The following is a 144,179-nucleotide window of genomic DNA, read 5'->3' as shown; positions in this document are numbered from 1 at the left end:
ATTAGAGGCAAAAGTTTGCATTTAACTTACTGTAAAAATTTAAAACCATGATTAATGGTGACAAAATGAAAAGTTCTTGTATAGCGAATTGATAGTTGGCTGAACAAGATACAAGTTCTCTCAAGAATTTCAATTGAAATTGTTAGTGAACAAACATTCAAATTGACTAAAAGCAATGTTACTGAGAACAATTATTAAGAACTCAAACGTACCGAATCATGTTCCCTTGATTTTTTTAACTTAATTCCTTAATTCTTTTTACAGTGAGGATAACTTCAGAATTGCATAAAAAACAAGATATGCACCCATTTAGATTAATTCATGTTTATTTACTTGTCTGCAATAGTTTGAGGAATATATTTTCATTTTGAAACTGTAGAGAGGCCAAATAAAGCATAAGCTGCAGTGTTGGGTAAGTTATTCAAAAAAAAAGTACTAATTACTAACTACTAATTACAGCATAATTAGATTACTGAACTAATTACTCTGAAGTAATTGCATTACTTATTACTAATTACTTCCTAAAACCCTTATCAACCTCAACCAGCTGAAAGATACAAGGATAGCCATGACATTGTTCTTTAAATTCCTTCAAATAAATCAAAAACCATTCAAGAACTGGCCAAAGAATTTAAGGTGGCTGCATTAAATTAGAAAACATACATTTTAACATTACTTTTAGATTTTGATTTAAAGTCACTATTGCTTTAAATAGAATTGTTCTATAGTCTATACAGTAACAATGACATCAGAAGTAACTAATTAAATTACTGAAAAATAAAGAGTAATCCCTTTACTTTTTTCAATGAAAAAGTAATTTAATTATAGTAATTACTTAGCAATGCATTACACCCAACATTGGCTGCACCAAACTATATTATACCTACCTGGACTGCAAAATAAAAATTTTTATTATGAATTAAGATGTACGCATTTTTATTCATTAAATTCTAGTCAATTAACGTGAATAATATTTAATAAAGCTAAAATAAAAACCTAAATATTTTGTGTAATTATTTGTCAAATACTACACAAATCAATTTGATGGAATTTTATGAAATTGAAGTGCGTAATTATTGGAATTAGGCCAAAATATTTGTGTAATTAAAATTATATTATATATATATATATATATATATATATATATATATATATATATATATATATATATATATATAATTTTTTTTTTAAGATGAGTTGAGGGGCGTAGATTCCGGGAGGTAACCCCCACCCAATAATCAAAAAGCATGTACAACCCCCCCCCATTGTTCAAGCAAAATTTACACCCTTGGATGAGTTTATATACTTTAAATACACATTTTATTATTTAAAATAAAAGCGGTCAGTGTTCGGTCGCCGTCTTTAAAGAAACGCTTTGTGAAAGACAAGAAAAATAAAGAACATTCGAGATCTTTGTTAAATCTACCATTAAACTTTATTCACATACAGTAACACGAGAGCGCGCCCGCGCGCGCGTCATCAGGTGAGGGAGTCGCACTTCATTGCCAACTTCAAGATTAATCATCAACAGACTTCACATTCCTCTCCAAACTCCCCATAAACCCTCCATAAATATTCCTCTAAAACACAGCAAACACATGCATTTAAACAACTAAAACACCTCTAAATCTCTCGGACACGCGCTAAAATGCCCTCGAAGACGCGCAAAGCGAGGCTTGTCACTTAACTGAATGAAGTTCATATTACTAAAGTTTATTTCTCTTACCTCCTCCTCTAATGAAACACTGGTGTTCGTCTCTGAATCTGACTTCAGACTCATTGTGTAACTTAACGCTTCTTTTTGTCTTTGTGCCAGAAAAACAAACAAAACAAAAACAGTTTTCCCTGTCGGTGATTTTCCCCTGGTGTGCGTTAAAGTTGCAGAAGAAAACGTCGGTGTCGTTTGTGCCCAGGTGAAGCCGTGAGTTAAAGCCAGAATCCGAAAGTAAAGGTGAGAGGTGCTCTGTGAGGGTGAAAGAAGGGAAAGGAGGTGATTTTTGGAGTTTTTGCCCCCCTCGCTCACATCAAGCTCGTTTGAGTTGAAGTGGAAAGAAAGGAGAAAAGAGGGACCCTGGGTAGATTTAAAGCTGAAGTTGTGCGTCTCTGCTCTTCTGTCCTATTAGCGGGTCAATCATGTTCAATGCGCGCTCACGAGCTACAGATGGGACTCAGCTGCGCGAGGCCCGGCCCACTTTACCATCACTAACATACTCAACTCTGCCTTCAATATCTAACCCCTCCTTTACATCTAACCATGTTGTCAGATTTAAGCCTGCCCAAATATCTAACCGTATCTTGCACACTAACCCTGCATTAATATCATACAGAACCCTTCTTTTTCCCCTAACATGTTAGGCGTATATACTGCATAACCCTCACTCTTCTGTCTACTTTCTCTACTCCATAATTGCACATTTTACTTCAGAAGTCATGGGAATGTGTGTGTGTGTGTGTAATTCCGCGGTCCTCTTGACCATAAAGCGAGAACATTTTACACGCATTTTTACAGGCCAAACTATAGAGGGGCTTTGGCTCCACCTTACTTAAATTATTTTTTTTAATTTTCAAATGTGATGTACATAATTACTGGACAAAGAGGACACGAATTCAGTTTCTGAGTAAATATTCCACAACTAATTTTAACGACATATATCCTCTCTGAGTCAGATCTGTGTGATCTGTGCGCCTGTCCCGCATGATGCGCCCCTTGGTCTTGTGACGCACACTTGATTTCGTCGCGCGTATTTTATGGTCAATGCGCGTGTGAAACATTTATGATCCTGTAAAACCCCTATGCTGACAGTTCCTAGACGTTGTTTATTTAAACAAATAAAAAACAAGAACAGGTTAATCAGTCATATTTAGTCAACTACGAAATATGAAATGTATGTTTAGTCTAATGTTCGTTCAGTGCGCATTCTAATTTCAGTGCTGCTGTGGACAAAATGTATTACTATTTATTTATTATATAATTTATTTATATAAATGTATTATTTATACATGAGCATCTGCTTTTCGTCTAATAAAATAGCATTATTGTGTAATTAATTAAACGGGTTTACACATTACACATAACATTTATTAAAAAAATTTATAATAACTTGAAGGGTAAGCGACTATAAGGCTATGATATTTAAAAGACAACAATAACTATGCAATGATACATCATAATATTTATTTTATTTTATTTAGTATATAGTATATACTATAGCCTATATATATATATATATATATATATATATATATATATATATCCCTGATAGATACATGTACATCTCCCAGACGTCTATTAGATGTGTGTGATTAGATCTGGAAGACATCTATTTTACCTCATTTGCAATATGTCTATTAGACGTATTGGATCTGTTTCCTCTCAGATGTCTATTAGACATTCAGAAGGTTTCTTTATGACATTTATGATTTGGAATGTTCATAATTCAGATCTTTTTAAGATGCTTAGCAGATGTTTATCAGACTGTGATGCTTTCCAGATCAAAAGACCTAAAACAGACCTCTCGGGGACGTATGTGTGCTGTCTGTCTGTCTGTCTGTCTGTCTGTCTATCTATCTATCACATAACACACACACAGTGACCCCTGACCCCTAGATCACTGCATCCACCTGATCAGATTGTGTATACACCGATCAGCCACAACATTAAAACCATCTGCCTAATTTTGTGTAGGTCCCCTTCGTGCCGCCTAAACAGCGCCAACCCACATCTCAGAATAGCATTCTGAGATGATATTCTTCTCAACACAAATGTACAGAGCAGTTATCTGAGTTACCGTACACTTTGTCAGTTCGAACTGGATGTTTTTTGACCATTCTGAGTAAATTCTAGAGACTGTTGTGTGTGAAAATCCCAGGAGATCAGCAGTTACAGAAATACTCAAACCAGCCCATCTGGCACCAACAAACATCCATGCGATTATCTAATCAGCCAATCGTGTGGCAGCAGTGCCGTGCATAAAATCATTCAGATACAGGTCAGGAGCTTCAGTTAATGTTCACATCAACCATCAGAATGGGGAAAAATGTGATCTCACTGATTTCAACCATGGCATGATTGTTGGTGCCAGATGGGCTGGTTTAAGTATTTTTGTAACTGCTGATCTCCTGGGATTTTCACACACAACAGTCTCTAGAATTTACTCTGAATGGTGCCAAAAACAAAAAACATCCAGTGAGCGGCAGTTCCGTGGATGGAAACACCTTGCTGATAAGAGAGGTCAACAGGAATGGCCAGACTGGTTTGAACTGACAAAGTCTACGGTAACACAGAAAACCGCTCTGTATAATTGTGGTGAGAAGAATATCATCTCAGAATGCTATTCTGAGATGTGGGTTGGCGCTGTTTTGGTGGCACGAGGGGGACCTACACAATTTTAGGCAGGTGGTTTTAATGTTGTGGCTGATCAGTGTATATATAGTCCTACTGTATATACTGTGTACTGCCAGCAGTCATATCACCCTGTAGCTCAAGACTGGTTTCCCACTGAAGCTAAGCAGGGTTGAGCCTGGTCAGTACCTGGATGGGAGACCTCCTGGGGAAAACTAAGGTTGCTGCTGGAAGAGGTAAAAAGACATTGTCCTTTGGATGGGACGTTAAACCGAGGTCCTGACACTCTGTGGTCATTAAAAATCCCAGAGCACTTCTTGTAAAGAGTAGGGGTGTAACCTCGGTGTCCTGGCTAAATTCCCCCCATTGGCCCTTCTCAATCATGGCCTCCTAATAATCCCCATCCATTAATTGGCTATATAACTCTACTCTCTCCTCTCCCACCAATAGCTGGTCTGTAGTGAGTGTACTGGTGCACTATGGCTGCTGTTGCATCATCCAGGTGGATGCTGCACACTGGTGGTGGTTGAGGCAGAACCTCCTGTTCACTGTGTAATGTGCTTTGAGTGTAGTGTCAGAAAAAGCGCTATATAAATGTAACATTCATTCATATATATATAACAAAACAGGCAAAACAGCCCCAGACCATCACACTACCACCACCATATTTTACTGTTGGTATGATGTTCTTTTTCTGAAATGCGGTGTTACTTTTACGCCAGATGTAATGGGACACACACCTTCCAAAAAGTTCAACTTTTGTCTCGTCAGTCCACAGAGTATTTTCCCAAAAGTCTTGGGGATCATCAAGATGTTTTTTGGCAAAAATGAGACGAGCCTTAATGTTCTTTTTGCTCAGCAGTGGTTTTCGTCTTGGAACTCTGCCATGCAGGCCATTTTTGCCCAGTCTCTTTCTTATGGTGGAGTCATGAACACTGACCTTAACTGAGGCAAGTGAGGCCTGCAGTTCTTTGGACGTTGTTGTGGGGTCTTTTGTGACCTCTTGGATGAGTCGTCGCTGCGCTCTTGGGGTAATTATGGTCAGCCGGCCACTCCTGGGAAGGTTCACCACTGTTCCATGTTTTCGCCATTTGTGGATAATGGCTCTCACTGTGGTTCTCTGGAGTCCCAAAGCTTTAGAAATGGCTTTATAACCTTTTCCAGACTGATAGATCTCAATTACTTTCTTTCTTATTTGTTCCTGAATTTCTTTGGATCTCGGCATGATGTCTAGCTTTTGAAAATCTTTTGGTCTACTTAACTTTGTCAGGCAGGTCCTATTTAAGTGATTTCTTGATTGAGAACAGGTGTGGCAGTAATCAGGCCTGGGTGTGGCTAGAGAAATTGAACTCAGGTGTGATAAACCACAGTTAAGTTATGTTTTAACAGGTGGGGCAAACACTTTTTCACACAGGGCCATGTAGGTTTGGATTTTGTGTTTACTTGTGTTATCTTTGACTAATATTTAAACTTGTTTGATGATCTGAAACATTTAAGTGTGACAAACATGCAAAAAAATAAGAAATCAGGAAGGGGGCAAAAATGTTTCACACCACTGTATATATATATATATATATATATATATATATATATATATATATTACAGTAGGCCTATATATACTGTATACTGTATATAAATAATCTGATCAGGTGGATAGATCAGGGGTCACTGTGTGTTTTTCAGTGTGTCCAGGGCCTGTGATCCAGTCAGTTAAATATGTACACAATGTAGAGTTAAATTCACGAGGCTTCCGGCTGAGTGTACATGTGTGTGTCTGTGTGTGTTTTAAGTGTGAGTTAATGCAAAGTCAGCTTGTGTGTGCAGGGACGACCGCTTTCCTGACTTTGTACTGCAGCACAATCATTTAGGGGCCAGAAACCTGCTGCTGTGATTCTGTGGAGATCTAAATTTTTAACAATCATTTACCTGCCGATATTTCATACTGCCTAACTTAACATGACCGTGCGCATATTGGAAGAGTAAAAGATGCCACAGTATCAGCGGTTTACACTCCAGTTATTATATTTTGATATTTATATACTGTACTGTTTTAGATATAATTGACCATTTTTGTAGTATAATAGCCAGAGTGTATGTACAGTATTCATTGTCCTTTTGTGTATTTATAAGAATATTTACAGGTTTACAATCATTTCCGTAATGATCCGTCTTTATAATGTTACACAGTTTCGCCACTTTGTGTTGTAACAGTATTAATTTACTGATTGATTTTTCCATTCTTAAGGTTTGGTAAATAATGAATATTCATAAGCAGGTACATGTATTGCTCAAAAGTGTTTTGGGTTCACTGATTAATATATGTGACGGATTAATGCACATGCATGTTCCAGGGATTTTCTGTTATTGATTTTTTTTTAAGAGACCTCTGTGAGATCTCTAATCAAAATACTTTACTGGGGGTTTTAAGAGACTGAACCTGTTAAAAAAGATGTTTCGATAAAATGTGTATTGTAAAAGCACTTTAGAATATGCAATATTCTATTAATTTCCAAGACCTTTCCAGACATTTCTGATTACTGAGAATTGAATTTTGTATCATTTTAATCATTTTAATTCAGACTGATTCACTTATACATCATTCAGATGGATTTAGGAACCATTTCGACTAATTCATTTAAAAAGAACCGATTTACTCACAAATCAAACAAACATTACCATGTCTAGCGAAAAAGTTCTTTAGCCTGGAAATCACAATTAAAAAATGGCCTTATATTTTCAGGTTTTACATGACTGTGATTCTATGATGTACAGTAATTTAGTCCAGTGTTTCTTAAATGGTGGGTCATGACCCAAATCTGGGGGGACTGGGTCATGGACAGCAGGGAAAGAACAATGCCAGGGTTCTTCCTCCACTGAAATTTTTTGTGGCCCAAGCGAATTTTGGGCCATCGAGGCAAATTTTTTGGGCGTTAAGCTTTTTATACGCACTAAATACAGTATACCTCTCATCTGAAAACGTGATGCGATCGTAGACTGGTCCATCACAAAACTACTCGTGCCAACGATCTGCTCTGCTCTAACCTACTGTGACTCTAGAGCCTACCAGGCTTCTCTCGATATCACGCCACAGACCACAACACTGATGCAACGCATTTGAATTCTTGTGAGAATTGTCTAGTTTAAAGTGCTAGTTTAAAGTGATGCGCCTAATAAAGGTTTTTCAAGTTACACATCATCACCCTTACTAAAATTAATCATGATTTTATAATAGTAACAGTAACTGTTATATTTTTGTTCTAGTTAATAATCTATTAGGTGGAATCTATTTGACCTCACTATCACAGTAATGAGGGAACGTCCATGGTCTTACCAGTGCTTATATGGCATTGCACTGTAAATATAAAGGCAAATACGTCTGGACCTGGAAGACTTATGGACAAATTATGGACAAAGTTTTCCTCCTGTCAAAGTTTAAAAGGGGGGGGAGAGAAAACTTCATGTATCTTTTGTTGTCTACATCAACTACAAAAATAATGTCACTAATGTCAGACTATGCAAGATAAAAGAAAATGCCACCCAGGCTACATTAAATCCAGGTTACGTTTTTTTACAGTGTTGGTCGCCACTTGATGTCCAATGTAAACACTGGGTTCTAAAACGAAACCAGTCAAGAAACATTTAAGTCCACATTTTAGTATTATCTCTGCCTAAATCAATCTACATATGTCTTTCCTTGGTTAATCGAGACATCAGATAAACACCCTAATTAGCAGAGGGCGTGATTTGGATGCTAGTTTAACCCTGTAAAACTGTCCCAGCGGGGGTCTGCGTCTCGTTCGGAGACTACCCTGCCCCCTTCTTATCAGGGGTGAGTTAAGAGAATGCTGCCAGAGATAAACACGTCTACCACCGTCACCTCACTATCAGACACGAGGGATATAAATAACAACCACTTACATTCTTCATCACCACAGTGATAATAGCAAGAGGACCTGATTGAGAGCACCCATAAACCGTTGCTGTTGAGACAAGGAACTGCAGCACTAACTGCAAGGGTTAGTCAGAGAATCACCAGTAAAATTCAAGGGATGTAAAAAGTACAAATAAAAACAAATTGAGGGATTCTGAAAGTCAGAGAGAGAGAGAGAGAAAGAGAGATGACTGCATGCCTAGGCACTCTCATTCTCCTGCATAAATCCCGTTTGTGTATAGCTCAATTTCCCTGTTATGGTTAATATGATAGTGTACAGGTCTCCACTGCAAGTGAGAAGCAGCAAATCACAGACGTTTGTTTGACAGAGGCCTGCGAGCCTTTCACGCTCCTGGTCAGCGATTTACACTGTCACAGGATTACAGCATTAATGTTTGTAAACACCAAGAGCATTCATGGATTTTACACAAGCAGGGATTTATCAGTGCCGTGCTTTCTCCAAAACACCTGAAAAGAGATGCAGAACATTATTATGATCTATCATGAAATATACAGTGAAAATACTCATACTGTATTGGTCAAAGAAACTTCTGTGACCACATTAGAGGCTGTTTAAAGAAATGTTCTGGGTTTTTTACAAGTTAAGCTCTATCAACAGTATATGTGGCTGTTGATTACCACAGAATATAATTTAGACTTTTCCCTTAAAAAAAAAAAAAAAATGTGTTGACAGTTTACAGTGGAAGTCTATTTGGCAAACATACAGTGACTGCCCCATAGACTTTCACTTTAAGTTTATTTTACTCTGAATATTCCTTTAAACAGCCTCTGATGTGGTCACAGAAATTTATTTTTATTTTATTGATTTATTTTTTAATTTTAGAGTGGAAATTGAATTTTACCCAGACTTTAAAACTTTTAAATATAGATGCACAAATATATTGGCAAAACATTGGTATCGGCCGATAAAAGCAATTATCTGCACTATCGGACATCGGCTGATTGTTTAAAAACAGCTCATGCATGGCTGATTATTTCCTGTCAAATGTGGGTGGAAAATTGCATCAGACAATTAGTCTACAGCTTGTGCTGTGTGTGAAAGAATTTCAATTAGGTGACAATGACAGCAGAGTTGCAATTTGTACAATTTGCACTGCTAGTATTTCACAAGGTAAAACTTAGCACAACAAATTTGATTTGAAGCTTTACACAGCAAGCACTAAGATGAGTTTGTTAAAGCTAAAGTGGAGGCTGCTTCCAGCCTGATCTCATGAACATTACATGTGTCAGTCTGTCTCCCTCATTCTTATTCAAGGACTCTTATTTTGAAGCGCCCCCCCCCCCCACCATCATTTGCACCTGACTTCTATTCCCTCATTAGTTTCTCAGTGTATAAATATCCTCTAGTTTTGTTAAGTCTTTGTCAGTCCTTGAAGTATTTTGTTATGAGGTGTTATGTAAAGCGTATCTTGAATATTAAGGTCCAGCGATTTATTCCAGCGTTTTGTAATGTCACAGTCTGTCTCCCTCATTCTTCAAGGACTCTTATTTTGAAGTTTTCCCCCCTGGACTCCATTTCCCAGGATTCACTGCCCTAATCACGTCTATCAGTTTTTCATCATCTGCACCTGACTTCTATTCCCTCATTAGCTTCTCAGTGTATAAATACCCTCTAGTTAAGTCTTTGTCAGTCCTTGAAGTGTTTTGTTAAGCTTAGTTTGAATGTTAAGGTTTAGTGGTTGTTCCAGCATTTGTTCCACTCTTGTGGTTTTTTTTTTTTTGTGTGTTCTACTCTGTTTATAATTAAAGATTAAAAGGAATCTACTCCTACGTCTCTTCTCCAAGACACCCACGTTACAACATGACAGTGACAACATTTTTGCAAACCAAAATTATGTGCCTTATTTCATGTTTAGCTGCGGTGTCCAAGTGAAATGTCCAGTGGGGGGTGCCAAAAGCAAGTGAAATGGATTCGAAATCAGACGAAGTTAAGGTGACTATTAGATGATGTTTTAATGAGTAACGTACCTCCTAAACCTTACTGACAGTGTTGTAAAATTGAATGAGAGGTAAACAAAACGGACATCCTTACCCTAAACTCACATAATTTCAAGTGGCTTCAATGAGGCTTGTCTCTGGTGTCAGCTTGTGTGTTTGGCTGGGCTTGAACTGCAGACTTCAGAGCTGATAGTCCAAAAATCTATCAGGTGAGCTACTGCGCAATCCAATCAAAGTGTGTAAATGTAGGTGAGTTTGTAATGCAAGCATTAAAATGTGGTGTTTTCAAATTATGCATTATAATAAGTGTTTCAATATCATAACATAGCAGTGTGAGGAATGGTGCGGGAAAAAAGTGTTTAAAGTCATAAGCTGCGGTACTCTGTGTGTGAAAGCGAATGAATGTACAGTTGTTGTAGCACCTCTAGTGTTCATTTCACCAGGAAAGTGCAGCAAAATGTAAAAGGTGGCATGTAAAAATTAGCAAAATTGTAACATCCTATAAGATTAGGTTGGCTGTTTCAGCTAAAAAGGGCTAAGTTTAATAATTCAGAATTCAGTTAATGTGCTTTTTTTAGTGTTTTTGTTTATAACTAAGACCAGTTACTCTGAAACACAAACTTGTAGAGACCCGGAGAATAAAGTTATTAAGAGTTCTTTCGAAGTTGTGTAATCAATGATTTGAAATAAGTTAGCATTAAAAAGCAGAACAACTATTGGTCTCAGCACATGTTGTTTAAAATTTGTTAGGACATGTTTCGGGCATCGGAACACATTTTGTATCGTGCTTTGCTACTTTCAACTCAATGTAAAAATAAACCTGATTTAGTGATGGATGACAGATGGCTGTTCTCAGATCATTGGGGGAAGGGTTTCTGTAAACTTCCTGCATCAACTTTAATATGTGCTGTATCTCTCGGTGCTGTCATCTGGCTTTGACGTACCACAGAGCTCTGTGTAAAATATTTAAAACCTCTTATTGCAGTTTCATGTCTGTCTAAAGATGGTGTCGAGGTAAAAATGTTAAAGTCCTTTTAATAAACTACAAAAACAGCCCACAGGTAGGATTTGTATCCTTTTTACCAGTTATGATATACGTTAGTCTTTTTTGCACCAATAAGTTGTAGTTGAAGGAATGTTCCTGGCTCAGTACAAGTTAAGCTCAATCAAAAGCATTTGTGGTATAATGTTGATTACTACAAAAAATACATTTAGTCTCGTCCCTCCTTTTAAAAAAAAAAAAAAAAAAGCAAAAATCTGGATTGTAGTGAGGCACTTACAATGGAAGTGAATGAGGCCAATCTGTAAATGTTAAAAACACACTGTTTCAAAAGTAGTCACAAGAAGAAAACATTATGCATGTTAACATGATTTTAGTGATCAAATTGCTTACTAACCTTTTCTGTGTAAAGTTATATCCAATTTTACAACTCCATTGCCACGAAGTTAACGCCATAAACCCTGAAATCCTAAAATGACAACTTTTTAAACAAATCTACTGCTCAAATAATACAGAATAATAAATGTAAGTGCTTTTATAAAACTATTAAGCTTCACACTTCTGCTTTTGTACCCTCCAAAAGTTGGCCCATATGTGTCTCACTGTAACATTTGTTGTTGTTTCGTTTTTTAAAGAAAAGGGACGAGTCGAAATGACTTTTTGTGGTAATCAACATTATAGAACAAATACTTACGATTGAGCTAAACTTGTATTGAACACAGAATAAGCTACTGAACCTTTAAGAATTACATTTATGTAAAAATATGTACATTTATGTAAAAAGACGTAAATGTGGGCGGTCATAAAATATTGGCCAAGAAAATCACATCATATCCACAAAACCAGGTATCTGTCATCTCTCTGTGTCCGGGTTCAAAGTTTAATTTGTCACATGCTCACATAGAAGTAAAAGAAGTGAATGTTTTGTTCTGCAAGCACTTTTGACTGCGTTAAACAATAAGTCAATAAAAATGCAAAAATGTATAAGGCAAGGTAAAGCCGTTCAAAGTACACAATACAACTGCAAAACATAGGGTCTCTCTCACATACACAAACACACACAGGAAAAACAGACACTGAGTATTTAAGAAGTGCTTAAGTGACTGTAAACTGTTTCATGCAGTTGTATATACAGTCTCAGCTTGCTCTTGTTTGTAGAGACTCAAAATTGGCTCCTTTTAAGGTGAATTCCCTGTTTGCTCTCTGCATTGAACTTTTACTGGCAAGAGCTCTTGGGAGAAAGTTTCACTGACATTTCCCTGAGAGACAGAGAGACAGGAACTACCCATTAGGAAGTAAATGACAAACTAGATTTTTACATTTTTTTTTTTTTTTTTGAAGAAAATGTGAGTGGTACAAAACTCCTATGCTAGGTTTTTTTTGGGTGATTGCGAAGGTGTTCTGAGTGGTTTTTAGGGTGTTGCTATGCGGTTGCTTGGGAGTTCTGGATGGTTGGTAGGTGGTTGCTAACTAGCCCAAGTCCAAAGAGCCCACCCCCAAGTGTCTATGATATATTAGTTTTTCTTCAAATGGCTCTGGTTCCTACTTTAACTGAAGTTTTTGGTATTTTCTTTCTGTTTTATTGTCCGTCTGGTGAAAAGTCTAATAGACTTTTGTAAGTCTAATCTTTTAGAAAAGTAAAAACACACATCTCTTCAACAAGCCACACAATTTGAGATGCTGAAGTTTAGTATGTAGACTCAAGAATGAGCAATAACACCATTAAAGCTCTTTAAAATCTCAAATATTTCTTATAGAATATTTTTTAGAATATTTGATCCCATAGATCAAATGGACTTTTGCTTAAGTCTCTTGCTTAAAAGTTTTTCTTGCTGAGAAAAAGCCTTTAAATAATCTCATGTTTCCTCTGAGTTCTCAATTTGAACTCAAACATATATCTTCAAATTTACCCAAACCAAATTACTTGAGTTATGCTATCCACATTTTTTAAATGGCATTACTATATGTCACCAATTGTCTGATTTGTGTCTATTTAAATTGATCCTAAAGAATTTTTGGAGAAACATCTGAGATAAAGTTGATTCATGATTATTAAAGCTTAAATATAGTTTATAGCTCCTATTGACTTTCTAGTCATCAAGAAAAAGGTAATTTTTTAATATCTAACTTCCAAACGCTTAAATGTAAACAAATCACTCTCAGAAGTCCAGGGCCTTTTATGGAGTCCAGAGCAGCTGAGATAAATTAAACTGTCAGTGTTTATTTTCCAACAAATCAGCGGTTGAGCGCTCCGACCTGTTTGTCAGCTGATAAAAAACTGACGGAGAGCGAGAGACGAAATGAAACTATAAAGATGCAGACAAAACCTAGACTTAAAAGGATAAACAGACAAAAGATGGAAGCAAAACTTTACTACGTAATCCTGCGTTATCAGGACGGAAGATCTGTTTCTTGTAAACCCGTTTGGTCAAGAAGCTTAAAAAGTATTTTATTAGCATCAGGAATTTAAAGGTCTATTTCTGGGCTTATAGTTTTGCTCTGCTTTGTCCTTTTAGGGAGGAGAGGCACTCATGTACATCAAACCATGAAGAACAGAGAGAAGTATCAGTCCAAGCTATTGATACACACCAAGGCCTTCAAGTCTACAGTTTGGAGGGATTAGGAGGATTCAGAGATCATTTTTGTTTTTATTTCATCTTTTTTTATCCTTAAAAGGTCTTGCTGTCAGACTCATTGTTGTCTCCAGATAATGACCAGGAGCCAAGGGGCCAAGCTTTACCATTAACCCATGCTGTGTGAATAAGCACATTATTTGAGAAAAAGGTCTTGGACTAAGCTTAGCTAATGCGCAAAAGATAGCAACAACACATCATGTGCGTTTGAAACATCACTTTCGTCTGCTGAACAATGGCGATTGTGTCCGCGTAGTAAAAATGTTTTTCTATTTCATTTGAGACAATACTATCCTTTGAAAATTCATAAACTTTATGGTCAAGTGCAATGGTGTAAGTGCACAGTGTGTAGTGCGTCATTTGGGACGCAGCTATTGACTTTCAGAACACGTCCACACTAATCCGCTTTTGGTTAAAATGCAACAATTTTGGATTGCAACGGCACACACGCTGGAATGGCATATTCCTTCACCAAAAAATTGAGACTGTCAAAAATGCTCTCTTAGAAAACAGCATTAGGAAACTGTAAACTTTCAAATGAAAACAGAATAGTGTGGACGTGACCACAGTCTGATCGAAAATAAAACCACAACTTGAGAAAACTATGAAGTCATTTTGTACATATTTTCATGGACATCCTTGCTCAGCTTAGACTAGCATTAATTTCCATGTTAGTCAATGCTGGTTTATGCTGGTCTGTTGCTGGTCTAGGTGATGGATACCATTATTTTTACCAGTAAAATCAGCCTAGCTGATGGACCATCATTGCCATGCCGCAACTTAGCTTCGGAACCTGGTCAGCCAGCATGGTTTTGCTGTTGAAGCTGGTTTGGTACAATTCGGCAGGTCATGTTGTATGGTAAACTGACCTGAAACATGTGCAGGGGCTCACAACCTCCCGAGTGACAGAACTTGCACCGTTAGTTAATAAGTCTGATGGGGACACTCCAGCAAATGCTGGGGAGGAACTATGTTGGTTTTGCTGGTAAACAGCATGGCACCCATCAGCTAGACCAGCACAAAACCAACACTAACAAGTCTAAACCATCTTGGAACAAGTCTAAACTGGTCTTTTCAGTAGCAATGACAGACAGAAACTGAACTGACTGGACAGAAACTGAATTGGAACTGGAAAACTGCATTGACGGCAACAAAATCCTGTCAATGTGCCTTCAATAAAGAGAATCTGTCTAGGATTGTGCAGTAGTTGCTCTGTGGGGTGTGGCGATGGAGAGGCAGTACGACAGCAGGCTTTTAGCAGCCCTCAGAGGGGCCGTCTTCCATCTCACTGCCTTCCCCTCCACACTGTCAAATCTTACAGTTCATTACCCAACCCAAGCTAAAAACATCCTAGCGCTCGTGTTCAACCGGTCTGAGAGAGAACCAGAGCAAAGAAATGGATTGTGCATCAAAGATAGATGAGAAAGGAGACAGAGAGGAAAGCCTCCCTTTCAATTCTTAATTCATCATATGTAATTAAAGGTTATGTTCATTTATGACATGAATGTGAAAGCAGAGACCACCCGAGACGACTGTCAGGCTCTCTTAAGACCCCTTGCCTAAGCTTAGTCCTGGACTACAACATGAGAAGAAAGGTCTTATCTGTGTGTCCATGAAAACCTGGAGTCATTGGGTAAAATAAATGCTTAAATCTGATATCACGCTTCAAGTTACACACTGATTACAATATGAATTCAGCAACAGCAGACTGAAGGTTCTGCTGATAAAACTGGACAGTGCTTACCTTAATTTAAAGCACTGTGAACCTCTGGGGCTGCTCGCACAAGAAAAGGTGGGCCCCACCCATAAACGTGGCAGCCCTGGTTTAAGGCAGATATGGCTGAATTACACAGGCTAACTTCATCTGTTACTTTAAAGAAGACAGCGAGTGAGCGAAAACTTTTCTTTCCAAAGCCACAGCGCTGTGAATGATTTAGCATCGTTGCTGCTCTACTGCTGAAAATGATAGAGCTACATCAGCACTGGTTTTAACGCTCATCATTTATGGAACTTCAGGGCGAGAGGGGGTTTGTCGTTTCCTTGTCCCCCAGCGAGAGGTTCTCAGAGCTGGAAAGCATGAATAAAGCATGTTCGGCCTTCACTCTGTCTGATTGAAAGGCCTCTGACAGCAAGATGGAATCCGGGGGATGATAAGAGAGGCTGGTCACAATAAATAGGGCTTCATATACAGAAATCTGATATATGGCAATATGTGTAAAACACCTATATGACATGTACACTCGTGTATAGTTCTCACTGATGTAAAAAATGCAACGGTCCCACTTTATATTAAGTGTCTTTAACTACTATGTACTTAAATATTTGATACAATGTACTTATTATGTACATACATGTTGTTGCATTGTACTTATATTTAAAGTACCTGCATTTAATAACATTTTTTGTTACACTGTTAACCTTACCCCTAACCCTAACCAACTCTTACCATGAAACCTAACTCTAACCCCTCACCCTACACCTAGCCCTACTCCTAAACTTACCTGTGTGCCTCAACCTCAGTAGAAGCAAATGTGAATCTTGTGAGAATTTTGCAGAACATGTAGTTACACAGTAAATATATTTTACTGTTATTCCATAGTAGTTAAAGACACCTAATATAAAGTGTGACCAATGCATCTTATATGCAACATATATTTTTCTATGGTGGTGTAGTGGATTAAAGCACTGAACTGGTAAGCAAAAGGTTGTTGGTTCAATCCCCACAGCCACCACCATTGTGTCCTTGAGCAAGGCACTTAACTCCAGGTTGCTCCAGGGGGATTGTCCCTGTAATAAGGGCACTGTAAGTCGCTTTGGATAAAAGCGTCTGCCAAATGCATAAATGTAAATGAACTATAATTGTATATACAGTATACAATAGGTCCAAATATGGCCATATATCAGATTTCTGTATGGGGGTGGGGGGTCAGACAGGAGGCATGTTGTGACTGGGAACAATGAGGTTTATTTAGTATGACAGCAACAGCAGGAGATGCTACAGACACGAGAGCAGGTGTGTGTCTGATTGCCTTCCAATCAGTGGACACAATCCAATATTATCATCATCAATGCCATTCTTAGGCTTTGCTAGGAATGGAATACTAGCCTACTCTAAACTGAAAAAAGTTATTTTGCTTTGTTGGTCCAAGTTTGTGTAGAAATGTGTTAAGCCTGTGTAAAAATGTAACCCCTTTTCAAAAAAGAAATATGAAGAGAATAAGACAGGATGTGAGGTCATTGCACAGAAGGAAGGCCGTTAAAGGAATATACACGGAGACATAAAAGGAAAGAGAGATTCTATTGTTCCCAGAAGAACGAAAGACACTTTGTGGATGGATGTATTGAAGGACAACACCATATCTCTCAACTGACTCTACAATGTTAATCAGATAATTTTCTAGAATTTTTGGTAAGCTTGTCTTGATTGATCAGACAGTAGAACACACCTCCCTTCCAGATGATTCTCCTCAGCCAGACTCCCGGGAGGGGGATTGTCTGGACATGACATCACACCTCTAGCATCCTGCTACCTAAAGATGACACATCATGTATGTTCATGGTAAGGAGGAAGCCTTGATGGAAGGTGAGTGCCCTGAGTGAACAGCGCTCAAGAATTTGTCACCAACTTTCTATTTTGCAGTTTCCTGCAGAAAAGACCAGCATATGTTGTGTTTTGGATGATGTTTTTCAGTATGGGATGTTGGTGTCACAACCAGGCATAATAACTAGCTTAACAAGCGAGAGTACTGTAGTCAGCATCACTAGAAGGAAAATGCTGGTAAACCATTTTCATGTTTTGCTGGTAAACAGACTTGCATCAGACTAGTAACAACCAACATGAACCAGTCTGGACAACTTTGGAAATTCATGCTGGTCTCCATGTGGTCATACGTCTCCATCTTTTCATTTTGAAACTCAAAATTAAAAAATCTGTTTTTTTCTCCAGCTTTTCTTTTCTTTCTCTCCTTTCTTACCTTCCTTCCTTTCTTTCTTCCTCTTATTTTCTTCAGTCCTTTACTTTTCCCTTTAATTTCTTCCTTTCCATTCCTTTTTCTTTCTTTCACATCTTCTTCTCCTTTCTTTCCCATCCTTTGTTTTCATTTCTTTTTTCCTTCCTCTCATTTCCTTCCTTTTTCTTCCTTTATTCTTTCTTTCATTTCTTCTTTTTTCATTCTTACATCATTTTTCTTTTTCTTTCTTTTTTCTTTTTCTTGTACTTCCTCTCCTTTCTTTCTTCCTCTCATTTTCTCCCTATCCTTTTTCTTCCTTTTTTATTTAATTTCTCCCTTTCCATTCCTTTCTTTTTCTTCCTTCCTATCTTCTATCCTTTCTCTCTTTTTTCTTTCTTCCTAATTTTTGTCCTTCCTTCCTGTCCCTCTCTTGTTCTTCCTCTCCCTTTTCCCCTTCCTCCCCCTAATTTCTTTCCTTCATTCTTTCCATTCCCTTCCTCATTTTGTCCTTAATTTTTCTTCTTTCTTGCTTGCTATCTTTTTTCTAACTTCCTCTCATTTTCTTTTTACCTCTTCTTTTTTCCTTTGTTTTTTCTTCCTCTAATTTATTTCCTTTTCCTCTTCCTTTTTCTTAATTTCTTTCTTTTTCCCTTCCTTTCTCTCTCTCTCTCTCTCTGTCTCTCTCTCATTCTTCAGAGGAGGTGCTTCAGATACAAGTCGAGCTGCTGTTTCACCTAAAAGCAGTCCCAAAGGAACCTCGACATCCCTGCCTCTCTCTTCTTCCCTCTCTCTCTCTTTCACTCTCCCTTTCTCGCCCCAATGAAGACGTCCAATCGTGTTAGCCTCATCTCAGTGCTAAAACACCTTTTCTGCACCCCCTCTGTCCTCTGCGCTGTTGCCGCCCTCATTTCCACAGAGCAGAAACACTTTGAAATCTCTCAGAACAGGAAAGATCCCGGCCCTCACTTCCTGTGCAGGGTTTGTGTTTGATAACACTCAGATAACATAATGACAGAAAATTACTCCAGTGATTTTGTAATTAGCTCTTGGAGCTGTTGACATTCCAGTCATTTCTGGTCTCAAATCTTATCAGCGTTTTTAGGGTATTTCCAAACAGAGCTGATTAATCAGAAGAGATCATCTTATAGGCTATAAGTCAGCACTCACTTTTTATTGAATGGTAAAAAAGATGAAATGATGATGAACTATTTCTTTTAAGTAGAATTTATAAGCTATTCTTTTCACTACAACTAAAGCAGACATATTTTTTTAGTGATCAAGGGTGAGTAAATGTCTACAGAACTTTCATTTTTGGGGTGGACTATTACTTGTGTGAAAGTCATGGCACAGAGAGTCACAACTTGTTAATTCGAAATCTCACTAGGTGTTACGTTAACCAAACACAAGGTCATTTGCATGTCAATGATAGATAAAATCCAGCTCATATTAAGTCTGGTGAGAGATCAGTCTTTTTGGATTGATGACAGGAGTTCAGAATGATCTGGAGCTCCACTAAAGCTAACTCTGTCAGAAAAATAAAAACTCTCTCTTGGTCTGTCTTTCTACATAAGCTTTTTAAATCTCTTCTTTCAGGATGCCAAGCATAAGAACAGTCTGTCCTCGACACAAGGTGTTTACATTCTGTAGGGCTCTCCTCCTTTTCTCTCTCCCCTCTTTTTTCCTCTTGTTCTGTGGAGGAGTACGATCCACTGGAAGGAAAAATGTATGTTCAGATTAGATGAGGTCACATGACCAACAGAACAGAGAAACATGCAGGATGAACGAAGGAACGGTTGATCACGATCACACATGACGTATGACACAAAGACGGAGAGTGAGTTTGTTTGAGGTGTAGCTCACACACGACGTCAGAAAGACAGTGTGCATCTCTCTCTCTCTCTCTCTCTCTCTCTCTCTCTCTCTCTCTCTCTCTCTCTGCCATGAGAGGTCAAGGGCACCATGTTCCCAAAAAAGACAAAGCAAAAACAACAGGGAGAAAGATCCAGAGAGCTGAGGGGGTCTCAGGAGAACAGAAATAACAGGAAAATGAACTTCTTCCTCACAGAGTGCATCTCAGTGATACTTAATTTAGTTCTCTGAGAATTTTAGAGCAAGAAAAGAAAAACATGGGAAATTCCATTGTGTCCCCCTTCTCTCTCGCTCTCTCTCTCTCTCTCTCTCTCTCTCTCTCTCTCTCTCTCTCTCTTTCTGTTTGTCTAAATTAAATTTCAAATTCAATTTAGTGTGCTTTATTGGTGAAACAATAACATCAATGCAGTTTAAAAAGTATTTGTATTGACAAAGTAAAGAAAAATAAACAAAAAACAAAACAAAACAAAAACAACAGTATTTGTATTGCCAAAACAGTTTATAACAAGCAAAAACAAACCAAAAATAACAGTGCAGTGTAAAAAGTATTTGTATTGCCAAAGTAAAGAAAAATAAACAAAAAACAAAACAAAACAAAAACAACAGTATTTGTATTGCCAAAACAGTTTACAATAAGCAAAAACAAACCAAAATAACAGTGCAGTGTAAAAAGTATTTGTATTGCCAAAGCAGTGAAAAATAAGCACAAAACAAAACAAAACAAAAACAGCAGTAGTGTATAAAGTAATTACATTGCCAAAGCAGTGAAAATAAGCAAAACAAAAACAATGTAAAAATTGTGCAGTGTAAAAACTGTATTGCTAAAGCAGTGCAAAACAAAAAAGCCAAACAAAACAAACACAACTAAAAATTAGAAATATTAACAATCTGCAAATGTAACAAAAATGAACAAATTGTGAGGGTAACATTAGGCGAGAGATATTCGAAAGGATAAAGTCTCTCTTTTCTATCTGTTTCTGTGCTATAGTTCTGTTCTCAGATCAGATTTCTGTTGATCCGACATCTAACTCTGATGTCATATTCATCTCTGCTCCTGCTCCAGCTTTCCCATGAACACATGACCACATGACTGACAACTCCATGACCTCCACACGTCTCCAGTGGAGCTGAACCCACAGAACTGGGACAGGAGGCACCGCTGGGGTTCCACCCACAAATGTTCCGCCTCCTCTTCTGAGCCGTTATCCCTGTTTACGATCCCCTCAAACAGCGTGGGAATCCCAGCCGCCTGTCACAACATCTCAGGCTAAATTTTGAATCAGATACACTAAAACAGAACAAGTTAACCACAAGTTAACATGTTCCAGATAGGGTGGAATTATATGCTTACATCATGTTAGTATCAGGTTCAGACGGCACACAAAACTATCAAGAGCTTTCTCAAGATGGCAAATATGATTGGCTGGCTTAATGCAATTTCTTGGGAGTCAGGGAGCAGATCATTTTATAAATCCGTACTGAAACAATTGTTTCAGCTATAATGAGCGCTTCTGAGGAAGAACTAGGGAGTATGAGTGGTTTGTGGCATCAAGACTTATAGATATTCTATAGTAAACAAGATATCTGCCCTTAAACATAACTCTGTGTCGAACATTGCCTAATTGAGCCGTATTTGGCCAGAATAAGCTGCAAGGTGGACCACTTTATGTTGATAATCAAAAGTCTGATTATGCGAGACTAGAAGTTTACAGAGACTGGAAGTGGCAGGTTTGTTCATCAAGTTAGTATGAGCTCAATTTTGGGAAAAAGTGTTTTATCTTTGCCTTTTATAAACACAAATTTACAACAACATTCTTAGATTACAGACTGGAGCTTTGAAGACTCTAGTTAAGATAAGACATCTCAGTTTAGGACATTCTCTCACAATCTTGTACCATCACTAACTGTTTATAAGCATCTAAGAGGGCTGGACATTGAAGGCAGAACAATTCTCACCCTCTCCACTCACTAATATGCTCATATGAGGTAATGTCACTAACTCTTTCTTCATGAATAGTTTGATTGTACTTAAGGAGACTTTAAAGGGATGAGAAGAAAGTTCAGCCTCAGTCACCAATGACTTTCATTGCATCTCTTTACCATAAAAAGATAAAGACGTGACTGAGACTGAACATTCTGCCTAGCATCTCCTTTTGTGGAAGCGTGAGTAAACAATGGCAGAATTTTAATATTTGGGTGAACTATCCCTTTAAAACTCCTGCTCGACACGAGAGGTTGTTTGTGAGCGACACACTGAGCTGCAGAAACTCTGAGAGCATCAATCAGAGATTTAAAACCAAAACACATGCCATCTCTGTTTATATCTCTCTGTCTTTCTCTCGCACTTCGCAACGTCATCTGGATTACGTCTACGAGCTGTCAGTGGTAAACAGCAGGCCCACCAAAAAATCTCTCAGCCCTAAACAACTGTCTCCTCTCCTCTCACTTTCTCAAGTGTTTTGTGTGTACTAAATTGGAACAAAAACACAAAGCATGTAATTAACTACAATACCTGACGTAATCCAATCATTCATCACCACACTGAAATGTCAGTTGTTAAAAACAAGCACTTACAGAAGGTTTTGTTAACCTAAGCTTCAGTCTTGTTACGCTGTTTGAAACAAATGTTTGGGTTTTCAGGTTTGTCAAGCGCCAGCAGGAGTGACTGTGCAATTGATTACGGACCCATTAAGAATGCTGGTAAAAAAAACTACAAAGCTTAATTTGTACATTTTATCAAGAAAATGTGAGTGGTGCTTGCTTTTGCAAAAGATGCACAATTCTAGGGTGTTCTTGGGGGTTGCCAGTGTGTTGCTATGCATTGCTAAGATGTTCTGAGTGTTTGTTAGCACGTTGCAATACTGTTGGTTGCTAGGGCATTGCCAGGGTGTTCTGGATGGTTTTTAGCATGTTGCTAATGTGCTGTGGATGGTTGCTAGAGCATTGATATGCCTTGCTAAGGCATTCTGCGTGCTTTTTAGCATGTTGCTAGGGCGTTGCTAAGCCTTGCTATGATGTCCTGAGTGGTTTTTAGCACATTGCTGGGGTGTTGGCAGTGGTTGATTGGGCTTTGCTATACCTTGCTATGGTGTTCTGAGTGAATTGTAGCAAATTGCTTTGGTGTTGTGGGTGATTGCTAGGGCGTTGCTATGCCTAAGATGCACTACGTGTTTTTTGTAGCATATTTCTAGGTTGCTGTGCCTTGCTACTGTGTTCTCAGTGTTTAGCACAGTGCTAGGGTGTTGTGAATAGTTTTTAGCTCACTGTATGCCTTTCTAAGGTGCTGGGGTGTTGTGGATGGTTGCTAGGGCTTTGCTGTACCTTACTTAGGTATTCTGAGTGTGTTCTGAGTGGTGTTTAGTGTATTGCAATGCAGTTTCTAGGGTTGCTCTAGGTGGTTACTAGGTAGTTACTTACAGGCCTAAGTCAAAAGAGCTCGCCTCCAAGTCTCTGGAATATTCTGTTCCCTAGATATGGCTCAGGTCCCTTTTTTCTGTTTTTTCGCCTGCAAGGCAAGTCAGATCACTTAGAAAAGTGATAACACACCTCTCCTCAACAAGCCACATGATTTGAGGTACTACTCATGTCAGTAGTGTAAACAATACATGACGTGTAAGATTGATACTTAAGGTGAGTAATTTGTTCAGATGCCTAACCCTAAGTATGAGCAATAGTAATAGTGAAACTTGCCTTAGCAAGCAGAAAATTAAATGATTTCCCCCCCACAAAAATAACAGAAATTCCACACATTCCCTTTTACACACACACACTCACACACAAACATATGCATGACCTCAGCTCTGAAATAGCACCATCTATGTGTCTGTAGCTGCAGACGAGACAGGAGATCGGATCTGTGGACAAGTTTGTCCGTCATGCACTAATGACTGACTCATAAGAATGAAAGTTAGGTCTCTCTTTCTCTCTATCTGTCATCATGTGCTCTCTCTCTCTCTCTCTCTCTCTCTCTCTCTGTTTCTCTGTCCATCTCTTTATCTTTCTTTTAGCTGTGAGAATGCTACAGCACAGGCAGTGGGCAGAACTAATCTCATTAAATATGAAAGAACTTCCAGTGAATCGTGGAAAGAAAGAGAGAGAGTGAGAAAAAAAAGAAAGAGGAGGGGTCACTGAAAGTTGGATGTGTGTATGAGTGTGTTTGTGTGTGTGTGTGTGTAGTACAGTTAATAAATCTGAACACACCTCTCCTTAGAGCTGTGAGAACTTTGAGTAAGTTTGACGTACTTGTGGTGCAGTGTGTTTCCTGTTTGGACAAACAAAAGGAGGTGTGACTCAGTTGAAGAACATCTCTCTAAACAAATAGGAACACTACTAATTTCTCTCCTCAGTCAAAAGGAAATACCCGTTGATTATATCTGGTGTGTTGACAGAAAATGGATATGTTTGGAATAGCTTACTACCCTTCAGGCTAGGATATCCTTCGTTTTTCAGTGTGCCATTACATCTTGTGCAAGGTCACGTGCTTATTCTCTGTTGACCACGAGCCCATACAGACATGTTCGACTCATGTGCACTACGATTGCTTTCTGAAACTCTTTAGTAGGGCTGCAATGGTACATGTATCTGTGCTGAACCGAACGAATATAGGGCCTTCGGTATGGTACACGCAGTCACACAAATGATTACATATCTTAGCATGCGTGAAACCAATATTAAAACAACATATAACGAAGAACACAAACCGTGTAGAACTAAAATGAAAAAAAGATTGCAGAGCAACACAGGACCACACAGAACCAAAACTTAACAGAACAGAGCGCCACATGGTACACTAGAAAATGCAGATCAGATAAATGCATGTGAAGTTTATGCGGACAGTTCTTTCATCAATGTGTGGGCTGCCCCGTCGGCTTTCACTTTTGCTTTCGATGAACACACTTAGATGTGATATACAATACGGAACAGCCTTTCTGAATTTGCGTTGTTTAGCGCTAAATACAAAGTTCTCGCATGAATGCGTGCAACTGTGAACAGCTTCACTCATGCGCTTGTGAACGCGTAACTGACATCAAGATTTACACTGAAAAGTGACACATTTCTGGTGTTTTTGTAACAAAAGAAGACCTTTACAACCGCCTCCACTCAGAACACCTTGGCAACCACATAGCAATATGCTAAAACCACTCAGAACACCTTGGTAACAGCCTAGCAATGCACTAAAACTACTCAGAACACTTTAGCAGCACACATAGCAATTTTATGCTGTCAGAAAACTCATAATATGACACACAAGTTGCATACTTTTATGATATTTTTGGGTCTTTTTTTTTTTTTTTTTAAGTAAGTCGCTATTAACTGCCATTCTATTAAAAAGACTGTCACGATATTCATTAAAACATCTCTGTTTGTGTTCCGCACAAGAAAGTCATATGGGTTTGGAATGACATGTTGGACCAACATTTAAAGGTACAATAGCAAAAACAGCCTCTTTATCTCTAAGGGTCAGAGAGAGGGTTAAAAATGGTCATGCAAATCCAAATTGCTGCAAAATACTTTTTTATGCTGTCTGTCAGGTCTTAGTGTATTTTGCTCAAATCAAACACAATAAATACATCAGATCAGCAGGAATTCCACACTTATTACAAAAGTGCAATTATTTACCTGTGATATGGATCTGAAAGCACTAGGCAGCAATAACTACAAGCACAAACCGATTTAATCAGGAAAATTGAAATTAGCCATATATGGATTTAATGACCTGGATAAGGAAGTTAAATCATGGAAATCTGAATCCATCATTTTACTTTAGTTGGCAAGAGAGGTACTTACTGAACACAAGAAGAATGCAGAGAGAGAGAGAGAGAGAGAGAGAGAGAGAGAGAGAGAGAAAGAGACTGGTGACTAGTATTTAGTTTACCGTCAGACAGTCTATTATTCAAAAGGATTAGTGCGTGCATTAAGTCTGTGACCTTTCACCTTTATTCACCTTTAAATTTGTGTGACCTCTGGGGCTCATAGAACAGATGTTTATCACACTGCTGAAATTTTCAGTTCAGTTGTCTTAAAGGGATAGTTCACCCAAAAAATGAAAATTATGTTATTATTTACTCACCCTAATGATGCTCCACATCTCCTTTTGTTTTCCACAGAAGAAAGAACGTCACATGGGATTGGAACAAGATTAGGGTGAGTGACAGAATTTTCATTTTTGGGTGAACAATCCCGTCGGAATAGCAGAGAAACTATTTTCACATTGGAAAAATGACTTCAGCTTTAAGAAACATCCAATGAAAGTCTTCTTTTAGGCAAAAATAACTATTATTAATATGAAGCCAAATTTGTATAAAACGGTTCATCAGATCTTAAATTTGGGTACAGTAAATGTGTTCTTTCGGTTTTGCTGTGATCTTTCATGGGAGGATCCGATGCGCTCCGTGATGCCGAGCAGATTTAATGTTTATATCATGATGCAATCCTAAAATATAATAAAACTCCTCTACGCTGGAATAACGAGCACTTTCCGGGCTGGAATTCCACTTGTTATTCATCAACCGAGCAACATTCCAGTGCGGTGACATTATAATGACAGTCTCTCCTCTACAAATCATATTTGTTTTCCTCTGAACAGTGAAGGTATGTTCATTGAGAGAGAGAGAGTGAGAGAGAGAGAAAGAGAGAAACAAAGACAGCAAGCATCAGACAAAAACTCCAATATCATCCAATGCATAGGACTGTTCCATCTGAACTGTCTTTAGAACAATAGGTTCCTGTAGCTCTACTGGTAGAGCTCTGTGCTAGCAATGCCAAAATCATGGGTTTGATTCCCAAGGAACATTCAAATTGATAAAGATGTATACCTTGAATTCACTATAAGTCACTGTGGATAATCGTCACATATTTTTTACAAGTGCATCTTGTTATTTGTATTTATGTTGCACTGACACCTAGTGGTGTGGATGCAGCAGCATGCAAAAACATAAATTCTCAATTGCCAATGTCACTGTAATATACTCTATGTGCAGTCAGCCATAGTTAATTTATTCCGCTAGTAAAAGCATCCAATTACAGGGTATTATTGAGATAAAGCGAGTTATATTCGGGTGGTCATGTGATCTCAACATTGCGGTGCTTATGAATGTGCACCCTGCAACTTATGCAGAATAAAGCAGCTTTTTCTCTATAAGACTGATGACTAGACTCTTCATCTTATGTGAGTGTACATCATTTATAATATATTTTTTCAAAAATACCTTTCTAGTATAACTTGAGTGTACCTTCAAGACATCTTGATGCATGTGGCAAGCCGGGCGGCGCCGAGTGGCGTCTGGGCAGAGCGAGGCCGGGAAGGTAAGTGGTGAATGAGGTCCACCTGTGTGCCACACCGGTCTCGCGTTCCAGTGAGGGGCGGCGGGAGGATTTAAGGAGAGGAGACGGCGGCAGACGGGAGAGAGAAATGCACGAAGCTGTCTGTGTGCGTGCGTGTTAGTGTGGTGGATGCTGAAAAGCAAACCTTTTGTGTACTGCTGAAAAGCGGTGTCTTACTGTGTGTGACTGAAAAGTGCAACAATAAATGTCTATGTGTTTTGTCAAGCCAGCCCCGGCTTCCTCCTTTCCTTAACTGTTACAATGCAATGTTTTAAAAATATGTAGTTTTAGAAATGAGATCTATCATCTGTGTGAGGTTTTTGAGTTTTACTTTCTCACGTATCACGTGGAGTTTTTTTTTTTTGCCTTCTGATGAAGGTGAGGACGTGAAGTGTTTAGATCCCTTAATAGTGCGGATATTTCTGGCTTTTCTGTTTCTCAGATCTGCTAATACATCCAAAAGGAGTTTCACATGACCGACTTGCCTCGTGAAACACAATACTTTGGAAAAACAATTGAATGAAAGACAGAGATTTTGCTTATTGTGTCCAGCTGTTAGCTCTGAAGGCTGTGTGTGTGTGTGTGTGTGTGTGTGGGCGGGTCTGGGTGGTTTACGAGGACATCTTTTTAGGTTACAAACTGGTAATTACAAGGGTATTATGCTATAAATGTGTTTTATTAGGACATTTCTAGTGTCCCCATAATTCAAATCACTTAAAAAACATACTAAACAATGTTTTTTCGAAAATGTAAAAATGTAGAAAGTTTTTTGTGAGGGTTAGGTTTAGGTGATAGAATCTATGGAGTCCTCATAAGGATAGCCACACCAACATGTGTGTGTGTGTGTGTGTGTGTGTGTACAGGTTTGGCTGTACTTGTGAGTGTTTTCTCTCCATATTAATTGAAATTGAAACATGACAAAAACCGACTTCTCAGGATATTTTAAGCGGAACCTACTAGTTATAAAGGCTCATTAAAGGGCCAAATCATGTTTAGTTTAAATCTACTGATATTAACAAGTTTCTGTAATGGTTAGGTTTTGGGGTAGAGTATAGGATATATCATCAATTTTGTATAAAAAAAAAAAAAACCCACTGTGTCTATGAGATGACCTCACTAATAAAGTAAAAAATACATACACTGCCTATAAAGCGACGTAAAAATATCAGTTTTGTATGTAGTAATAGTCCTACAAAAAAGGGTTTAAGCCAGTATGGACACAAAGATGGTCTCAACTGGTTTTAGATGGGCAATAAACTGGTTAAACTGGTTAATGTTGCAGGTAGACCAGCTTGCCTAGGGTAGACCAACTAAAACCAGCACAAATGTGGCCAAAACATAATGTTAACCAGCAATATGTTTTTATCGGCTTTTACTGGTCTTTTAAGCTGGTCACCAGCTGAGTCCAGGCTGTTTTTGTCAGCAGGGATGTTTTACAATGGAAATAAACTCAGTACACATCTCAGCTGTAGTTTACTTATTCTGACCTCTGACATCTAACAAGTAAGGCCCCTCCCCCTCCCATCTCTAATTTGTGGTCACAGCTAAGATCATATCTAAATCAGGAATTTTTTAGCACAACAAAAATATTTCATCATACTAGCCAGGAAATTCTCAGCTCCTTGAGAAAGAGAGAGAGAAAGAGAATTTACTGTTATTTATTATAGAACTAATTACAACAGCGCCCCCTTGTGGACAGAGTCAGATCAAAAACAATGAATAAGTCCCTAAATATGCACATAAGAAAATGCTATGTTCGGAAAAGCATATTACCACACTATTGTATATAAATACGGCAGGAATAGTAAAAGTAGTATGGTAGTATGCTATTCCTAATTTAGTAAAAGGCTAAAATATGGGCATACTATGCACAGTATAAATATTATGTACTGCAGAAATAGTAAAGGTAGTATGGTAGTATGCTTTTCCAAACATTAAGGCTACAATTTTGCAGACTATGCACACTATACATACTATATACTGCAGAAATAGTAAGAGTAGCATGGTAGTATGTTATTGCAAACTCTATTTTTAAAAGCAAAAATGTGCATGCTATGCACAATATGCATAAAAGTAAAATGGTAGTATTGTATTCTGAACATAAAGGCTACATTTCTGCACGCTATGCACAATATACATACTTTACACAGCAGAAATAGTAAGAGTAGCATGGTAGTATGCTATTGCAAACTTAATCAAAGGCTAAAAAATTGCATAGTGTGCACAGTATACATACTATATACTGCAGAAATGGCAAGAGAAGTATGGTAGTATGCTATTCCGAATTTAGTCAAAGGCTAAAAATGTGCACACTATATACAGCATTCATACTACATACTGCAGAAACAGTAAAAGCTGCATGGCAGCATACTATTACTAATTTAATCAAAGGCTAAAAAATTGCATAGTGTGCACAGTATACATACTATATACTGCAGAAATAGCAGGAGCAGTATGGTAGTATGCTATTTCAAATTTTGTCAAAGTTAAAAATTTGCACATTATGCACAGTATACATACTATATCATGGAGAAATAGCAAGAGAAGTATGGTAGTATCCTATTCTGAATTTATAACCCCAATTCCGAAACAGTTGGGACAGTATGAAAAATACTAATAAAAACAAAAATGAGTGATTTGTAAATTATTTTCACCCTTTGCTTTATTGAAAGCACTACAACTACACATTATATGATGTTTTACCTTGTGAATTTCATTATTATTATTATTATTTTAAATGTACAGTAATTTCAAATCAGATGATTGCAACACGCTCCAAAAATTTTGGGACAGTCGAGTGTTTACTACTGTGAAATATCACCATTTCTTCTAATAACACTTATTAAGCATTTGGGCACTGAAGACACGTGTTTGTTAAGTTTAGAAAGCGGAATTTTCCCCCATTCATCCATTATGTAGGTCTTTAGCTGCACGATTGTACAGGGTCTTCGTTTCCGGGTGGTGTGCTTCATAATGCACCACACATTCTCAATTGGAGATGGTCAGGACTGCAGGCAGGCCAGTCTAGCACCCGCACACTCTGCTTACACAGCCATGCACTTGAAATCCGGGCAGTATGTGGTTTGAAGTTGTCTTGCTGGAAAATGCAGGGACGTCCCTGGAAAAGACGGTGCTGGATGGCTGTATATGTTGCTCCAAAATTTGTGCATATCTGTCTGCATTCATGGTGTTCTCACAGATGTGCGAGTTACCCAGCCATGGGTACTGACACACCCCTGGCCCAAACAGACACTGGCTTTTGGACCTGACACTAATAATAGCTTGGATGGCCCTTTTCCTCTTTGGCCCGAATAACACGATGGCTTGTTTTTCAAAAACGACTTGAAATGTGGACTCATCGGACCAAAAAACACAGTTCCACTGTTCTACTTTCCATCTAAGATGAGACCGAGCCCAGAGAAGTCAGCAGCGCTTCTGAACAGTGTTGATGTATGGCTTCTCCTTTACATAGTAGAGTCTTAACTTACATCTGTGGATGCAGCGGCGAGTGGTGTTGACTAACAAAGGTTTACTAAAGTTATCCCAAGCCCATGTTCATGATATCCATTACAGATGAATGCCGTTTTTTAAGACAGTGACGTCTGAGGGATCAGAGATCACGTGCATTCAGAAGTAGTTTCCGTCTTGCCCTTTACGCACTGAGATTTGACCATATTCCTTGAATCTTTTAAATATATTGTGCACTGTAGAGGGTGACATGCCCAAAATCCTTCCAATTTGTCTTTGGGGAACATTGTTCTCAAAGTGCTGGATTATTTGCTGAAGTATCTGTTGACAAATTGACAAGTCTTGAACGATCCTTGCTCTTGAAGGACTAGGCTGTTTTTGGAGGCTCCTTATACAGTATACAGTATTATGTCACAATTGCCTCACAGGTTTAAAATCTCCTGTTTCACATCACCTTGTTATTTCAACTCGTCAACTTGTTATTAGTCTTAAATTGCCACTGTCTCAACTTTTTTGGTGTGTGTTGTAATCATCTGATTTGAAATTACTGTACATTAAAAAAAAAAAAAATGAAATTCACAAGGTAAAACATCATATAATGCGTAGTTGTAGTGATTTTAATATAGGAAAGGGTGAATATAATTTACAAATCACTCCTTTTTGTTTTTATTAGCATTCTTCATACTGTCACAACTTTTTTGGAATTGGGGTTGCAGTCAAAGGCTAAAGATTTGCCTACTATGTAAAAAGTAAGAGTATTGTGGAATGCTATTCAGAACTTAAAGGCTGAAAAACGCGTACTATACATAATTTACCTACTATATACTGCAGAAACAGTAATAGTAGTATGATAGTATTCTATTTCCAATTTGGTCAAATGCTAAAATTTGCATACTATGCACAGTATACAAATACACATAAGAAACAGTAAGAATAGTATGGTAGTATACTATTCAAAATTTAGTCAAAGGCTAAAATGCATTATATGCACTGAATACATACTATATACTGCAGAAATGATAAGAGCAGTAAGATAGTATGCTATTCCACACATAATCTGAGTCTCATTTCACATCTAACCACAGACAGCAGATGGCGCTACTTGCTAGAACAATGACACACAGACACATATTCTCTGCCTGAAGACCTCTAACCTCTTATGCAGTGTTTTTTTTTTTTTTGTTTGTTTTTTTGGATCAGTTCCATTTAAATCGATTTAGCCGATGTCACTCTGACTGATCCAATCGATGATGAAGTGGCTTTCGATAATGTCATTGGCAAACATGCCAGTCTTATTGATTGACAGACAGCAATATATTCAGTTACACAAACTGTCCCTCTGTCTTCCTTTCTCTATTTGTCCTTCTGTCCAAATCAATAACTCTCATTAGGCCAGCTACATGTATATCCTGTGGATTTAGGTCAAATTTTGGTTATCTTGATGATTTGAAATCCAAAATACATATGAACCTAACCTCTGACTTTCTTGACCTCTGACCTGTACCCAGCTAGCCACCCTGTAATGAATACAAAACTTGATTACAGATATATGACATCACATCAATCCCTTTCATTACTGTACATAAGGATGGTCGATAAATGATGATCATAATGACAGCAGACAACAGCAAATCTCTCATCAACTGCTGTATATTGAGGATGCTATTTACAGTGTTGCAGGCGCTTAGAATCATGTGATGTATGACGTGAATATAGGATAGGCATTCCAGATCACAGATCTGCAAACACATTCCAACATGTTCTGGTCTCTAGATATGGCTCGGGTCATTCTGTTAATGTAAGTCTGTGAGATTTTTCCAGCCATTTCATTATTTGCCAAGTACGAAATTGTTTGTCCGATAGCTCATCTCCCCTCAAGCTGCACGATTTGAGCCTGAGATATCATTCATGCCTGTAGCACAAACATGTAGGATGAGTTATATGCCGAAGTTTAATACTTAATGTTAGAGGTTTGTTTTTAAATTCCTAACCTACAGTCCGAGCAATTATAACAGTAGCCTACGTATAAATAAGCCATAGGAGAAATATCAATTTCACACCCAGATCCTGTCCAACTCTCTCTTACTCACTCAGTTTCTCTGTTCATGGATCTGAGGTTTCCTCCTCATGCAAGAGTTTCCAGGATACATGTTTCTCAGCACACACTGCTTTTGCACTGTGAGGTCAGAGACTCTTGGACCAATCACTGAGAGATAAAAGATCAAGCACACACACTTCATAGAGCATGTTATTTCCTCTTATGCCAAGGCTTTCAAAAAAAAAAAAAAAAAAAAAAAAAATACAACAACAGCTCTGAATATATTTATATATTTTCTGAAGAAAATATTGTGGTGCTTGCTCATGTAAAACTCACTGCCACGATGCTAGGGTGTTGCTATGTAGTTGCTAAGGTGTACTGGGTGGTTGCTCACTGGCCCTTGTCAAAAGAGTCCACCCCCAAATCTCTATGATTTTCTGGGGCCAGTTGCACCAGACATACATAAGTTACAATTTAGATTAGTTATGGCGTAAATGGGCACTAATTTCCAATTTATGCACTTGTAAATATTTAAAGGGATAGCTCACCCAAAAATGAAAATTCTCTGTGCAGAACACAAACTAAGATTTTTAGAAGAATATCTCAGCTCTGTAGGTCCATACAATGCAAGTGAATAGTAACCAGAGCTTTGAAGGTCCTAAAATGATATAAAGGAGGCATAAAAGTAATCCATAAAACTCCAGTACTTAAATTCTGTCAGGTTCCCGACAATCTAGTTAAGTGTTTTCTTCAGTGTCAGGACCTGGCACCTGTGTTTTGTGTTTTTTCTGTCTTGTGTATCCAGGGTCAGGATCCTGCCACATTGGTTGGCCTTTGTTTATAGTATTGTGGCTGAATCCTGACACTAGTGTTTGTGTGAGTGTACTTGGCTTTGTGTTTTTCTCATTGCCATGTGCACTTGTGTCTGTTCAGTCTTTAGTCATACCCCACACCCTCGTTTGCCTAGTTACCTTGTTATCTGTTCCACCTGCTCTCCCTAATTATTCCTCTAATTTCCTTACCTATTTAACCTCCATGTGTTCTCTGTTCTGTGTTAGTTTGTTGTGGTTTAATATCCTGTTAAGGTGTCTTTTTGTGGGTTCCAGTCGTGCCCTGTGTTTCTGCTCTGGACTGTGAAGTTTTCCTCTTTGGGGTAGTTTTTGTTGGTTTTGTTCAGTTTTTCCTTTAATAAAGCCCAATTACTACGTTTCTGCATCTGAGTCTTCCTCCAAGTTATCCTGACAAAATGCATATTTTCTGAAGCGATATGATAGGTGTAGGTGAGAAACGGATCAATCTTTACATCCTTTTTTTAAACTGTAAATATACACTTTCATTTTCACTTCCACATTCTGGTGTGGACGTGACTTTCATTTTAACATTTAGCCACCTACTGGTTGGGGCTGGTCAAAGGTGGAGGTTGATGGTGAAAAAGGTCTTAAAAATTGATCTGTTTCTCATCCACACTTATCATATTGCTTCAGAAGATATTAATTTAACCACTGGAGTCATATGGTTTGCTTTTATCCTATCTTTTCTTTCCATAACTTTGAAGGTTCAAAGACATACACATCTGGATTGGCATGAGGGTGAGTAAATTATGAGAATTTTCATTTTTGGGTCAACTATCTTTAAGTATTGCACCATTTAACTTGACATGTAACCCTTTGTCTAAACGAAATATTTTAGGAATAAAATTCCTTTACAATAAAATTGTAAACTGATTAAATGACATCAGTGAGGTCGTGTTTGGTTTGACAGACGTTAATCCTTTAGACATGATGTTGACATTTCCACGTTTACATTTACGAGAAGACATTTTGTAAAAACTGACTTAGCAGCTCTTTCTGGGTGTGCATCGCCCGAAGAATTGACTTACTGTGGGGAAGTATGGGAGGAATTCCCACAACTCGGCACAAAAGGACAGAGCAAGTCCAGAATGCTGAAACGGTGTTATTCCACAGATGTTTGCTGGTAAGAGCATAGAGGCCCAGACATACCCAGAATATCTGTCCTCCCCACACGCTTTGTCTTTAAACACCGAGATTAAGGCAAGCAGGGCAGTAACAACATGCCGATTAAGTGCTCAACGCCATTTTAGTGTCAGATTGTCGCACAATGTTCCCTGTTTAATGGAAATTCTGTTTGTATACGTAAATAACACAACAAGAACCTTTTCGGTCTTAAAAAGGTTTAATGAGAATTCTTTCAGTGCTTGACCCAGAAGATTATGTCATATGTTTTTAGAAGTTTTGCTTAAAGTAGGAATGCACCAAAATTTGTGTGCTGATACCGATATCCGATTGTTTAGAACCGCATCTGCCGATAATGATAGTTTGGTGGTTCAGCTTTTTTGATACATTGTTTCAAATCACTGATAATTAAACAAATTTTAAAGAAATTTAAATACATTTATTCTTTGTCTCTATGCCTTCCATTGCCTCTTGTTAGGCTCACAAATAACTGCTTTTATCGTCCAATACTGATGTTTAGCCAATACATCAGTGCATCTCTAATTTAAAGGGATAGTTAACCCAAAAATTCAGTCTTTTAAGCAGTCTAAGATCAGTCTAAGCTGGCCTTTTCATCAGGGAATTACACAATGTGGGCAAGCAGGAACCCTCAAATCTGCATACTATGCAAAGTATACATACTGCAAAAAAAGTAAGCGTAGTAGTATGTTATTTCAAACTTGGTAAGAAGGCTAAAAATTGGCATACTATGCAAAGCATACTGTACAGTACTAAATACTGCAGAAATTCTAATTGTATAGTAGTATTCTACAAAGAACTTAATCAAATGCTTTAAATTTGCCTTCTATGCACCGTATACTGTACATACTATGTACTGGAGAAATGGGAGTAGTATGGACGTATGCTATTTCGAACTTAAGAGCTAACAATTGGCATACTATGCACAGTATACATACTATACAAAGCAGAAATAGTAAGACTAGTATGTTAGTATGCTATTGCGAATTTAGTCAGGCTAAAAATTTGCACACTATGCACTTTTTATACATTATACTGCAGAAATAGTAATAGTATGGTGACATGCACTCAAAAAATGAACTTTCACTATCATCAGTTTTACTCGTCCGACGTTCATTTTACTCAACATTCATGTAACCAAGAGAAATTAAATTAACTGGGTTGATTTAACAGCTTTACTTAATCCATTTGTGTTGAAACAACATGAATACTTTTTGTTTGGTTAACTGAAACTGGGCAGAGGATTTCTAGTTCTCAGGATCCATTGCATGATACTCGACAGGGAGAGTAAAGGCTAAAATTAAGTGTTATTTTGAGCAAGATGAAAATAAAGGAGGAGACTTGTTAGTGTTTAATGTTTTATGTTGGGATTTAGTCAGAATTTCTGTTATGTTGGAGTTTTGGGGGTTACCATCATGGTGAAGAGTGGAACATGAGCCTAAGCACTAGTTAACATGTCACTAAAACAGTTTAATTTTGAGTTATTTTGACACATTACTTTTTGTTGGATTAACTTGATTCAGTTGGTTTCCTTAACTTAAAATAAATAAATGAAGAACATGGTAATTTTAATTTTAGAACAATCATTTAAAACATGTGAAACCACTGTCCATAACTGAATCAAGTTCAGCCAAAGAGGTATGAGTGTGCTATTCTGAACTGAAAGGCTAAAGAATTTGTATACTATGCACACTATACTGTAGATGCAGTACTGAAGAAATAGTAATTGTATGACAGTACGCTATCTCTAATTGAATTATATAGTTCATCCAAAAATGTACATTTTAAGCTGTCTAATGCCAGTCTAAGCTGGTCTTTTCAGCAGGGAAGTTGCACAATGTGAGCATGCGGAAACCCTTCAAATTTGTATATTATGAACAGTATATACAGTATACTGTGTACTGCAGAAATAGTAAGAGTAGAATGGTAGTATGCTATTATGAACTTAAAGCAAAATATTGGAATTCTATGCACAGTATACATACTATATACAGTGCATCCGGAAAGTATTCACAGCACTTCACTTTTTCCACATTTTGTTATGTTACAGCCTTATTCCAAAATGGATTAAATTCATTATTTTCCTCAAAATTCCACAAACAATACCCCATAATGACAATGTGAAAGAAGTTTGTTTGAAATCTTTGCAAATTTATTCAAAATAAAAAACGAAAAAAAAATCACATGTACATAAGTATTCACAGCCTTTGCCATGACACTCAAAATTGAGCTCAGGTGCATCCTGTTTCCACTGATCATCCTTGAGATGTTCCTACAACTTGATTGGAGTACACCTGTGGTAAATTCAGTTGATTGGACATGATTTGGAAAGGCACACACCTGTCTATATAAGGTCCCACAGTTAACAGTGCATTTCAGAGCACAAACCAAGCCATGAAGTCCAAGGAATTGTCTGTAGACCTCCGAGACAGGATTGTATCGAGGCACAGATCTGGGGAAGAGTACACAATTTCTGCAGCATTGAAGGTCCCAATGAGCACAGTGGCCTCCATCATCCGTAAATGGAAGAAGTTTGGAACCACCAGGTCTCTTCCTCGAGCTGGCCGCCTGGCCAAACTGAGTGATCGGGGGAGAAGGGCCTTAGTCAGGGAGGTGACCAAGAACCCGATGGTCACTCTGACAGAGCTCCAGCATTTCTCTGTGGAGAGAGGAGAACCTTCCAGAAGAACAACCATCTCTGCAGCACTCCACCAATCAGGCCTGCATGGTAGAGTGGCCAGACGGAAGCCACTCCTCAGTAAAAGACACATGACAGTCCGCCTGGAGTTTGCCAAAAGGCACCTGAAGGACTGTCAGACCATGAGAAACAAAGATTGAACTCTTTGGCCTGAATGGCAAGCGTCATGCCTGGAGGAAACCAGGCACCGCTCATCACTTGGCCAATACCATCCCTACAGTGAAGCATGGTGGTGGCAGCATCATGCTGTGGGGATGTTTTTCAGTGGCAGGAACTGGGAGACTAGTCAGGATCGAGGGAAAGATGAATGCAGCAATGTACAGAGACATCCTTGATGAAAACCTGCTCCAGAGCGCTCTGGACCTCAGACTGGGGCGAAGGTTTATCTTCCAACAGAACAACGACCCTAAGCACACAGCCAAGATAACAAAGGAGTGGCTCCGGGACAACTCTGTGAATGTCCTTGAGTGGCCCAGCTAGAGCCCAGACTTGAACCCGATTGAACATCTCTGGAGAGATCTGAAAATGGCTGTGCACCGACGCTCCCCATCCAACCTGATGGAGCTTGAGAGGTCCTGCAAAGAAGAATGGGAGAAACTGCCCAAAAATAGGTGTGCCAAGCTTGTAGCATCATACTCAAAAAGACTTGAGGCTGTAATTGGTGCCAAAGGTGCTTCAGCAAAGTATTGAGTGAATACTTATGTACATGTGTGTTTTTTTTTGTTTTTTTGTTTTTTTAATAAATTTGCAAAGATTTCAAACAAACTACTTTCACGTTGTCATTATGGGGTATTGTTTGTAGAATTTTGAGGAAAATAATGAATTTAATCCATTTTGGAAAAAGGCTGTAATATAACAAATGTGGAAAAAGTGAAGCGCTGTGAATACTTTCCGGATGCACTGTACAACAGAATTAGTGAGTATTGTGGAAATAGAGAAAGGGGGGCTAGATGACCTAAAGTGGCTGATCGTAGAAGTCGAGTTTACTGTTTTATGAAAACTGAATGCCTTTGGTAGTTGTGAATACAGGAACAAAGTCAATCACTGACGTTTTCATCGCTTAAACCGCTGTACTGGTCACGTTCGAGCTTCCTTCCAGGAGTCATTTTCATAAACACACGAAAACAGACATTACCGGTCAGCAAGTTCTGAGAGACCTTTGAAATTAAGGTTACTCGCACACATACTCCTTCACAAATTCACAATATCCTATACCTAGTTTTAAATTTAGCGTAAGAGGAAACGGAAGGAGAGTAGTAATAACGATAAACGAAGAGTGGTTACTGTGGGAATGTAACTAGTGGAAATGTAAACAGAATTATGGGAAACAGAAATTTCTTGGCTCCAGAGGTCCAGAGAAATGGCTGTCACAGATCTGCAGTCCCACACCCTGATTCAGCTCTGTATAAGTGTGTGTTAGGACTCCATACATTGTTTCTACACTTCCTCCGTTTTTCTTGTACTACACTTCTGATGTTTCTGGTGGAAGTGAGTCTTTGCCGAGAATGTTGAACCGATTCCCACGACCTGCTGCCCTTCCTACACAAACACACACACTTTTCTAAAATATTTTTTTCACAGAGCTCTGAGTATAAAAATAGACCCAGATGGGAACAGTGAAAAATCAGGGATCTCAGGGTTTGAGAAATGGGGGGCCGATTTCCAGAATCCATAAAAGGGATGAGCATGTCATGAACTGTATTCTAATTCTGTAGCATTTTATTTTTCACCCAGAAGCCCACTTACAAAGTTAAGGTTTCTTCCAACAAAAACAGCCATTATTTAGTTTTACATCAGCATTTTGCACCCTCTCACAAACCCTCAGAATTTAAAGCTGCACTACGTAACTTTGTGCTCTCTAGCGACATCTGTGGTTGAAACTTCATATTGCAAGCAATTTGCGGAAGAATACATTACGTCAGTCGTGTTCTGGCACTGCTCTTCTGGTGGATGAATCTCCCAGTCATAACATGCTATTTTCATGTTGAAATGTTATACGATTAAACATTTGAAACAGAAATATTACTTGTTTTGATGAAGATAAACAACACTCTTAGTTACATATTTGAATTTTACACTTCATTCGCTTTTCTGACACTACACTCAAAGCACTTTTAAACCGAGAACAGGGGACTCACCTCAGCCATCACCACTATATCTTAATGATTATTAATGTTTTATCAACTATCAATGTTTGAATTGACTTACAATTGTCAATTTAAGAGGTTAAACTCGTGATATATGGCTGATACAAGTTCAATAGAAGACTTTATTATTTTTATACTATATTGTCCAGCCTCAGTTACTACAATAGAACATCTATGCAATGCACACAATTACACAAACTAAAAACCAACACACTCTCAAGGTGAAATTGTGAGGAATCGTATGACTTCTCTAAATTTGGCTAATTCGTACGATATCATGTGACTGCACTAGTTTGAATTCCTACGACTTTCACTACAGCCAATGATGTCGCTGGACATCGTTTCCATCTAATATACGACAATTACTTGTTTCTGTTACACACAACAGCTTCCTATCATGTTTACACACTCTACTGATTGGTTAAGTTTAGATAAGGAGTTTGGGTTAGGGCATAATATTAATAAGTATGTCCTTAATGTCTCATGCGCGGAACTCGCGCTTCCGCATTAGACATCCAGGAATTTGCACGTGATGAAGTCGTACGAGTTTATGCGAACGACATTGTGCGAGACCACACGAAATGGCGAACTCATAAATTATGTATGAATTTTTATGAGATCGGTTTGCTAAAAACATAAAACGAGGATTCAATAATGATAGGGATAAATTATACATTATTAAATGTAAAAATAATATGCTTAAATATGCAATATAACAATTACAAGAAGTCCATTTCAGAAGTCATACATATTAAACATGTCACAGCAACTTCACCAGACAACGTGGATACATCACGATCGGTTAACACATGAGTAATGTTCAATTAATAAAAGCATGACAAGCAACATAAGCTTCAACAACCCTACCAGAAAACATATCCAATCATTATAGCAGGAAAACAGCAGGTGTTATCCTTCACCAAATGGATAACAGATAAACATCCATCTAGGCTGCAACGATGTTGTCCTGAACTGTGTGAGTGTTACTGAACTGAGTTGAACAGCGTAGTTAGTTTCTCTAGCCGGAACACGAGACAGCCGGTACATCTTTCCTGTGTGTGCGGACATGACGTAATGATGCAAGGATGAACGTCATAAACCAAATCGAACCCGACACCTCAAAATACAAATCATTTTTATAGGCTTACAGTAGTGAATCCAGATAAGGTAAGGACATTGTTTTGAACACTGTTTGTTGATGTACTCAATCAATAATGGCAATTTGTTCATTTTTAACCAAAAAAAATCTTACATAGTGCAGCTTTAACAGGTTGTTTTGCTATTGTATCTTTGACACTGCTGTTATGATTGGCCATTTTTGCAGCCTAGTTCCACAAATGGTCTGGGTCATACTCAATAACTGTAATGATTTCTGTGAGGGTGAAATTGACAGTGGAAAATTACCATACTTAAATGTTACCCGTTCTCTGTCCACCTGTCTCTCTCCCCAGAATGTGATTCTGGGACAGTCTGTTCTAAGTGTCACTTTAAACCTCTGCAGTAATCCTGCTGAATTCTTCATTCAGAGTGGCTGATGTCTATGTCGTGTCTGTTGGGTCAGGAGAGAGCGCTTAGTGTGCAGGTGCACATTAGTGAAACCAGACACACACACACAATCTTCACACACACTTAGTGCTGAGTATATACGGGCTGAATCCAAGCCCTTGCGGTTTGATAACTGCACCATGTCTTATCACGATTTCGATTAATTGTTCAGCCCTAAAAGGTAATTTTTGTTGCAGTTTTTTTAATTTTTGCTACCCTAAGCACAGTAAGCTAAACATCAACTATCTTGCAGTAAAAATAATTACATGTTTTGTTGATGCATCCTGAGACCACATACACTCCACACTAATACGTTTTCGGTTGCAAACCTATTGATTTTGCTAGGTTTAACAATGTTCTAGTGTGAATAAGAGGCATAAACATAGTGAAATCAATGCGCTTTCAAATGAAGACGTATTAGTGTGAACGTGGCTGGCCAGATTCACAATTTATTTTATTTTTTTCCCTAATCACCTTGCTTTCCAAAGTATACGGAGAATGTTTTTCAAAATGCTCCATTTTCGGTGGAGGAAAACGCTGTTCCAGTGTGGATGAGAGGTGTAAACTAGGCATGGCCATTTTTCAATAATTTTGCATTTGAATATTTGAGCTCATAAAAAAACGAATACTCGATTGTTCATTTATGTAAATGAAGTTAATTAATGAGAAAGAGGTTCTGTCACCATTTCAAAACAAGCTTATATTATATCCTGTGTTTTTTGTTGAAAACATTTAAATAAGCTATAAAAATTATAGAACAAAATCATTTAAGCTCACCCAAAGTGAAGGAAAAGAAATGGCTAATAAAGTAGACTGCTGCAATTATAATTCTGAGGGAATGTTGTAGTCTTGCTCAAAAAACTGTATGACTTCCTTAAACCAGTCTCACTCGATGAAACTTGAAGCATACTGTTTCTCTTGATCATTTTTGCTGTCAGGTGAGTGGTCTTCTCGGCTTGCTCGGGGGTACAGCTGTGCCTACCTGCAGTGGTGAATGCAGTGATGGACAGCTGTCTTTCCTCGTTTGATCAATACTGACGGTTTTGTTTGAACTTGATATTTCAAAAGATCGACATGCTGATCTTTTTGATCAAAGTAATTACAAACTTTGCTGCGCCTGGAGGCAGACTACGCCATTCATCAAATGTGATCAACTTGTGTCTACAGCGCCACTCAATTCATTCAGTTATAACTGCGAGTTTTAGTTTGGGTGTTCAGGATTTAATGTGCATTTCACTGTATTTACGGCCACCGAAGCTAAATTTTGCAAATTTAAGTAGTATTTTTAGTTTTCGAATAATTATTGCAGAAGGAATACTCAAGTACTCGACTACTCGTGCACATCCCTAGCATAAACATAGCAAAATGAATGCGTTTTCAAAGGAAAATGCATTAGTGTGTTGAAGTGGCCTGATACTGATCCTAACATAAGCTTGAGAGGTTCACCGTTGCTATGATTACCAAACAGCACTCGTGACATCTTAATGTTTGCATCTATTTTGGTAGCAAAAGTACACACTCTGACTAGAGAGACAGTCACAATTCATTTTTAAGTATGCAAAATCAAATGTAATTAAGCAATAAGTGTATTAATTTTAGTATGTGCTTAATTTGGAGCACCACCTGCAACTCAACCCAGCCTAGATTGAACTCTGTGTCTTTCCAGCCAACCCTGCTGTTGAACACAACATCACCGTGCAGCTGGATGCAACTACAGTAACGCCTTCCAAATCAGTCAGAAATCTAGGGGTAACCATCGACAACAGACTAAATTTCACAGACCACATCTCAAAGACCGCAAGATCATGTAGATTTACACTCTACAATATCAGGAAGATAAGACCCTTCCTCTCTGAACATGCCACAACACTGCTTGTCCAGTCACTTGTCATAACTAGACTGGACTACTGTAACGCTCTCATTGCAAATGATTCAGAATTCAGCAGCACGTCTGGTCTTTAATGAACCAAAGAGAGCGCATGTTACACCACTCCTTATCTCTGTCCACTGGCTGCCGGTTGATGCACGTATCAAATTCAAGGCTCTGATGCTGACATACAGAACAGTCACTAGGTCTGCTCCAGCATACCTAAAATCATTTCTGCAGAGCTACGCGCCCACTAGAAGCCTGCGGTCGGCTAAGGAACATCACCTTGTTGTACCAACACAAAGAGGCACCAAAACACTTTCCCGGACTTTCAGCTTCATCATACCACGTTGGTGGAACGACCTTTCCAACTCCATCTGTGAAGCTGACTCACTCTCTGTCTTCAAAATATGACTAAAAACACATCTTTTCCATGAACACAACCAGTCATTAAAAAAAAAAAAAAAAATTTAATTTCCTGTTGTACTTTATTCTGTTTTGAATACTATTATGATGCTAGTGAAACTTTGTAATGCAGCACTTTTCTTACCACTGTCTCCTTAAGATGATTCGCTTTATGTTTTCCTCTTTTGTAAGTCACTTTGGATAAAAGCATCTGCCAAATGAATAAATGTATATGTATTCTTTTCAACTTGATTTATACAAAAGATGATGCTAAACAGAATTAAAGGAATCTTCCGGGTTCAATGCAAGTTAAGCTCAATCGACAGCATTTGTGGCATAATGTTGATTACCACAATTTATTTTGGTCTTGTCCCTCCTTAAAAAAAAAAAAAGAGCAAAAATCTGGATACAATGAGGCACTTACAATGGAAGTGAATGTGGCCAATCTGTAAATGTTAAAATACTCAGTGTTTCAAAAGTATAGCCATAAGACATGAACAATATGTGTGTTAACATGATTTTAGTGTGATAAAATCGCTTGCTAACCTTTTCTGTGTAAAGTTATATCCAATTTTACAACTTTGTTGCCATGATGATGTTACAGCGTAAACCCGAAAGCCCTACAGCTACTGAAAAAAACGACCATTTAAGCTCAAATAATACAGGAGTTGTTGCTGTTGTGTTTTTTTGCCATGAGGTCAATCTTTTACATCCTCAGTCACAATTCAGAGTTCACGACCTCAACTTTATTATGCAGTGGAATTCGAAAGACGAAAACTCATGCATATATTTGCTGACCCATTTTTACATGCATGTATGCATATGAATGAAAATGAATGAAAAAATAAGTCCAGTGTCCAAACAGTCTAGACTACACCTTAATTTGGCATTTTTGGTGGTAAATGAAATGTTGCTTTAACAATGAGACTATAAAATGACCTTTCTGTTAGGAATGGCAGTATTATTGGAAGGATGATAGATGAATGGACAGTTAGTAGAAGTATCATGCTGTGTTCTTGGAAGTTAATGAGATGGCACTCAAGTACTGGACGTTTGTAATCATCTCTCCTGTGTAACGATGCAATGGAAACTCTGAGCCAAGAACAAAAAGTATTAGTGTCAATCAGCTTAATGCCTGACACACACTCGGTTCAAGACCTACTGCTCAGTACCAGACACACGCCAGTTAAACTGCACCTCATTCGAGTCATCCATCAGGGTTTAAAGTTCAAGTCCAATGTCTTTACAACATGATTTAATTTAATGAGAGCATTTTTGTGTAAATAAATCCATATTCTAAGGTCATGATATAGATAGTGTCTTTAATCGAAAAGTTTTTTTTTGTGTGTGTGTGTGTGTGTGTGTGTGTGTGTGAGTCTCAGAATGGGTGATCAACTGATACACCTCTACCTGCGTCAATAAGGACAGAATATACCCAGGTGAGGATGTAGAAGGAACAGTCTGAACTCAACGCATCACTGGTGAATGTTCATTTGGTTGCATTAGGGCATTTTGCCATTGCTAACTCACTGACCTTTACAGCAGAGGTTGGGAGGGAGAAAGAAAGATGTGGTAACTCCTTCTAGGAGGCCTGTATATGTAATACACTGTATATATACACTGGCGGCCAAAAGTTTGGAATAATGTACAGATTTTGCTCTTATGGAAAGAAACTGGTACTTTTATTCACCAAAGTGGCATTCAACTGATCACAATGTATAGTCAGAACATTAATAACTTGAAAAATTGGGGGGCCTGGGTAGCTCGGCAAGTAAAGACGCTGACTACCACACCTAGAGTCGCAAGGTCGAATCCAGGGCGTGCTGACTGACTCCAGTCAGGCTTCCTAATCAACCAATTGGCCTGGTTGCTAGGGTGGGTAGAGTCACGTTGGGTTAACCTCCTCATGGTCACTTTAATGTGGTTCTCGCTCTCGGTTGGGCGCATGGTAAGTTGTGCATGGATGCCGCGGAGAATAGCGTGAGCCTCCACATGCACTAGGTCTCCGCGGTAACGTGCTCAACAAGCCACGTGATAAAATGCGCGGATTGACTGTCTCAGAGGAAACTGAGTTTCGTCCTCCGCCACCCAGATTGAGGCGAGTCACTACGCCACCATGAGGACTTAGAGCGCATTGGGAATTGGGCATTCCAAATTGGGGAAAAAAGGGGAGAAAATCCTAAATTACTATTACAATTGAAAAAAAAAATTCAGAACATCTTAAACTACTTCAAAGAGTTCTCATCAAAAAATCCTCCATGTGCAGCAATGACAGCTTTGCTGATCTTTGGCATTCTAGCTGTTAGTTTGTCCAGATACTCAGGTGACATTTCACCCCACACTTCCTGTAGCACTTGCCATAGATGTGGCTGTCTCGGGCACTTCTCACACACCTTACAGTCTAGCTGATCCCACAAAAGCTCAATGGGGTTAAGATCCATAACACTCTTTTCCAATTATCTGTTGTCCAATGTCTGTGTTTCTTTGCCCACTCTAACCTTTTCTTTTTGTTTTTCTGTTTCAAAAGTGGCTTTTTCTTTGCAATTCTTCCCATAAGGCCTGCACCCCTGAGTCTTCTCTTTACTGTTGTACATGAAACTGGTGTTGAGCGGGTAGAATTCAATGAAGCTGTCAGCTGAGGACATGTGAGGCGTCTATTTCTCAAACTAGAGACTCTGATGTACTTATCCTCTTGTTTAGTTGTACATCTGGCCTTCCACATCTCTTTCTGTCCTTGTTAGAGCCAGTTGTCCTTTGTCTTTGAAGACTGTAGTGTACACCTTTGTATGAAAGTATTGTACACTCAGTTTTTTGGCAATTTCAAGCATTGTATAGCCTTCATTCCTCCTAACAATGATTGACTGATGAGTTTCTAGAGAAAGCTGTTTCTTTTTTTTTGCCATTTTTGACCTAATATTTACCTTAAGACATGCCAGTCTATTGCAGACTGTGGCAACTCAAAAACAAACACAAAGATAATGTTAAGCTTCATTTAATGAACCAAATAGCTTTCAACTGTGTTTGATATAATAGCAAGTGATTTTCTAGTACCAAATTAGCAATTTAGCATGATTACTTAAGGTGTTGGACTGATGGCTGCTGGAAATGGGGCCTGTCTAGATTTGATCAAAAATGACTTTTTCAAATAGTGATGGTGCTGTTTTTTTACATCAGTAATGTCCTGACTATATTTTGTGATCAGTTGAATGCTACTTTGGTGAATTAAAGTACCAATTTCCTTCTTAAAGTACCAAAATCTGTACATTATTCCAAACATTTGGCCGCCAATGTATATATATATATATATATATATATTATATTATAATGCATTAATTATAATACAGTTTAAAAAAACTTTAAGTATAAATTAAATAGGTTAGTATTATATTACAATGTATAGAGAGCAACAGTTGGGTTCTGGAAGTAAAAATCCCATAAATTTTTTCCATAGGCAATTCATTTCAACAATAACTTGTAAACCTTTAAAGACAAACCTACCGTGAGATTCCAGGTTGTTAATCAAAGGTATATGATTCTATTGAAGCCATCAGTCCATGCAATTTGAACTTAATTTTTAAGAAATCTTGTTAAATAGCAGAATTCTTGGTGAAGAACTACAATACCCATGATCCTAAAGAGAAACGCTCCACAAATCAGAGAATCACAGAAAACAAAGTGCACCAAATGAGCTCTGTAGCGACCGCCCACTCCCATGACGCACTGTGAATGATGCAATCGAGTCATTCTCAAATTACTTATTTACCGTATTTGTTTATACCTGTATATTTTGCAATAAACAAAATATATTGTTTTTATACTTATCAACAAATTTAAATAAATAGTTTTCAATTTTACCATAGTTTTTAATTTGATTTTGACATTCGCAATGCTTCATGGGATTGTAGTGTATTCCCATATTAATGACATTTAAGTACACAGTCTTTTACTTCTTTCTTTTTGTCTGATTTATAATTATTTTTATACTTCAAATCAAAGTTTGTAATGGTGTGATTTATCTCGGAGCTGGTTGGTTTGGTTAATGGCTTAGAACTCTTTTAAGGAGGATTTGATTAAATCCCTATGGAAAACATAAACAGGGAAAATACTTCCAGAACCAAGCTGGCTGAAAAAGGATGGGCACTGTTGCACTCTATTAAACCTAGGGATACATACAATTACATATAAAAAAGATATATAAAATATTGCAATGTGTATTGTAAGGCATTATGAATGCCTCTAATTTATTATATAAACAAGGCTTATAGAAAGTGTGACAAGAGGCTTTTCAATCAGTCTTATTAACAAAATGCTATAAAACAAGGTATGAATGAAGCGAGAGAATATCTCTCCGTGCAGGCTCTGATCTAAACAAGCATTTTCTGGATGTACAAAGGATGGAATAAATCATACTTTCTGTCCCATTAGAATGGTGTGTCCCACATTTTCTGCAACGTGCAGTGTGTGTGTGTGTGTTTGTGTGCTGGTCTCCACTGAGAGATCACAATGTAGTACACACATCGTTAATGGGATTTTGGAGTCCTGAATATTATCATTGCCATACGATTTAAGGTTTTATGCAAATTCATTATCGATTTATTGCACTGAAAACCTTCACCATTTTGGATCAAATACTTCACTGTTTCCGACTGATTTTCTGTCACCAGGCAGGATGAATTAGTACAGAGCCTAATTATGGAGGGAATAAAGAGGCAATGTACAGTATCTGTTGTTTGTTTTGTCCTGGTAGCAGCTCCCAGACTCAATGTGAGTGTGTGACCAAGAACTGTGGCATGATACGAAGTGACATATCATTAGCTCGTCAAACTTGTTTATCTATTTTAGAAATGCAGCATCCATTGTTACTAACACCACACCTAGCACTTAAGACACCATAACACAACACACAATTAATGTACAGTAATATCACTCAACAAGGACAAACAAACTACGAAATGAAACATTAAGCTATAAATATGCAAGTGTTCCCTCTCATTTCTGTGGTTTGTGTTGTCATAAGTCCCACAAGGATTTCGTCATCATCGTTGCATCCCAGAATGACTGAATTTGCAGCTAATTTTCTCAAATACGATGCCATTTGCAGCATTTATTTCGTGTTGTTTTGCAGTGAAACTCACAAATAATCGCGGTATCCTTATGTATTTTGTGTCAATGACAGTATAAGTGCAATTACCTGTGAATGTTTTAGAGCACAATAACTGATTATGCAGTTAGTGAGCAGAAAAATAATAAACACACACAAAAATACCATACATTTAAGAGGAGAAACCCATTATATGAATTCATTATATGGATCAGTTCAATGGAAGACTCTTAGTTATTTTTTATATGCAAGTAAACTTTGGTATGGAAAAAATAGTAGACCTACAATAAAACTGTAACCTAAAAACAAAATGATTGAGTAATTAGACCTATCGTGATTATTACATCACCTGATCGTGATCATTTGATCTAATCGCGATTACAGAGCACTTTAACATTTTACTGTCCATATAAGGGATAAAACAATACAAGTGATGTACAGGCGCCATCTGCGATCCCGTAAATGCTACAGGATTCCCCTTGAACGTCTTGGCTCTAAAATACAGGACAATAGTTCTCTGGTAAGGGACGTCATTTCAGCCAAAATACAGGATGTCCTGGCTAATACTGGACAGTTGGCAACCCTGTGTGGGGATGATAGAATGGCGGCTGTGCAGCAGGATTTGTCTTGACAACTTCAAGCTTTTGTTTTGCCACTTTCAAATTGTAGAGAAATCCAATCGGATTACTTCAGATTAACGTTTTCTTGTGGAAAAATGTATCGCAAAATCCTGGAGGGACTGCATAATGAGATTCCATCTTAAAGAGGCCGTGAAATCCAAATTAAAGTTTAGTAGTAGCAACACAGGAAAGAATACTTCACTCATTCACCTTTTCATAGGGGTTTTAAAGTAGATCAGAACCAAGAATCAAAATAGTTTATGATCCTCTACTCTGTTTAGTACTAATATCATTCTGATTTTGAACCCACATCCTATATAGCTGTTCAGCAATGGCATCAATTTGTTGGCGAAACCCGGTAGGCTAACTCGCAATGGGATCCTGCTGGATTTTTCTATGGGTTTTTAAAATGACAGTTTTGGATTTATGAGTAAAATAAGGTCTGTGGTAAACAATACTGGAAGATACTTGGACTTTTAGTTCTTCAACATAAATCACACATAGTTATACCTCAAACCTGAAGCTGCTGTATGTTGCTAACAATTTGCTAAATATGTTGCTAGGACTACAACTACGACAAGCATGTGAGTGACGGAAACCATTGTGGTCCTTATCTAACAACTTGTTAGCAACATACTTTTTAAAACAGGGTGGCTCAAATTCATGTTAGAGGTATGACTGTGTCCTTTGTCTTCAGGTAATGTTTACCATACAGTATACATTCTTTTACTCATAAATCCAAAACTGCTATCATAAAAGTCGTTGTCAGCCATATCATCCTGCAGCTCTTGCCTGGTTGCCCACTAAAGCTAAGCAGGGTTGAGCCTAGCCATACATGGATGGGAGACCACCTGGGGAAAACTAAGGTTGCTGCTGGAAGTAGTATTAGAGAGGCCAGCAGGGGGTACTCACCCTGTGGTCTGTGTGAGTCCTAATACCCCAGTATAGTGACGGGGACACTATACTGTTAAAAAGCACTGTCTTTCGGATGAGATGTTAAACCAAGGTCCTGACTTGCTGTGGTCATTAAAAATCCCAGGGCACTTCTTGCAAAAGTGTAGGGGTATAACCCTGGTGTCCTGGCCAAAATCCCCCCCATTGGCCCTTATCTATCATGGCCTCCTAATAATCTCCACCCCTGAATTGGCTACATCACTCTACTCTCCTTTCCTCTCCTCTCCACCAATAGCTATTGTGTGGTGGGCATTCTGGTGCACTATGGCTGCCGTTGCATCATCCAGGTGAATGCTGCATACTGGTGGTGGTTGAGGAGATTCCCCCTATACTATGTAAAGCACTTTGAGTGCCTAGAAAAGTGCTATATACAGGTGCTGGTCATATAATTAGAATATCATCAAAAAGTTGATTTATTTCACTAATTCCATTCAAAAAGTGAAACTTGTATATTATATTCATTCATTACACACAGACTGATATATTTCAAATGTTTATTTCTTTTAATTTTGATGATTATAACTGACAACTAAGGAAAATCCCAAATTCAGTATCTCAGAAAATTAGAATATTGTGAAAAGGTTCAATATTGAAGACACCTGGTGCCACACTCTAATCAGCTAATTAACTCAAAACACCTGCAAAGGCCTTTAAATGGTCTCTCAGTCTAGTTCTGTACGCTACACAATCATGGGGAAGACTGCTGACTTGACAGTTGTCCAAAAGACGACCATTGACACGTTGCACAAGGAGGGCAAGACACAAAAGGTCATTGCAAAAGAGGCTGGCTGTTCACAGAGCTCTGTGTCCAAGCACATTAATAGAGAGGCGAAGGGAAGGAAAAGATGTGGTAGAAAAAAGTGCAAAAGCAATAGGGATAACCGCACCCTGGAGAGGATTGTGAAACAAAACCCATTCAAAAATGTGGGGGAGAACCACTACGCACAGACGTATGCAAGACATGGGTTTCAGCTGTCGCATTCCTTGTGTCAAGCCACTCTTGAACAACAGACAGCGTCTGAAGCGTCTCGCCTGGGCTAAAGACAAAAAGGACTGGACTGCTGCTGAGTGGTCCAAAGTTATGTTCTCTGATGAAAGTAAATTTTGCATTTCCTTTGGAAATCAGGGTCCCAGAGTCTGGAGGAAGAGAGGAGAGGCACACAATCCACGTTGCTTGAGGTCCAGTGTAAAGGTTCCACAGTCAGTGATGGTTTGGGGTGACATGTCATCTGCTGGTGTTGGTCCACTGTGTTTTCTGAGGTCCAAGGTCAACACAGCCGTATACCAGGAAGTTTTAGAGCACTTCATGCTTCCTGCTGCTGACCAACTTTATGGAGATGCAGATTTCATTTTCCAACAGGACTTGGCACCTGCACACAGTGCCAAAGCAACCAGTATCTGGTTTAAGGACCATGGTATCCCTGTTCTTAATTGGCCAGCAAACTCGCCTGACCTTAATCCCATAGAAAATCTATGGGGTATTGTGAAGAGGAAGATGCGATATGCCAGACCCAACAATGCAGAAGAGCTGAAGGCCACTATCAGAGCAACCTGGGCTCTCATAACACCTGAGCAGTGCCACAGACTGATCGACTCCATGCCACGCCGCATTGCTGCAGTAATTCAGGCAAAAGGAGCCCCAACTAAGTATTGAGTGCTGTACATGCTCATACTTTTCATGTTCATACTTTCCAGTTGGCCAAGATTTCTAAAAATCCTTTCTTTGTATTGGTCTTAAGTAATATTCTAATTTTCTGAGATACTGAATTTGGGATTTTCCTTAGTTGTCAGTTATAATCATCAAAATTAAAAGAAATAAACATTTGAAATATATCAGTCTGTGTGTAATGAATGAATATAATATACAAGTTTCACTTTTTGAATGGAATTAGTGAAATAAATCAACTTTTTGATCATATTCTAATTATATGACCAGCACCTGTAAATGTAAGGAATTAATTAAAAAACTATTTATTGATCCCATGTCTCAAATGCGAATTCTCTCCCGGGTTTTTGGATTACAACCTGAACAGCTCTTTTGAGGTTTTATTACTACTGAAAATTCCAATCCAGTGCCTTGCAGAGTCAAACCCTATCCTTTGAGATCTCGACTCTGTGCTGTGTGGGTTCTCTCTGGAGGTCATACACTTCACTCACTGAGACTGATCATCACTCACCACTTTGTCATGATCACATCGTCTTGTGTCCAGTTCCTAATCCTTTAATCTCTTGGCACAGGGTCGTTTTCATTATCAGCTCTTACATAAGTTCTGTCCACACCAATCCAAGAACATCCTTTACCAGTGAAGGCCTTACAAAAAAATAAATAATAAAAGTAGAATTATATGAGTATTTTCAAGGACTTGGGCCAATGCCTAGCTAAGACATCATCAGTTTATGCTTTTTTGCATATGATATAACATGACATTTGACAATAAAAGAAGACTTTTCTGTTGTGAGGAGCAGTTTTTGTGTTCAGTTTACATTTATATTTCCATTACATGTCAATTTGGAGATTTAGAAACTCTATTGAAGATACAACATTTAAAACTACATTACCCAGAAACACTCAGTGCGGCGAATCCAACTCACTTCCTTCAGCAGGTTTCAGTATAAAGCTTCTCAAGGCCGTAAATTAAACCGTATTGATAAAAAACGCATTCATAATTAAATATTCTGCGCTCATCAACATTTAAAAACAGAGACCTATATAAATTGTCCCACTGTCACTTCTTTGTTTTGAGTTCTCGGTGGGTTTTTTCCGGTGTTCCGCTACGCCGCGAAGTAGCTCGGAAGTCTTACAGTGCGGGGTGACGTAGGTGACCTGATAATTAATATTAATTAGGGCACGCAACGTTCGATTGGCGAGTCTCACTGAGCCTAATTAATATTCACCATCAAGTCCTTAACATCACCGCAGAGATTCAGCAATCTGTCAGAGGGCGCACAGAAAGGAGTGTAGAGGAATATCGTGACATTGAGACTTTTTGAACATATGGTGAATTTCTCTGTGGACTTTCTGCTCAACAGTCACTATTTGGGTCATCAGAGTAAGACAGTCTAAGAGGAAAACATGTGCAACACAGAGGAGAGGTGAGAAACCACTCTATTAGATAATAGTTATGATAATATAATACAGTCGCGCAAAGGCATCGTTTCGATATTAATATACATTTTAAACACACAATGCCAAACTTTATTTTTTTTTCTAAGACATTTTAACAATTAGTTTCCTTAATGAATATGATGATTAGATGTCTGTTTTGTCTTATCTTTTTGAATATTATTTGCCAACCTGCTTACACATATCATAGTTTAATGTACATCCAAATTGTTAGAAATATGGAATGCATATATACTACGAGAGATGTTATGTAATATAATATATTCATGTATTTTTCATATACATCATATATTTTTATATTTGCATGATATATAAGCATTACATATGTTAAGATGTTATTGTTGTTATTATCATAAACTATTAACACTATCCTTTGTTTTGAAAACAGTAAGAATTAATGACAAATTAACTTTATCTTCAAAGGTGCTTGCACTCCGAAATGTGACACATGTAAAGACCTGTATGAAATATTATGGATGGTCAGGGTGTCATTGCACTAAAGGATCAGACACACTCTCGGACTGTTATCATGAGAGTGGATTTAATGACAAGCAGGCAGGATGAGTGTGAGAGACAGAGAGAACTGATGCTATAAATATTTCATTTATAGCCCCATCAACTCAATTAGCATTCATGAGATGGTAACATGACAGTCAGCGCTGACCGATTATACTTGGTATTTCCTAAACAATCTCATTTCCTCCTATTCTGCAATTTTCCAATCTGGATTTCGGAATTTTGCATCCTCAGTTAATGGAAAACCTAGCACAGATCATCAGCATGCATCTTGTTATGCAAGACTGGACACTATCACTATATAAGATTATCTGAAGTTCAGGTGAGAGACTGATAAACCACATTTAACCAGATTTAAGATATTCTGAGCAAGGAATACGGGGACAAAACGTTATATAAAACGTTATATAAGAGAGAGTTCTTAGAAAGTTCTTCTGTTAAGCTGCACCATCATTGTTTACTGGAAAGAGATAGTTCACCTGACAAAGAAAAAGAACCGTGTAACTTCCATTCTTCCGTGGAACACAAATTTACTATTCAGTTTCATTATATGGAAAAAGATGCATTGAAAATAACACTGTTACACTTATGAAAGAAAGTCACACAGGTTTGGAACAACATGACAGTAAGTAAATTATGACATTTACATTATTGCGTGAACTGCCCCTTTAAATTAAATGCACCATGCATTTTCCATGTGTGTGAGAACATGTTTTCCTCACAGGTCACGAGTTGACATCCCAAATCCATCCACACTCACGTTCATGCGACGTCCTGTTTCTCAACCTCAAGTTCTGTTTGTGTTTTCGTTGTTAGACTTGGCGCGAAGCCAGACTTGCACAGTTCCTTTTCAAAAAATTTTTTTTGAAGAATGTGGCAGCAAATGGATCAAAATCCAGATGAGCCTGCAACAAAATAGAAACATGTTAGACTTGTTGTCGATTGCCGTTTGCTTGCTGAGGCTGGAATCTGATATGTGAAAAACACAAACCTGCCCTGTATCTCCAAAACGTGTTTGCTGTGAGTTGAAGGTCGGACGTCACCCTTCGTGCCCCTCTGTAGCCAAATGATAACTGTTTACCTGGAAGAAAGTATCTTTTTTTTTTTTTTGGTTTTGGCTGTTTCCTTGTTATTCCTCAGCCACTTCTGCACAAGTAATTAGGGCGCTAAAGATGAACCTGAATTTAGAGTCTTAATCCAGACCTGGACTGTCACCCCACCTTGCCCCTGAAGCTCACAAGGTCAAGTTGAGTTAGGAATGGCCTTCGTTGATAACGGCAACAGCCATGAGTTGGTTATAAATAGGAGGGTTTTTTTTAAGAAATCTTAATCGCTCGGCAGTCGTGAGAACTACTTTATCAATAACAACCCAGAAGGGTTTTAGAATTGTTTTAGGTTCGGCTTTTGTTTTTTCTTTACCTTATTACTGCTACTTCCTTAGACAAGCATGAAACTGTAAACCCTAATTTTGTCATTACTGTAAAAATCAAGTTGTCTAAATTAAACATTGCTTGAAATGTCAAGTTTGGGCTCATAACTCAAATATTTTTGTTCCTTGAACTTATTTATCTTAAAAAAAATCTATAGACTTAAGATTTTAAGTGTAAATAACTTTGTTTGGTCAAACTTTGAGTCAAATCAACTAAAATTATTAAGTAGAAACAACAATATTTAAATAGAAAATCTAAGTTAAGTCTACTTGCATCTAGTTACCTTAACTTAAATAGTTACGTTCATTCTATATGAACACCAAGTTATGTGAACTTAATTACTCAGGTTTTGGAGACGCCATTACTCAATCAATTGAGAAGTCAACTTATTAGGGTTTTCAGTGTAATCTTTTCTTCATCCAAGAAAGATCCACAGACCTGTTTTTGTCACAAGACAGGCTTGTTGTTGTGAACTGTTTCATTTTTGTAAGTTGGCCTGTATTCATTCTGATCTAGAGCTTATAATCAGAGACGGTGCAGGGGAGGGAGGTGTTTGAATGTCAGAGGGCGAGAGTGCCGACTTTCAAAACAAGCTGACATTTCACTTGCAGACACTCACTGCTCTATATAGGGACTAGAGGAGAGGAGAACGAATCAAGTGATCGGAAAATGTCTCTAAAAATCTGCTCAGATTTAAAGGGGTAGCTCAACAAAAAATCATATTTCTGCCATTGTTTACTCGACTCTTGTTGTTCCAAAGTGGAATGACGTTTTACCTGTGTGGAACACGATAAGAAGATGTTAGGCAAAATGTTAGCCTCAGTTACCATTCACTTTTATCGGGTTTGGAAGATGAGGAAAAGTGAGGATAAAATATACTATAAAATAGTCAGGAGGGTAACAGAGAGGGAGGAAACGACCTCGATCACAGATTTACCTATTTTCATGTGGTCACAATGCAGATTTTGTCACGTGGGTTATGTGTCTGGTTGCTAGGGCAGTGAAACCACGACGCCTCCCTTCTTCCCTTTCCCTGTTAGGTAAACTGGCTCATGAGGGTTGTAAACAAACCACACTAGCTTTGAACAGCCATTTCTTGTGGTTAGTATTTAGTCCAAGTCTTTATCAGCCCAGCAGAACATGTAAGAATCGTTTCAGGGATGGTTTTAGGGCTGTGTCCGTCAGCTGATACTGGCATAAGAGATGCCATTGTTGTGCAACCAGATCTGCTTATAACCAATGTCTGATTATTAGAGTGTTGATATGCCGAATGTATATGCAGTGCCTGCAGTATATATCATAAAACATAGATATACATTACATAATTTAATTTAAATTAAATATACATATAAAAAGAGTACACAAAAAGAGACGCAGTATACACCGATCAGCCACAACATTAAAACCACCTGTCTAATATTGTGTAGGTCCCTATGTTCTTCTCACCACAATTGTACAGAGTGGTTATCTGAGTTACCGTAGACTTTGTCAGTTCGAACCAGTCTGGCCATTCTCTGTTGACCTCTCTTTTCAACATGGCATTTCCATCCGTAGAACTGCCACTCACTGGATGTTTTTTGTTTTTGGCACCATTCGGAGTAAATTCTAGAGACTGTTGTGTGTGAAAATCCCAGGAGATCAACAGTTACAGAAATACTCAAACCAGCCCATCTGGCACCAACAATCATCCATGCGATTATCTAATCAGCCAATTGTGTGGTTGCAGTGCATAATCATGCAGATACAGGTCAGGAGCTTCAGTTAATGTTCACATCAACCATCAGAATGGGGAAAAAATGTGATCTCAGTGATTTGGACCGTGGCATGATTGTTGGTGCCAGATGTTTTGAGCATGTTTACAAGCACAATCTTAACGCCCATTATTCTCTATAAACCGACAATGTGTGTGGTCATGTAAATGTCTTAAACGGTTTAGTTTTGTCAGGGTAAGGTCATAAACGGTTTAAGCAAAAAACAATCGAAACAGGTAGATTTTTGCCCATTAACCCAATCTTGCCTTGCATGCAAACAGCTTTACCAGCGTTCTTACCAGCTTATCTAATGTGCGCAAGTGTTGGCTTTCTTCCGTTTTCTTGCACTCAATCGTGTTTACATGCACACCAATATGCTAATAATGACCAAAAATCTGCTTATTCTAAAAGTCAGACAACGTAAGAAAAATGTGTTTACAAGAGATTTAAAATAAGCAGCGTTATTCGCTGCTTTTGCCGTCAAAACGTACACTTGCGCACATTGGATAAGCCAGTAAGAATGCCGGTGAAGGTGTTTACGTGACATAAACCTATGTGTGGTGATCATTTTTTTTTTTTGCTTAAAACATTTATGACCTTACTCTGATAAAGCAAAACTGTTTAAGGTGTTTACATGACCACGTTGCCGGCTTCTCAAGCATAATCGGTGTAAGATCGTGCAGAGTGTGAGACTTTTTCTACTTTTTCATTACATTAAGTGTGGCATATGCGTTGCCCGAGACCACCCAGGTGTGCAAAGGGTATTTATTCGTTCCTTGACAATATTTACACAAAATTCACTCAAAAATATTTAAAAACGGGACATTTAAATTCTTACTTATTAATACTTTTAATCTGCCAAGAAGGTACAGTTATCAGTCGATGTTGATAATCTAACAAAAAGCCAAATATCGGCCAAGCCATTATATCAGTATATAACAAATGTATTGATAGATTAGATTAAATTTATAGATAAACTAAATTAATAGAATTTATAGATTTGATGTTCACGCTTTAGATCACATATGCCTAAATTTCCCTCGATGTAAATAGAGCTTTTTAAAAATGTAGGAATATTGCAGGACTGCATAAATTAAAGTTTCACTATCAGTGTGCAACTTGTCTTCTTTGAGCGAAAGATCTCCCAGCGTGTCATGAGGACATAAATGTCTGTTATTACCATCTCTAAAAGCCAGTGCTGTAACTCAAGCCCTCTGGGATGTGAAATGTTCTCAGCCAGACTGCTATTTAGAGACTTGTTTTCACATCATGTGCTTGTTTGTGATCTGTGCAACCTGTCTGGGTCTGTTCTCTCAGATAAATCAAGGTAGTCTTTACATAAACCTGAATATTGATCTCCTAAAAAGATTCCAAAAGGTGGTTAGGAATATTTTAAGAAATAGTTTTACATTTAATCTAGCTCCACTTTAGTAAAAAATGTGTTCATGCTTTAATCAAACCGACTGTCTCGAGTGTTGCCATTGTGTCTAATCAGAGGACTCGGCTTGAATGTGAAAACAGCACTGCAGAAAACATTACAAATTGTCTGATAAGGTGTAAGAACAGAGACAGAGAACTTTGAGTTAAGCAGACAACCAGACTGTTTTTGTGCTGTTGGCATGACTGTTATCTCTGCTATCAGCTGGCAATGCCAACCCTATGCCATGCACTTGATTCACAGACGCTGTAGCCAAAGTAGCAAATGCAGATTGGACTGATGCCTTTAATAAAGCATTTCACTCTCCTGTTCTTTATGTTCAGATTTTAGTGTTGGCTGTTTATTATTAATAACTGTATATTAGTGTTTTAGTGCAAAAATCAGCAGCGAGAATACAATATAATGCTCCACATGTATTCATTTATGAGCTTATGAAATTATTTAAACATATACAGTACTCTTCAGCATTCCTGATGAGATGTTCTGTCTCTTCTGTCTGTCCTGTAGTTTTGCGGTGCTGGGCTCCAGGCAGCGGGCTCCAGGGCCTCTGTGGTGCTCCTGATGCCCCTCTCCCACTAACGAAGATCCCGGGTGGGCGAGGGACAGGCAGGGATCTCCCTCACAGCATACTGCACAAGGTGAGAAAACATGCACAAATAGCTTACACCCCAACAGACACCTTTGCATTCTTAAAAAAGAAGCAAAAATCGAGGTTACAGTGAGGCACTTGTAATGGAATTGAATGTGGCCAATTATTGGAGGGTTTAAAGGTAGAAATGTGAAGTTTATAATTTTATGAAAGCACTTAGATTTATTATTTTGTTATTTGAGCTGTAAAGTTGTTTAAATCATCATTTTGCAGGTTTCCAGGGTTTATGGCATTATGTCGTCATGGCAACAAAGTTGTAAAATTTGATATAACTTTACACAAAGTCTAGTAAGCAATTTTATCGCACTAAAATCATGTTAACACGCATATTGTTTACGTCTTGTGGCTATACTTTTGAAACTGAGTATTTTAACGTTTAAGGATTGGCCCCATTCACTTCCATTGTAATGCCTCACTGTAACACAGAGTTTTGCTTTTTTAAAGCAAAGGAGGGGCAAGTCAAAATGAATTTTTGTGGTAATCAACTTTATGGCACAATTGCTGTAGATTGAGCTGAACTTGAACTGAACCCTGAACATTCCTTTAATTCACTGCAGGTTTAACCTGTGGATGTTGACAGGGAAAAAGACCTGAATACCATTAACTAAGAGCTTTGGTAAATAAGAAACTAGGGCTTTTCAATAAAACACACTCTCAGAAAATTAGCCTGCAATCCGAGGGATGAGAGGAGTGTACGGAGAGCTTGTTTATCACATAGACTGTGTTTAAAGCTAGAGTTTCCATCTGGCCTACATATGTACATCAGCGGCGTCAGGCACTCAAGCTCTGCATGCATCGGACCATGTGTGTGCACGAGACAATAGATGTCAGCACCGTCTGAGTTCAGACGTGACCATTTGAAAAGGTTAAAGAGGGATTGGATCACTCATACCTGTGATACACATGTACACACACGTTCTGTGAAAGTTCTATGAAAATGTCTATTGTGCAAGTGACTGTTGGCTTCAGTGGTTTCCTTTGTTTTGGAGGGGTAAAGGTATTTTTTCTCTAGAGAACAAGATTCTAGTATCCTAGAGATCTCAACAATGTCTCAAACTTTGCTCAGATTTGCCAAGATGCCAAAGTCGGTAATGATAAGTCAGAGGTTTAAATATAATTTTTTTTCTCATCAAATTATTCCAATTATATAAGCTATGTTATCCACAAAGATTTTATAGCACTAAACCATACTAAAATAAGTTAGGGCAGAACATACAGTATCAAAAATCATGTCTCCCTTTATTTTATTTTTTTTCCCTCCCCTTTTTCTCCCCAATATGGTATGCCCAATTCCCAATGCGCACTAGGTCCTTGTGGTGGTGTAGTGACTCACCTCAGTCCGGGTGGGGGAGGACCAATCTCAGTTGCCTCCGAGTCTGAGACCGTCAATCTGCACATCTTATCACGTGGCTTGTTGAGTGCGTTAATGTGGAGACGTAGAGCGTGTGGAGGCCCACGCTATTCTCCGTGGCATCCACGCACAACTCGCCATGCGCCCCACCGAGAGCGATAACCACATTATAGCGACAACAAGGAGGTTACCCCATGTGACTCTACCCTCTCTACCAACTGGGACAATTTGGTTGCTCAGGAGACGTGGCTGGAGTCACGCAGCGACTCCATCAGTACTCGCTGAGCTACCTAGGCAGACAAGTTGCACGAGTTGACACATGAGGCAAAAGTGTCATAGAAGCACCACATAATGATGTGGTTGCTTCAGCAATTGCATTTATCTTCTCACATTTGCTTTTTATGACACTATACATTAGGTTTAGGTTTAGGGTAGGGAGGACAGTTTTGTTGATTTAAAACTCAATAGACCATTAACCTTAAACCTCTTCTGTTTAAGAGAACATTTAACTTGCGTGCCACTGGATATTTCACCTGCTAAAACATTGAAACTGCTAAAACAATTTCGAAAATGTCACCACGATCACACAATTTTCATGAGATCAGATTGGTATTTCTGCTAAAGGTTTTAGGTTCAAAGCTAATAGAAATGGACTTAAAGCCACAAAAGTCCAATTTAGATTTCATAGGGTCTTTAAACACTATTTCTACCCTCATTCCCTCTCAGGACAAAAAGTTGACAGTGACCCAGGTGGGGTCAGTCAGTGGAGCACCCCCTGTCCTGCACTTCCAGTACCAGCTGAGCGAACGACTGTTCTCCTTCTGGGAAACGGTTCTTTCAGACGACGCACTCTACCTAGAAATCCCCGCTGGATCTTTGCATAATTGCAGCCGAGAAGGGTACGCACACATACATATGCCGTGTGTAGGTCTATATTGGGTTAATTGTTATATCGTACAGCTCTATATTGAAGTTTACAGTGGGACTAGATACATCTGTCTCGGCAGGGTTTTGCTTTAACAGTTTTTTTAAAGTCACAGTAGAAAGAACGGCTGGTTTAATTTTAGTCAAAAACAGCTGGACTTGGTTTTCCATTTGACGTTTCATCACTGGTGTGAGATTGCGACTGATGCGGCTGATGGAAAACGGAATCCAGTTGCTCTTGACAAACGTTCTACCAGTCGTTTCTCATTTAGATCCAGTCATGTGTTATCTGTGAGGTCACTACAGACATTAGAACACAAGGTCAGAGTGTTTCACATTCATAAGCAGCTGGTGGATTGTCAGCGTTGAGTGTGTTTGTGTATTCTGACTAAAGTTGTTCTGCGGCTGGTACATCTGCATTATTACATAAGATATAGATTATGTAAAAACAGCAGCACGTCACCATCTCTCTCTCTCTACATTGCAGTTTTACCAGGCTGCTAGAGTTTGCAGAGGAGCAGTTGAAAGTCAGCTATGTGTTCCTGTGGTTCTACAAAAACAGAGACGATCGATGTAAGATCCATTTAAACACACATTAAAGGGATAGTTTACCCACTAATGAAAATTCTGCTATTATTTACCCTCATGTTGTACCAAACCCCTATGACTTTCTTTCTTTTTTTAAATTTTAGTTTTTGGTTGAACTTTTCCTTTAAATTGTACGATAAGTCATAATTCAGACTGTTTTGACTATATTTCACCTGTCCGTAACTGAGGAACTTTCTTTCTCTCTATTTGTTTTTGCAGTGTCCATCATGAAGACCTTCCACTACATGGGTTTTGAAGTAGTCAAACCGGGTCACCCGCTGGTGCCAGCCCGGACCGATCTTCTCTTTATGGTCTATTCCATGGACAGCAGCAGTTCTGATGAAGAGTGACCATCATCACCATTAAAATGCCCACCCCTCCTCCTTACTTGCTCTGTGCCCCCTCAATACTCTTACATCTAAGTGACTCTTTAGCTGGGGACTAAGACACAAGGGAGGGGTGAAGCTGGGCCGACTAACACTCTGATTGGTTCAGTTTCCGTTATTATCCCACCGATCAGTTCTGATTGGTCATTCCATCAGCAGGAGGTGGGTTGGTGCTAATGGACAAATCTAGCATATCCTCTCTGTTAACTCACACCATATATCAAACGGTCTATACTCTCGTATACTCTGGATGATGCTCAGAACACAATATAGATTGCAGAAATGATATTAGGAGTATTATAACAGTAGAGAATGCATTTTTAATTGATTGTGAACAGATTTTCTGTCAAGGTTTTCTTTCGGTGGTGGTGGTAGTAAAACAGGAATGTATTCTTTATTCCAGTTTGACAGTCTTCTCTGTTGTAATTTTGCTTTTCTTTTGGAGTTTTGGCAATAACTTTCACTAGTTAATCATTCAACATGCTCCGAGGAAGGAAGCTGCATAGCTCTCAGCTTTTAGCAACTAAGATGCGTTGTTTTACCTTGCTCACATTTAGCAGAATTAGCCCTCCTAAATGAGGCTGTGAATATTCAGTAGAATTTATGCTACATCCAATTCATCTCAGGCCACGTCCACATGAATACATTTGTCATCTTCGGAGCGTCCGGCAATGGATTGCTGCTATGGTCGGAAGTCAAAGATATCATGTAGAAATATACCACATGTGACTTTGAATGAAACGCAGCATGAGACGAAAGAGCTTCAGTTTATCAAAACAGTGCATCATTCCAGACCCCAACAAGGCACTTGAATATTAGGTTAGGTTGAGTTTAGTTTATTCTCAGATTGGCTTTGAAGTTTGCTTGTGATATGAATCCATTGAGTAGAAGTTTTCAATTCAGGTCTGTTGCTTTTACAAGATGTAAAAACGTTGAGATGCATGAGCATGTTTGTGATAAAATGATTATAGATAATACTCTCCCTTTTAGATAATTACATGCCTTTTACATGTAATTGAAAACCCCAAAAGGCCCAAGTCTTTTCTTGGGCAGATGCATAGAGCAGAGGTCTTCTGTATGAGTCTTACTGAAGTCCATCTCCATGTTTCTCACCTTTTGTCATCTTCATCTTAAACCAACAAGAAACATGAACCAACCCCACCCTTAACCGTTGAGGGCTTTAACACAAGCACTTTAGGAAAACACATGCAATACAGTCAACAGTGCATTGTACATCCATTACAGAGATATGTATTTTTAAGCCATTGAGATGTCTTGTGGTGTTTAGGAAACTTAACACACTTGCCAAAGATAATGGTTTCCATTCAAAGCTAACCCCTCAAGTTTCATTCAGATAACACTGCTGAATCTACTGTAGCAGCCTCGGTCCCGGCGCAGTCAGGTATAACATGCAAAAACATTCCCCAGAGTTGAAGCCTTGGTTTCTGTGGTTACTGGTGGCCTCGATGGAATCTAGGTGCAATCTGTACATGGAATCCAGTTCTGTATACTTACCAGCAGGGTGGCCTTTAGGTTTTGCATGTGTAAATAGATCTTATCTTTCGTCATGGGCTGTGACAGTAAGCTTTTAGAGAATGTTTTTGTTCATCCACTTAAATTTTGTATCTTGATTTATTGATTTTATTTTGTCTATATTGGTTGATTGATTTTTTTTTTTTTTTTTATTTGTAGTATAGAATTTAGATTTGATTAGATAATCATTTAATGACAATCTACACCTGTATACCTTAAATGTTTACCTTATGTCCAAATAAAACGTGACAAAACTTGAACACTTGATAATTTGCCTTTTTTTTCTTCTCCCAAATAAAGTCCAATTGGCCTATTCCAGCTGAATTCCACCATGTAACAAGGACTTCCTTATCAGAAATGGGCTGACTGGGCAATCTGAAATGGCACAAATACTACAATATACAGATGTTTAGTTCATTTGTAGGCCAACCAGAGGCTAATTCGCCATCGTGGGTTCCCTCAAGAATTTCCAATTTGTTAAATTAGTGGTTTTCAAGTACAATAAGTTGTGTGGTTTTCATTACTTTAAGAGTTTCTTGTGTTGTTCTACGTCTCTTCAAGCGATGTTAACCACCAGGACTATTCTAAAAACCCACTTAAAAGTCAAAATGCACTTAAAATGCTATACGTTCTCTTCTGGGATTTAGAACTACAAACTTTACAGCTCTAATGCAAGTAGACCTAAGTAAGATAACTAATGTGCTTAGGTTGTTGGTCATCGATGGTAAATGGCCTTTCTGGTTGCTCCATGTGTAGGCCCAGAGTCTGTGGATGGTTTCATAATTCTGCACTGATTTTGAGGTAAAACCTACTGAATTCACATGATAAAAATGTGTTAAAATTACACATTTGTACACTTTTAGGGGTATACTTGCATATACATGCTACAAAACTCATATTTTGATTTCATGGTGCCTTTAAAAGTACTTAATCTGTACGCGTTGTGCCTATCACCACTTACCTGTGGTAAAATCGGGGCGTAGATACCCCGTAATAATCAAACAATCAAGTACAACATATGCGTTTATGAAACGCGCCAGATATTCCCGCGCTTTTTGGAAAGCCCGCGAATCTTAACAGGAACCAGTCTGTGATCTATGATTAGCACTTAAAGCTCACATTATCAAACCATATCTATCATAGTTTAGAAAGACATTGTTTTCCAAGAGGTATTTGAGCATATTACAAAAAACTATTAGCTTCCATGTTAATTACGATTTTACAATAACTATGGTTATATATTACAATACACTTAAAGTAACTATAGTAAACTAATGTAACAGTTAACTGAGCAGGGATAATAGCTGCTCTTGACTTTCCCTAAAACACACCCAAATAGAAACTGACAGCCCACACCAGACTGAAAGTAGTGGGTAACACACTTTTCACATTCGCTGCAGAGATTTCCAGAAAAACGCTTTTACATTTCATCTATTATTCAATGTATAACACCAGCTGTTGGTTGAAGCTAAGAAAGGAACCTTCTAGAACTTCCTCGCTACCTTGCACAACATTATCATAACAAAACCAGACAAACAGATTTCTTTTCTTTTTGTGTTTAATAAAGAAAATGACAGATCGACAGACGGAGCAATATGAATTTCTCTACGAATCCCAGCAGGCTTTTGGGTTTTTTTAATAGAAAAAAAAGGTGCAAGGTTTTTTTTATTTGTCTTTTTCCTTCTGTTCCTTCTCCTTCTTGTCTTTCTCTGCTTTGGCCTCTTCCGCTTCGTGTTTCTTGATCAGTTCTTCCACTTCCTTCTGCTTGAGGACTTTGATTCTGGTCTTGCCATTCTCTCGTGTCAGTGTGGCGATCTCGACTGCACAGATGGACACAGAGCAGATAGTTATGATTTGATCTTAAATGTAAATCTGAAACTTGGTTGGGTTTAGAATTGCTGAAGCATCATTTTTAACAGGACCGTTTTATCTCTACAGTAGTTTTTTCTTTACTGAAGTTGAGTGTTGTTTTAACTGTAGTGTTCAGAGTGTGATCAGCTGCATTAGGTTGAGAGCTCTGATGGACTGTGGGTCTGTATGTGGTGTCATGATCATTCATAATGCAGAACTTCGCTCTACACCAGCCTGTCTCCACCCAACAGCCTTGTCTGAACGCTAAAACATTTATTCCATCACCCTCATGCCAAACACACACACCTTTCTCTGCAGAGAGCTTGCTGACGTCCATGGTCTTGTTCAGCACTTTGACAGCGAGAGCAAGGGCAGCTGATAGAGACATCTCACCCTCTTTATAGTCCTGTTTTAGCATTGACACAGCAGCCTATAACACACACACACACACACGCACGCACGCACGTTAAACCTTTGAGTTTGTGGTTTGTGAGTGCTCTTAAGAAAATCTCACTTTTCAGTTCATACAGTAGAATGGTCCAGGATTGCCCAACAGGCGATCAAAGAGAAACGTGTTGGCACCATCTACAGGACAAATTATTATATTACTACAGTTCACTAGTAGCTGGAAATGGTGGTGTCAGATTTGAGAATTAATCATTCTTTCAAAAAGGTCCTTTTTAAAGATTCATTTGAACTGATTCACAAAGAATTGATAAATCATTCAACTGTGGGGTGATATGTTGGACATGATTAAACACTGAAACAACATTATTTGATATAACATTTATTTCACTAGAAAACAAGGATGTCTAACAACACTTTTAAGTGAGAACTCAAACAAATAAAATATTTGTTTTACCAGTTCATATAAGCAAATTGTCTTAAGGAACAAATTTGCACAAAAGGAAGGTTCTGAGTTCAAAACAGGTTCAGCTCAATCTACAGCATTTGTGGCATATTGTTGATTACCAGAAAATGTATTTAGACTTGTCCCTCCTTTTCTTAAACAAAAGAGAGTTAACAATGAGGCACATGCAATGGAAGTAAATGGGACCAATCCGTAAACTATAAAATACTCCCGTTTCAAAAGTATCGCCACAAGATGTAAACTATGTGTGTGTTAATATGATTTTAGCGTGATAAAATCACTTACTAACCTTTTCTGTGTGAAGTTATATCCAATTTTACAACTTTGTACATACACAGCATGTTCACAAGAGCAACTGACATACTTGATCAATTGTGTTTTTTTGTTTTGTTTTTAATCCCCTTTTTATCCCCAATTTTGGAATGCCCAATTCCCACTACTTAGTAGGTCCTCGTGGTGGCGCGGTTACTCACCTCAATCCAGGTTGCGGAGGACAAGTCTCAGTTGCCTCCGCTTCTGAGACAGTCAATCTGCACATCTTATCATGTGGCTTGCTGTGCATGACACAGCAGAGACTCACAGCATGTGGAGGCTCATGCTACTCTCCGCGATCCACGCACAACTTACCACACGCCATTGGGAGCGAGAACCACTTAATCGTGACCACAAGGAGGTTACCCCATGTGACTCTACCCTCCCTAGCAACCGGGCCAATTTGGTTGCTTAGGAGACCTGGCTGGAGTCACTCAGCACACCCAGGATTCGAACTCGCGACTCCAGGGGTGGTAGTCAGCGGCAATACTCACTGAACTACCCAGGCCCCCTCAACCTGATGAACTGTTAAATTAAATGTTTCTTTCAATTTCATGTCCCCAATTGATTTTAGGTGCAGTGCAATTCCCACTCCAGATGGGAGCATTGAACCTGCATCCCTGATGTCAAGAGTCCAAGGGATTTTCCTAAAAAAAATTTATCTGTGCAACTTTCAACAGAAGAAATTCTCAATCTGTTCCAGCTGATTAACTGCTCAATTTTTTTTTCTTTTTTTTTTTTTTTTTAAATGGTAGTGCATTCGGATAAGTAGTGCTGACAAGATATGCTACCCCTGTTTGTACCATTAATATTAAAGTGGCAGTGCATTCTGATGGGTATATTTAACTGACACGATGTGCTTCCCCTGTTGTAGTGCATTCAAGATCATTCTGAGAAAGCAGCACATTCCATCAGACTAACATGACAGCTTAGACTGTCTAGGTTAGGTAGGTCATCCTGAGCAGGTAAGGTCAGATTTTTAGAACACCGGGTCTGGGGGGGGGCACTGTCCCTGTAGATTTTTCTTGTGCCCCTCTGTTCCGGTTGGATGGCAAAACGATCAAGGGGGCTCCCCTACACAGGTCTGACAAAAATAAAAACACACAAAAAACCAGCAACCACCACTTGCCCACCCTTAAGATCGCATCCTAGTACCAGCCCTGCTCTAAAGTTAAAAAAGGCACAATAATATTGTAACATTTTTACTTATTGTTTACATGCATGTTTCTGCATTGTGATTAGAATTTACTTTATGGGTATGATGTTCTATTAGGTGCACATAAATGCATTCGTTTTTGATCAGATAATGTCTGCAGAACATGTGCGTTTCACTCACTGCGCTGTTGTTGCCGATACATGTGGCTTTCCAGCCTCCGTAGTTTCCACTGGGGTCACTCTGATAGAGCTGGAATCCGTAATGTTTGTCCCACCCCATATAAAGCAGAGACACACCAAAAGGCCTCTTACCTGATCACACACACCCACACAGAGAGTTTACGCTCAGCAGCCCAAAGCTTTGCCAGGACCATATTAGATATGTCAGAAATACACTATTAATGCAAGATTTTGGCTTAATTTTGCAGTCGTACCTCCAAACTGTGTGTAAGCCTGTTTGATGTCACAGAGTGCAGTAACGAGCTGCTCGCAGGGAATGGGCTCCTGATACTGCAGGAGATACCTGCAAACACACAGGTATGAATTTCAGGTAATCTACCACCATATTTTTGGCACACAAGCTATAAATAAGTTGGGAAAAAAATTACCAGACATAAATTTTTAAATGTTTCACCACATAGAGTTCTGGGGTTATGATAAATAAAAAAAGCAACCTTTTAGCTTGCTAGCTAAAAACATTAGTGATAGGTCAGACTGCAGTTTTTTTATTGCAATGCAAACCATGCATTATGTTGTAATTATTAAAAATGTAGTCAGGACACTGGCCAGAAGTTTGATTCATTTGCAAACTAATGGCACTTTTCCACTGCACGTTACGGTTGGACTCGACTCTGCTCGCTTTACTTTTCTGAGCTTGCTTTTCCACTGCAGTTTAGTGCCGCCTCAACGTGGGTGGGATTATAGGCTGATCGTCATAGTTGCGCCACCTCTACTGCCGTGACATCATCTTAAACGTGACACAAACATTACTGACCATAAACAATAACACGACCGCTAGCATGTAAACACCGACTTTTTCGTTTCACATCGTTTCGTTCGTTGCTAACGAGAGGAACGTCTGCACCTCGTTTATTGACCACGGCGTGGTTTTGCACACAGCCATTTCTTTTTACAATTCGAAAGTCATGTGAACAAATGATATTGCTGTCGCTGTTGCTAACTTTAAAACTAGCAGGTTGATGTCCCGTGTCGCAAATCCAGCGATTCTGGTAGTGACAATTCTCTCTGACCAATCAGTGATCTGCAGGGTTTTGACGTCACATTTAGTATCGGCTCGGCTCGCTTGGAACCTCGACCGAGGTGATACTAAAAAAAAAGTCAGGTACTATCCACAGTGGAAAACCCCCAAAAAGAGAGCAGAGTCGAGCTGTACCATGCAGTGGAAAAGCCCCATAATCTTCACTCACACTTGGTGCTTGGTAGGAGTGAATTGGACCCTGCCAATCATTTTGGCTGGCAAACACAACACTGCTTTGAAAGGTGTCCAAACGAGGCTTAACTCACCTCTGTGCAATAAGTCTCAGTTCGTTCGTGAGGACGTTGGCGTCTGAGGTAATTCCTGCTACGCTGCAAGCCATGTCTCTGCATTACACACACACACGACACATTTACTCATACAGATTTCTCAAGCACAGAAATTAACATACCTACACCCTCCAAATTACTTTAACTCCTCCCAGGGGAGCAACAGAACTAAAAATGTTGTCAACGAAATTACTGATGAATTTGTTTTTTTGTAAAAAAAAACAAAACATTTAAGTTGTGTCAACAATAAAGACAAAAAAGATGCACCATGACGATAATCAAACAGTTTTCATTAAAACATACTATGACAAGAACAAATACTGCAAGACATTAACAATGCACTAGCACGTTTTAAAAAAAATTTTTTTTATCTAGATTCTAGATAAAGTTACACGCTAGTCACAATGTATAACTTAATGCTGCACATAACGCAGTCTAGTTAAAAAAAAGGTTAATAATGTTGACAAAGTATTTCAAAATTAATAACAATTTTGAACAGCAGACTATATAGTAAATGTGAACTTTTGTGAACATTTAAGCAAAGTGAAGTCTGGCCCTTGGGTGGGGTCAATGAGCTTCAACTAGGGGTGTGACTATTTCCTCTGACAACGATTTGATTAAGATTCTCTAACTAACATTTACGATGCATCATGAAATCTGAAACCCGTAATTACAGATAAAATGTCATGTGCAGGCAGATACGATCCAGGCTTTAATGGAGCAGGCTCATAGAATGTAAAAACTGTCTATTAGTAGCATGTAAAGACCGTAGTAAAGATTTTATGCATTTGGCAGACACTTTTATCCAAAGCAACTTACAGCGCACTTATTACAGGGACAATCCCCCCGGAGCAACCTGGAGTTAAGTGCCTTGCTCAAGGACACAATGGTGGTGGCTGTGGGGATCGAACCAGCAACCTTCGGATTACTAGTTATGTGCTCTAGCCCACTACGCCATGATCACTCACAAGATAATTTGCGATTTGAAATTTTTCCTTTAATTGGCTATAAATCCGCTATGCATTGTCTTAGACATGTAAATAATGTTGCATTTTATTTGTGAATTTGGATGACATCATCCTCCGCTCTGCAATCAGTCGTTTAAATTTTTACGAATTTTCATTTTCTAATCCAAATAGCTCCAAAAGTTGAACACCTAGAAGACTGACACTACTCTCATCTTGACCAGGATCGGTGATGATCTGGGGGTGCTTCAGCAAGGCTGGAATCGGGCAGATTCGTCTTTGTGAAGGACGCATGAATCAAGCCACGTACAAGGTTATCCTGGAAGAAAACTTGCTGACAATGTTCCCCAACTCTGAGGATTGGTTTTTCCAGCAGGACAATGCTCCAAGCCACACAGTCAGGTCAATCAAGATGTGGATGGAGGACCACCAGATCAAGACCCTGTCATTGCCAGCCCAATCTCCAGACCTGAACCCCATTGAAAACTTCTGGAATGTGATCAAGAGGAAGATGGATGGCCACAAGCCATCTAACAAAGCCAAGCTGCTTGAATTTTTGCACCAGGAGTGGCATAAAGTCACCCAACAGCAATGTGAAAGACTGGTAGAGAGCATGCCAAGACGCATGAAAGCTGTGATTGAAAAATCAGGGTTATTCCACTAAATATTGATTTCTGAACTCTTCCTCAGTTAAAACATTAGTACTGTGTTGTTTAAAAATGAATATGAACTTGTTTTCTTTGCATTATTCAAGGTCTAAAAACACTGCATCTTTTTTTGTTATTTTGACCAGTTGCCATTTTTTGCAAATAAATGCTCTAAATGACAATATTATTATTTGGAATTTGGGAGAAATGTTATCAGTAGTCTATAGAATAAAACAAAAATGTTCATTTTACTCAAACACATACCTATAAATAGTAAATCCAGAGAAACTGATCATTTTGCAGTGGTCTCTTAATTTCCAGAGCTGTATATGCAAAGAGATTTAAGACAGTAAAATAACTATATACTTATATAAGCATGCAGTGATAATATGCTTACGTACAGTAAATTAACACAAAACTGAAAAAACAACAACATGCTTTTATAACAGGTAGCCCACTTAATTTGGTGTTATACGCCTTGCCATGAAAATTAGGCAATACTTCTTTGACACATGTGATGGCACCACTGCATCCATCCATCTATCTATATCCATTCATTCATTCATTTTAACTTATACAAGTTCGTGGGGTGGACTCGGCGGCAAAAACTTTTTCAATGTGCGCTTTCTTTCCCTTTAAATCTCGCATGCTCCGCTCCGTGTCTGTTGCGAGAAGGTTCGTGTAATATGAGACGGACACATTGGGTATTAATTTATAATGATAATCGATTCTTAAATTTCATAATCGATGAATCAAAATTTCTTTAATAGATTGATGCACCGTGATGCATGCCTTTATGTTGCCCTTTATGAGCTTTTTAGGGTTTCAAAGGTCTGATCACAATTCACTTGCATTGTATGGACCTACAAAGCTGAGATTTTCTTCTAAAAATCTCAGTTTGTGTTCTGCAGAAGAAAGAAAGTTATACACATCTGGGATCGTATGAGGGTGAGTAAATGATGAGAGAATTTTCATTTTTGGGTGAACTCTCCCCATAAAAAGTGCCCAGCCTGAAGCTTTGAATCAAATGTGAAAACCACAACTCACTCATTGAGTTTGTAAATCTTCTCAGAGAAAAAAACCTCATCCAGCAGTTTATGGATGTTTCTCCTCTCGGCTGCCAGCAACACGCCATCATTCGCCAGAATGCCCAAGCAGGTGCCAGCGTGACCGATGGCCTCCATGGCATATTCTACCTGATACAGACGTCCTGCCAACAACACAAAGAGACCCCATTTACAGTGCAGAAGACATTAAGTCAACATTCAAAATAATATTAAAAACAGTAAAACTGTGGGCTCTTACCCTCTGGAGAGAAGATGGTCGTTCTAGAGTCATATCTCCGAGACTAGAAATAAAACACACACATATTACAATGACAAACAACAAAATAGTGAATTCTGACTATTTAGCTGGATCAGAAATCGCCATGGTTATGAAAACACAACCATGCGCACATTATAAAAGACTATTTGATATCCAGCAACTTGATCAGGGTGTTGTTTCTTGTTTCAAATGTTTAGAGTTAGTCAACCATCACAAGTCTTAAAGATATAGTAGCAAAAAAAAAAAAAAAAAAAAAAGCATTTTAATTCTAAGGGTGAAAGAGAATGCAGAAAATTATTTGTAAAATTGAATGACAACTGTTTTGGTGCAGGTAACCTTGACTAATTTTATTAAGTGGACATTAAACATTAAATGCTACAAAAGTGTAAAATATGTCCACTTTAAAAACAGATAGATAAAATAAACCAATAACTGTAACACTCACCATAGCGCCCTTCTTTTTAAATTAATCCTGCAAACAGGACAAAACATGCATTATTGATCAGTAACATCCTTCACATGTATAATTAATGTAACTTTTAAATTGACGCACAAGGGTTACAATCAGGACCTTAGAGGACAAAATGTCCATGTCAAACAACTGCCATCAAATATATTTATATTATTTTCCACTTTCACTGACTTAGATTTTTTTACCCAACACCAGTCCTGATCATAACTTCCAAATATTCATTCATTTTCAGGATTTTAACCCTTTAAATGCCAGTTTGTTTACATAATGCCACTGTTGTTGTTTTTTTTTTTTTTTACACACACACACATACAAAACACACTCTGACATCCATACCTACACACCCACACAATTTTAGCTGCATCATTTATTCAACTGGCCTTCAGTGCTCTATAATACAGCAAACAGAAAATAGGAAAAAAGCATGTATTTGCTCCACAGGCTAAACATGAGAAAAATGGCGCCATCTGGTGGAAAATATTAAACATTTTGAAGCCAGAGCTCCAGAATGAAAGCATATCATAGAATTCATGATTTTATGCTTTAATGGCACTGGGATCAAATATTGCAGATTTAATGGGTTTCAATGTGGACAATTTTGTCCTGAAGGTCCTGAGTGTAACTATTTTGTATACACAGTGTATTATAGATGTATTATAGGAAGGTTAAAATATAAAAATGCCCCCAAAAATACACACCTTTGGCAAAATTTATGCCGTTGGCATTAACATAGCCAAAATGATTGAAAATACAAAAATGAAAAAGACAAAAATGTCCCTTATGTCGCACAAGGGTTAATTACAATCTTAATTGAATTGATCATTTTGTGCTGCTGTCAAAATCTCAAACACTAAACATCCATAGAGCTGCTAAATGAAACAGAAAGTTGCATATCATCACAAAAACACTCAAACACACCTCCAGGTCTCAGCCAAATACACTATATTTATTTTATAATAAATAATACGTATACAATGAGGGGCATACATGTGAGTTTTAAACGCTGCTTTCAGTTTTACTCATGAACTGTTTTAGCTTTAGCATTAGCACCTGCATAACAGCATGAAGCAGCAACTTTTCGCTGTCTTTAAACTTATCCTTCACCCAAATACTCTCAAGGCGGCTCCGCCGATCACATGTGCCGCTAAAGCATTTGTATATTAGGAATACAACGTATAGAATACCAAATAGAGTAAAAGCATGTTATTTTCATACCTAAAGCCTGTGCTCGTGCTGCCTGGTCACTGTTGCGGCTCGCGACACCACTTTACAATCTCACTTCAGCAGGAAGTGCGTCCACTCGGCATTGACTTTAGGGACAAGTCACGTGTGTTAAACGAAGCTCTCTGATTGGCCCCTTTCTTTAAGTTAGCTGTTGCGCTAACATCTTAGCCTTCATTTTAATATCATTACACAACATTTAGAACGTTATATTTATCAGGCACTAATTTTTAATATATGTACTCTGGAATGCTAGTAGTTTATGATTTTTATAGATTTTATTTTGCCTTGGAATGACGCAAATTTAACAATATTAGCACTGAGCCCTAAGGGATTTCGCTTATTCATACTTACTATTGCCCGCTTCCGCATTTTGTGCTGGAGAGAGTGGGCGAGATGGATTGAATATGCTCTTCTACGCCATACAGAAATGAATCGCTGCTCAGTTCTACAGCGCCTAGTGCACGGGAAGACTAACATCAGCCGTGAATTAAAAATGACTGGAACCGTTTTATTGGTCTACTTCTTTGAAAACACATTTTACATTTTTTTTTCGTCTAACATTTTGTATGAGTTAAAGGTGTTATAAGCGATTTTTTTAATGGAATGGCATGCAGAAAATGTTCCTACTCCCAGAAAGATATCACTGAAATTAATGTCCTGAGATATCTCACTGATTTCTCTGACAGCACTAGACTCCAAACAAAAATGTGAGGGGTCTTTGACGCTTAAATTCTGCCTGTCAATCATTGTGTGCGTTCTCATAGGGCGAATTCCAATTGAAAATGATCACCCCTATGCCCTACTCCCTTCGATGGACACATCTCTTGATGTAGGCACTCTAAATGGAGCATGAAAGTACTGTATGAATGTACCCTTCACTAATATTCTTGTAAAAGGGCTCTTTGAGCAAAAACATTTTTTTTCTTTCGTTTGGAACGAACTTTCGAGTGGCGTCCCCTTCCTGCAGTGCCCTTCAAGGGCGCAAAACTGCCATTTGGAAAATGTCCAAAGCGTTGATGTTGGTGCAAATCATTAAGGTTTAAAGGAATGGTTCACCCAAAAATGAAAATTCTCTCATCATTAACTCACCCTCACGCCATCCCAGATGTGTATGGCTTTCTTTCCTCTGCAGAACACAAATGAAGATTTTTAGAAGAATATCTCAGCTCTGCAGGTCCATACAATGCAAGTGAATGGTGACCAGAATTTAACACATAAAGGCAGCAAAAACTTAATCCATATGACTTTAGTGGTTTAATCCATGACTTCTGTAGAGTCTTTAGGCACGATCATAAAGCTCATTACACTACTTTGTGCTTGGTGCATGCGCAGTGCCAAATGGATCGCTTCAGGAAACAGATTATAGCTTATCGGAGTCATATAGATTACTTTTATGCTGCTTTTATGTTCTTGTTGGAGCTTCAGAATTTTGGTCACCATTCACTTGCATTGTATGGCCTTACGAAACTGAGATATTCTTCTAAAAATCTTTGTTTGTGTTCTGCAGTAGAAAGAGAGCCATACACATCTGGGATGGCATGAGGGTGAATAAATGATGAGAGTTTTCATTTTCGGTTGAACTATCCCTTTAATGCCATATTCAGATTCAAAAAAGTTGTCTGTTGAGGGCGCCATTTTGCTACTGTTGTGTTTGACCACAGCTGCTCTTCTGCTCAAACTCAATGGTATCTTTACGGGGGCGAGATTTTGGAAAGAGAGGTGCGGCTAATTCAACGGCTCGGTCTTGTGGAAGTTCCAGAACAGCTAAAATTGCTTACAGCTCCTATCAAGCTGTGTTCCTATATATTTAAATGAAAACATCCAAATTAAGTTTATTATAAAGTATGTTTACAAAATCCAAATTAAATTCTGATACTAACTACAATAAATATAAAATTATATAGATAATTTGATAATTTAAGTAGTCCAGCTGATTGTAGCATTAAGGCCACTTCTCACTAATATGTTTTTGGTTGCAAAAACAATTATTTTGCTACGTTTAAGCCTCTCATCCACACTGGAATAGCGATGGTCTTAAAAAAATAAGACTTTCGAAAACACTCTTTTGTACCACATACTTTAGAAGAAGATGATGTTAGAAACAAAAATCAAGAGTTCACTACCACCCCTGGTGTTCACTAGTTCGAATCCCAGGGTGTGCTGAGTGACTCCAGTCAGGTCTCCTAAGCAACCAAATTGGCCCGGTTGCTAGGGAGGGTAGTCACATGGGGTAACCTCCTCGTGGTCACTATAATGTGGTTCGTTCTCAGTGGGGCGCGTGGTGAGTTGAGCATGGTTGCCGCGGTGGATGGCGTGAAGCCTCCACATGCGCTATGTCTCCGTGGCAACGCGCTCAACAAGCCACGTGATCAGATGCGCGGGCTGACGGTCTCAGACGCTGAGGCAACTGGGATTCGTCCTCCCCCACCCGGACTGAGGCGAATCACTACGCAACCATGAGGACTTAAAAGCACACTGGGAATTGGGCATTCCAAATTGGGAGAAAAAGGAAAAAAATAAATAAATCAGGAGTTCATGCAAATGAGCTTTGCTGCAAACTCTTAATTGTTGCCAAAGGTTTGTTGCAGGTTCACTACTACAGATGAAAAGCTGCAAACTTCTGGCAAACATTTGTGGCATATCACAAACTCATTTGCATGTGAAAATAATGATTGGCAAATTTGGGGCAAGTTTGCCAGAACTCTAGATTTTTTGTAAGTGTTACTTTTCACCTGGAAACATTTAAAAATGCATTGTTTACTCTACGCTTATGGCTATTATCCTCACTAGAATGACTTTTCTCTGGGATACTCTGAGAAAACGATGTTAGAAAAATGAAAACAGTTTTCAAACGAAAACGGATTAGTGCGGACACGCAAGGGCGCAGATTTGGTTTGAACACAGGGGGGGGGGGTGCAGAGACTTTTTGAAAAGTCTTGGGCACAGCTGAAACCTGTCAGAAGTTACAGAAACAAACTGTGATAGGGTGAATCTCATCAAAACATGTCCTTGTTATATTTCACCACAAAATCGAGAAGATGAAGACATTTCCTCTCCAAATTCAGTAATGCATCCAGACATTTTACTCTTCATTTTCTTGGAGCTTCTCATTACTAATATAATGACTGTTGTTGTTTTTTTTTTAATCAGCATGAAGTCAGTACAACATATGCTACCATGATATATAAATACTTTTCAATTGAAACATATAGGTTTTTTTTGGGTTTTTTTTAGACATTACAGTAATTAGAATTTCTTAAAGCAAAATATAACTTCATCTTTCTTTTACCTGGACTTATACTTGGTACTTGATGGATTTCATGAGATTCACCCAATAACTACCTTTAGTCATCATCATCATCAATGTCACTCATATTCTCAGAAACAGCAGACACAAAAGGGACGATTATAATAAATTAACTGATATTTCACTGGATCGGATCACACAAATAGTGCTTTGCTGCTGCTGTTGTGACGGCAATTTGTGGAAATTCATACAGAACAGAGAGATGGAGAGATTTGTATGTGTGAACACTTTTACTCCATATCAATGTGCCCGTGTCAAAATCAGCACCATGAGAGAAGAATGAAGCCTGTTTTAGATCCCAGGCCTCATCGACAGTGAAGTCATCATGCAGTATTTGAGTTCAACACTCAAAGCTTTCACATGGATGGAAAGTTTCTTGACACATGTTGCAGGCACTGCAGTATGAAATGTTCAAATCAAATTAAACAGAGCTCTAACTCCACAACCAGACTGCGACGGTCTTGCAGGCTTTCCATCATGCCAGATTGTGGAAAGAATGATTTGGAGAGAACCACTGAACATTTCTTTTTAAGTGCAAAAGAATGACATCCTTCTGGCGCGGAGGATTCAGCAAACAAGAGGCACAGTTTGAGTTCATACACCTCCTGAAGGCTTCAAGGTGGCGCTGTGCTGAGAGGTCCATGGGGTGTCTATGAGTCTGATTTTACTACTGCAAAAGAGAATGAGCCACATACTTCAGGATTCCTCCATGTCTGAAAAACACCACATCCATCTCGTTCTCAAAAAGAGCCACCACGCTGAAACTCTTTCCCGTGCTCGTCTGGAAACAAGAATAACAGCATGAGCCATCACACCGCGAAGAAGCAGAAATAACACGGTCCATACTACACCAGCCAATTCACTTAGAGATTAATTATTTCAACACTTTGACATTTTTCAACGTATTCATTCTGTTCTTTGTGATATCTAACGATTATTCAGAATACAAGCACCATTTTAAAAATACAAAAATATCTTTTCATTTCATAAAGAAATTACAATGTTACCTGCAAAAAATCATTTTAATCTAAAGTAGGGCTGCAACTAATGATTCTTTTGATAATCGAATAATCTTTTATTATTTCTTTGATTGATAGATCTATCGGATTTTAAATAATTATTTCCTGTATTTTATTTAAAATGTTTTTTAAATGATAAAGGGCGAAGGATTTTGTTTGATTTACGGTACTGAATTCACAATTGAATACACTCACAAAACTTTAAACAAAACCTGAATCATTCAAAGTTAAGTTTGAATTTATTATTACATTTAGGACATATGCAAAAAAGTTCCTTTTCTTTACTTGTAAAACTTAACAAAAAGTACTGTTCATTATAGAATAAAATGATCCATCTGGGGTGAACTGGGACTAAAAATCAGCCCAGCAGAGGGCAATGGTGACACCAGAATAGAAATATTAATTCTGCCCAGCTGAAAAATACATAATTATGTTGCTTTTGTTTGTACACTTTCACTATCAGGACCCTTAGCATTATTGTTATACATTACATTCAGCATTATTTACAGTTTAATACAATACAATCATCTGTAAACACAGTGCGGATTCACTCTTGCGCTGAAAAGTCTGATCCCGATGCTCATTGTATTACATGCGCTTACATGATGAGAAACGGTATAAAACAACCAGCACACTTTGACCTCTGAGACATCAGTGTGACATCCATGAAAGCTGCATGACTGATTATATTGAAACTGAAACTGAGGTATGATTACTGGTTACTAAACCGCTAAGCACAGTTTAATAAAAATGTTTACGCTCCCTTTCTCCATTGCGATCGGTTTGATTAACGCGCACGCACGCTCTCCTTGCTCAGTGAAGTTTAACAGAGACTCGCTTGTGGTAAAAACATACAGTTTTGCAAAATGGAAATACGTGCCTGATTTTGAATTCATAACATGTATACTGTACTTCATAACACATAGGAAATAGCAGTAAAATGCAAGTGATGTGCTGGAGAGAAACAACTCTTAAGCGCATCAAACAGCATGCACTCTGTAAACGCACCTGACGCAGCAACCGGTCTACATTAAAGGGATAGTTCACACAAAAATGAAAATTCTCTCATCATTTACTCATGCCATCCCTGATGTGTATGACTTTCTGTCATCTGCTGAACACCAATGAAGATTTTTAGAAGAATATTTAAGCTCTGTAGGTCCATACAATGCAAGTGAATGGGTACCAACATTTTGAAGCTCCAAAAATCAAATGTCAGCATAAAAGTAATCCATAAGACTCCAGTGGTTAAATCAAAGTCTTCAGAAGCAATATGATAGATGTGGGTGAGAAACAGTAACTTTAACTTGTGATCACTTCTTCTAATGTTTTTGGTGATTCACATTCTTCATACATATCGCCCCCTACTGGGCAGAAAGAATTTCAAGCAAAAAATGACTTAAATATTGATCTGTTTCTTACTCACACCTATCATATCACTTCTGAAAATATGGATTAAAACACTGTAGTCGTATAGATTACTTTTATGCAGCATTTATGTGCTTTTTGGACCGTCAAAAGTTTGGCACCCATTCACTTGCAATGTATGGTCCTACAGAGCGGAGATATTCTTCTAAAAATATTTGTTTGTGTTCTGCAAAAAAAAAAACAAACAAAAAACACACACACACACACACACACACACACACACACACACACACACACACACACACACCGGGCTTCTCTGTGCTCTCCACACATATCCAACTAATCGATAATGAAATTCGTTGACGATGATAATCATTATTGATAACTATAGATTTTATCAATTAGTTGTCGCAGCATTAATCTAATGACAGACCTTGTCTAAACACAAGCACAATCAAGCCTGAGTCAGTCATATTTTATAATCGGATAATTATAGGACAGAATAAGCATTTAGTATAATAATTGTAACAGCAATATAGTCTTAAAAATACAGGTCTTGACATCTGTACCTGTACTGTGAGCTGTTGTCTGGGTGTGAGCTCTTGTGGGATGTTGATGGTGAATCGCTCTTTTCCACACAGCTCCAGCGAGTCGGCATTCTGTCCTGGCAGAAATTGCAGTGGAGCGATCCCCATTCCCACCAAATGATTCTTATGAATCTTCTCAAAGCTCTCAGCTATCACAGCACGCACTCCCTGAAATGCACACACATACACACAGGGGGTTTAGGGATTAATGTATCTGAGATGCAAGTATTCTAACTGTTATGCAAACAGCAGAGCAAACTAGATTTGTATTTTCTGAAAGAAATACCAGCGAGATAGATATATATATATATATATATATATATATATATATATATATATATATATATATATATATATATACACACCATAGATATGTACAGAAAGAGAGAATTGAAAGTAATATGCAATATAAGGGTACTTCTTCAACTTCAAGCACTGTTTTAAACATTCTTCACACACAGAAATTTTTCATTTGTCCGTTAACAATGTTCAACAGTGTAAGCACATGCAACAGAGGAGATTTATGTCATTTCTTTTCTGAAAATCATGAAAATTCCCAACAGAGTGTCATATCCAGCACATCTCAAATTATGTATTGTGTTTAATAGAAATGTGCTGGAAATGATGCTGATGGGAATGAAACTTTAAAAATAAAATATAGGGGCTTGGGTAGCTCAGTGGTAAAGACACTGGCTACCACCCCTGGAGTTCGCTAGTTCGAATCCCAGGGCATACTGAGTGAATCCTGCCGGGTCTCCTAAGCAACCAAATTGGCCCGGTTGCTAGGGAGGGTAGAGTCACACAGGGTAACCTCCTCGTGGTCGCTTTAATGTGGTTCGCTCTTGGTGGGGCACGTTGTAAGTTGTGCGTGGATGCCACGGTAGATGGCGTGAAGCCTCCACACGCGGTAACGTGCTCAACAAGCCACGTGATAAGATGCGCAGGTTGATGGTCTCAGATGCGGAGGCAACTGAGATTGAGGCGAATCACTACTCCACCACAAGGACTTAGAGTGCATTGGGAATTGGGCATTCCAAATTGGGAGAAAAGGGGGAAAAAAATCCAAAACAAATAAATAAATAAAATATAAAAAAAATTAAATGGCCAACTTCTTGCTAAGGCTAATTTCATAACTAGCATTTTGTATATCCTAAATGCACATAAATAATATTTACATTTTTGCGTATTTCTGCAAAATTACAGCATGATTGGAAATTCCGGCCAATAAAAATATTCTGGGACTGACGTAGTAATAATAATAATATATATATATATAATTTTCACACAATAAACACTGAAAAAATTTTTATAATGGATTTTCATACTTTAATATTGAAAGTCTGGGTCTGGGCCAAGACTAAAACAGTCCAAATCTACATTAATAAGGCATTTGAAAAGTAAGAAAAATAAAAATGATGAAGGCCCGGTAAAAACTTTCAATTTGATTTTAATGAGACCTTCATATAACAAAAACAAAAAAAGATGAAATCTGTTTGTTTTAATAAAAATCAACCTCATGAAATGAAAGTGCCTGAAGTTGGAGAAACACCCATAAATGGATAAAAAGATGTTCAAAACGAAAATACTTTTTAAAAGGTAAAAAGTTTATGAAAACCAAAATAGATACTTTAACTGTGACTGAAATTATATACAAAACAAAGTTTAAATCGAGTCTGTATGTTAAGAGGTTCGGAATGAATTCATTTCAAATTGTGTGAAAAAAAAGTTCAAGTTTTCTTTCAAGAAGGCATTTCAAAACAGTGCTGGGCTGGTAAACACTGCGATAAAGACAACAACGTAGAGGAGTTTGTGTCTCGTACCAGTAAATAGGGTCCTTTAGCAGCCCAGTCCCGTGAGCTGCCCGAGCCGTACTCTTTTCCTGCCAGGATAATGAGAGGAACTCCATCTCTCTGATAGCGCTCAGCAGCTTCAAACACATCCAGCTGTGACGGAAAGACACACATCAAAACATGAAGCCAACACAACACCTCAGAGCTCACAGCCTGAACAGATCGAGATGGACCGGTTCAGTCTGGTCACTCACCATCTGTCCTGATGGAATGTGCAGTGTTTTGGGTCCGGTCTTTCCGATGAGCCGGTTCTGAAGCTTTATGCTGGCAAATGTTCCTCGAGTCATCACTGCATCGTTTCCTCTCCGTGCACCATAAGAGTTAAACTCACGAGGGGTCAAACTGCAACAAACATTTAAAGAAAACAGAAGTCATCATTAGAAAATCTTTAACATATAATTTCTGGTTTGTACAGTAAGGGGCCGTTCAGACTGAACATGTTCTTGCGTTGAAAAAGCTAGATGCAGTGCAACGAAGAGAACTGAACATAGTGGTCTCGCAATGCGTTTTTAAAAGTTCTTAACTTGATACGCCGTTTAAAACGTGGCGCTCCTGTGCGAGGGGCTGAAAAAACTAAAACAATACGAAGCAGCGCAACAGTCAAAGGTGTCCATCTAGCGTATGTTTACACAGGAAAACAAACTAACAAAAAAAAATAAAACTATATGTGCAGATACAAAGATGTATTCGGTGTGTGTGTGATATTTTTAAATGTCTGAGACAAAAACTGTCTTTAGATAAATAGTGCTAATAAAAAAATATATATGAATAAGTCTTACGAATCAGTTCTTTCTAATGACTAGATTAAATAAATTTACAAAAGCATTTAAATCACTCAACAGAGAGAGAACTTTTTAAACAATCTGTTCAATTTAATTGAAAACAGAGACAACAGCCGTATTCAACGAATCATTCTTACGATTCACATTGCATTTGTTCATCACTAAACGAAGACAGACATTTTAAACAATCTGTTCAACTTTATTGAAAACACAGTGAAATCCTTAATGCCAAACAGGGACATCTTGGTATACTTGTGAGGTATGAGTCAATTTATTGATATAAACAGCACAAACAATGATTTGCTAAAATGAATCTGATTTCCCAACGTCACGAAGAATAAGTAAAGTAGGACTGTAAAAACTAAACATCAGCAACTGCTAAGCATCTCACCGTTTGCTCTGCAGGTATCTGGCAGCAGGACTGACTCTAGAGATGCTACCAGCTGGAGAGATGTGATCAGTCGTAACTTTATCACCCAGAAAGAGCAGAGCGTGAGCACTGTCAATGGACTGAGGAGAGCACACCTCTTTAGACTGAAAGAGAGCGGAACAAGAGGGATGTTTATACTGTAGTAAAATACTGTGAATGTGCGATGTTTGGAGAAATCTGGATCTGAATGATAATCACCAGTTTATTAAAGAAGGACGGACAGCGGATGTAGGTGGATTTGGGATCCCATGGGTAGAGGGCGGATTCTGCAGAGTCTAAACTGTTCCAGAACATATTTCCTTTCTGCACAAAACCCCCCCCAAAAAACAGAATTGAACAACACAGACGGTTCTTGTTCAGAGTAATCTGCAATGTGGTTATGCGGATAGTTAAAAGTCTGATTCTGCGAGACTACTGAAGGAATAATGTGTTTCCTCTCACCTCCATTCGGCTCCTCAGCTCTTTGAACATGGAGGCGATGACAATGTTCTCCTCTGTGTACTGCACCTCCTCTTTGGAAGGCCAGATATCCCTTAGATATACATCCTTCCCTTCAGAGTTCACACCCAGTGGTTCTGTCTCCAGGTCAATACTGACTGTGCCTGCGATTGCATACGCCACCACCAGCGGGGGCGAGGCCAGATAATTTGCCCGCACACAGTCACACAGGCGTCCTTCTAAATGTCTGTTACCAGACAGCACGCCACATGCCACCAAATCACCCTGTAAACGACCACACAGGTCAGGTTAACACGCAGAATACCCAAAAGAAAGATATAGACAGAGAGCTACAAGAGCTCTGCTTCACCTGTTTAATAGCGTCCACCACACTCTCAGGTAAAGGCGCTGTGTTTCCCACACAAGTGGCACATCCATAACCAACCACTTCAAACCTGTTACACATGAATAATGAAAAAACATATTGAGGGTGTTTTCCAAACCACTTTGAGTGTGTTCAACAGGGTTATTATAGTTTTGAACATTTCTCTGACTTTCATTAGATCTGTTTGTTTTTGTAATTATTTGATATTAGTTTTTCTTTCTTTTATTTGTATTTTTAAATTTTAAATCTCATTTTAGTTTTTGTTCTTTTGCTAACTACATTTTCTTGCTCCATTTGTTTCAGTAAAAATTTTTTATTGTACATATAATAAATACAAAATATGTTATATTTATGTAATGTTGAATGTTTTATATTTATTTTCTGTTTATCAAATTATTTAATTTTTTTTTAGCTTTTAGTATTTTCAATTTCAGTTGTTCTTTTGAAAACTTGCACTTTAAAATATTTATCCTATGTTTCTAGTTTATATACTGTATATTAGGGCTGGGAAATGTCAAAAAAAAAATTTAATATATTTTTAGTTTATCACATTTAAAATAAATTAACGCAATTAATGCAGTATCCCGTTTTATTTTTACTTCCTGAAAATTCACACAATAGGAGAAAGGTTTCCCTGAATTGTTCCTGGCAGGCTACTCAGCCTTAAGGGGCGGTCACACTTGGCTTTGAGCACACAAACTTTTTTCGGACCATGCTACGAACCAGGATATGATGTCACGCGTGAGGGCTTCTGATATAAGTAAATAATAAATCACAAATATAAATAAAGATATTAAAATAAGTTAAAATATATTGTCTACTCATTTTCCTGCAACAATAAATCTCGCAGCTTTGAAATATGTATCCTTTGAGCCAAGAGGTCAGCGTGTGACGTTTCGGTCTCCTATTGGGCGTGTCCTCTTACGAATTCATGGTTCAGAGTTCACCAAGCTTGAACTTCGATACGCAGCGGAGTATGACATTTCTTTGCATGAGTTCGCGTTTCCACTCTACTGCATTCAAATGCATTTGAACTTCAGCATTCAATATGTTTTATATCTGTATGTATCAGGCACGTGCCGTTGGCATTGAGACTGGACATGCATCAAAGATTTTTAATACACTTTATTAAACGCTGTGCCCAAAACACATTATACAGGTGAGTGTCATGTCGCGGAAATGTTATAGACGTAAATTTAAACCAGCCCATCTGGCACTAACAATCATGCCACGCTCCAAATCACTGAGATCACATTTTTCCCCATACTGATGGTTGATGTGAACACTAACTGAAGCTCCTGACCCGTATATGCATGATATTATGCACTGCTGCCACACGATTGGCTGATTAGATAATCGCATGGATGATTGTTGGTGCCAGACTGGGATTTTCACACACAACAGTCTCTAGAATTTACTCAGAATGGTGCCAAAAACAAAAAACATCCAGTGAGCGGCAGTTCTGTGGACAGAAACGCCTTGTTGATGAGAGAGGTCAACAGAGAATGGCCAGACTGGTTCGAGCTGACAAAGTCTACGGTAACTCAGATAACCGCTCTGTACAACTGTGCTGAAAAGAATAGTATCTCAGAATGCTATTCTGAGATGTGGGTTGGCGCTGTTTTGGCGGCACGAAGGGGACCTACACAATATTAGGCAGGTGATTTTAATGTTGTGGCTGATCGGTGTAATATATATATATAAATACACACACACACACACACACACACACAGTACTGTGCAAAAGTTTTAGGCAATTGTGAAATATGTTGCATAGTGTGTATGTCTTCAAAAATAATGGCATAAATAGTTTTCATTTATCACTTAATGTCATACAAAGTCCAGTAAACACAAAAAAGCTAAATCAATATTTGGTGTGGCCACCTTTGCCTTTAAAACAGCACCAATTCTCCTAGGTACACCTGGACACAGTTTTTCTTGGTTGTTGGCAGATAGGATGTTCCAAGATTCTTGAAGAATTCTCCACAGTTCTTCTATCTATTTCGGCTGTCTCAATTGCTTCTGTCTCTTTATGTAATCTCAGACTGACACGATGTTCAGTGGGGGCCTTTGTGGGAGCCATGACATCTGTTGCAGGGCTCCCTGTTCTTCTATTCGCAAAAGTAATGTTTGGGAGTCTAACATTTATATTTCCTATTGACACACTAAAGCTGAAGATATAAATAACCAACTTGACTGAAATGTTTCTCACGATCTTAAAAATCTTTTGATTTGAAGACGTATGATTAAATGTTTGAAATTAGTTTTGTAGACAAAAATATAATTGTGCCACCATATTAATTTATTTCATTATAAAACTAAAATGTAATTTAAAAAAAAAAAGTTTTTGAAATTGATGACTTGGACCAAATAATAAAGAAAAGCAGCCAATAAGTGCCCAGCATAGATGGGAACTCCTTCAATACTGTTTAAAAAGCATCCCAGGGTGATACCTCAAGAAGTTGGTTGAGAAAATGTCAAGAGTACATGTCTGCAAATTCTAGGCAAAGGGTGACTACTTTGAAGATGCTAAAATATAACACAGTTTTCATTTATTTTGGATTTTTAGTCACAACATAATTCCCATAGTGCCATTTATGTTATTCCATAGTTTTAATGACTACTATTATTCTAAAATGTGAAAAAAAAAAAAATTATAACAAAGAATGAGTAAGTGTTTCAAAACTTTTGACCGGTAGTGTGTGTTTGTGTGTGTGTATATATATATATATATATATATATACATATACACACACACACACACACACACACACACACACACACACACACACACACACACACACACACTATATGAAGTTTATGTACCCGAGTTTTCTGAGGAAGGGCAGGACTCCACTGGTGTTCAAGTAATGTGTAACAGTCCCGCTGCCGGGCACCAGACTGGTTCTGATATACGGTTTTACCAACAGTCCAGCCTCAACGGCTTTCTTCGCCAACAGACCTGAAAACAGACACACAAACCCATTTTTCTTTAGAAACACTATGTGATACACAGAGATACACAGTGTGACAACAGCTCAGATCAGATCTAAAGGTGTGTTGATGTCTGACCTGCGGCAAGCATGACGGATGGGTTGCAGTTATTAGTGCAGCTGATGACGGCCGCAATAACGACAGACCCGTGTGCCAGGCTGTACTCCGCCCCCTTGTGCAGGAACGGTACCAGAGTTCCCTGCTTCTCTTTGGATATGTGGAAGCCCTTAAATCCCACCTGCACACAGACATACAGCACATTGACCAGACAGCTCAGGCAGACAAGAGACACATTCTTCCAGAAAGTCAGCAAGTGTGTACCTTCTCATTCAGGCAGTTAATGAAGTCTTCCTTCATGCAAGTTACGGCCACTCTGTCCTGCGGCCGTTTGGGTCCACTGACTTGAGGCACAATGGAGCTTAAGTTCATCTCAATGACCTGAGACCAATTAGGAAGCATAGTTCATTAACAGTAACTTTTAAAAGGGAAATATAAATGGAAAACAAGATAAAAAATAAATAAATAAATAAAAATAAAAAAGTTTGATGTACCATGTAGACATGCTCTAACTTTCATATGCAAAACTACAAAAGTGTTGGATATGAGTCCTTTAAATACATTAAAGTAACAACCAATCAGCTCAAATTAAAAACAAGACTTTCACCTCGGAGTAATGTGGCTCTTCTGATTGGTCGTCATAACTTCTGAAGAGTTTCACAGCCTTCAGGTAGTCTTCTAAAACCACAAGGTTTTCTTCACTGCAGACTGTCAGGGATACAAAACACTTAAGAGTTAAATTATACCCTTCCTAATATGTTAAGCTTTTGAATGCAGTGTACACTGGATGGTCCCGTACTGGTGTGTCTAAAGTGCTCCAGGGTGATGTCATCCACAGGAAAAAAGCTGATGGTGGCGTTATACTCCGGGCACATGTTAGCGATGGTGGTCCGATCAGGAGCAGAAAGCTGTGACACACCCGGTCCGAAAAACTCCACAAACTTTCCTCCGATTCCAGCTTGACGCAGGTGCTAAGACACACAAATTGTACAGCGTGTTAACTAGACATCTAGAATGCTGCAGATGTTTAATTCATTTTGCTTCAGTGGATAATTAAAGGAATAGTTGTGAATGGTGGCCAAAAAGCACATAAAAGGCAGCATAAAAGTAATCCATACGACTCCAGTGGTCTTCTGAACTGATATGATAGGTGTGGGTGAGAAACAGATCAATATTTAAGTCCTTTTTTTTACTATAAATCTGGAGTCTTATGTTTACTTTTATGCTGCCTTTATGTGCTTTTTGGAGCTTCAAAGTTTTGGCCACCTTTCCCTTGCATTGTATGGACCAACAGTGCTGAGATATTCTTCTACAAATCTTTGTGTTCTGCAGAAGAAAGAAAGTCATACACATCTGGGATGGCATGAGGGTGAGTAAATGATGAGGAAATTTATCATTTTGGGTGAACTACACCTTTAAGTTGAACTGTAAAAAATTATAGTCTGACCCTCACTAACGTGTCCAAATTAAACTGTCTAACCAAAAAGATCTGGCGTGACTATGACTAACTTGTCAGTCTTTTTCGCAACTTTTACCACAGAAGATATTTTTGAGCTAACTATTCCTTTAAGAGTAATATATCATACACTAAGGGCACATTAAGCTCTTTGTACCTTTGTGATGCCCAGGACAATGTCAATAGACGTGGAAAGAGGATTGATGGAGCCAACAAGTTTACAGCCAATGACCTGAGGCAAAGTCAAAGACACTGGCTGACCTAACATGACTGCCTCTGATTCAATACCTCCGACTCCTGTGAGACAGAGAGAGAAAGAGAGAGTATTAGGAATCATCATTTCTCCACCACAAAATCAGAATGTGTGTTGATAAGACCACAACAAAATAAGCCACATAAATCTCAGGTGTCCTCTCACCCCAGCCAAGGATGCCGAGGCCATTGATCATGGTGGTGTGGGAATCTGTTCCCACCACACTGTCTGGATAAATAAACCCCTCCTCTTCCTGTACCACCTGACACAGGTACTCTAGATTCACCTGATGTACGGCGCCAATATCTGGCGGAACTACGTTGACATTTTTGAAGGTTTTTGAACACCACTGGTGAGAGAATGAGAACACAAACTCAGCATTAACAGTGTCTTAAAGACAACATTATAATAGCATAAAAGCTATTTTTTATTAAATGTCCTTGGTCTTATGCATCTGTGCATGTTATTATAAAGGGAAAGCAAGTTTTGTTTGCATAAACTTTCATTAAAATGTAATACTCAATATTATTTCACTCATCAATTTGTCAATACAAATAATAATTTGTTATATGTCTTCAATGCCTTCCATGTAAATACAAATAATGTCTACTTCATAAAAGCTTTGTGAAATCTCTGAAGAATCTCACCTTGAAAAACTGCAGCCTCTCTTTGTTTCTGTTCAGCTCCAGCTCTTGGTTTCTGATCATTGTTTCTGGCCTACGAGTATCAGACATAGTTCACGTTAGAGATGAAAGTAAAGAGATATAGAGTGTGTTTTAATGTGTTTGAGAGGTATTGCCGTACTCTGACACGGGCTGTAGGTGGAAGGGGCAGAGGAGGGGTGTGTTCTCTATTTGTACAGCTGGGGTTCGGCCACTGGGGGTGTCAGAGCAGAAGGCTTTACTGCAACTGCCCCTCTGACCTGGTCGATGACCCCCACACTGACTGCTGCTGCGGGGAGATGACCGGCCGGCAGGAGATCTGTCGTCCACGGGGGTCGGAGAGGTCTGGATGGCACTGAGAAATGGGACACTCTTTAGTACATATTCACCATCACACCGTGTCCTAACCAGATGCAATGTGATAGTGTCAAACAAAACGTTTCATTTGCTTTGTTTTTATTTGTGTCACACAAATGGTTAACTTCATCAAACTGAAATCTCATGTGACCTGGAGCTCCACCTACTTTGAGGCAGACAACTAATTCCCATTCAGTCAACATGCACACAGGGGAGCAGAGTTATTAGCGAACCGGTGCAAACGAACCTACATCTATATGATTGTTTGCATAGAGACATTTTCCAAGAAAATGTTGTGTGATTTTTTTGTTTTTTGTTTAATTAGTCTACAAAATGAATCAAATCTACCCAAAAGTGCCCATTCACTCTGTTGTTTGAAATGCTGCTTCACTCATGTGCCTTCTGCAACCGAAAGTCATTCACACATCTGCCCAAGTATGAGTTAAGTCTTTTCATCATTTTTTTGTCTGTATTCTACTGATTAACACTCTTTTATACACCTATCTATTATGGCCACGTATAGCATGTGTGGAGATGGGGGCGTGGCCTAGCGACGTCTGTGGAGAGCAAGGCCGGGAGAGGAAGAGCAGTAAGGATTGACACCTGTGGAAAATGATCTCTAACAGCTGTTTTGTGTTGCAGTGAGAGCTGGAGAGGGATATAAGGGCAATCCAGACTGCCGGAGGAGAGAGAGAGCCGAGCTTGAAACTGTGTGTGTTGTGCTGAAAAGCAAACCGTGTGTGTACGCTGAAAAGTGTTGTTAATAAAAAATTACATGGACTGTTCACCTGGCCCCTGCTTCCTCCTTCCCAACCAAGAGATCTTTAACAGCGTGTTAGTGCATTAGCGCCATGAACACAAAGGTAACATGACAAATTGCACATTATCTACTGCATACAGTGCTGTGAAAAAGTTCCTTCTGTTTTTGTGTATATCTCATACTAAATTGTTTTAAAAATTCAAACAAAATCTAACATAAAACAAAGGCAATCTGAGTAAACACAAAATACAGTTTCTAAATGATAATGTTATTTATTGAAGCAAAAACTTTATCCAATACCAACTGGGCCTGTGTAAAAAATTATTTGACCCATTAGTTACTAAATCCCCAAATCTATGAAACTGCATTATAAGGGGGTTCAGCTGGACTAAACACACCCAGGCCTGATTACTGCAAGCCCTGTTCAATAAAATCAACATCTAAATATAACTTTTTCAGTAGCTAAAAGTTCTCACCCAGTAGCACACTATGCCAAGGCCGAAAGAAATTCCAGAAATGATGAGGAAAAAGGTGATTGAAATACATCAGTCTGGGAAGGGTTACAAAAGCTATTTCAAAGGCTCAGGGACTGCAAAGAACCAGTGAGAGCCATTATTTCCAAATGGAGAAAACTTGGCACAGTAGTGAACCTTCCCAGAAGTGGCCGACCTTCCAAAATTCCCCCAAGAGCACAGCGATGACTCATCCAGGAAGTCACAAAAAAGCCAAGAACAACATCCAAGGAACTGCAGGCCTCTCTCGCATCAATAAAGGTCACTGTTCATGACTCCACTATCAGAAAGACACTGGCCAAAAATGCCATCCATGGAAGGGTGGCGAGGCCTAAACCACTCTTAACCCAGAAGAACATTAAGGCTCGTCCGAATTTTGCCAAAACACACCTTGATGATCCACAAACCTTTTGGGAGAATGTTCTGTGGACTGATGAGTCGAAAGTGGAACTGTTTGAAAGAGGGGTCCCGTTAAATCTGGTGTAAATCAAACACAGAATTCTACAAAAAGAACATCATAACTACGGTCAAGCATGGTGGTGGTAGTGTGATGGTGTGGGAATGCTTTGATGCTTCAGGGCCAGGGCGACTTTCAATAATTGAGGGAAACATGAATTCTGCGCTCTACCAGAAAATCCTGAAGAACATCATCCGGTCAGCAAGACAATGATCCAAAGCATAGGAGTAAGTCCACATCTGAATCGCTCAAAAGAAGCAAAATTAAAGTTTTGGAGTGGTCTAGTCAAAGTCCTGACTTGAACCCGATTGAGATGCTGTGGCAGGACCTTAAACCCTCCAATGTGGCTGAACTAAAGCAGTTCTGGGCCAAAATTTCACCACTGTGTTGTGAAAGACTGATCTCCAGTTATCGGAAGCATTTGGTTGCAGTTAAAGGTGGCACAACCAGTTAAGTTTAAGGGGGCAGTTAGTTTTTCACATGGGTGATGTGTGTTGGATAACTTTTTTGCTTCAATAAAAATATACATATATATTTGAAAACTGTATTTTGTGTTTACTCAGTTTGCCTTTGTTTTATGTTATATCTCATTTGAAGATCTAAAACAATTTAGAATGAAAAATGCACAAAAATAGAAGAAATCAGAAGGGGGCAAATAATTTTTAACAGCACTTTCAATCATTGAGTAGTTAAAACAGCTTTTTTTACTGATCTTGTGGGAATTCTACTCATAGAATGAGACATGAAGTCATTTATAACACATTTTATTGTCATATTAGTTTGTTTTACATGTAGTCTTGAGCGTCCTTATTTTTAAATGTTCCTCTAAATGCCTCCCACAGTGGTGTGGCCGGTGTCTAAATGTTTGCAAACAGTATGTCATTGCTCAGCTGTTTCAAACTTCTTTTTGGCTACGAGTGCCACAGGGATTAGTTTTAGGAATAAGTTTCCACTCTTATGCCGACGATACCCAACTTTATATTTCTTCAAAGCCTGACGAAATTTCACAATTCTCCAAATTAGCAGAGTGCATCAATGAAATCAAAGATTTGATGGCCAGAAATGTCCTTCTATTCAATTCCGACAAAACAGAGGTACTAATTATTGGACCAAAAACCTCTAAAAACAAGCCACGAAAATATCATTTTACTCTCGATGGATGTACCGTTACATCATCTTCAACAGCAAATAACTTAGGTGTCATATTTGATACCAATCTGTCCTTTGAAAATCAAATTACCAATGTTTGTAGAACAGCATTCTTCCACATAAGAAATATTGCTAAATTACGACACATGCTCTCTGTTGCTGATGCCAAAAAACTAATTCATACGTTCATGACCTCAAGATTAGATTACTGTAATGCATTACTGGGAGGATGTCCAGCAAGATCAATAAATAAACTTCAATTGGTTCAAAATGCAGCTGCCAGAGTGCTGACTAGAACCAAGAAATATGATCATATTAGCCCCATTTTATCATCGTTACATTGGCTACCTGTTAAATTTTGTATTAATTTTAGAAATCTGTTATCTACTTTCAAAGCTTTGAATGGTCTAGCTCCACAGTACTTAAGTGACCTTCTACCACACAATATTCCACCATGTTCATTACGATCACCAAATTCTGGCCTGTTAATAGTTCCTAGAGCATCAAAATCCACAAAAGGAGGTAGATCCTTTTCCTATTTGGCTCCTAAACTACGGAACACTGTTTGAGATGCAGACACACTCATTCAGTTTAAGTTTAGACTAAAGACTCCTTTATGCCAGGCATACACCTAATTTATCCTTCAACTCACATTTAGGCTGCTGTAGTTAGGTCTACCGGTACCAGAAACATTGATCATGATCTATAACTCTGCAATAAATTGAATGGCATCTATGCTAATATTATTCTATTTGTATCCCTGTCTCAACCTCGGGACTCCTATCCTGAGGTCACCAGAACAGGCTGGATCCAGCTCCATTCCTGCTTCATGTTGGAATCCATTGCTACGTGTCTCTGAGTGATGATGACTAAATGCAGCCGGTGCCAGCCAAACATCACTTCAGTCTATTACAATGGACTTCAGAGGATGAACTGATGCCAACTCCAACCATAAGACATGAGATACATCATATGCCACTGCCTGAACCTTGGATTTAGGAAAGACCTCACTGAAATTACCAGCCAGATGAACTGCGATGCACCTACATGATCTCTGCTAGCATCACCTCGGTCTAATGATGGACTACACTCTTATAATGGAATACAAAGACTATCAATTAATTGCCAACAAAACCCTTCATCAGCCAACTAACAAAGGACAATGCATCTATGTGAACTTCTGCAGTTAATCCAGGATGAACTTCAAAGGCATTACTCATAAATCTTTCAGTTCTCAGTGGTAAAAGACGCTGGCTACCACCCCTGGAGTTCGCTAGTTCGAATCCCAGGGCATGCTGAGTGACTCCAGCCAGGTCTCCTAAGCAACCAAATTGGCCCGGTTGCTAGGGAGGGTAGAGTCACATGGGGTAATCTGCTCGTGGTCGCTATAACGTGGTTCATTCTCGGTGGGGCGCGTGGCGAGTTGAGCGCGGATGCTGCGGTGGATGGCGTCCAGCCTCCACACGTGCTATGTCTCCGTGGCAACGCACTCAACAAGCCACGTTATAAGATGCGCAGGGTTGATGGTCTCAGACGCGGAGGCAACTGGGATTCATCCTCCACCACCCGGATTGAGGCGAATCACTATGCGACCATGAGGACTTAAAAACGCACTGGGAACTGGGCATTCCAAATTGGGTGAAAAAGAGGAAAAAAATCCACAGACACAAAAAAAATAATCTTACAGTTCTTACAAAATCTTTGTTTAAACACTGAACATTAACACTTACTTAGTTTAATAATTTTAAACCATGACTTGCACTATACATAATTAACTAATATTGGCATTATAGTCATGATGTTAGCCAGAGGGGAACTGGCCCCCACAGTGAGCCTGGTTTCTCCCAAGGTTATTTTTCTCCATTAACCAACATCTTATGGAGTTTTGTGTTCCTTGCCACAGTCACTTTCGGCTTGCTCACTGGGTTTCTAAATACAATTACTATTCAATTACTTTTCACAATTCACAATCGTATTTGATCAAACTACACAATGATGGGGGCCTGGGGAGCTCAGCGAGTAAAGACGCTGACTACCACCCCGGAGTTCGCGAGTTCGAATCCCAGGGCATGCTGAGTGACTCCAGCCAGGTCTCCTAAGCAACCAAATTGGCTCAGTTGCTAGGGAGGGTAGAGTCACATGGGGTAACCTCCTCGTGGTCACTATAATGTGGTTCGCGCTCGGTGGGGCGTGTGGTGTGTTGTGCGTGGATGCCGCGGAGAATAGCGTGAAGCCTCCACATGCGCTATGTCGCCGCTGTAACGCACTCAACATGCCACGTGATAAGATGCGTGGGTTGATGGTCTCAGACGCGGAGGCAACTGAGATTCGTCCTCTGCCACCCGGATTGAGGTGAGTCATTATGCCACCACGAGAACTTAAAGAGTGCACTGGGAATTGGGCATTCAAAATTGGGGAGGAAAAAAAAAACTACATAATGATGACTAAGACATTATAGATATTACAGTTTCATTTTCTGTTAATGCATGATTTTCTGTAAAGCTGATTTGAACCGATGTGTGTTGTGAAAGGCGCTATACAAATCAGGGCTCGACAATAAGGACTGCCCGATGGCCTGGGGCCAGAGTGTGAGAAATTCAGGCCAGTTGCTAGAACTGTCACTTGCCCGATTGGGCCAGTGCTGCATTTATAACATTAGTGCAAGAAAACAACAAGTGAGAGAGCACAACAATTACACTGAGCGAACCAAGTATTCTAACCGAGGAGCGAGCGCGATTCTATTTAGCTCGCAAAGATGCACGAGCGCATAATATACTGAACGCGTCAAGGCACAGTCGCGTGTAGACACCGAGCGCACTCTCCTAGCACTGTCCTCGCTCTTTTCCAAGTATCTTAGCAGCAGCTATTACCAATGTATAGAAAATAGAAGGAAAAAAAATCCACTTAATGAATTTCGTAGTGGGATTGCACATCTTGTGCAACATTTTAAGTATCCCCACACATTCCGTGTTCACAGTGTGCGAAATCCCCACATTTTTCGTTGGTGAAAAGCAGTAATCCACACATTGGAACACACAAAAAAAACAATCAAGTTTCATTCTATAGGACTGAAAATCCATGTCTCTCCATTCATATATGTCTCATCATCATCTCTTTCCGTGCAGCGTAGACTGTTTAACATGCATGCGCTCTCGTAAAGGGACAGAGTGCTAGTTTTATTCCCACTATAAAAAAACAAACACATTTTCTCTCATTAATTTGCCTTTAGAGATGAAGCGCCAAATGAAACATAATAAACTTAGTTAAATCCCAGTTATACACGTGTGTGGAAATCACGAGCTGCTCAATATCCAAAATTTAAGTATACATTTAATTAGGTAATGTTTCAAAACGTAAACATTAATTCAACACGATAATGGCGTTTGATATGAAAAGAAGCAAAATCACTATGGCTATTCTTATCAGAGCTGTTTAGCTGCAGGGTGAAGATGAATATTCAAAACAGTCTACTTCATATCATCCTTATGAAACACCTGTTATATTTCTCATTTCTGGACCGTACAGGTATTTTTGTTTTTGTGCATCAGTCGGTGTTGGTCTTTAGGTTGTCTGATTTCATGTTATATACACATTCTTAATTCACAGATTAGGCCTAATATCTCCCTAATGTATATTACACATCACAACCGATTTGGTAGCAAGTCTCTTCTCAGGGATTCATATGTTTATTACATTCAGACAATAATCCTGTGTGTGAATACACTACACATGGCCAAAAGTTGCATGACAGCATGACTAAACAGGTGACCGAAAACCCATCATCTGCACAACAGAACTCTTCACTTAAAAACTCGTGTAAATGGCAGGACGGCTGAGGTTAATATGACGTATTTATGAATTTATATCTGTAAAGCCCTTATATGGGATTACATAAGGCATAAATCATATCTTACAAATTATAAATGTGATTCAGTTTGGCGGGACATTGTCTTAAAAACATAATATATATAAAAAAGAATTATCTTCAGACACATTTTTAAAGCCATGATGGTAAAAACAGCTATTTGTCATTTTTGTGTTGGGGCCAGTGAAAATTTTGTCAGGGCCAGTAAAAATCTGAAGCACTGGCCCGACCGGGCCAGTAGAAAAAATCCTTAGCTTTGAGACCTGCAAATAAAAATGACTTGACTCTGAGTGAAGAAGCACTTTGCCGTGAGTGTGCCGGGACCTTCGCAAATCACTATAGCTTGTGAGCAGGTTTTATCCAAAAGCAGTATATATATCCAATGAAATATTTAAGAGCAGAGCAATAAGAACAGAGAGAAAATGTACATTAATAGTGGAAATCTCCATGATTTTTAAGAATTTACTCATTTCCATGACTTTTAAATAACCAAATAAAATAAAAAAAATGTTTTTTATTGCAAACATCAAGATCATGTGAATGACACTGTGAAGCATTTCACAAACATTTCACTTAGGTTAAAAATAAAATGAGCCAAAAAATTACTTGATGGTGAAAACTTGTTGCATCTTGCCAGGTTAAGAAGAGGTGTCAGTCATGGCGAAAGACTACTTACACGCAGCTAAACACAAAACATTACCGCCCTAATTATTGTGTATTTTACAGGTTTCAAACACATCTTTAGACACATTTACGTTAATGTTCTAATTATTGGGTTTTATGACATAAATACTATTTATATCTTTCCTCTAAACCCTGATGAGTCTCTGCATTCACTCTCACCATTTGCTGTAGTCGATCTGCAGAGAATGATCTACGATGAGGTCTGTGGGGCATTTGGGGTTCACCAGGTTTGGATCGACCCCCAGCTTAGCTAAAGCATCTCTCATGGCTGCCAGGTCCACCATAGCAGGAATTCCCCTGTGAACAAACATACACACACCTTCAGCAAACACTCAACCTTACAATAGTCCAGTTACTGTAGACAGAGGTAAAAGAGGAACCATGTGTTGATAACTCACGTAAAATCCTGCAGCAGAACCCTGGCAGGTGAGAATGGAACCTCGGCCTGGTTCTGCTGCATCTGCCAGTCCAGAATACTGGTGACATCCTCAGTCTTCACGTAGAACCCATCACACTTACGGACAGCGGACTCCAACAGAACCCGGATGCAGAATGGAAGTTTCTCTACAATATGAGAGATAGTTAGTGTTCATATCGGTTTATATGGCTGTTTTTACCGCCTATTTAAACTTAATTGTGTTTGATTAAGTTGCTTATTATCTAGTCTGTTTCCTAGCCCATTAGTGATTACAGGCAATGACACAATGAAGACATCAGTGAGTACATATACATGCACAGCTATAATCGAAAAACAGTCTTCATCTCTCTGTCCAAGCAAACATGACAAAATATTTTCTAATTGAAAATTCGACGTGAATATGCCGGGACAAACCATATGGGTTAAATAAGAAAATCAATTCTGTGTCCTTAAAGGTGTAGTTCACCCAAACTGAAAATTCTCTCATCATTTACTCACCCTCAAGCCATCCCAGATATGTATGACTTTCTTTATTCTGCCAAACACAAATGAAGATTTCTAGAACAACATCTCAGCTCTGTTGGTCCATACAATGCAAGTGAATGGTGGCCAGAAATTTGAAGCTCCAAAAAGCACAAAGGCAGCATAAAAATAATCCATACAACTCCAGTGGTTTAATCCATATTTTCTGAAACGATCCAAATGATTTTGGATGAGAACAGACCAAAATGTAACTCCCTTTTCACTATTCATCTTGCCATAGCAGTTTCTAGGCACAATCATGAGTTCAACCTCGATTACACTTCCTAGTGCTTGACGCATGCGCAGAATGCTAGATGCTGCAAGGAAGTGTAATCTTGAAATCATGATTGCCAAGGAGACTGCTGATGTCAAGATTTATAGTGAAAAAGGAGTTATTTTTTGGTCTATTCTCATCAAAAACTGATTGGATCGCTTTAGAAGACATTGATTAAACCACTGAACTCTTATGGATCACTTTTAAGCTGCCTTTGTGTGCTTTTTGGAGCTTCAAAGTTCTGGTCACCATTCACTTGCATTGTATGGAGCATGAGTAAATGATGAGAGAATTTTCATTTTTGGGGGAACTATTCCTTTAAAATAAAGGACGACTAGAGGCCAGTTATGGTCTGATTAACTAGCTAAAGTCAGAAGTTTACATACACATTAGCCAATACATTTAAACTCAGTTTTTCACAATTCCTGACATTTAATCATAGAAAACGTTCCCTTTCTTAGGTCAGTTAGGATCACTACTTTATTTTAAGAATGTGAAATGTCATTATAATAGTATAGAGAATGATTTATTTCAGCTTTTCTTTCTTTCATCACATTCTCAGTAGGTCAGAAGTTTACATACACTTTGTTAGTATTTGGGAGCATTGCCTTTAAATTGTTTAACTTGAGCCAAATTTTGGGTAGTCTTCCACAAGCTTCTCACAATAAGTTTAGCTCATTCTTTTTTCAGTTCTGCCCACAAATTTTCTATCGGTTTGAGGTCAGGGCTTTGTGATGACCACTCCAATACCTTGACTTTGCTGCCCTTAAGCCATTTTTCTACAACTTTGGAGGTATTCTTGGGGCCACTGTCCATTTGCGACCAAAGCTTTAACTTCCTGGCTGATGTGTTGAGATTTTGCTTCAATATATTCACAACATTTTCCTTCCTCTTGATGCCATCTATTTTGTGAAGTGCACCAATCCCTCCTGCAGCAAAGCACCCCGCAACATGATGCTGCCACCCCCATGCTTCATGGTTGGGATGGTGTTCTTCAGCTTGCAAGCATCACCATTTTTCCTCCAAACATAACGATGGTCATTATGGCCAAACAGTACAATTTCTCCAAAAAGTAAGATCTTTGTCCCCATGTGCACTTGCAAACCGTAGTCTGGCTTTTTTGTGGCAGTTTTGGAGCAGTGGCTTCTTCCTTGCATTTCAGATTATGCCAATATAGGACTCGTTTTACTGTGGATATAGATACTTGTCTACCCGTTTCCTTCAGCATCTTCACAAGGTCCTTTGCTGTTGTTCTGGGATTGATTTGCACTTTTCGCACAAAACTACATTCATCTCTAGCAGACAGAATGTGTCTCCTTCCTGAGCGGTATGATGGCTGCGTGGTCCCATGGTGTTTATACTTGCGTACTATTGTTCGTACAGATGAATGTGGTACCTTCAGGCATTTGGAAATTGCTCCCAAGGATGAACCAGACTTGTGGAGGTCCACAATTTTTTTTTCTGAGGTCTTTGTTGATTTCTTTTTATTTTCCCATGATGTCAAGCAAAGAGGCACTGAGTTTGAAGATAGGCCTTAAAATACATCCACAGGTACACCTCCAATTCAGTACACTTCCTATCAGAAGCTAATTGGCTAATTGTCTAAAGGTTTGACATCATTTTCTGGAATTTTCCAAGCTGCTTAAACGCACAGTTAACTGCAAACTTCTGACCCACTGGAATTGTGATATAGTCAATTAAAAGTGAAACAATCTGTCTGTAAACTATTGCTGGAAAAATGACTCATGTCATGCACAAAGTAGATGTACTAAACGACTTGCCAAAACTATAGTTTGCTAATATGAAATCTGTGGAGTGGTTAAAAAATGAGTTTTAATGACTTCAACCTCAGTGTATGTAAACTTCTGACTTCAACTGTACATGCTGGACGTAGCAGAGCTACAATTGCATTATCTAAGTCTACTAGTCTGACTTAGCAAAAATCGGAGTGGTACAATCTATAAGTCAGATTAAAGAATTTACTTGACATTTTAATAAGACAAATTATTGTTTTAGTCAAACTGAAATTTAACTTTTAAAAGTGCTTGTAAACGTACTGGGTGATTCCATTGCTACTGTTATATTGCAGTAAAATCATTATCTGATGGTTAAAGGAGCCCAATAAACATGCAACTCACCATATCGGGCATCACTAAGCTTCTGTGGGTTGAAGTATCTCCGCTCTTCATATTTTTCACTCTGGAGTGTGTCGATCAGATGCTCAAATGGATGTTCTGCACAGACCAAAATCATATGACTCTCACTTGTGAAACACAAAGGAAATGAATGGCTTGTGTGTGTGTGTGTGTGTGTGTGTGTGTGTGTGTGAACAGCTACAGTTGTGCTCAAAATTTCATACCCTTGCAGAAATTGTGAAATTTTGGCATTGATTTTGAAAATATGACTGATCATGCAAAAAAAAAAAAATAATAATATTTTATTTAAGGATAGTGGTCATATGAAGCCATTTATCATCACATAGTTTTTTGGCTCCTTTTTAAATTATAATGATAACAGAAATCACCCAAATGGCCCTCATCAAAAGTTTACATACCCTTGAATGTTTGGCCTTGTTACAGACACACAAGGTGACACACAGGTTTAAATGGCAATTAAAGGTTAATTTCCCACACCTGTGGCTTTTTAAATTGCAGTTAGTGTCTGTGTATAAATAGTCAATGAGTTTGTTAGCTCTCATGTGGATGCACTGAGCAGGCTAGATACTGAGCCATGGAGAGCAGAAAAGAACTGTCAAAAGACCTGCGTAACAAGGTAATGGAACTTTATAAAGATGGAAAAGGATATAAAAAGAAATCCAAAGCCTTGAAAATGCCAGTCAGTACTGTTCAATCACTTATTAAGAAGTGGAAAATTCAGGGATCTCTTGATACCAAGCCAAGGTCAGGCAGAACAAGAAAGATTTCAGCCACAACTGCCAGAAGAATTGTTCAAGATACAAAGAAAAACCCACAGGTAACCTCAGGAGAAATACAGGCTGCTCTGAAAAAGACGGTGTGGTTGTTTCAAGGAGAACAATACGACGATACTTGAACAAAAATTAGCTGCATGGTCGAGTTGCCAGAAAGAAGCCTTTACTGCACCAATGCCACAAAAAAGCCGGTTACAATATGCCAGACAACACCTTGACACGCCTCACAGCTTCTGGCACACTGTAATTTGGAGTGACGAGACCAAAATAGAGCTTTATGGTCACAACCATAAGCGCTATGTTTGGAGAGGGGTCAACAAGGCCTATAGTGAAAAAAATACCATCCCCACTGTGAAGCATGGTGGTGGCTCACTGATATTTTGAGGGGGGTGTGAACTCTAAAGGCATGGGGAATCTTGTGAAAATTTATGGCAAGATGAATGCAGCTTGTTATCAGAAAATACTGGCAGACAATTTGCATTCTTCTGCACGAAAGCTGCGCATGGGACGCTCTTGGACTTTCCAGCACGACAATGACCCTAAGCATGAGGCCAAGTTGACCCTCCAGTGGTTACAGCAGAAAAAGGTGAAGGTTCTGGAGTGGCCATCACAGTCTCCTGACCTTAATATCATCAAGCCACTCTGGGGAGATCTCAAACTTGCAGTTCATGCAAGACGACCAAAGACTTTGCATGACCTGGAGGCATTTTGCCAAGACGAATGGGCAGCTATACCACCTGCAAGAATTTGGGGCTTCATAGACAACTATTACAAAAGACTGCACGCTGTCATTGATGCTAAAGGGGGCAATACACAGTATTAAGAACTAAGGGTATGCAGACTTTTGAACAGGGGTCATTTCATTTTTTTCTTTGTTGCCATGTTTTGTTTTATGATTGTGCCATTCTGTTATAACCTACAGTTGAATATGAATCCCATTAGAAATAAAAGAAATGTGTTTTGCCTGCTCACTCATGTTTTCTTTAAAAATGGTACATATATTACCAATTCTCCAAGGGTATGCAAACTTTTGAGCACAACTGTATATAAAACACTAATTGAAATGATTTGTTTTCAAGTTTGGCTGTGACTATGCACTCTGCACCTGCTATGACTGAACAGAATTAAAACTGGCCCAGATTACATTGAGCCGACACCTGCAGGGTTCATACAACCGAGAGGGAGAATCCGCACTAAACCGTCTTTGTTCAAAGCTTGCTGGCCTTCACCTTTCCTCTCCTAAAGTCCCCAGCAGAAGGCATACGTGTTCATTTCCCTCTCTTTAGCTTTAAACAGAGCAGTCTGCAGCTGTGTGAGACTTGTGTTGGCAGTGAGTTCTGATCTTGGGCTAAATGGAACACAGCCCGTTTATCTTTACTGTTTCTCTTCTTTATGTACATCTTATGATATTTAAGTAAGGACATATTTTTCCAATGAAGACCCGGTCCGGTACGCAATATTAAACACTTAAGTGTTCAAGTACAACAGTGTATTCAGACCCTGTGTGACTTCAGCAGTATGAAGAAGATACGTGCACACATACACGCTTATCACCGGCAGCCTGCAGCACTTCTGACTGCTGCTCATGTTAGATTAGGTTAGATAAGTTTGATTAAAGATGAAGGGCAGTAGCACATAAACAGAAACCAGCAGCTGTTGCATATGTCCACAAATCATCAGTTAAAACACAGGAACCAATCTGTGAGCTATATTAAAGACACAATGGATAAAAGACACTGTGAACAGGGAAAGTAAACAATACTCACACTGTCAGACAGGAGAATTCCACTAAGTGATGAAATAACACAAACACTTCTTATATAATTCAGTGGGCTAAGCTTATTACACACCCTACCCCGAAATGTACAACGTATGAAAATTTTGGCATTTGTAAGTAATCATAAAACATTATTTATAGTCATAATTCAACTGTTTCTCTCCTGAAAGTTCCCACAAAGTGGGTTTTACTACATTTACTTTACAAACAATGTATCTATATGTTAAAATTGAATAAACTTACACTATTCTAAGCAAAAAATAACACGTTTTTAGATTTTAAGAAATTTTTTGGCACATTTTAACCCTTACACTAGTAAGGACTGTCCTTACAAGATGCTTAAGACATTATATTTTGAGTAATTATATAATTGGGAAGAAATATTTAGAAATTTGGCCCTAACCGAATAAGAGAGGGGCTGTGCTTTACCCTAAAAAAAACATAAATAAATAAAAAAATATTGTAGTGATACCATCACACAGTAATGTTATGTTCAGATGGTAATCCAAATGTATGATTACCATATTCTTATCCAATATATTTAAATGGCACTGGAAGGTACGTCAAACACACAATAGTATAACAGGTTCATGCAGCAAAAAACCTGGCATTGCCATGGCAAATGTCAAAACACATGATATAAGCATTGTACATTTCTAAAAAAGCATGGTATTGCCATGGTTCTTTTGTGTTAGTGTAAACAACATTCAATAAACGAATATTGCAGCAAATAGGTTGTATCTCAAAGCCCAGTGAGCTGCCTGTCTCGACATCATTTTAGGCATCATAGACGCGTTCAAACACATGTTGTCCAGGAAGTCAGCGCACTTGTTTCTGATACACATCTACCGCACGCGAGCTCCTGTATTCGGTCTCGAGCTGAATGTTAGTCACTCTCGCACAGATTAGCCGCGCTGCTAACGGAGAAATTGCCTCCCTCATCTTTACAAAATGATTTTCTCACGACTGTCTGGATATACGTCTGTATGCTAACATATCACCGGTTACTTATATCTATGTCATGGTGAAATCAAGAAGAATGTTGTTGTTTTTGTCTATTAAAATGCTCTTACCGTGCTGAGCTGTACCGAGCGCCATGATGACTCCTGACATTAACACGACTCCACTCGCTCGAGCCACTACAGCCGGCCAATCGGCGACCAGTACCTCTCTGGAGTACTGTCCAATCAGAGTACAGTTTCTCCCACTGCACCATCCAATCAGCAAACAGCATTTGATACAGAACTGTTTAGATATGGCTTAAATTGGATGTAAAGATTATGATTTCGTTATCATTTTATATGTATTTTAATAAGTACTATTAAGATATATATATATATATATATATATATATCAATCATCATTTACTCACCCTCATGTAGTGATCCCATACAGTGGTGACCAAAAATATTGGCACCCTTGGTAAATATCAGCAAAGAAGGCTGTGAAAAATATGTCTTTGTTTATCCTTTTGATCTTTCATTCAAAATATTCACAAAAATATATCCTCAATGGATATCAAACAATTGCAAACACAACACAAGTTTTATAAAACAAATATTTTTGTCAAATATATGTGTGGCACAATTATTGGCACCCCTAGAAATACTTTTGAGTAAAATATATCTTAAGTATATTCCCATTCATATTTAAAAAAATGTAGTGCACCTAGTGACTAGGAACATGAAATTGTTCAGCCATGACTTCCTGTTTTAGAGGGGCATAAATATGAAGTAATACACAATACCCTCATCCATCGCAATGGGTAAGAATAAATTTATGATGCAGCAAAAGGTTGTTGAGCTTCACAAAATAGAAAATGGCTATAAGAAAATAGCTAAAGCATTGAAAATACCCATTTCCACCATCAGGGCAATAATTAAGAAGTTTCAATCAACTGGAGATGTTAAGAATCGATCTGGAAGAGGACACGTGTCTATATTGTCTCCACACATGGTGAGGAGGATGGTTCGAGTGGCCAAAAATTCTCCAAGGATCACAGCTGGAGAATTGCAAAAATTAGTTGGGTCTTGGGGTCAGAAAGTCTCCAAAACTACAATTACACGTCACCTACATCACAACAAGTTGTTTGGGAGGGTTTCAAGAAAAAAGCCTCTGCTCTCATCCAACAACAAACTCAAGCATCTTCAGTTTGCCAGACACTACTGGAACTTCAAATGGGACTGGGTTCTATGATCAGATAAAACAAAAATATAAGATCCTGGACATCTTGTTCGGATACATGGCATCATGGACTCTATTAAATACTAACAGATACATTTTTTTAAACCTGACTGCCTCAGCTAGAAAGCTTAAAATGGGCCCTGGTTGGATCTTCCAGTAAGACAGTGATCTAAAACACACATCAAAATTAACACAAAAATGGTACACTGACCACAAAATCATTGTTCTGCCATGGCCATGCCAGTCCCCTGACCTGAACCCATGGAAAATCTGTGGGGTGAACAGAAGAGGAGAGTCCACCAACATGGACCTCTGAATTTGAAGGATCTGGAGAGATTCTGTATGGAGGAATGGTCTCAGATCCCTTGCCAGGTGTTCTCCAACCTCATTAGGCATTATAGGAGAAGACTCAGAGCTGTTATCTTGGCAAAGGGAGGTTGCACAAAGCATTGAATAAAAGGGTGCCAATAATTGTGCCACACATATATTTGACAAAAATATTTGTTTCTCACCCACACCTATCATATAGCTTCTGAATACATGGTTTTAACCACTGAAGTCTTATAGATTACTTTTATGCTGCTTTTATGTTATTTTGGACCTTCAAAGTTCTGGTCACCATTCACTTGCATTGTATGGAGAGACAGGGATGAAATATTCTTCTAAAAATCTCCATTTGTGTTCAGCAGAAGAAAGTAAACGACAAGAGAATTTTCCTTTTTGGGGGAACTATCCCTTTAATATTCTTATAAAAAAAAAAAAAAAAAAAAAGATCAACGAACATCTGCACCGTCCAATCATCAAACAGTTCCGCCTGTGCTATTGTCCAATCAGTAGCCAGCAGCGGTCGCGTCTCCTGACTGTCACTGTGACGTATGAGCATGCGCCGGAAGTGTGCCGGAGAATTGGAGCAATTGCTCGGCATGATTTTCTGGCAGAAGCAGCGCAAGTGCTGTTTTTACAGGCATAACAGCGGGTTTATCTCATGACAGGACCGCGCAGCTCCGCTTCAAGCCACTACATGGAGAAACAGAGAACATGGTGAGCTAACCGGGTGAGTTAATGTTGTCTAGCAGGTCATATGTAGTGCCAGACACTTGCAAGGGTCAAGGAGAGAAGAGCACGATACGAAAGGGAGGGCCACAACATGAGCTGTTTAGGGGGGTGTCAGTCAGGAGGTTTATTGTGTTTTGTAATGCGCATGCGCGATAGACCTCACAAACTGTCATATTTGCCTTTTCACCATGAAAAAGATCACAATGACTCTAATCAGGCGAGCTGGAGCAAAGACTACCAATAACTAATTAAATACAATTAGAATTTTGGATGAAGTACAGCAGGAGTCGTTTGGAAGGTGATTAGTTGCTATTGTATGTTAATGTCATATGACTCGAGTTGCGTCATCAAGGTAGTGTGTTTCACCTCAGAATTAAAATGTATATATATATGTATGATCTCAGATGTTGAAGATCACACGCTGTTGTTTTGTTTAAACATTGTTAATTTTGACCCTTGTGTATCAGGGTCGTGCACAAATTCATTTGAATTGAGATTGCCTTTTAAATTCCAATTCTATTCCTTATTTTGAATTGTGGTAGAAAACAGAATTTCAATTCCTCTTACTGTCAATCCAATTTCCAATTCAGCATCCTGTGGGTGGAGCCAATTCAATTCAGATTCCAATTTATAAATTCAACTATTACATTTTTACCTTTGATCTCTGTACCTACAGCACTAGTACAACAGTTCATCTGTTCCATGAAGCCCAAAGTATACTTCGGGCAGATGCGAACGCTAGATGTCAGCTTACAGGATGCGTGACGCAAATTACGTCATCAGTAGAGTGCTCGAGCACTAACTGCATGTACTCTGTACGCACAGTATGTGCATGTGCCTGGAGTTGTGCACGCTAGGACTGGATTTTTAATTTTCAGGAGTTTAGACCAATAAAGATGTCTCTCTCGAGTTATACAAATGCAGATCTTGCCGTGCACATCGACTTTTGCTGTTTCCACCTTCATCTCCTGTTGTTTAGCGGCGATTACATCTAGCACTTCTTAATGAAAGCAAAGGTTTAATTGTGAGTGTTGCCACCTTGTGGACCCACTCATAAGTGCAAATAATTTCAGGTGCATGTGCATTCCACGCAGAGTGCGTACGGTTAGAAAAATCGGCAGCATGTGTTCAGTGCTCTAGCACTCTGCTGGTGACGAAATTTGCTTCACGCGTCCTGTACGCTTACGCCTAGCATTCACGTCTGACTGAAGTATACTTTCAGCTTTAGAAGCAAAACAAGCGGCTTGTTTGAAATATTGTGCTTTTGTCTCTTCAGGTTGTATGGGCAAGGAGCGAGTGTGTGTGTGCATGATCTGTGAGTTCATCGGCCACAATGATGCAACAGAAGCGCAATATTCAGATCATTGAATGGGAAGATCTGGACAAGAGGAAGTTCTACTCGCTGGGCATTTTCATGACCATGACGACACGGGCGACTGTCTATCCGTTCACCCTGATCCGCACCAGACTGCAGGTCCAGAAAGGGAAGTCGCTCTATAACGGCACTTTCGACGCCTTCTGTAAGATCCTGGAGGCCGAGGGCGTGCGTGGACTCTACCGAGCATTCATGGTCAACACATTCACCCTAATCTCGGGTCAGGCCTACATCACCACATACGAATTGGTGAGGAAATACATGTCCTGTTACTCCTCCAATAACACTGTGAAGTCTCTGGTGGCGGGCGGATCGGCGTCACTCGTGGCCCAGAGCATCACGGTGCCCATTGATGTGGTGTCCCAGCAGCTGATGGTGCAGGGTCAGGGGTGTCAACTTACCCGCTTTAAACTCAAGTCCAAGATGGCGATGGCCACATCGAAACACAAAGTAACATTTGGTCAGACCAGAGACATTGTGGTTCAGATTTTTCACGCGGATGGATTTCGGGGGTTTTATCGCGGTTATGTTGCGTCGCTGCTCACCTACATACCCAACAGCGCCGTCTGGTGGCCCTTTTATCATTTTTATGCAGGTAAAGAAAAGAAACGCTTCACTTTCACAGTTAAGGCCAAAGTAAACCTTGGTTTTCAGCGTGCCAGTATGCCTCGCACTCAGTGCACGTCATCAGTACAGCACGCACGACTGTCCTCATGCAGCCTAGTTTTTCTAGACACGCAGACAGTTTGCGTCTTTGTGCGTCGTTGCACATACACCTGCCGTTGACTCTGCTATAAGAGTATGATATAGCAGTCTTGGGGTGCATGCGTCGAATACGTCAAAAGAGTGTACTTTGAAAGGCTGAGCACTAAACCGTGTGCAAAATGGAACGGCTCGTGAAAAAAGAAAGTATACCTTAGCGTTTAGCCCCATGTGTTAAAAAGGCATGATGCGATTAAGCAACATGCGGCAAGTTATTTTGTTTTGTTACATTAATTTGGGTAGCACCCGATGCCGAAGATCATATCCTTATACTGCCCCAGCCTGAATTTAAGAGCTGATGTAATGTTTATACACATAGAAATGTGTTTAGGTGTCCTGGTGCTTCATCATAAACTTGATCGGTCTGTAACCATAAAACCCATTTGATTGAGATGGTGAGTTGTTGTTTTCAGAGCAGCTCTCCAGGCTGGCCCCTGCTGACTGCCCACACCTGATCCTGCAGGCCGTGGCCGGACCGATGGCTGCAGCTACAGCCTCGACACTGACCAACCCCATGGATGTGGTCAGAGCCAGAGTACAGGTAAAAACACACTCACTCATAACCTGTTTCAGACCCCTTTAACATTATTCAACATGACACGACTAATATAGAAGTATCGCCTGTTCTGTTTGACCTGTGTGAGTTAATACAGTGTTCGTATTTGCAGGTTGAAGGCCGTTCGTCTGTTATCGAGACGTTTAAGCAGCTCCTGGCTGAAGAGGGCACGTGGGGTCTCACCAAGGGTCTGTCTGCTCGCATCATTTCCTCTACGCCCACTTCCATCATGATCGTCATCGGTTACGAGACACTGAAGAGACTCAGTCTGCGGCCTGAACTGGTAAACACCAGACACTGGTGAAAAAACGTACAGACTCACCCAAACCGGGTGTTGGATCTGTATACCTCAGCCCTGTTCTCTGGGCCCCTCTCGCCCCGTGCTTCTGACCTTCTAAACAGATGCCTTTTAGTTTTATGAGGACCAGGCAGTCACTGACGGATACTAATGTGATAAAATGTGAAATTTTATTTATTTTCTCTTGTCCCCTTTTTTGAGGATTTTAATCTGTTTGCATGAACTGATATGTGTGTGACCTGTGCTCGAATTTATGTAATGAAACAACATAGACAAACAAATGATTGATCCAAGATTTTGAAGTGAAAAATGGTGAGTTTAGCTCTTTCTTGTGAATCTCGTAGTGTTTTACACTCTGTCTGACACCTTGATCACCACATGGTTAAAGGAATGAGAACATATGAAAAGACTTTTAGGGTTTCCATGATCATGCAAAACCTGGAAATATAAGTACATGGAAAAAGTCTGACTTCTAGGCCTGGAAAAGTCATGGACATTTTTATTGTGAATATAGATTTTTTCTAGTTATGAAAAAATGGCTAGAAAGGGCTCTTTGTGAGTGCAATTTCCTAGAAGGTTTTAAAATAAAAATCTTCATCCAGTATTCACAGAAGACTAGAGAAGTCTTGGAAATTCATTGGTCAAAAGCGGTGGGAACTCTGGACTTGAGCTACACCGACTGTGGGTGGTCATATTTTGTATGTTTTTAATATGCCTTGTATTAACCTTTAAAAAAACAGTGTTTGGGGGCCAAAGCTTATACAGTTTAAATGTTTTATAAATGTAGTTATAGATTTCAGAAGACTTCATTGATTGATTTTTGTCTCAAATATGCAAATAATTGTTTTTAAAGTGTCTAATTTGAATCTTTGTGTCACAATCATGAGTGCATTGAATTAACTGCACAAGAATGAAACTAATTAAAATCTGTATTGCTATTATACACACACACACACTGTTCTTTTATCTGCTCCAAGCGGTTGAACAGGGTCCAAAATTAACTTTTTGCCACACCTGTGAGTTGAGAAAATGGACCCACCATATTTATTTCCTACTGGCTGTATTTTGAATCATTTTCATTATAAAGTATATTTTTGTCCATATGGCAACAGAATTATTTTTCTTGTATGCATCATGAGAAAGAGTTAAGAAAAAAAGCGTAGGCTTTCAAGAACCTCTGATGGTAAAATCTTATCTGTGGTAAAAGTTGTAAAAAAAACACGTTATAGTCACACCAGATATTTTTGGTTTGACAGTTTAATTTGGACACGTCAGTTATGTTAGTGAGGGTCAGACTATAATTTTTTACAGTACAACTTAGTGATAGTTCACCCAAAATGGAAAATTCTCTCATCATTTATTCACCTTCATGCCATCCCAGATGTGTATGACTTTCTTATGCACAACACAATTTAAGGTTTCTTGAAAAATATCTCAGCTCTGTTGGTCCTCATAATGCAAGTGAATGGTGACCAGAACCTTGAATCTCCAAAAATCACATAAAGGCAGCATAAAGTAATCCTGACTCCAGTGGTTAAATCCATGTGTTCAGAAGTGATATGATAGGTGTGGGTGAGAAACAGATCAATATTTAAGTCCTTTTTACAATAGATTCTCCTCCCTGCCCAGTAGGTGGCGATATGCACTAAGAATGTGAATCGCCAAAAACACAAGAACAATGTGAAAGTGATTTATAGTAAAAAAAGTACATAAATATTGATCTGTTTCTCACCCATACCTATCATATCACTTCTGAAGACATTGATTAAACCACTGGAGTATTATGGATTACTTTTATGCTGCCTTATGTGAGTTCTGAAGATTCAAAGTTCTGGTCACCATTCATTTGCATTGTATGGACCTACAGAGCTGAAATATTCCACTAAAATCTTCATTTGAGTTCAGCAGAAGAAAGAAATTCATACGCATCTGGGATGGCATGAGGGTAAATATGTGATGAGATTTTTCATTTTTGGGTGAACTTTTCCTTTAAAACACCATTTATGTTGTAGTTAGGGCTGGACATCTATTTATTCCAAAGCGTTGGGAATCGAAAGAACATGTCATACACCTAAACGGAATCGATTCAGCGCGTTAAATCTTTTGTTAATCATACTATCAATCATAAATAGTCTAAAGTATGCTTATATTCCACTGTTTATTGTAAGATTTCAATTTTCCTTACTTTAAGACTCGAGCAAATTAATTTTTTGACTCTTGGAATTGATTCCGTCAATTCCGAATAAATTTCTCGAATCAAACGGCCCTAGTTTCAGTTCAACTGTCCTTTTACTCGCATTTTGGCGTGTATTAAAGGTGCTATAAATAATTTTTTAATGAAACAACACAAACGTCCAAATTACCAGTCAGATATAACTAACATTCAGTATTTATTACACAGGTCTGTGGGATGCAAACTCATGAGAGGTGGAAAAAATCATAGCAGATGTTCCATTTACTCAGCTGATCATTATTATTTTTTTGTTGCTGTGTTTAAGCCTAAAGTATCCCTTTCAAGTGATTTTAATAAGGAAGATGTAGAAAAATGTACCTAACAATTTGGGCAAACGAAATTTCAGAATTTAGCTGAAAGGGGAGTAGTTTGCATCCCTAAGCTCAGAGCCAGCCAAAACAAAAAGTATTTTCTAAACTGATGTGTTGTTGCAGTGGACGTGCAGTAACAGCCAGAGGCCTGTAGGGGGCAGTACAGTGAACTAAATGACTGGTGTTTGCACAATGTACATAATGCAGAAATCCCAACAGAGGCCATATAGGGACAAACTTCTTTAGAAAACAAAAACATTTGTATCTCCATATGCAGATGTTGAATTTGGCAATGAAACCATGAAATAAAAAAAGAGTTGGTGTGGTCTCGGCCTGCTGGACATGAGATTTCTAGTGATTTTTCAAGAGGCCGCACTGTCAGGGAGATTCACATGGGACAGTCATAAATGTGGATTGCTCTGTCATCACCCGCTGAGACGATCTTTGAGCCGGTAGGGTTGTATTTCACACTCCAAACCTACACACACACACACACACACACAATATGTTTGAAATCGCATGACACATACCACCAAGAAACATAAAAACAATGTATAAGCTAGTAACAAATTCCCTCAAATTGCCATTTGACACAAAGATTTGATACTAGAATAATCTCACCTCAAATGTAATATTTAAAGGGGTCATGGCATGCCTTTTTTATTATTTTAATATGTTCCGTGAGGTTCACCTATAACATCAGTTAATCTTTTGTAAAAAAAAAAAAAAACAGTCCTATATTTGTAAAACATGATCATTTTCCACATCATTCTGACCCTCTGTCAGAAACGCTTGTTTTTGGTGCTGCTTCTCCTTTAAGACTTGACAGTAAACACCCACTGTTATGATTGGCTCTCTGCTCTTGACTGACATGCCATCTCACTGCTCAATGCTATTGGGCGGGGCTATGGAAGTGATAAGGTAAAGTAGGCGTTGATGTGTTGTTGTGCAGGCAGTCAGATGCAAATGTTTACCACAGTGTGACATCACAATGTGAAATGGAAAACAAGTCGCTTTGGCAGCTTTGAGGAAGTTTTGAGTTCTGAAACTTACAGTATGTTCTTATAGTACAATGACCTCTTATATGTCAAAAGATCAAGGAAAATTTGATTCCTCAAGTCATGACCCCATTAAATGCTACCGTCCACCCAACCTAAAGTCATGGGTCAATAACTGACAGTCAATAACACTGTTTGTACTATTTTGCCATTTAAAAATTTGGTTAGCTTATTTTATATGTCTAATGTTTAATGCACATTTACTGTATATGTTTGTCTATGTAATGTTTAATGCCCATGTCAAAAAACGTTTCATTCTATGGAAAACTGAATGGATAATGAAGTGTAACAGGTGTGAATGACAGGTGTGGACAGACAGGTGACTCACTTGGTCCTGATGATCAAAGAACGTATTCACACATGATCTGCTGCTGGTGTCCCAAACTTTTACGCTCTTATCTGATGAGCTGAAAAATAAATAACAGATCAATAACAGACTTTATATTCTGCACATATCAAAAGGATATCAAGACTTGGAAACAAACCTGGACACAAAGTGTGTGTCGTCAGGTGAGAAAGCCACGTTCAGCACCCACGACCCGTGACCACTAAGAGTCCCGGCCAGATTAGCATGCTGCCTGTAACACAAATGCACAGCAAACTTTTAAAGAGATTCATGTGTATTTGAAAGTTAAAGACACGTGTTGAAGGAAGAGAAAGAGTCTTTGATTCATCTAAAGTTCTCAGACCAAACGTACACATCATAAATCTTGATGTAGCCATCGTCTGATGCCGTAACCAGCAGCTGAGAGTCTGGAGAGAAGGTCAGAGACCTGATCGGCATAGCATGACCTGGAAAGAGAGAGACAGAATTTAATTTTTCCTACACACCAGGTCAATCCAACATTCAACGTTCTTTCCAGCCATTCTTGTTTAAGCAAACGAAAGGAATAATTGAGGGATGAGATGAGTGAAATATGGAAGGATGCAGGAAGACGGCGAGGAAAAATGTAGTTGCTCTGTGACGGGAGCTGAAATTTACGACTCTTGAGGGACAGCCAGAGGACCGAATGTTCTACGTTTTTCCACCGGAGTCACAAAACCTACAATCACTATGATCCATTGAGCAGACTGCATCAGAACCGGACTAAAAAATGTCTACAGAACAGACGCTCTCTTTTAATAGAGAAACTAAAGACAGATTGAATGATGTGGGAGAATATTTTCACCTTCCAACGTGTGCAGGAGTTTCCCAGTCGCAATATCAAAGATATTAATGATTCCATCGATAGCACCGCTGGCTAAGTACTTTCCATCTGGACTCTAGAGAGAGAAAGAGATCAGGAAAATTAGCATCAGAAAATACAATATTTGAGATCGATCAGACAACATTACCACAGCAAACATTCGCTCCAAAAAACTAATCTGCTTTTTGAATAGAGATGAAAACAAACTCATTTTTGCAAATCAGTTCGTTCGGACAGGTTGTTTCTTAAAAAAATAAATAATAATAATAATAATAATAATAATAATAAAAACATTCAGACCCATTTCGTCACTCAAACTATTTTGTAGTTAAATATTTGGCTAAATAAATAAAAAAATAATATATATTACACACACACACACACACACACACACACACACACACTGATGGCCAAAAGTTTGGAATAATGTACAAATTTTGCTCTTATGGAAAGAAATTGGTACTTTTATTCACCAAAGTGGCATTCAGCTGATCACAATGTATAGTCAGGACATTAATAACATACAAAATTACTATTACAATTTGAAAAAAATGTTCAGAACTTCTTAAACTACTTCAAAGAGTTCTCATCCAAAAATCCTCCACGTGCAGCAATGACAGCTTTGCAGATCCTTGTTATTCTAGCTGTCAGTTTGTCCAGATACTCAGGTGACATTTCACCCCACACTTCCTGTAGCACTTGCCATAGATGTGGCTGTCTTGTCGGGCACTTCTCACGCACCTTACAGTCTAGCTGATCCCACAAAAGCTCAATGGGGTTAAGATCCATAACACTCTTTTTCATTCTCTTTACTGTTGTACATGAAACTGGTGTTGAGCGGGTAGAATTCAATGAAGCTGTCAGCTGAGGACATGTGAGGCGTCTATTTCTCAAACTAGAGACTCTGATGTACTTATCCTCTTGTTTAGTTGTACATCTGGCCTTCCACATCTCTTTCTGTCCTTGTTAGAGCCAGTTGTCCTTTGTCTTTGAAGACTGTAGTGTACACTTTTGTATGAAATCTTCAGTTTTTTTGGCAATTTCAAGCATTGTATAGCCTTCATTCCTCAAAACAATGATTGACTGATGAGTTTCTAGAGAAAGCTGTTTCTTTTTTGCCATTTTTGACCTAATATTGACCTTTAGACATGCCAGTCTATTGAATACTGTGGCAACTCAAAAACAAACACAAAGACAATGTTAAGCTTCATTTAAGGAACCAAATAGCTTTCAGCTGTGTTTGATATAATGGCAAGTGATTTTCTAGTACCAAATTAGCAATTTAGCACGATTACTCGAGGATAAGGTGTTGGAGTGATGGCTGCTGTCTAGATTTGATCAAAAATGACTTTTTTCAAATAGTGATGGTGCTGTTTTTTACATCAGTAATGTCCTGACTATACATTGTGATCAGTTGAATGCCACTTTGGTGAATTAAAGTATCAATTTCCTTCCGAAACAGCAAAATCTGTACATTATTCCAAACTTTTGGCCGCCAGTGTGTGTGTGTATATATATATATATATATATGAATCACTGAGTTTGTAATTGTTTTCAGTATTTAATGTAAATTATAATAAATGGTATTTTACCATATTTGAATGGTAAAGGTATTATCATAATAAATGGTATCTGGTGTTCCAGATTGATGTTGTCACTCAAACTGAAACAGATTTCCCAATCTGATTATCAAGCTCTCAATTTCGATTTGATATCGATTCATATGGGTATATTTCAGGTTTAATATCCACATTTTCTCCCAGGTAATGCCGTTCATTATTTTATTAGTTTTTAATCATTTTGGTCACATTTTATTTTTAAATGTACAAATCCATGTATTCCATCAGTAAATATGATATTATATTGCATATATTATATAACGTAACATGTTTATTGTTTACATGCATAATTTGTACTATTTACAAGACTTTACATTGATTTGTTGAACACATGCTAAAAACAGATAATGTCTCTTTAAGAAAACCGGCTGTTCTGTAAAGAGCGTCTGTAAAAGAGCGCATATTAACGACAAAGACTCAAATGTTTTACCTCATACTTAAATGTTTATTTTTGTTTTGTTTTTTGATCAACAACTGACTGTAAAGAACAGAAAGGGTAATAAAAGAGACATTATTCAATGACAAATGGATTGCGTGGATCTTGTCTTTGGACACACACACTGAAATTAAGAATCAATATCGAGATTGTTCAAATGAAGATCGGTATGCTTGGAAAAATCTATATTTTTACCCAGTCCTAATTGAGACCATGATTATGTCATTTTCCTACCTAATTTTGTGTAATTTATAGTTCTTAAATATTACCCACCCTAAAGTTTCACATCCAAAGTTCACCACAAACATACTTTAAGCAAGTAAGCGTATGCATATGCGAGCGCTTGGCCAACGCATTACCAATGCGCAGTCCGGTTGAACATGCTTAACGTGCGTTCTTGCATTACTGAGGCAGTAACAAACCTCCGTACTCAAGGGGGCGATAGAGTTACCTTTAAAAATCTGCTATTAAACTGGATGTGTTATTCAGGTTAGTTGCTAAAAATATATTAACTTTAACTTGCTCAGCAATATTCTCTTCAAACTGTTGTTCCACTGTGACAGTAGTTGCCTTGAAAGAGAAAACTCACCGTAGAAGTGGACAGTTCACACTAATGTCTGCTGTTGCACCCCTTGTGGTAACGTTGAGAATGCAAAGCGTACTTGCGTTCTGCTATAAATTGCTGCCATATTTCGGAACACAACAATGCACAATATTGACCTTCAGTAGCTAGAAGCGTATGCGCTGATGTACTTGTGTAGCATATGTTTTGGCCTTTATATTCAAGACTAACTTTTTGCGAATCAGTACGAATTAATCATTAAAGAGAACAGGTTCAAAAGATCAACGTGTTCGCAAATTTCTAATGATACTGATGGCTTTTCATGATGCAGCATCATTTTATAAAGATAATGATCTTACATAGGCGATGCTCAGAATGAATTTCCCTCTGGTGTCCAGCGAGTACTCCTTTTTCCCACTCTCCACACCGAAGATGTTGACCTTCCCTAGATGGCTTCCGGTGGCAATGTATTTAGAATCCGGGGAAAAAGCGACCGTCCAGGCATCAACTGCAGACAGTTAGGAAAGAGTTTATCAACTTTCAGAAGAATTTCGGTAAATGAAATCTTCTTACATCACCCACATGCATTAAGACAGGACTGTTAAAATTCACAGACCAGGCACAAAATGCATATAGTGCGTGCACTCACCTGGTCCTGCATCCATGGACTTGATTTGTTTCCCCGTTTCCAGGTCCCAAAGGCGAATATGAGCGTCCAGAGAGCTGGAGGCAGCAATCGCCCCATTTTGACTTATATCAACCGAGACTATACCCAACTGGTGACCCTCCAGGGTCCACTGCAGCTCCAGTTTTTCATCCGACCTGCAAGCCAACACAACGGGTATGTTCAGAAAGGCATACAACATGTAATGTTTAAAAGTATAGTATGCAGTATGTATGCTGTGCTAAGTATGCATGGAAAAATAGCTAGGTCATACCATTTCACACTGAAGTTTATAAAATGTATCATAGCATACTGCATACTATTTCACATACTATTTTTGACAGCATGCAGTATACAATATATACTGTGTGGTACACTAGTACTCCAGTCACTTAAGTTCATATAACTCATACTGTCATCACCAGTTGATGGAAATAAAACACCATTTAGCTGCCGAAAGTTCATTTATTTGCACTAAAATGCTTCGCTCTTTTTTTGTTCTCCATAATTTGGAATGCCCAATTCCCAATGCGGTCTAAGTCCTCGTGGTGGCATAGTGACTCGCCTCAATCCGGTTGGCTGAGGATGAATCTCAGTTGCCTCCGCGTCTGAGACTGTCAATTCACGCATCCTATCACGTTGTTTGTTGAGCGTGTTACCACGGAGACCTAGCGCGTGTGGAGACTTCACGCTATTCTCCGTGGCATCCATGCATAACTCACCACGCGCCCCACCGAGAGCAAGAACCACATTATAGCGACCACGAGGAGGTTACCCCATGTGACTCTACCCTCCCTAGCAACCGGGCCAATTTGGTTGCTTAGGAGACCTGGCTGGAGTCACTCAGCATACCCTGGGATTCGAACTCGTGACTCCAAGGGTGTTAGTCAGCGTCTTTGCTCGCTGAGCTACCCAGGCCCCCATGCTTCACTCATTTTGATTAAAGCATGATTTACCATTTCCACACTTTAACCAGATCATCCAGAGAGCCGGTGACGATGGTTTCTGATCCGTCTTTCTCACTGCGGCCCCACGCCGCTGTCCAAATAGCATCCTCATGAGCTGCAGAAATACACAATCTCATTGACTGTCTCGAAACCTAGTGAGCTGCCTACCTAGACAACATGTTTAGGCATCATATGCATGCTGAAGCATGCAATTTGTGTTTTAAAACCTTGTGAGCTACTTATATATACAACATTTCAGGCATTATAGGTTTGTTCCAAATGCACATATGATGACCAAAATGCTGTCTAGGTAGGCAGCTCACTACGTTTTGACACTCACACTATTTCCACTGATATATTCTGATTAGAGAATGTGTGTGTGTACTCACCATGCTCTTGCTTGAAGAGTATACTGTACTGAAAACAAAGTAATAAACATCTTTAAAATCACATTAAATTATTATTATAATCAACATATAGGGAATAAGAGAAAATGTTCATAAATGAGAACTCACTTGTGTGCTCATAGTCTGTTTCCAAACCTGTTTATGATTGGAAAAAAGGTCCTATGAGTTTATAAACGCGTGTATTACGTGAAATAGTTCAGATCATGAGTTTATAAGCTCACTTTATACACAGCTGCTATCTTAGCTTAGCAGTTGCATAGATAAACTGTCTGTAGGTCCACGACGCGTCAGAGTGAGGTTTAATTGCATCCGCGATTGCAGATGTTGTATAAGATTTGTTACGATCGCCAGAGGACAGTAAAATCACACGAGATGAAGAATTAAATTACTTTAGGACCAATAACAAACACACGCTCCAACACTGACTAGTGAGCCGCCATGACACCTGTGTACAGAGCATGATGGGAACAGATGTCTGACTCCGCCCCTTCTGTGAATCTCTTTCACTGATCCCGCCCCTTCTGTGGAGCTTTTTCAATGACTCCGCCCCTTTGTGATTCTCTTCCGATGACTCCGCCCTTTCTGTTATGCACTTTCAATTTCATTTTTTGAAATTTGTGGCACGATTATTTTGCATATAATTTTGATAACAATTATTAATATCTTATTAGCTAATAATATAATCGAAAAATGAAATAAATAAAAATTAATTAATAAAATAGTTTTATTTTATTTAACATAAAATCTGACATACAAGATAAATACAAATGATAATAAATTACAATTAAACTAATACAAATAAATTAATTATAATAAAACAATAATAAAACAATACAATAAAAAAACATTAAACATGACAGAAACAGTGAATAGTCAGAATATTATATTGCATTTAGACATACACAGACAAGTAGTGAATATGGTGATCAAAGCAGTGATTGGTTGGTCCTAGTTTCTCTCTCTCTCTCTCTCTCTCTCTCTCTCTCTCTCTCTCTCTCTCTCTCTCTCTCTCAACTTTTAATGTCAATTTAGTTTGCATGATTGGCATGGCAAATAACTGTACATTTAAATGGCCAAATCATTTGCAGCACAGGCATATTTGGAATATAAGTAATTTCTCTCTTGATGTATCACTGTGTACCTTTGTAAAGGATGTTTATAAAATATTACCAAACAATAAATTGGATGTTTACCGTATTATCAGAATATGGATGCATATTGTATACATCCATGTATACATAATGTATTTGTTTTTGCAACAATCAACAAAAGCTTTATTTAGTAATTTAGACATATCTTCCAACTAACAGCCTTAATTTATTTAAATACAATTTTTGTTTCAAATTTAAGTCACCTTCATAACCTTTAAAGGAGAATACATTTAAAGGCATTTTCTGAGTCCGATGCAAACTATGCTCAATCAACAGCATTTGTGGCATAATGTTGATTACCAAAAAAATTAATGTTGACTCATCCCTACTTTTCTTTAAAAAATCAAAAATCAAAGTTACAGTGAGGCACTTACAATGGAAGTGAATGGGGCCAATTTTTGGAGGGTTTAAACAGAGAAATGTGAAACTTATAATTTTAGAAAAGCACTTACATTAATTATTCTGTTAAAACTCATTTATTATTTGAACTTTAAAATTGTTTAAATGTTTGTTTTTACAGTCATCTGAAGGTTTTAGTGTTTAGGGCGTTGTTGTCAAGGCAACAAAGTTGTAAAATTGGATCTAACTTTACAGAGAAAAGGTTATTAAGCGATTTTTATCACACTAAAATCAAATTAACACACATATTGTTTACATCTTGTGGCTATTTTGAAACAGTTAGTATTTTAACATTTACGGATTGGCCCCCATTCACTTCCATTGTAAGTGCCTCACTGTAACCACAACTTTTGCTTTCTTTTTTTTAAAGAAAAGGAGAGAAAAGTCCAAATAAATTTTTGTGGTAATCAACATTATGCCACAAATGCTGCTGATTGAGCTTAACTTGCATTGAACCCGGAATATTTCTTTAAAGTCAAATCAGAGTTCGACAGAAGGGAGTCCATATGTGATGCAGGATTTTAGCCCTTTTATGTCTTGAGCAGTGAGCATATCTCAGTTGATGCCCTTTGAGGTGCAATGTGCCTCTCAGAGGGAATTCAGCATAGACTGACCTAGATTTGACAGAGCCAGAGAAAGACAGAGAAAGAATATGGTGCTTTATGGTTTTGATGACTGAAATGCTGTCTGTTTTCTGGCTCGTAACTGCTCACACTGTTCTTTAAATCAGCAGGACTCAGATCTACAAAAATGACATTTTATAACACCAAGTTATGTTTAGAAATACTGGTGATTTTGTAGAAAAGCCATTTGAACCCCAGCCCCCATTACAAAATGTACTATGGAGGTATCATGGTACAGTGATAGTATCAGATAGTAATATCATGGTACTTTCACATATACCATGGAACTGTTTAATAATCATGGCGTTTACATATATACTCCAAGGTACTTAAAAAAAAACATCATATCACCATAGGACACATCCAGAAAATGTAATACCATAGTATTTTAATATACCTACATATCATGAAACTGTTCAATTACCATGGTGCTTCAAAAAATATAATGATATTACCATGGTACATTTTTGCAAATGCCCCAAAATGAATGCCCCGATCCCCTTTATTCCATAACACACACACACACACAAAAAAAAACTTTATAACACTATATTGAGCACAGTTGCTGATGTGTTATTGCTCTACTTCAGAAGGCATCAAAATTAGCTGCTTTTAATATTTGATGTAAAAACAAACAAACAAAAAACATTACCATAAAAACATTTCAAATTTTTTCCTCAAATCTCAAGTTTCTAAAGTTAAATTCTTAAACTAAAGCATCTGTTTGTAGGCAGGTGGTTAATATGTATCTGTGTTTTAATTGCTTACTTTTGGCCCATCTCAAGCTTTAACTCAGTAAGGACACTCAACAAAATTTACTATCGGCGTTTAGTGGTAATTAGCACTTTATATTCTCATGTCGTTGTGTTTCCTGTAGTACCAGTCCATTTTCTCCGCAAAACAGCTCCTCATTTTCCCTCATCTACCATTTCTCTGAGTAAAACAAGCCGTTTGTCTGAAAAACACACTGTACTAAAACCTTTTAGCATGTCTTCTGAAAACCAGTTAGCCTCTAAGGGTTGTCGAGTTCGTTTGTGTCCGTCTTCGCAAAGAAAAACTCAGCGTGTGGCATCTGCACAGCCTCTTAAAGGTTCTCAGACTGCAACTGAAAAATGACGGCTCCTGGTTTCTCATGGCTAAATACACTTTAATAAACGTCACTTCAGAGAGCAATGAGCTAGACAGCCTTTTCAGGGCCGCTGAAGTGTTTATCTCGGGAAACTGCGTTTCTGTTCAAGCACTTTTGAGGGCAGGAAACATTGGAATTGAAATATAAAGACCTAAAGCTTGTGTCCAAAACTAATTAAGACCTTGTACAGAGAGTATTTTGTCATGATCAAAGACCGTAGCTGTGCTTTTGACCAGAAAACACAATGAGATGTGTCATGGCTTCGGAGAATTGGTCTAATTTTGCTGTTTTTAAGTGGCATTATAATGGCTCTCTGAAATACCTGACTTGTGTCACCCACCCATTTAAATGAGGCCAAAGCCAATAGGAGTGTGGTCTTTAAGGAAAGCACCCATAGATCAACAGATTCCAATGGCTCGAACGGGGAATTTGTGAGTGCCTTCAGCACCAGATTTAAGTCCCAAATCGGCACCATAGCAGGGTGAGGGGGGTTCAAATGCCTTGCTCCCCTAAAGAACTTTATGACTAGATTATGTTTGCCTATCGATGAGCCAGCCTCCAGGGCATAGTATGCTGAGATAGTCGCTACATAAACCTTGAGCACTGACGAGGTAATGTCAGCATCCAGCCACTCTTGAAAGAATGTCAAAATCTCAGCTATGGGGCAATTCACTGGGTCTTTACCACGTGAAGAGCAACAATTTCAAAAATTTACCATTTAAGTGCATAGGGGCGTCTCATGGATGGTGCTCTAGCCTGTAAAATGGTGTTTATCACCAACTGAGCCAATTCTAGCTTCAGTTCAGGGGCCACACATGTAGGTTCAACAGCTCTGGCTGGGGATGCCAAATCATGCCTTGTGCTTGAGAAAGAAAGTCTCTCCTCTGCGGTATTTCCCATGGAGGACCGTCTAGTATTTCTATTATCTCCGGAAACCAGGACTGATTGGGCCATTTCGGCGCAATTAACAGAACTGTTTCCATGTCCTCTCAGTCTTTGCTGATGACAGAATGAAGGAGGTGCACTGGGGAAAACGCATACTTGCGTTTCGCCGGCCATTTTTGAGTCAGCGCATCCATGCACAGCAGGGCTTGGGACATGGAGTACCAAAGGTGTCTCTGCGGAGGCGAATAGGTAGACTTCCACTTTGCCGACTATTTCCCAAATCCTCATCACTGTCTGACGATGAAGTCTCCATTCCCCTGGATATGCTCCCTGGCATGACAACAGATCCACTCCAAAATTCAGACGGCCCAGGACATGTGTCGCACGCAATGAGAGAAGATGACACCCGCTCCATTGGAGGAGGCGTTGTGTCATGCTTATTAATTGTGCCGATTGGAGTCCGCCATGGCGATTTATGTACGCCACTACTGTTGTGTTGTCCGAAAGAATCAGAACGTGGTGATTAACAATGTTGGAATGAAAAGCTCTCAAAGCTAGAAAGACAGCCTATAGTTCTAGGTGGTTGATGTGCCACGCCCGTTTCGCACCTGTCCAGGTGTCAAAAGTCACGCGTCCATCACACACAGTGCCCCAACCTGTGTTGGATGCATCTGTGGTCACCACTTTTCTTCTGAAAATTTGACCCAGCATAACACCCTGTTGGTAGAAGGCCGGTGCTGTCCATGGTGCTAGAGCAGCCAGACAACTGTGAGTCACTACGATGCGCATGCGCCCGAGGCTCAAGGCGCGATGTGGAACGTGTCGCTTGAGCCAGTACTGGAGAGGTCTCATATGTAACAGACCTGACGGTATGATGGTGGATGCTGCCGCCATAAAACCCAGCATTCTCTGAAATTACTTCAGTGGCAATGTTTTCCCCAGTTTGAACACAATGAATGGTCTGTACACGCTCGTTCGTGAGGTACGTGCGCATGCTCACAGGGTCGAGACGAACTCCTGAAAAGGAGATTTGCTGGCTGGGGAAAAGTGTGCTGTTCGCCCAGTTGACATTCAGACCCAGATTTTTCAGATGGCAAAGCAGCAAGTTTCTGTGCTCGCTCTGTGTCTCTGTAGTGCCTCTGATTGGGCTATTAATAACCAATCGTCGAGGTAATTCAAAACACACACACCATTCACTTTCAATGGGGTGAACGCCACATTGATATATTTTGTGAACGTTCAGGGAGCCAGAGACAGACAGAAAGGAAGGACTTTGAATTGATACGCAGTTCCCTCAAACACGAATCTCAAAAACCGCCTGTGACGCAGTGCAATTGGTACATAAAAGTACATGTCCTTCAGATCTATTGATGCAAACCAGTCCTGAGGACAGATGTGCAATAAGATCTGTTTCTGAGTTAACATTTTGAATGGCGGCTTCGTGAGCATGCGGTTCAAGTATCTTAAATCTAGAATGGGCCGAAGCCCGCCGTCTTCGGAATGAGAAAATAACGGCTGTAAACCCTGCTGTGTGTGTCGCAGTCTGGGACAGACTCTATCGCGTTTTTTGCGAGAATATCTGCGTGCAACACCGGCACATCCTGTGGTCGGACCACACATTGCAAAATGCCGGTGAAGCGGCATACAAAATAACCATACTCGATCGTTTGTAACACCCAGACTAACATGCCCATGAGGGCTCTCCATGCTTCCGCACAGCGGAACAGCAGGTTTATTGATTCACTCGCTAAAGGAGATAGAGTGCTGCTCACCATAGGCAAGCGGTTGAGCATAATGTGTGTGGTGTATGATACATGAAGAGGAAATGGCCCTTTTTCTGAGAATGTGTGTGTCCTGTGTTTGTACAATGGGCGCTTTTTTCTCTTTTGTGAGAACAGTCTTTGTTTGAGTAGCCTTTTTCCTCAGCGTGGTCCACTTTAGTGAGGACCGCAGCACCTCAGACCTGAATGCGTGAAGAGTAAGGCACACACCAGGTCTTTGTGAGCTCCACGTGGACCTCAGGGAAGAATGGTGTGCTACTCCGGACCACGGTCTGTTGATGATGGCCAGTTTGCAAAAGCCATTCATCCAGACCTGTCTTTTCTGGCTTCTCTGGAGGGGACCACTCAAGACAGAGCTATTCAACCACTCTCGTGAGGACGAGAAGAAGCTCCTTGTCCGTGGTGTGTGCACATTAGAAGGGTGGGCTGGGTGGGCCGGGCGGGATTTCCTTCCCATGGCAGTATTATGGCAGAGGTGAGCTGCAACCGCGTGTTCCACCAGGGGAAGCTATGAGTAGACTTTTTCCTCAGCGTGGTCCACTTTAGTGAGGATAGCAGCACCTCCGACCTGAATGCGTGAAGAGTAAGGCACACACCAGATCTTTGTGAGCTCTACGTGGACCTCAGGGAAGAATGGTGTACTCCTCTTGGTGCAGGCGCTGGGCACAGGTGACGAGTCATCCTGTTCACGTCTTGGTGAGAAGTTCCGTCCACTGTAAGTGTATATCGATGGCGATTCAGAAAGAGTTCTAAAACGGAGACAAAGTTCGCAGTCTTGAAGGAAGAAAACTCTGAAGAAATGGTGACTGAGCGCCCGCTTGCATCTTAAGATGGCGCCGAGTATGGCTGCTGTGTTGCGAGCTCCGACACAACATTGCAGTTTTTTGTTTGTTTTGTTTACAGTTCTTATGTTGTTTGTCTTGGATGTTGTCTGCCTTATTGTCTACGATAGACAAACACTTTTGGACATTGGTTCAGCAATTGCACACTGAAAACCGGACTTCCAATTCCTCAATGCTGACCCGCTGTTTACAAACACGCCAGCGGAGCCCTTTGTCTGGGCTGCCCGGCCGCGGAAACACAGAAGGAAAAGGGGAAACAGAGCCGGCATTCTCATCAGAGTAAGACGTCATGCAAATCGACCCCCGCTACCCAGTATTCTACTGGCAAATGTTCAATCTCTGCACAACAAGCTCTGCGAACTGAAAGCATGGATTTCTTTCCAATGAGAGACGAGGGACTGCTGCATTATCTGCCTTACAGAAATTTGGATGTTTGCTGAGATGGCTAGAAATCCCTCCCCCGCCCACCATTTGGCATATCAGACCGCTCTTCCGTTCTCCTTCTGCCCGCTTACAGGCAGAAACTGAAACAGGAAGCACCCACCCTCAGAATGATCCAGTGCTGGTCGGACCAATCAGATTCTACACTACATGACTTGATCACGCGGACTGGGAGATGTTTCGGTCCGCCTCTGAAGACGACATCGAGGTTTACGCTGATAGCGTAACGTGTTTCATCAGAAAGTGTGTAGAGGCCGTTGTTCTGACCAAAACAATACGGATTTACCCCAACCAGAATCCATGGATTAATAGCGATGTTCGTGCGGCACTTAATGTGCGGACCTCCGCTTTTAATTCCGGGAACGCAGAGGAGCATAAACAAGCCAGTTATGCCCTCCGCAAAACTATCAGAGCAGCAAAACGCCAGTACAGGGACAAGATTGAAGGACAGTTCAACACCACTGACTCTAGAAACATGTGGCAGGGAATTAATATCATCACAGACTTCAAAGGGAATAAAAACTCCACCGTGAACACTGCTGCCTCTCTCCCGGATGAGCGTAATAATTTTTATGCTCGCTTCGAGGGAAATAACACCGCCCTTGCGGAGAGAGCTCTCGCGGCTGAAGCTACAGAAGTTAGTTCACTCTCCGTCTCTGTAGCGGATGTAACCCGATCCTTCCGACAGGTGAATATCCATAAAGCCGTGGGTCCAGACGGCATTCCAGACTGCGTCATCAGAGCATGCGTGAATCAACTGGCTGGTGTTTTTATGGACATTTTCAACCTTTCCCTCTCCTTGTCTGTAGTCCCCACATGCTTCAAAACATCCACCATTGTGCCTGTACCAAAGTAATCCAAAATCACTTGCTTAAATGACTGGCATCCTGTTGCTCTGACCCCCATCATCAGCCAGTGCTTTGAGAGGCTAATCAGAGATTACATCTGCTCTGTGCTGCCTACCTCACTGGACCCAATGCAGTTTGCTTACCGCAACAACCGCTCCATTGATGATGCCATTGCATCTACACTACACACTGCTCTCTCCCACCTGAAAAAAGGAACACATATGTGAGAATGCTGTTTGTAGACTACAGCTCAGCATTCAACACCATAGTGGCCTCCAAGCTAGATGAGAAACTCTGGGCTCTGGGCTTAAACAGCTCGCTGTGCAGCTGGATCCTGGACTTCCTGTCAAGCAGACGCCAGGTGGTTAGAATGGGCAGCAACATCTCCTCATCACGGACCCTCAACATTGGAGCCCCGCAGGGCTGTGTCCTCAGCCCACTCTTGTATTCCTTGTACACATATGACTGTGTGGAAACACACAGCTCCAATGCCATCATTAAGTTTGCTGATGATATGACGGTGGTAGGTCTGATCACTGACAATAATGAAACAGCCTACAGAGAGGAGGTGCACACTCTGACAAGCTTGTGTCAGGAGCACAACCTCTCCCTCAATGTCAGCAAGACCAAGGAGCTTGTGGTGGACTTCAGGAGAAAAGACAGAGAACACAGCCCCATCACCATCAATGGAGCACCAGTGGAGAGTGTCAGCAGTTTCAAGTTCCTCTGTGTCCACATCACAGAGGAACTCACATGGTCCGTCCACACTGAGGCCATTGTGAAGAAGGCTCATCAGCGCCTCTTCTTCCTGAGACAGCTGAGGAAATTTGGAATGAACCACCACATCCTCACATGGTTCTACACCAGCACTGTAGAAAGCATCCTGACTGGCTGCATCACTGCCTGGTACAGCAACAGCACTGCCCTCAACCGCAAAGCCCTGCAAAGTGTGGTGTGAACTGCCAGACACATCACTGGAGGTGAGCTTCCCTCCCTCCAGGACATATACATTTGTGCTCAAAAGTATGCATACCCTGGCAGAAACTGTGAAATTTTGGCATTGATTTTGAAAATATGACTGATCAAGCAAAAAACTGTCTTTTATTTAAGGATAGTGTTCATATGAAGCCATTTATTATCACATAGTTGTTTGGCTCCTTTTTAAATCATAATGGAAACAGAAATCACCCAAATGGCCTTGAACAAAAGTTTACATACCTTTGAATGTTTGGCCTTGTTACAGACACACAAGGTGACACACACACAGGTTTAAATGGCAATTAAAGGTTAATTTCCCACACCTGTGGCTTTTTAAATTGCAATTAGTGTCTGTGTATAAATAGTCAATGAGTTTGTTAGCTCTCACGTGGATGCACTGAGCATTCTAGATACTGAGCCATGGGGAGCAGAAAAGAACTGTCAAAAGACCTGTGTAACAAGGTAATGGAAATTTATAAAGATGGAAAAGGATATAAAAAGATATCCAAAGCCTTGAAAATACCAGTCAGTACTGTTCAATCACTTATTAAGAAGTGGAAAATTCAGGGATCTCTTGATACCAAGCCAAGGTCAGGTAGACCAAGAAAGATTTCAGCCACAACTGCCAGAAGAATTGTTCAGGATACAAAGAAAAACCTCAGAAGAAATACAGGCTGCTCTGGAAAAAGATGGTGTGGTTGTTTCAAGGAGCACTGACAACTGTCTGCAAGACAACTATGAAGATCAGTGAACAACAAACTACAGCAAAAAACAAAATTACTTCTTTAAAGAACTACAGATAGAGTGATTTAAGTGTGACCTGTTCTTGTAGAGTTAAACTGTCAGATACATTTCTGCATATGGATGGTTGACAACACTTGAAATGTATGGCATGCAGGGCATGAAGTGTAGTCTATATTTTTAGAGGCTATAATTGGCCTCCATGTCTTTCAAGTTTTTCCACCATTTTTAATCACCTTTAACTTTTTTGCAGTTCACTTCAGTAGTCAGTCCTGAGCACGAGTCACTCCATTATAGACAGCTCGGCAAATGTTTTTACCTTAATGCGTTCCAGGACTATATGAACCAGTGAACTTATGAACTGCAAGTATTGGGTCGCTGTAAATTTCGAATCTTTTGATTCTCCCATTTAAAATAAGTATATTGAAATCTAGAACTTGTAATCTGGAAAATCTCAGATATCTCCTGTGCAGATGTGAAGTGTGTGCTTGTTAAAATCACAACTGTTTGAGTGTTTATGATGGATCCCAGTCCCATCCGGACACATTACAACAGTTCCTGCATGGTGACGCATCTCGACCAATTCCATAGTCACATCCACATCCTTCAAAATACTGCACAAGACAGATTTACTGCACATGGGTGTATTAATGAGAGTGAGAAACATTAGTGTCTGGTGTGTGGTTGATGCTGGAACAGGTTGTTGGATGCAGCAGTCTAAAGAGTGAGACAGCAGCACTGCCAGTGGGCGGGATAGAGAGTTAAGGCGAGAGGGGAGGGACAGGGTGAGCGAGAGACACAAGACAGTGAGGCAACATACAATCACAAAGAGAGGAGAGAGATAGAGTAATAAAGGAGAACAAGTGTAGCGAGGGACCAGAGAAAAGAAAGAGAGCAGGACAATCCGAAGATCAAGATGCCACCCAACTTTGCCGGCACCTGGAAAATGAAGAGCAGCGAGAATTTTGATGAACTTCTGAAAGCTCTTGGTAATATTGCATTTCATCTGATCCATCTGTGTAGCGATAATCTTCACATCCATGATTGTATCTTCTTCAGATGTTCATGTTAGAAGGGAAAGGGCTGGAGACATCTTGGAGAAAACAGTGAGATGTATCAGGCTACATTTAGGTCTTAAAAAAGATGGTATTGTGTAGTAGAATGCGAGAGTGCATGTTTATTCACATTTATCACAGATTATGTCTGGAGCCTGCAGGACTATCTGGTAAATGTGGGTCACTAAACAGATAAAGTTAGCTGAGGACAACTCTGAAGATGTATAGGAGTGTTTGTATTTGAAACATAACCGATTTGTTAGATTTAAACTAGGCTTCAACACTGGCAGCCTGGAGCTAAACTCTGGGCGTGATGGTGGGGGGGGGGGGGGGGGTCTCTCAGGAGAAGCATCTGAGAACAAGAAGACTTAAGCAAGTCTCCATTTGCTCTTCATTTAATCTAATGGATGTCTCTGAGAAACATTTGAAGCATTTAAGTGATCTCATTTTATATTTATCTTTCCATTTGGTAAGATGAAGGGAGAGAACACAGCTTTTATTGAGCTGTCACACTATTCTGTTACGATATGATTATGACACTATTTATGATTCAAATTTTGCATGGTGCAAAGAAGTTGCATAACTGTGGATGTTTTTTAGGTTGCAAACTGCTGTTTTTCCAACAAGGGTGGCTTTCTCTAAACTGGGTACCAGGATGAGGTTTAGGGGACCAAGACAAAAGAGAAGGGAAGGGAAGATAAACTCCTGAGAATTTGTCTCAGAAGAAAATAAAACAAATCACATAATGATTTTTAGCCGCCTGCTAGTCTTACCATAAAATCTGTGCTGTGGTCCAAACCAAAGAGAGAGAAAAAGAGAGGGAGTGAGAGAGAGAGAGGAAAACTAAATTAAATATCTAACTTCTCACACAAACCCAGAATTCCTCAAATTCCCAGAGCCAGTGCCTGGCAGTTTTGCATGGCCGATATTTGTAAACAAACTCTTCTGAGGACTTTATAATTTAAGACAACAGCGAACCTGAAATGATGTTAAATTAGAATTAAAGGGGAAAAAAAAGAGTCCAGACTGGCAGAGGGTATTTCTGCTCAGATTCAGCTTTGAAATACTCCAAATGAAAGCTCTCATTCTTTCTAACTTCACAATTTACAAAATCTAGACTGCATCCTAATTCGCATAGTTTCTACTATACGCACTACAAGTATGTATTTATGTATCATACAGCTTGGCTCGTATGAAAAGGCTATTCCCGTAGAGACCAACCAATCAACACACAGAATTTCAAATCGATACAATACAGGCATCAGATTCTACCTAGACTCCTATCCAAACACTTTATTTTAAGAAAGGAAACATATGTGAACAAATTTGGTTACTCAATCTATATTTATACATGCAATGTGAATAACATGTTATACTCTGCCCTTGACTCTTTTCAAACCCTGATGTTTTCTTTCTTTCCTGGTACAGAACACAAGTTATTTTCCTATTAAAATTATGGTTAGGTTTAGGGTTTGGGTAATGGGTTAGACTTTATGGTTAGGTTTAGGTTTGGAATAGGGATTAAACTTCATAACATCATTCGTAACAAAATTCGTAAACCAAATTCATTGGTTTGTTTACTGTTCTCTATGGGTGTAAAAGCCGTACGGTTTTATACTAGCAAAGTCGTATCTTTTCGCTCTCTCTTATTATTACTATGACACTGGTAGTTGGTATTTAGACACAACAATTTAATAAAATTGTATACAAGTACAGATGTTGTGTAGTTGTGTTGTATAGTTGTTTTAATATTGTTTGGTTGGAAATGAATTGATTTGGTTGCATAGATTTTGACTACTGAGTTGTTTTTCAGGAGTAATAAGTAATTAATTAATATGGAAGTTAATAGGAGAATTACTAGAAATTCTCATTTTAAATATTTATATAAATTGAATGCAATGTTATATTCAAATGAAATTTTGTATAAACCTTGATATATATATATATATTCACAGGCATCACCCTGGTTTAGCTGTAGTTAATGTATATTTTGAAATGTAAAAAAAATTCTCAATTTTGTAATAAAAAAAAAAAACTGACATCATACTGATTAACGTTTATATTTTTCAGTTAACATGCCAAAAACATGTATGAATAGCTAAGAAGTTATAAATGAGCTACAATATGGTTTTTGATGAAAACAATTGTATTATGAATGTTTTATAGGTTTAAAACTCCACCGGCTCAAAACTGACCCACAAATGCAAAAGGTGTATGCAGATTTTGAATGCAATAGGAGGTTTAAGGACATGCTATCGTGTCATAAAATTGCACAGACCCCTATGTCGTATACTGTTTATGTTTGCATGCAAGTGTTAACATCTAGTAAATTTAGTTACCTTAAAATGTATAACTACTTTGATACATTTGATACATTCTGTTCCCCTCCAGGTGTGAACGCCATGCTCCGGAAAGTGGCCGGTGCTGCTGCAGCCAAACCCCACGTGGAGATCCGACAGGATGGAGAGCAGTTCTACATCAAGACCTCCACCTCTGTTCGCACCACTGAAATTAACTTCCGTGTTGGAGAGGAGTTCAACGAGGAGACGGTGGATGGCAGGAAATGTAAGGTGAGACATGCTTGTTTCAGAAACTATCCTCAGACCAAACCAAAAAGAAAACAGCAGATCTAATCTCAGATCAGTTACTGAAGATTGAAAGTGTGGTCCAACCGTGGTTCATTTAAACATCTTAATTTCAAGATAACATTACACACATCAACCTTGTATATCTAATAAACACAGCACCAAAGTACATGAAGTTAGTAATATACCACATATTTGCTATGTAAGGACGGTGACAGAAAACAAAGAAGAGGTCCAGAATTACATAGACAGATTTTGAAAGCGAGACACCGACCTGGTTGAGCTTCACAACAAGCAGTTAAGCCCTTAGAAACCACCCAGATCCATGACATCAGGACAGTATGGGTCCTGGAAAACATGAACAAAAGTCATCTGGAAACTATGAGTAGAAATGCCACTCAAAATCTAGAAATTGATTGCAAGTGATAATATATCAGTCTTAAAGACAGACCTGCTTGAAGGTTGTTATGTAATGTTATATGCCTCTGTAAAAACTAAAAGTCAGTGTTATTTCATTTTCATTTATAAAAAGGGGTTAATTGCCAAATTCCCAGGGCAGTACTACATTACCTACAATCCTGAAGTGCAATTTACCAACCATGGAAACGAGAACCATGGCAGTCTCCACATTGGGACGTTTTTTTCAGGCAAGCAGAAGCTAACAGGGTAATGTTAGCTAGCTACCTACATGACGCTGCGCTTAAATACAGTGGTTGTGTTTTCTGATAAGAAAATACATAAAAAAGGCACAAAACACCATCCAATCAATTATTACATGATAAAAGAAGTTAAGTAAACATTTGTGATTTTTACCTATTTTTTCAGGCTAGTAGAGAATGGATACTTTTAGCTAGCTAGCTAACTAGTGTTGCACTTAAAATACAGTGGTAGTGTTTTCTGATAAGAAAATACATTCGAAAAATGCACAAAACACCATCCAATCATTTATTTCCTCATTGAAGAAGTTAAGTACACAGTTGTGTGTTTTTCACCAATTCTTAAGGCTAGCAGAGGCTAACAGGGTAAAGCTAGCTAGCTAGCTCCCAACCTAACATTGTGTTTAAAATAAATACTGTAGGTGATATTTTTTTTAAATTACAAACATACATTAAAAAGGCACAAAATCACTATCCAGTCATTTATTCCCTCATTTAAAAAAGTTAAGTACACTGTTGTGTGTGATTTTCACAATTGTTTCAGGCTGGCTAGTTATATATATATATATATGGAGGCCTATGGAGAAAATGAATGTGAAAAATGCTTCCGGAACACTGGCAGTCACTGTTGAGCATAGTCACTTAGTTTTATGTAGATTTTGGACAGTTGCTGCCACCTGTAACTGCATACAGTTCTGGGAATGGAAGGCTGTTGTTTTTCTGATATCTTCCCCGGACATCTTGGACTCTGATTTCAGTAGATACACGCACAGACACGTTTATGTAGATTTACATTAGCTCACAGTTACAAAGCATTGCCTTGAATCCACCAGGATAAATTAGTTACTAACGAACAGCAATTTTCTCAGCAAGAGTTTGTTCATCTTCTCTAATTTCCTTCCAGATGAATCTTAATCTCTCGATATTATCCTTAATCGTGTTTTTAGACCTTTTGCAGAGGTGCCGTTTTTTTTGTTGCTGGTGCTAGCAGTTGAATCCACCCTGTAACTCGACCAGATCTAGTGATCCTTGCATTCACATTCAACAAAAGCCATTCTACACAATAAAATCTGGAACCTCTTCCATAAAACTGAGAAATGGAGCCCTTTATATTTTATTTCAGTGACCTTAACAACGCCGTCTAACCGAGTGAAATGATGGCATCATCAAACTGGGAGAAATCTAAACCTTTAGAATGCAGAGCTCAGCAGAGGGTCAACTCTGATGGGTTTTTGGAAATGAAAGTTGAGAGTTTTGGGGATAAAACCAAAAATAATGTTTTAGACAAGAGCAGGAGGGCAGCTACCTGATTTTAAATGTCAAATTCTTCTAATTATTTCCTCATCATGAGCAGTGCGATAACCGACTACATCAGAGTTTTTGTCCTAACCAGCTGTGACCGCATTAAGCGGTGACGACAACAAGCGATAGAACATTTTGGTGATTGCATTGCGCTGAGTAGCCCCGCCCATCATAATCGTTACATGTATATTAAAATGCAAATATGTTGTGATTGACTGTGATTGTCACGTTGCACAGCAGTTTCGCATTCAGTATGGATAAAAACTTATTGCTTATCGCTAGAAATTTGTCAGCATGATCTCATGAAATTTACCTGAACATGACAGCATTTTTGCAATGCTGTATTACATGTTTGGCTGCAGTATTCTGGTGAGATGTGCAGCTGTGGGCGCCAAAAGCGAGTAAAATGGTATCCTATTCAGACCAGGTTTTAAGGTGAATTTTAGATGGATGTTTTACTGAATAAATCATACCTCCACAACCTAAAACTTTTGCCTGAACCTAATAGTTTTAAAATATAAATGAGATGTGAAAAAAGATATCCTTACCTAATCAACGCCTAAACCTAACCATTACCCCTCTGTACAATTGTAGTGAGCAGAATAGCATCTTAGAATGCACAACATGTCAAAACTTGAGGTGAATGGGTTACAACAGTAGAAGACTACGTCGGGTTCCACTTCTGTCAGCCATGAACAGAAAGCTGAGGCTGCAGTGAGCACAGGCTCACCAAAACTGGACAGTTTAATCTTGGGAAAACATAGCCTGGTCTGATGAATCTCAATTTCTGCTGAGATACTCAAATGGTAAGCTCACTGCAGCCTCAGCTTTTTGTTCTTGGCTGACAGAAGTGGAACCTGACTTGGTCTTCTGTTGTGGTAGCCCATCGGCCTCATGGTTCGATGTGTTGTGCATTCTGAGATGCTATTCTGCTCACAACAATTGTACAGAGGGGTTATCTGAGTTACCGTAGCCTTTCTGTCAGCTTGAACCAGTCTGGCCATTCTCTGTTGACCTCTCTTATCAACAAGGCATTTCTGTCCACAGAACTGTCGCTCGCTGGATGTTTTCTGCTTTTGGCACCATTCTGAGTAAATTCTAGAGACTGTTGTGCATGAAAATCCCAGGAGATCAGCAGTTACAGAAATACTCAAACCAGCCCATCTGGCACCAACAATCATGCCACAGTCGAAATCACTGAGGTCATATTTTTTCCCCATTCTGATGGTTAATGTGAACATAAACTGAAGCTCCTGACCCGTATCTGCATGATTTTATGCATTGCACTGCTGCCACACAATTGGCTGATTAGATAATCACATGAATAAGTAGGTGTACAGGTGTTCCTTATTAGGTGGTCGCTGAGTGTAGGTCACATTCTGACTAATACGTTTACGCCTCTCATCCACACAGGAATGGCGTCTTTTCTCCATCGACTGTGGAATAATCAAGATGCAGATTTATTTTTTTATTCCCAAAAAATTCATCAAGTCAGTCTTAACTTTGGAGATTTGCTGAGAGATTAATTTATCATGGAAGTGGCTTTGTTTTTTTCCTAATAATGAAAGGACAGGTGTATAGACAGAGATTTGACCTAATTTTATTCTGGAATAGACAGCAATGGGAGGGGGATTATTTGGGAGTCTTGCAGCCCCTGAGAGACGCATTACTGTCTGTCTTGAACAGTGTGTGTGTGTGTGTGTGTGTGGGGATATCTTCACATGGGTCTTTATGACCTAGATATACTTTTGGGACCAAAATTGTTGAAAAATGTCACAAAAAGTTAAAGATACATGAAAAAAAAAAAAAAAAACTATTTTAGGGGACATTCTAAAAATGAAGAATGGTTTATAAAGACTTCATCCTTTTCTAAAATGCCAAGCGTTTAGAGTTTAGCTAGGGTTATGTAATGTAATGTAGTAGTGAGTAAATCCGGTCTTATTGGGTACAAAATATGAATGAAACCAACACTTAAACCAACATTGTGGATTAAACCCACATTAATGTCTTAATGTGCCTGAAAATGTAAAAATGTTGGTGTGAGGGTTAGGTTTAGGGGCAGGGTTATGGTTAGGGAATAGAAGATCATTAGCTCAGTTTAAAAACAATAGTAGTCAGTGGTAAGATACCACTATGATAGAAAAGCAAATGTGGGTGTGAGAGACATTATATGTGCTGTGTCACGCTGTGCACATTATTATTATTAGCAGTACATCAGATCCCAGCAGGTCAGATTCACACCCCATATGCACTACAACGTGACAAGACTACAATGCTACTGTTATAAACAAAGCATCAGTTGTGTTCCTGCGATGTACACAGCTTTGTTGATTCTAATGTGAGCATTTAATTTTGTCGCCTTCTGACCCTCTGATTTGTGACATGTAACACCATTTCAGCTAAAACAACAAGAAAGAATGGTTTTCAGTCAAAAATGACTATTCTAAAAAGATAGTTCCAACACTAAAGTCTGATGGGATGAGCCACATTTGAAGTAAAACAGCCGATATACACACACCTGTGATCGCACATAAGTTGACTTCTATGTTAATCTGCCATGCAGCATTTGTGTCTTGTTTTCCAGAGAAAATATCTAAACATCCTTAAAACGTGATGCGTTTAATCATGTTACTATACCTACATTTTTGCGAAATAAGTTTTATGTGGCTTGTTGTGCGTATCGCGACAGTTTCCTGGTGAAATGAACACTAGAGGCGCTATAACAACGATTTGTATTCCCTTTCACACAAATTACGAGTAAAATGGCAGATTATCAGTTAATAAACCCTTACTTTTCACCCTGTTACTCAAACAATGCTATCTTATGACATCAAAACACTTTAACTATCGCACATGACTTGAAAGACAATACATTTTAACGTTTGCATTTCATAACCAACTACATTTAAAAGCTTGTTCACATACAATCAAATTGCACAGTAGCTCAACTGATATTGCATTGCACTTGAGATGTAAAGGAGCGGGTATGAGTCCTGAAGAGCACGTGAGTTGACATGTGAGCTGAAAGTGTCATAGAAGTGGTTACTTTTTTAGGTTTAGGTGTAAAGCTGAGGGTAGGGAGGTTGGTTTTGTTGATTTAAAACTTGAGGGAATTACCCTTATAAACCTCATTTGTTTGGAGGAAAATTGAACTTGCTTTTAGCGCCACACAGTGGACATTTCACATCAGAACTGCCACGATACAAGGAACCACATTGCAAAAATGCTGCCACAGTCACGTAACTTTCATGAGATCAGGTTGTTTACTTAAGTGCAATGTACGCTAAGCACAAAACTATTAGTATATATAATTGTATTAAAATAATTTTTATTATGATTAAATAAAATAAATGTAACTAGTGAATTTTATAGTATTTGCCGCTGTTTTTTATTTAAGTCATTTATTTAAGCCTTTATTTACCCAAGTTCACTTGCTGTTGTAGGGGGGCAAAGGCAAAAAAAGGCAAGAGAATCAAACCACGGCCACAGTACTATGTTTTCATTTGGAAACGCATAGATTTTGCTAAGTTTACACCTTTTTAATCCACTGAAAATGGACAATGGTCAAAAACGCTCTCCATAACCGCATACTTTGGAAAACGATGACGTTAGGAAATTGAAAACGGATTAGTGTGGATGATTTGGCATCAAAGTAATCCAGCCATTTTCTAGGCCGGTTGCTATAGAGACAGACTGTTCACCTGCCACAGGGCAGAAGGCAGACTCAATGATCGTCAGCGAGAGAAAATGAAACGGCGAGAAAGGATGGGTGGCAAAACAATGCCATAGCTAATCGACTCCTAGAGCTTTTGTTTTTGGGGAGAGCATGATGGGGAGTTTGGTTTTTATTTTGCTCTGATTCATTTAAAAAGAGGGATTTTATGATTTAGTTGCTTTCACACACTGCAAGAAACTGCAAGAGAGACAAAAAAACGTAGCTATACTTTGGGGACAAATTTGTGTCCCCATGAAGTGAGCTTAATCTGACAAAACATCCCTTTAGGGACATCCTCAACTGGAAAAACTATTTAAAAAATGCAAATACTGTTCATAGGTGTAGGGTTTGTTTTCGGTTCAGTCTGTAGTCGTTATCAATGGCTGTATATTAAAACAACAGAAGCTATAGTATGTCTTTATTTAGCCAAGTTAACGTGTGTGTGTGTGTGTGTGTGTGTCACTGTCATCAAGAGTTTTTGTTCGTCTGAGCGAGACGAATGAGTGTGTCAGGACGCTGTACACAGTCTCATTTAAGATCAAGCTGCATAAATGAGTTTAAACACAGCGCCTGAGGCCAGAGAGCGAGATAGAGAGAAGAGAGATGAATGCTGTCTGATCGCTGATGCTGTATTGCTGCAGTTCTCTAATATTGTTCAGTTATCTATACCATCAAACAAAACATTATTATATTAAAGGGATAGTTAACCCAAAAATGAAAATTCTGTCATTCACTCATCTACCTCATGTCTTTCCTAACCCGTATGACTTTCTTACTAATATGGAACACAAAAGGAGATGTTTTAATGAATATTTGAATAACACTTTTCCAGTGTTGGGGAGTAGTTCACTAAAAGTAGCAACGCTTCTAATTTAAAGGGATAGTTAATTCAATAATGAAAATTCTCTCATCATTTACTCACCCTCATGCCATTCCAGATGTCTGACTTTCTTTCATCAGCAGAGCACAAATTAATATTTTTAGAAGAATATCTCAGCTCTGTTGGTCCTCACAATGTGTGGTGAATGGTGACCAGATCTCAGAAGGTTCAAAAAGGACATAAAGGCAGCATAAAAGTAATCCATACGACTCCAGTGGTTTAATCCATGTCTTCTGAAGCAATATGATAAGTGTGGATGAGAAACAGATCAATATTTAAGTCCTTTTTTTGCTATAAATCTGCACTTTCACTTTCACTTTGACATTCTGGTGTTGAAGTCACTTTCACGTTCAGCCACCTACTGGTTGGGGCTGAGCAAAGGTGGAGATTTATAGTTCTGTTTCACACCCACACCTATCATATCACTTCAGAGGATATAGATTTAACCACTGTAGACTTATGAATTACTTTTATGCTGCCTTTATGTGGTTTTTGGATCTTTTGAGTTCTGGTCATCATTCACTTGAATTGTATAGACCTACAGAATTGAAATATTCTTCTAAAAATCTTTCTTTATGTTCTGCACATGAAAGAAAGTCATACACATCTGGGATGGCATGGGAGTAAGTAAATGAGGGAATTTTCATATTTGGGTGAACTATCCCTTTAAATGCATTTTTCAGGAGCATGACAGAAGCTCAGCTCTTTTGACAATAAAAAGTTTTTCCAGTAACAAGCCACATTTTCTAATGACTAGCACTGTTGCATCACAAAACATTGTATTACGAATGCAGCAATGGAGCTGAGGGAACTCCGATTAATTTTAGTGAGTCAGTTCTTTCAGACAGTTCATATAAATGAACCAGATTACAAAAATGATTCGTTGCTTCACCTGAGCCCCGCACAGCCCTAAAGGGACTTTGCCTTCTTTTTTTAAGCAAATTATTTAGTGTACTGCTGCTGTTTATCACTATATTTAAATTCAGTTATATGAAATGTTTTATTTGTGTATATAGTTCATCTAGTTTATTTGCAGTTTATACGTAATCTAGTTTATTTGTGTATATTAAGTATTAATTGCTTTTTGTTATTTTCAATTCACTTGGTATCAGAACTGATCGCAGAATTAAATAAAATCATCCGATTGTTAAATATCTTAAATATTTTCTTCTTTAAATAGCTTCAATGTAGTTAGCAACTTTTTTTTAAGCTTGTTGTGTATCTTACTAAAAAAGAGTAGCTTGAGTAGCTTGACTGTAGTTCAACTGCTCAAAGTAGCTTCCCCAACACTTGTCTTTTCAATACAATTGCAGTGGATAGTGCCTCACTTTAAAGCTTAAAAAGGACCCAAAAGTATCATTAAAGTAGTAGCCAGTGTGACTTGTGTGTAATTTTCCAAGTCTTCAGAAGGCATATGATAAACTCGAAAAACCCTAAATAAACTCATAAAATCTAAATAAATAAATCTCACAGCGCTCATGAATGCTCAACGGATGTCAAGATTTTCACTGAAAAATTAATTTTGGGTTGCTTCTTATGAAAACCTATTGTATGACTTCGGAAGACTTGGAATATGATGCACAGGTTGCATGGACTACTTTTATCATACTTTTTGGTCCTTTTTAAGCTTTAAAAGAGGCACTATTCACTGCTATTGCATAAGGTTGAGTAAATTATGATTTTTAATGTGAACTATTTCTTTAATGCAGTGCTCTAACTCTTATTGTGTGTGTTATCTGTAGAGTTTTCCCACGTGGGAGACAGAGAATAAAATCTACTGCAAACAGACACTGGTGGGTGGGGACGGACCCATTACATACTGGAGCAGAGAGCTGCGTGGAGACGAACTTATCTTGGTAAGACACACAAAACCCAAATTAACATTTTGTTGCTCAGACGTTGCTCTTTCATTTCTCATTAGATATAATGGTGTTTTCTATTATATTTCACTGAAGCATCAACTTTGTCTCAGATGTTACTCATAAAACTCCTGAGATTAATTTCTAGTATTTTTTAAATAAATGGGATATCCTGTTTCTAATTTCTACCTCTCCAGAAGGGAGGGTCTGGGTGATTTTACATCATGGCAGAGTTCACTGTGATCATATTTTATTAGTTCAGATAGAACACAGCCTATGGATTTTTTCCATATAGCGCAATGTTTTAAGCCAGACAGACAGAGAGAGAGAGAAAGAGAGAGAGAGAGAGAGAGAGAGAGAGAGAGAGAGAGAGACAGTGGGTGTGAGATTGTTAATGGAGCAAATCGATCTGAGACGAACAGAGTAGCTCTCAGATTCCTCTTCTCAATTCTCACATATTTAGGTGAATTTGGGGGAGATATATTTGACGCCAAAATCAAACGAACTTTTAAATGACCTTTTTTTTTTTTTTGCATTGTGACATTATTTTCATGAACATTAAGCACATTTAAACCTCCTCCCCAAATCTTTAAACCTCCTGTAATGCAAAAAATCAAAACTCATTACTGTAACATAAATTCTTTTTTAAAAATGTAAAAAATTATTATTTTTTTTTTTTAAAAACTATGTATTATTTGTAAAGTACAGATGTACATTGTGGTAATGTTTGTTGTACTAAAGAAAAAACATCTATAAAATATTTTATAAAAACAGATGGAATTAAGATTTTTTTTTTTGTTTTTTTTTTTTTTACAGTATTACTTTACTGTATTACACTTCTATAGTAATAAGAATGATATATTTTTTGCATTTCAGAATAAAATCGTCATGAAAATAATGCCACAGTGCTAAAAATCTTAATGGCCCTAAAAATAGGCTTCATTTTCTTTAGGTGAAATATAAATTCTTTTAAACAAAAAAAATAATACAAACATTTAATGGAAACACTTTACAATACGGTTGTATACATCTACATGAGTTAACATGAAAGAACAATAAACAATACTACTTAATCTTGGTTCATGTAAATTTTAACATACTATAATAATACGTCTTTAAAATAAAAAGTTGCCAATATACTGTAAACAGGGTGTTTCTTCAACTTCTGCCAATTTAACGTACTAGGGGTTGTTTGTTTTTAAACTAGCATTTTTTTTTAAATAACTTGTTTCTTTTTGTTATATGAAGGTAACATTAAAACTGACTTAGAAATGTTTTATCATTTAGTTTTGGTACTTTTCAAATGTTGATATTACTGAGGAACCCAAAGACCCAGACCAAGACTTTCAATAATAAACTATGAAAATACATTATGTAAAACAATTATTATGTTTAAAACTATGATCATCTAAACAAAGAGTGAAATAAAAATAAACAATTGTAATATTTTTGGAGCGAAAATGATTTCTATAAATCTCTCAGAAATTACAACTGTCCCACAGTTGTGGTGTCATTTCCATCACACCAAACAATTTTGCCCCTAATAAAGTTTTTTTAAATTTTTTTTTATTTTTTTATTTTTTTAAGTTAGGTAAAAAAAAAAAATTTTTTTAAAAACATTCTATGTAAATATCACTTGATTCTTTTTTTAAATTATTATTTTACCGGCCATAATTTCCAATCAAGCTTTTATTTTTATACCCAATTATACAAAAATTGTGAAAATATTATTTAATTTTGAGACTTTTTGATGCACAAAATGTTAGCTATGAAATTTGCCTTAGCTAGACAAAGGAGTAGGCGATTTTATTTCAAAAACATTGAAAATGTCATTTCCATCAGCGTCATTTCCACCACAGAATTCTATTAAACACAATAAAGAATGCTAGATTAGAATTTGAGGTGGTAATGACACTGTGGTGGGAATTTTCATGACTTTCAGGGGGAAAAAAATTACAGAAAAACAAAAAATCTCCTGTCGTGCATGTATATACTTTTTGGGGTGAAATATGTCCTGGTCATTTCTTTGTGAGATTAATCCATTTGAAATTGAATACTGTGGAACTAACACACACACTTAAACACACCATACAGCCTGATGTCCTGTGAAAAGAACACTATAACATCGTAAATTCAGAACAGCATCAGAATAACATTTCAGATCTCTCCTCCAGCCACAGCATGTTATCTTAAAGGCATAAACTATGATTAAGTGGAAACATTTGAGCTGATTTTCTACTGCGATACACCGGCATGAATCCAAATTCAACAATAAAATAAGAGGGTTATGAATCAGTTCCAGGATAGAGACTCCTGACAACCCCTGAGAGCGAATGTCAGATAGTTATTCAGTCTGAATACACCGGAATGTGAAAAACTGTCCAAAATAAATCCAGGTCTGGTCCAGATCACAGCCGCACTCTTTAAATCTGACACTCAGGCAGCTTGAAAAATTCTCACGGGTTTGCAAGTGAATTCAGAGCTCGGAACAACAATCCCAGAATGCAGCATTGATTTTCTTTGGCATTTCACTTTGAATCTAGGACACATTTGAATAAGACAAACATGCTTCGTTTAGTTTAGTCCACAAAAAAAGTACAATAGGGATTATTGGAGGCTCTGATTGTCTTTATTTCGTAAACACAACATAATGGAGGTTAACTGAAGGACGCTATCGGCTGATCGTGCTTGCTAGGACAAGCATAACAAACCACTAACCATATGAACAGTATTAATTTTGCATGTAACTCCATCCACAGCGTTTGTGCTACAGACATGCATGATACCACAAATTGTGCAACTTGTTGAGGAGAAGTGGGCAATTACTTTTCTAAGTAATTGGAATTGCCTGGCGTCACAGTTTTTCATGTTCCTTGCTTTCATTCCCAGATCTTTGGGGCCGACGACGTGGTTTGCACACGGATTTACGTACGGGAATGAGGTGGATTGTCAACAGAGACAGCAACCAAACCATGAATAACGCAACCAGTCAGCCCTGCATCCCAAGATGTGTCCAAAACAAACCCCAAACCCTTCATGCATGTCAAGCGGTGAACGTGCATCCGTGCAGTGCATTGTGGAATTTCAGTTCACAACTGTGACCTCCATGTTCCTCCAGTTTAACTTTAATTGTCACTCTTTCCTTCTCTCTAACTCTCTTTGTCCTTTTGTTTTCACAGATATGTGTATTGCAAACAAAAACAGGAACCGAAATAAAAAAGGAACCAAACATCTGAATAGTCTCATTCTCTGTCACATATTGTCTAAAGGTTTAAATGTAAGTGTCATATTTTCTTGACATCTAATAAAGATTCAAAAGTAGAACCAAAAAGGGTTTGCCATACAAGAATATATATATATTTTTTTACTTTTCCACGAAATTTTTTTTAACTAATAATGTTATTTTTTTTATTCTCCAAAAATCCATATAGCCAACTCAAGAACTATATACAGCAAAACCAT

At 38.7% G+C, this 144,179-nt stretch overlaps 6 protein-coding genes and 1 pseudogene across 9 annotated transcripts in view; 3 read left to right on the top strand and 4 right to left on the bottom strand.

Annotated features, from left to right (window-relative positions):
* The window catches only part of rbpms2a (RNA binding protein, mRNA processing factor 2a), a 20,031-nt gene extending 17,918 nt beyond the window's left edge, over positions 1-2,113 (bottom strand). Inside the window, exon 1 of one of the 2 annotated variants that reach the window (XM_051691870.1) lies at positions 1,727-2,113. In XM_051691870.1, coding sequence (XP_051547830.1) covers positions 1,727-1,780 — 54 coding nt within the window. In that variant the 5' untranslated portion in view covers positions 1,781-2,113. The remainder of the gene's footprint in view (positions 1-1,726) is intronic. The other variant, XM_051691868.1, reaches the window with a different exon arrangement.
* Positions 2,114-52,768: 50,655 nt separating this feature from the next.
* LOC127437156 (ornithine decarboxylase antizyme 2-like) lies at positions 52,769-63,792 on the top strand (annotated as a pseudogene).
* Positions 63,793-65,072: 1,280 nt separating this feature from the next.
* Positions 65,073-74,238, bottom strand: LOC127437153 (proteasome subunit alpha type-4-like). Its single transcript, XM_051691866.1, has 9 exons — positions 73,892-74,238; positions 72,650-72,676; positions 72,184-72,226; positions 71,926-72,088; positions 69,246-69,323; positions 68,156-68,244; positions 67,903-68,033; positions 65,690-65,813; positions 65,073-65,352 (listed from the first exon to the last, which is right to left on the bottom strand). Exons 2-9 carry the CDS (start codon positions 72,650-72,652, stop codon positions 65,198-65,200), a joined length of 786 nt encoding a protein of 261 aa, XP_051547826.1. The 5' UTR covers positions 72,653-72,676; positions 73,892-74,238; the 3' UTR covers positions 65,073-65,197.
* Positions 74,239-77,424: 3,186 nt separating this feature from the next.
* On the bottom strand, positions 77,425-104,329 carry ireb2 (iron-responsive element binding protein 2). The gene is made up of 21 exons (XM_051691856.1): positions 104,266-104,329; positions 100,625-100,720; positions 97,671-97,836; positions 97,432-97,569; positions 89,631-89,843; positions 89,474-89,543; positions 88,992-89,175; positions 88,731-88,870; positions 87,917-88,088; positions 87,725-87,825; positions 87,382-87,498; positions 87,139-87,298; positions 86,893-87,028; positions 84,052-84,136; positions 83,685-83,966; positions 83,442-83,546; positions 83,205-83,347; positions 82,226-82,373; positions 82,002-82,124; positions 80,164-80,349; positions 77,425-77,988 (listed from the first exon to the last, which is right to left on the bottom strand). Exons 1-21 carry the CDS (start codon positions 104,303-104,305, stop codon positions 77,875-77,877), a joined length of 2,919 nt encoding a protein of 972 aa, XP_051547816.1. The 5' UTR covers positions 104,306-104,329; the 3' UTR covers positions 77,425-77,874.
* Positions 104,330-106,260: 1,931 nt separating this feature from the next.
* On the top strand, positions 106,261-110,370 carry LOC127437151 (solute carrier family 25 member 44-like). 3 transcript variants are annotated; one of them, XM_051691863.1, is made up of 4 exons: positions 106,261-106,417; positions 107,709-108,402; positions 108,983-109,110; positions 109,238-110,370. In XM_051691863.1, exons 2-4 carry the CDS (start codon positions 107,766-107,768, stop codon positions 109,427-109,429), a joined length of 957 nt encoding a protein of 318 aa, XP_051547823.1. In that variant the 5' UTR covers positions 106,261-106,417; positions 107,709-107,765; the 3' UTR covers positions 109,430-110,370. The 3 variants fall into 3 exon arrangements, with proteins under 3 accessions (XP_051547823.1, XP_051547822.1, XP_051547824.1); XM_051691862.1 differs by having other exon boundaries at positions 106,261-106,430; XM_051691864.1 differs by lacking the exon at positions 106,261-106,417 and adding an exon at positions 106,486-106,730.
* A 1,412-nt stretch (positions 110,371-111,782) lies between these two features.
* LOC127437152 (WD repeat-containing protein 61-like) lies at positions 111,783-119,297 on the bottom strand. Its single transcript, XM_051691865.1, has 10 exons — positions 118,956-119,297; positions 118,830-118,857; positions 118,450-118,555; positions 117,479-117,651; positions 117,189-117,337; positions 114,195-114,288; positions 113,724-113,817; positions 113,511-113,603; positions 113,354-113,432; positions 111,783-112,445 (listed from the first exon to the last, which is right to left on the bottom strand). The coding sequence occupies exons 1-10, from the start codon at positions 118,965-118,967 to the stop codon at positions 112,356-112,358; spliced, it is 918 nt and encodes a 305-aa protein (XP_051547825.1). The 5' UTR covers positions 118,968-119,297; the 3' UTR covers positions 111,783-112,355.
* Positions 119,298-129,464: 10,167 nt separating this feature from the next.
* LOC127437157 (cellular retinoic acid-binding protein 1-like) lies at positions 129,465-143,948 on the top strand. Its single transcript, XM_051691871.1, has 4 exons — positions 129,465-129,654; positions 132,112-132,290; positions 140,601-140,714; positions 143,607-143,948. Exons 1-4 carry the CDS (start codon positions 129,582-129,584, stop codon positions 143,655-143,657), a joined length of 417 nt encoding a protein of 138 aa, XP_051547831.1. The 5' UTR covers positions 129,465-129,581; the 3' UTR covers positions 143,658-143,948.
* The last annotated feature ends 231 nt before the right edge of the window (positions 143,949-144,179 follow it).

The sequence above is a fragment of the Myxocyprinus asiaticus genome, chromosome 48 (genome assembly GCF_019703515.2).
Source record: "Myxocyprinus asiaticus isolate MX2 ecotype Aquarium Trade chromosome 48, UBuf_Myxa_2, whole genome shotgun sequence".
Classification (NCBI taxonomy): Eukaryota; Metazoa; Chordata; class Actinopteri; order Cypriniformes; family Catostomidae; genus Myxocyprinus; species Myxocyprinus asiaticus.
This window is presented reverse-complemented; position numbering and strand designations above follow the sequence as displayed.

Bases quoted from the DNA above. Each gene is read 5' to 3' on its own strand.
- LOC127437151 (XM_051691863.1), top strand. From the start codon at position 107,766: ATGATGCAACAGAAGCGCAATATTCAGATCATTGAATGGGAAGATCTG. The intron at 108,403-108,982 runs GTAAAGAAAAGA...TGTTGTTTTCAG, and splicing joins CTTTTATCATTTTTATGCAG to AGCAGCTCTCCAGGCTGGCC. The intron at 109,111-109,237 runs GTAAAAACACAC...TCGTATTTGCAG, and splicing joins TGGTCAGAGCCAGAGTACAG to GTTGAAGGCCGTTCGTCTGT.
- LOC127437152 (XM_051691865.1), bottom strand. The intron at 117,652-118,449 runs GTAAATCATGCT...GTTGGCTTGCAG, and splicing joins CTGGTTAAAGTGTGGAAATG to GTCGGATGAAAAACTGGAGC. The intron at 113,604-113,723 runs GTACGTTTGGTC...TTTGTGTTACAG, and splicing joins TACATCAAGATTTATGATGT to GCAGCATGCTAATCTGGCCG.
- LOC127437157 (XM_051691871.1), top strand. From the start codon at position 129,582: ATGCCACCCAACTTTGCCGGCACCTGGAAAATGAAGAGCAGCGAGAAT. The intron at 129,655-132,111 runs GTAATATTGCAT...GTTCCCCTCCAG, and splicing joins TGAACTTCTGAAAGCTCTTG to GTGTGAACGCCATGCTCCGG. The intron at 140,715-143,606 runs GTAAGACACACA...TTTCATTCCCAG, and splicing joins GTGGAGACGAACTTATCTTG to ATCTTTGGGGCCGACGACGT.
- ireb2 (XM_051691856.1), bottom strand. From the start codon at position 104,305: ATGTCAGGAGTCATCATGGCGCTCGGTACAGCTCAGCACG. The intron at 87,029-87,138 runs GTCAGACATCAA...GTCTGTTTTCAG, and splicing joins ATCCGTCATGCTTGCCGCAG to GTCTGTTGGCGAAGAAAGCC. The intron at 83,348-83,441 runs GTGATTATCATT...GCTCTCTTTCAG, and splicing joins CGTCCTTCTTTAATAAACTG to TCTAAAGAGGTGTGCTCTCC.
- LOC127437153 (XM_051691866.1), bottom strand. The intron at 68,245-69,245 runs GTGAGTTAAGCC...GTGTGTTTGCAG, and splicing joins CTGAGACTTATTGCACAGAG to GTATCTCCTGCAGTATCAGG. The intron at 68,034-68,155 runs GTACGACTGCAA...GTGTGTGATCAG, and splicing joins GGCTTACACACAGTTTGGAG to GTAAGAGGCCTTTTGGTGTG.